Below are 113717 nucleotides of genomic sequence, written 5' to 3'. Positions count from 1 at the left end.
TGATTTCCCTCTACTTTGGAAGCTTTTTTATTTTATTTTAAAAAAAATTGAATGGTTAACAATTTGTGTAGTATATATATGTATAACTTATTTGTCTGAATAGGTTTTAGGCAATCCCACGTCTCTTTATTGTGCCTCGTAAGAGTTCTTTAATATTTATTGTTTGAATTATTAATAATTTAAACAATAGATTGTTAAGAATCCGATCTAATTACTTGGCTACTAGTATCTATAATGTTCGGTGTTTTTACTAACAATTTTTAGAGTGATATTTTTATGTAAGAAGGATTTCTTATAAATGGGATTGTAGAATTAGAGTTGAAATTCATATATGTTGTTATGATATTATGTTAAATCGTCATTTATTCTAAAATCTTAAACTTATAAGAAATGTAAAATTTAATTATTTAATTAATATTTTAATTGCATTCACATTATCATATATAGGGATTTGGATTATAATTGTTAAATTAGATTGTTTAAATAAAGAGTAAACATTTTTATCACACAATTATTCTACAATGTTAACGTATCAGTTTCAATCAACCAATATTTGATCAGTTATCGTTAAAAAATAGAAATCAACATGTGTTTAGGATTGACACTTAGAGTTGTGAGATAGTTATAAGATGCCCCTAATTTTCATTGTTATATCATTGAGTTATATGATAATTATATAACAATCTACTAAATAGAAGACATATACTTTTTAGGTAGCTTTAATTTAAAAAATCAATCAAATTTTATTTTTTTTCCTCTTTAAATAAGTAATATTCTTCGTATCTTATTGTACGAGAAATTTATCGAAGAAAAATGTTATTTTCATTTTTTCATATACAATCTTCAAACATGGTGGTGGTCCTGTTTTGCAAAAGTCCGATGAAAAAAATAAAATAATAAAAAGAATAGAGTGAGGGGTTGGGGCGGTGCGGCCACCCAAAAAGCTGCCAACAACAAATGCATAAAGAAAAGAGAGAGAGAGAGAGAGAGAGAAAGGAGAGGGACTTGGCATGGTCCCTGTTCTTCTCAGTTTCAGGCTTTTGCGTGGCTCGATGGTCCTTGTTTTTTGACCATAACTATTCTTTTCTTTGAAAAATGATAGATGTACAACACAGGTACAAGGAGTCCACCCCTATGTGAGAGAGTGTTGTGAAGTTGTTGTACCTGTGTAGTGTAAGAATCAATCCTCTTTTTCTTTTACTTTTTCCTTCACAGGCCACAGCGTTGAGCTCTGTGCCAGTGAGAGAGGAGAGGGGACTCTTGGTTTAACCTTTGGGGCACTGCAGGTTGCAGATAGGGATGTAAAAGAACCGAAATTCGGACGAGTAATACATGTCTAACTTCGACTCATTTAAATTTATTACGAATTCAAGTTGAATTCAACTTCGTAACTAGTTTTAAAAATTAAATTCGGCTTGACTAGCAAAAAAAATATCAAATTTTTATAGTGAAGTGATCTAGTTAACATTAGTTCATAATCTTTATTGTTTACATTACTATGAATTGTATACTTATAAGTTAAAATTTAGGAATTATGTGATATTATATGACTATAATTTATAATTATAGCATTATAGGCTTATATATATGAATTGTTTGATCATATTACATAATTTATATAATTAGATCATACTTAGTTACTAGTAATATAAAATAAGTGTTATTGTCTTGTTAATATGAATGATGAATCATATGTTTATTATATAATTTACATTATATAATGAAGATACACTATGCAATATCAGTATATCACCTAAATTATAAAATTTAGTATCATATAAACTAGTAAGCAGAGTTTTAAACGGGTTTGTATATAGGGGCGGACCCACGTGTTGGGTAGGGGACGAATGTCCCCCCAAATTTTTAAAAATAACCTTAAATATACCAAAAAAATAATTTTTTCCTCCCAAAATTATACTTTTGTCCCCCCAAAATAATATTTGTGTCCTCTTTTAACTTATTTTTTTTAGTTTTGCTCCATCTTTTAACAAAAAATCTAAAATACCCCATTCATTTAATTTTCTTCCATATTCTAGTTAGCTTCTAACCAGAAACTCAATTTGGTTTAAGACTTTGAAGATGCGAAAAAAAAAAAAAAAAAAAAAAAAAAAAAGTTAAATGGTTTGGTTTTTTAAGTGGTTATTCTAAGTGACTTCTAACCAATAATCAATTTTTTGAGTGGTTATTTTGCAGTCATTTGGGTTCACAATATTTGTTTTGGCAATCCAAGTTAAATGGTTTAATCATTTATGATTTCACCATTGTTTGGCTCGACCCATAGCATTGTTATTTGGGGCTTTAAAGGATTGTTAGGAAAAAAAATCAACGATTATAAGTATCATTTTTATTAGACCTTATAGATTATGTTTAGTTTTTTTTTTGCTAGTTTTTTTATTTTTTAGATAAGCTATTTTGCTAGTTGTTTATACCACCATATGTTTGTGATGCCATGAGATTAAATATAAGACTACAATGCTTTTATTTAATAACAACATGCACAAACACAAATTTATGAAGATTTTAAATATCTATATACTTTTGTATTTATGCAAGTCCGTCTCCCCAATAAAAAAAAAAAAAAATCCATCCCCCCTCACCAAAAATCCTAGTTCCGCCCCAGTTTGTATCATTTAATAATCAGGTGTAGTTTCATGTTCACGAATTGCTCATTTAATAATCGAGTCGCGTACGAGTCAAACTTTATCAAGCCGAACCCGAATAAACTCATGAGTAGCTTTACTTTGTTTATAACCCTAGCTGTAGGATACATTGGTTTGACCTTTGGAGGTAGTTTTGGCGGGGCATGGGGGAATGATTTTAACTTTTAAGGTGTCTTTTATCGTTTACAATTGGAACGTCATTGTTTTACCCAGCAGCCGCTTAAACCCTTAAACAGTGATAATAATACATGGCATTATCTCATGTAAAATTGTAAATGACGTAATAATATATATATATATATATATATCCTTCCGTTTCACTTTAAACAGTACTGAGGATCCTTGTTCATTAAACAAAGCTAGAAGCAAAAGAAATTTATGTGTTAAGGGGTCTAGATCGAAAATAAGCTTAGAGATTCTCCAATAAACTTGGTACGCCTCGTCTGTCAGGAGAATCCTCTCCACCTATTTTTCCCTCATCATTCAGGCAAAAATATTATTAACAATTCCGTCGGAAACTCCCTGTCTTTTCTTGTTTTTTGCCTACAAATTTGGTATTATCATGCATCTATATATATATATATATATATGTGCCATTTCATATTAAAGTCCAGAGTTTTCTAGATGTATATACGTGGTACTATACTGAAGAAACCGTGACATATACTAACATAAATATTACATGATTCCAAATTTCAAAGACATTTTATTCAGCATATATATATATATATATATATTATTCCAAATTTCCAAATTTCTTTTTTTTTATTCTAGGAGCATAATTGCATATTTGTAGAAATTTTAGGAGTGTAATGGACATTTTATCTATTTTCCGCCGGATGTATCTAAAAATCCTAATGAAATGGACTAAGTGAAATGAATCAATTCCAACTTTAATTTGTAAAATTTGGACATTATAATTTGGTTCAAAGTTTGAGAAAGTAAATTCCCTTTAATTTTCTCGATCGGACACAAGTTAATAAGAAAGCAACAACAACATCGATCTGAGAACTTGGATTTTAGAACATGCTCTATCTTGGAAGGGCAAGATCAGCACCAGTTCGGTTTAATTTGCTGTTGTGCCATCCCTTCTAGCTTCCAAGCAAAACTTTCCACACGAGACCTCCTGCGTGCATTGAGCATGGATAATGTGGCGTTTCTAATTATCTTCGCAATATTTATAAGAAACGTACGCCACATTATTATTATTTTTTTTTTTTTTTTGTGGGGTGTCTTCATAAAACGCCAGTTAAAAACAAAAAATTCCTGACATATATATATATATATATATACGCCAAAACGAAGTACAAATTCTTGATGTCATTGCAATTTTGTAGATAAAAATTGAGATTTTAAACTGAATTACAAAAAAAATGGATCGTTTGGGATTGTGTTTCTAAAAAATTGCAATTTGAAAACGTAAAAAATTTGTGTTTTTATTCAAATTGCAGGTAAGTAAATTCTTTTTTGAAAACACACAATTTTAAAGGTTAAACTACGATTTTGTTAAACGCAGCGTTTAACTGCGCGCATTTTTAAAATTTACGTTTTCAAAAAGTGCGATTTAAAAATAGCAATTTGAAAATATGCTTTTTAAAAACGCAGTTAAGCGTTTGGCAAAATCGTGTTTTGGCCTTTAAAATCTCAGTTTAACCTTTAAACTTATGCGCTTTCAAAAAAGTACCTCGTTAGCTGCGATTTGAAAACGCAAATTTTGGCATTTTCAAATCGCAATTTTTTTAAAAACGCAATCTCAAACAATTCATGTTTTACGATTTGGTTTAAAATCGCACTTTTTGTCTATTAAATCGCAATGTCAAATACACCCTAAAACAAAAGTTTTAAGAAAAGGGTGTCGTCTTGTTGTTTTATACCAATGAAACCGATGCTTCAGCTGCAATGGTGAGGATATCAGAGCAGGAAACAATGCCGGGACAAGCGCTTTCCAACGCATTCTTTATGTCATCGACAACACCAAAACCCCTCACCGAGTTACTATATTTTGGGACAGCCTCTTTCTCGCTTTCTATGGTTTCTGTGGTGTTCAACAAAATTGATCCATCACGCCCCTACAACAAAGTCAAACAAGTTTCTGCAAAATTTAGACAATCAACAGTTCATGTACTTAATTCCCATTTAAGCGAGATATATATATATATATATATATATATATATATATATATATATATATATATATATATTTTCTAATAATAATAATAATAAAAGTTTGTGGAAGCGCACAATCAAAATGACCATTTCATCTGAGCGTGATTATAATAACCCTTGCTTACTGCAAAAAATTGCAAAAGGCTCCTTCAAATTTAATAGTCATAACTTTACTATCCATTTCCACCGAAAGAGTCCGCAGATCCCCACTGAAAGAGTCAGCTTGCCATGGCAATGGCCGGCATAGAGATCCTCCAAGCAAAAATGCACAGATCGAATAGATCGAGCTATCACAGTACAGTGCATGATAATTAACAAGAAGACATTTTTTTTCCTGTAATATTCTCTGATCTATACAAGCAAGACTTGAAATGTCCGTACGTTAGATTGGAAAATTCTCAAGTTGGTAAGAAATTCTTGAGTTCTGTCACATTAACGTAGACTACGTAGTAGTATTATGCATGAATGTAATCATGAAAACGCGTCGGCGCTCGGCGGGGTTTGAAAATCTGAAAAGATTGTCGGACACTAATTGCTTTGCTTGGATTCTTACTAAGAAAATTCTGCCTACCTACCTTAATTAATTGAATATGTTTTTTGACCGGCCGTTTGAGTTGGGTACGTAATTCAATAAGATTATATGGTTTAGATCGATCGACCAGGACTTTCATTTCAATTTTCAATCATCTAGAATTCTGTCCATTTCTTGTGTGGGGGACAATGGTTTTAACCCTAGATCGAGTAGAGTACAATACTTTCCTTCATCCACAGATTTCTTATATATAAACCAATGTGCTACGCAATCCCGTCCAAGAATTGGCAACGCAATTCCACTATTTGGAAGCCTATTATTCTTATTTTCGGTGCTTTTACTCTCTCTCTCTCTCTCTCTCTCTCTCTCACACACACACACACACATATATATATATATATATTTTGGCAACGGTTGCTAAGTGTCGTGTGGCCGGACACTGGTCTAAAATTTATTTTAACGACCCTTCTTATGATGCTTCTTCCATAAGCGTTATAATTAAATAGATTTTTAACGACGCTTCTTTCGTAAGTGTCATAAATTACAAATAATGTCATTTTTTTGTAAAGAACACGTTTTTTTGGCGACACTTACATAGTAAACGTCATTATTTTGTGACGGCAATGGTATAAACGACGTTAAAATTTTATGACGCTTATGTAATAAACTTCATTATTTGGTGACATTAAAATTTTATGACATTTTTTGTGTAAGTGTCACAAAATTATGTCGTTTACTCGGTAAACGTCATAAACATTCTAGAAACTAATTTTTTTTTAAAAAAAAAAAAAAAACAAATTGGTTATCATATGAAATTTCCTCATTTTTTAAAATCTGTTTTCACCTCATAAAACATCTACAAAATAACTTGATCGACAAAATCATATGGACAAAATATTATATATCATTAGATTGCCAACAATGTAGTCATGATATGTATATTGCACCATTGTTTCAAAATAAGCAAACAACTAAAAGCAATGTACCATTGTTTCGAAATAAGCAAATACCTAAAAGCAATGTACTCATAGTATCATTGTTTCAATTCCTTAATTACAAAAAACTTAAAAAAAAAAAAAAAGGATCAAAACATCATATTGTTTTGTTTGACGTCATGTTGTATATATATATATATATCAGCCTTGTTCTACACCAATAAAATTCAATAGCTACTCTAAATCCTACAATTAGGGGAACAAAATGTTAGGATCATCCATATAGTAGTCAAATAAATTAGTAGTAGTAGTCAAAACATTACAACTAGGATCGCACGTCAAACTTAACATATATGGACAATATCTTTATTTCACACAACCATTGTAAGTGTTTTTGTCTCTGTGTTCTAAGGAACATTTTGGTTTTGATGCCTATATATGCATGGGTGGAACAAGTATAAACAAACAATCTTCAAATCTGTAGATCATCGATCTAATGAATATTGATTCAAGCCCACAAAGAAACGAGTAAACAGAAAATGATAATTGCTTCCAGGTTTCATAAATAACAAGTACTTAAGCAAAATATACCTAAACCAATAAGAGAACTGTAAAAGTGAAGAAATAGACCAGAAGACAAATTGCGCGCATAACCTATCTGTTATCAAAAGAGATCGAAGAAAGAAAACTCAGGCATTGTAATTTTAATAAAACAGGAAGAAGCTCCCTTGCTTTCCTTTCTATTTATTTCTAGTTCCATGTGGGCAATGGCTATTCATGCACGTACTAGAGCTAACAAGAGCAAAATGCAAACTTGTTGATATCGAGAGGAGGGAATTAATTAATTAAGGGGTTGACCGAATACGGGAATCAAAGAGTCAGCAGATCCCCACCGAAAGAGTCAGCTTGCCATGGCAATGGCATAGAGATCCTCCAAGCAAAAATGCACAGATAGAATTGAATAGAGCTATCACAGTACAGTGCATGATAAGAAGAAGACAATTTTTCTTCTGTAATATTCTCTGATCTGATCTATACAAGCAAGATCAGATCAAGACAATTTTTCTTCTGTAATATTCTGCAAAAGGCTCCTTCAAATTTAATAGTCATAACTTTACTATCCATTTCCACCGAAAGAGTCCGCAGATCCCCACTGAAAGAGTCAGCTTGCCATGGCAATGGCCGGCATAGAGATCCTCCAAGCAAAAATGCACAGATCGAATAGATCGAGCTATCACAGTACAGTGCATGATAATTAACAAGAAGACATTTTTTTTCCTGTAATATTCTCAGATCTATACAAGCTAGACTTGAAATGTGCGTACGTTAGATTGGAAAATTCTCAAGTTGGTTAAGAAATTCTTGAGTTCTGTCACGTTAACGTAGACTGCGTAGTGCTATTATGCATGCTTGTAATCATGAAAAGCCGTCGGCGCTCGGCGGGGTTTGAAAATCTGAAAAGATTGTCGGACACTAATTGCTTTGCTTGGATTCTTACTAACAAAATTCTGCCTACCTACCTTAATTAATTGAATATGCTTTTTGACCGTTTGAGTTGCGTACGTAATTCAATAAGATTATATGGTTTAATTTAGATCGATCGACAAGGCCTTTCATTTCAAGCATCTAAAATTCTGTCCATTTCTTGTGTGGGGGACAATGGTTTTAACCCTAGAGTAGAGTACTATACTTACCTTCATCCATAGATTTCTTGTAAGCGAAAATATATCTAGACTTCTAGATAACCGCAGCCAAATAGATAACCAAATATAAAAAGCAATAAAGAGATAAAACACAGATATTTGGTTACGAAGTAAAAAATCTTTGCACCAAAGAGAAAAATCACTCCGGAATAGCCAAACTCAAGAAAATCAACTAACAGAAAAAATAACTAGTTACAAGAAATTCGTACTCAAAACCTTTTGCAGTAGTCACACATTTAACTCTAACAAACACATACTTGTCTGCCTCTCTCTCGGACTTGTTTGGAGAGTTCTTCAATTGACTTCCTTAACTAGAGTTCCTCTCTAATTAGACTTCAATGGTTGAATAGATACAACACAAATAAAACTCTAAGAGAAATACATATAAACGTTTATGCCTAAATAATCTTCTCTTAGCAAACTGTAATTCTCTAGAGAAATTCTTACAATAACATTGCCTAGAAGCCCCTTTAAATAGGCTCTGAAAATCTTAAAACTGGTCAGGAACGGATTTCTAAACAGCGGCGTCCGGACAGGACATAGGGTGTCCGGATAGGCAACAACAACTTCATATTTTGCTAAAGAGAGTCCAGACGGCTTACCCTAGCGTCCGAACGGTTACATAAAAAGGCTTCTACGTCCGTAGTCTTCACTTTTGCGTTCGGACATCCTTGCAAACAGGAGCTCTCTATGGTTCACGTCTACTGGTTCGTCCGGACAGATTGCAAACATGAGCTCTCTATGGCTCACGTCCGTTGGGCAGTTCTAATAAGTATCGAACACTGACTTTCTGTTACTAACGTTTGGATGCTGCTTCTGAGCCGTAAGGACAGGCTGCAGGGAAACCAACTTTTCTAATTCTGTAAAGTCTTTAAAATATTTCCTTCACCAAATTATTTCCTTCTTTGAGAAATTCATTGCACATATTGCCTTGTTCGGCCATTTCTTTTCTTGATTAATATTCTTACAATATTATTTCTGAGGTCTTCTGGAAATACGAAGTCCCTGATATGGTAACGTTTTTGTCGACATAATATAGCCAATAAATAAAAACCAACTGTATATAAGTATTTGTTTTATGTTACAATACTAATTAAATAATTAAATATTTTACTTTTTATTTTAGTATAGGGTTATATTTACCTAGGAGCCCTTAAAGCTGCTCCGATAGCAATTCTTTTTGCATTGTCTATGAGGTGGTCCGGTACGGTTGCCATATCCGTCAGATCGAGGGGCCGAGTAGTCCTTTTTTAAAAAATATTTTCTATTTTACATTTCTCATTTTCTTTTCGTTAATATTGATATTTTTTGTTATTAAAGAATACGTGTCAAATTCAGATTAGAGATGACATGACAGATACTAATGGTTTTCGTAAAAATTTTAAACAAGAAGTTAACTTAAAAATTTATTATTTGTTATTTATGCTTATCAGTTAATTACCACTTTTTAAATCTTAAAAAGCTTAATTAGAAATCGGTGCAAACACAAGGGATTGATTTTTTTATTATTATTGTTAGGGTTAATTAAACACAAGCTTAATTAAACACAAGCTTAATTAGACTGGGCTTATATCGGGAAAGCAACTGGGTTAGGGTTTTGGGCAATTTCCCTCTAACTGGGCCCGGGCCCTGGCCCTGGCCCTCATCACACAAAAACGCCGTCGTTTGGTATACATCTCAAACGACGCCGCTTGAGTCAGCAGGCGCTTAAACCCTAAACCCCACTGTCATCCCAAAAGAAGAAGAAGAAGAAGAAGAAAGAGCTGAAAACAATTCTCTGAGTAGAAATGCTCACAATTGCTCGAAGCCTCTCTTCATCCAAAAATCTGAAACGCCCTCTCTTCCTTTCGCTCTCAATCTTAGCCCAATCCCTCACGAACCTTTCTTCTTCTTCTTCTTCTTCTTCACTCTCACAAGCCCTAAACCCCCAACCTCAAAGCCCTATCAAAACCCCGCCACTCAATTCCTTCTGTTATTTTTCTTCGATCCCATCTCTGTCCCTCACCCGCGATGGAAATTACGACGAGGCCACTACCCACGTCGTGTGCGCCGGCTGCGGGGTCAACATGCAGGGCTCGGACCCGAAACACCCCGGTTTCTTCCTCAAGCCCTCCGATAAGAGCCCGAGTTATCACTCACGTGCCCATCTCGTGCCGGTCGCTCACGAGTCCGAGTTTCCTAGCTCGCTCAAGAAGGGCCTTTTAATCGACCCCGAGACTGAGACTGAGACCGAGATGGAGACCGAAAAGCCCAGTTCCGAGAAGCCGGTGGTGTGCGCGCGGTGCCACTCGCTGAGGCACTACGGGAAGGTGAAGGATCCGACGGTGGAGAACCTCTTGCCGGACTTCGATTTCGACCACACGATCGGCCGGAGGTTGGCCTCGACTGGCGGGACCCGGTCGGTGGTTTTGATGGTCGTGGACAGCGCCGATTTCGACGGCTCCTTCCCTCGGAAGGTGGCGAAGCTGTTGTCAGCGACGATTGAGGAGAATCGGAAGGCGTGGAAGGAAGGAAAACCGGCAAATTTGCCTAGAATGGTGCTGGTGGTGACGAAAATCGATCTGCTGCCGAGCACAGTGGGGCCGGCGCGGTTGGAGCACTGGGTGAGGCGACGAGCAAGAGAGGGAGGGGCTGGCAAGATAACGAGCTTGCACTTTGTGAGCGCTGTGAGGGACTGGGGGCTGAAGAACTTGGTGCACGACGTGGTGGGGCTGGCAGGGCCTAGAGGGTGCGTGTGGGCGGTTGGGGCGCAGAATGCCGGCAAGAGCACGCTGATCAATGCGATTGGGAAGTGTTTGGGGGGGAGAATTGCGCATTTGACGGAGGCACCGGTGCCGGGGACGACGCTGGGGATTGTGAGGGTGGAGGGGGTTTTGCCGGGCCAGACGAAGCTGTTCGACACGCCAGGGCTTTTGCATCCGCATCAGATCACAACGAGGTTGACGATGGAGGAGCAGAGGCTTGTGCACATTGGCAAGGAGTTGAAGCCGCGGACTTATAGGATCAAGGTTGTTCTTTTGCTTAGAATGTTGGTTCAGCTGTGTTGAATGCTTTTCTTTTGTTTTTGTCTGTGTATGTATGCTTAGTTGTTGTTAATTCTTATTTACGTTCATGAGTGGAACAGTGTGCGATGTGATGGCTTTTAGTTTTTGAATGAGCTTCTAGGTTTTGAGAAAGAAGGGGAGTTTTAGTTAGGCAGCTGAGATTGGCGTTTATGAATATGAAGTGGGGTATCAGGTTTTTTATTATATTCAAATGAAGAGGCGATCTTAGATATAGCCAAGTTATGCAAGTACTGGAGTCAAAAGTTTGCTTAATTGAGTTGGGTTATTTGTTTTTTATTTTTTGTAGGATTTATGTTTTTTCAATTCAGCATTAGAGTTAGTTGTGTTACATTTTTCAGGTCAAGGTCTCATAGAAGGTCGAGGATGCTCCAGAATAATGCTCATGTTTGTAGCAATTTACATGAACTTTTTGAATATCTGTAGAGAGACAGCATAGGTTGTTACCAAGCATTGCAGTCTTTTGTTGTATTGCCTGCTATTTGTGACTTTTTTTTCCCAGACAGCAGTGAGGAACAAAATAAAAGATGCTTACCATGAATCATTTGGTTAGTGAGAGTTGTTTTATGCCAAATCCATGTGCAACGGTGATGAGGTGGAAAACTCGGTGGATCATATATAATTAGATTACCCAATCACCTCAATTTTAAGGAATCTCCTCTTTTCCCTTCTTAGGACATTCAAATATTACGAGATATGGTCATGGATGTGCCTCAAAAGGGTGTGCTTTGATGGAACGGTCGTTGCACCAAGTCTCTTGTGCCGTATTGGAGTTTATTTGGTGAGAGTGAACCAGAAAGACCTTTGAGGAAGAATATTTTTCAGTGCAACATTTGAGAAAGTAATTCTGAAATCTTTGCATTCCTGGGTTAATAGTGTTTCGCAATACTCTGCCCTTTTCTATGCGTCATTTTACTGCTGCCTGCTGGCAGGAGTGTGAGTTATTATTATTTACTATTTTTTTTGTTTTTCTTTCTTTTCCTAGTCTTGTATACTTATGGTAAGGTGGGGAAGCTAGCCTTGATTCTTTTCATTCTATATTTCTCTCTCTTTTCCTTTTGATCGTCCTTGATGTCAGTACGGCATGGGCAGGGCATGATATCCTCTAGATATTTGGTTGGAAGGTTATTTTGCTTTGGGTACTTTCCTAGAACTAGATGCAGATTGTTATATTATCACATTAGGGATCAAGACCTTTACTTCAATTTCTTTTGTCATTCTGTCATTTGAGAGCAGCATTGATGGGTCTTGCACCCCAGGCAGCTGAATGCCGATCAATTCTTTTAAGAAGTTCTTTAGGTCTTCAAGAAGAGTTGCTGATGGGCAATATTATTTTGACCAGTTTTGTTCAAGCAGAGTTGCATAATTTTGTTAAAGAGCACTGTTTCTATACTTGGAAAATTGATGGATCTAGGCTTCTAGCCATTTAACTATCCGGCCAGTCTTCTTGTGAAAAATGAAAACACTGACCTCAATCACTCATTGTTGATTCTATTTTTCACATGTACCGCATGATTCTCTGATTCCTTATTGCAAGGAAGAATTCATTCTGACTAACTGATTTTTGTGTGCTAGCTCATGCCTTTATTATTTGCTTGTGACAGGCTGGTCATACAATTCATATTGCTGGGCTTATGAGGCTGGATATAGAAGAATCATCTGTAGATTCTATCTATATCACAGTTTGGGCATCTCCTTATCTCCCATTGCACATGGGAAAAACAGAAAATGCAGAGACAATGCTAGAGAAACATTTTGGTCGTCAGTTGCAGGTATTATTGGTCCATGAATATTTATTCTGCAATTTCTTCCTTGCTCATGATCTTTGCATCTGATTAATCAGTAATCTATGAAACTGAAATATTATGAATAGTGGCTTTTTTTTTGTACCCCATAAGCACCTAGGAATACTTCAACTATGGCTTATTTTAGGTCCCTCCTGCCTCCTGGAGATTTTTGTAGTATAGCATAGTGTCTGGTTGTGCCAATTCAGAAAATTTTGATTTTCCTGCTGGTCATTTTACAATTCAACTGGCACTAACATCTGGAGAAATTTTCTGAATAAGGGTTTACTCAAAATCATAAAATCATGAAGAATTTAGCTCAGGCATTTACCTTGCTTTCTAACCCCAATTTTGTGGGATCTCTGGCTATTCAAGGTTACATATCCTTCAGTGCCCAGTTTTGGCACTTGTGACACCATCACGTAGGCCTGAATCTGAGATAATAATTCCTTCTCTCATTTATATTCTTATGGAAGAAGCATGTTGCATTTTTGTTGTGTATTATATATATGATAGTGACACCATTATGAACTGGCCTTGCTTCAGCCACCAATTGGGGAGAAACGGGTCGAAGAGATTGGGAAATGGGTGAGAAGGGAATTTCGCGTCTGTGGGGTTAGCTGGGATACAAGTTCAGTGGATATTGCTACTTCTGGTCTCGGCTGGTTTGCTGTTGGACTTAAAGGAGAGGCGACCTTAGGTGTTTGGACGTATGAAGGAGTCGATGTTGTTCTTCGTGATTCTTTAATTCCTTATAGATCAAATAATTTTGAAGATGCAGGGTTTACCGTCTCAAAAATCGTCTCCAAGGCCGACCAAGCTTCAAATAAGCAGCGCCAAGATGCAAAGAAGAAGAAACAGAGCAACCCAAAAGCATCTGTATTAGCTGAATCACCATTATTAACAGTTGATGCAGACTCAAATTCTTGTTGAGACGGGCATCATTAGTAGTAGTAGAAGAAGAACGATCTGACATTAACACAGATTGTGATTGGTGAAATGACGGGTGAGGAATATATAGCAACAAGTATGAACTAGCTTCTGAGAGGAAGCTAAAAAGCTAGCAACTCTGTCAAGCCGCACTGGAACGGATGATACTTATTGGCAGGAAGTTTGCAGCAGGATCTTTATGTTACTTTTTCTTCTCAGGTGCAATATCTTGAAGATCTAATTAGAGGGTAATGCAAGAAATTATATTTTTATCTTACAACTATATCACGGTGCTAATGTGGTAGCCCCAAACTAACCTTTGAATCAATTTTTATTAAAAAATAAAAATAAAAATCAAAGGTTGGTTACGGATATCACGTCAGCATTATGAGATAGTTGTGGAGTAAAATATGATATATAACTTTACTCTAGAAAACACTGACATGCAATGGAGAGGGGGTATGTAGCGCCTTAGACAAGAAGGTATTTTTCGGGTTGGAGAAAATTTTTTCAACTCAACCTATTAAGTTGACATTTGTCTTTAAAAAGCACATGGTTTTCAAATGTATTTTTTTAATAAGATTAATAAAGCATATGACATCTATTCTTAGAACATGCTTTAAGATAAATGTCAATTTAATAAACCGGATTAAAGAAAAACTTTGTCCGATTCGGACATTTCCTGAAAATTGACGACTCCTTATGAATTTGTATCACACGTACCGAAAGATTTAACAAGCACATGAAGAGTTGTTATTGAAAACCCTTGTAGCAAATATAATCGTAGATAAGTAATGGAATGGTTCAATTTAGTCCTGCGGTCATTGGTGCTAAGTCTTCAATTTTCTGCAATTTCTCCTTTTCTATAAGAAGCATTCTTGACATCAAATATAAATTAATAACAAATAACAACAATCAAAATTTCATTTAGGAAATCATGGCATCTTACATAAATTGATTTTGTTTCAACCCCCAAATTTGTGCAATTTCGGGGGTTTTTTTTTTTATTAAAAAAAAAAGGGGGGGGTCAAGGTTACTCATTTTAAAACAAGTGAGTTTAAGGTAGGGTTTACAATTCGGGCTACCGTGTTTGATTCGAGTCAAGCCGTTAGTTTGGCATGTCAACCTCGGAGTGAGGGAGGTTCTAGAGGGGTCAAATGCCCCTCCCCTCACCTCCCAAAAAAAATTTCAACTCTTGAATTTTTTTTGAAAGCCATAGTTGCCCCCTTCAAAAACTCATCAAGGGACATATATTTTTCAATAGTATTAAGCTTCATGAGTCACAACAAGTTATGCTGGCCTTGTTTGCTAAGGACAAGAACGGGATAGAGTAGTGCACAGCACTATTTTCATTATTTTTCTTACTTTTTTACATTTTTCAATAACAATAACATTAAAACATTCTTACTTTTTCTCACATTTTATATCGATATCCTATTAATGTATCTAAAGCCCAATCTTCCACCAAGAGAAAAACATTAATATATATGTACTACAGAAAATCAGCCATGTGCCGACGCTTATTTCTGGCGCTTGTTTTGTTAATAATTTCACGCACAAGCCATTTCTCTTTTTGTATAAATACAACTTCAACAGCGATCTATTCATCAAAAAAAAAATAAAAAAAATCATTCATCAAAAAAACCTCAACAGCTATCTGCGCAACTCACCTAAGCACCTACACAAAGAAAGTAGCAACAAGTTTAGAGATTCAATCCAAGCCCCTGGCCTACTTCTCAGTTCTTTCCCCCACAGCACCCTGTATTCTGATTTTTTTATTTTTTTTTTATTTTTTTTTTTTTTGTGGAGGAGCAGAGAAAAATGGAGGATTTGGAGGATTTGCGATATGATTTTCTTCCGCTCATCAATTTCACCCTTTGGGTGCTCATACCCCAATCCAAAGATTGGGCTCTGGATCTCTACTTTGATAGTGAAATATTTGTTGACGAAGTAAAAAATTTATGAAGAGAAAAATCACTTTGAACAGCTAAACTTAAAAAATTTATTATTTAAAGACAAAGTAAATTACAAAACAAGTTGTAGCTGATTAAGGATTTACACTCAGCTAGTCAGCCACATCTATGATAAATAAGATTAGTGCAGACAAGGGCCATTAACTAGTCTCGGTTGAATAATGTGAAACTGATTTAAAAGTTTGATGACAGAAGAAAAGATTCATAAAAGTTTGACGAAGAACAAGTAAGCAAGCTTTTAGCCAGCATTGGCTTTTGCCATGTCATCTTGTCAGTGGCATGAGAGTCTTAGACTACGACATGACATGGACGGATAACGTTACTTCGCCGAAAGCGGGCTTGTAGTTTTGGATGGATTTATCAGCCAACCATCTTCTGATTGACGTGTCAGTCTCTAGTCTTGAAGTAAACAAATTTTAAAAAATATATAAAAACAAAATTATGATATTTATTTGATGTTAATTTGAAGATGAGAAATCGTATAAAATGTCATAAATATTCGAGAAATGTTACATGTACTTACAAACATTTACAAAGGGAGATTTACAAATTGAGGTAGAGTTTATGTGGCATTTTGACGTCATTCTTGGTTTTTTTTTTTTTAAAAAAACTTAATTGTTCTTTGTAGAAAGCACCGAGCCTCTTTGTCGCCGAAACTCTTTCCCGTCGCCAGACGGCCGGTCCTCCAGCGAGAGCTAGTCGGTGGTTGCTGAGGCTCTCTGTCTCCAGATCTCTATGGCCGTGGCCGTTCTCCCCTCTCGCCAGCCCAAGAAATCCAGCACGCCGGCCGTTCTCCCTTTCACCGGCCGTTATCCCCTCTCCTGAGCTCTAGTCGCGGCCGTCCATGGCCTTCAGGAATGGACGCACCTCAGATCCGAAGCCCCCCTCGAGTGGGTTGCCGACCCGATCCCCTCGCCCTTTACCATCTCTGTCGGCGCTTTCATCGGAGAGGGTGGCAGATGCGTGCGACAGGACCAGCTCGGTGGATGGTGGCGAGGCACAAATCGGCGATGTGGGCTTTTGCAGTGCTGCCGGCGTCCTTGCCATGGGTCGATGCCACAGGGAGGCGACGCAAAGGTTGGTAGCTCCGCGGTCTGGCTGATGCCGGTGCAGTGGTGCTTTGGATTTGAATTTTTAGTTGGGGGTGGGTTTGTTTATGGGTATTTGAGTGGATGGGTATTTTGGCAGTTGCAATTTGCTGTCTTCCAGTGGGTTAGGTGCCTGTGTCTTCTGATAGGGTGGGTTTCTTGCAATAGGCTGGACTGCAGTAGTGGGATGGAGATGGTGGGTTTCCGGCCGGTGTGCTTAGTTCAACCGGACTCCATCCTACCTGTCTATGTTTTTTAATTGATGAAACACCAATCTTACTTGGAATCCTACGTGTCTAAGTTTTTTAATTAATAAAATGCCACGTAGACTCCACCTCAGTTTGTAAGTCTCTCTTTGTAAAGGTTTCTAAACACCTATAGCATTTCTCTAAATATTCATCTAAGCATTAATACGGTACTATTATATCTAATTAATAACAACGATGACAATTATTAATCGACGACACGACTCCATCTTCTCCCAACAGAACTCCAGGCTCCCAGACGACACCGTCTTCTATGCCATCTTCCCAGACTTCGCTCTAAATCCCAACACTACCCCTTCTAAGCCCTCCTCTTTCCAATCCCTCCACCTCCAAATCCTACAATCTCTCTCCCTATACCGAAGGCTATATCTGGCAGCACGAGCCCTTCGCTCTCTCGCTCTCATCCCAATCCAAACCCTCCTACCTCTGCTCCTTCGATCTCCCCCTCCTCCACGGCAAGCTCCATTTCGGCAATAACCTCGACGAGGAGTGGTTCGCCGTGTTCCTCCTCTTTCACATCTCCGTCACTTTCCCTTCCGTCTCAGTCCGAGTTTAGGACACCACACTGAGTTCCTCCTCATCAAGGCTGCCTTCCACCTTTCCCGCTGGCTCAACCCCGATACCAGCCCCAACAGCGTCTTCATTCGCCAAAACCACCTCCACATCGTCCCGAAAAGGCCGAATTCCAAGTCTGAGTTTACTCGATTCGCTTCGGGATCAGGGACTCCATCAACAGCACGATTGGGAATTTCTATTCGCCGGTGAGGCGCCTAGCTCCGAGCGCTTCAACCTCCGACGACACAAAGAGAGAGACGAAGAAATTCTAAAGAAGAAAGACCCATCTAGAAGGCAGAAGCTTTCCCCCGATTAATAATAATAAAAAAAAAAAAAAAAAAAAAAAAAAAGAAATAAGAAATAAACCCATCTATGAACAGTGTAAATTAGCGTTAGGATAGAGAAGCTAATGGAGGATCATTTTTGTGGTTTTCTTATGTATTATAAATAACAGCCAGGATCTTAATGTGGAACGCAGAAGCAAAGATTTGTTCTCACTCTTGTTTAAACAAATAATATATTTAAAAGATTGAACCCTCTGGGAAGCTTGTCTGCTTGTGCCAAATTGGAGCAATTAAATACCCACAGTCATGCAAATGAGGTTAAGGGAGCTGAGGCTAAGCATATATATTAGCAAAAAGTAACAAAAAAGCACATGCTATTTTTCAAGAGGATTAAGCTTTATGAGTCACACCACATTATGCTATTTTTTCATTGGTTTTTAAACTCAAAACCAGTCACCACAGCCCAAAGGTTGAAGAAGATAAGATTGAAGAGAAATAGGCATATTTTTTTTCCTTTGATAAAAACGCACCGGTTTGTTTTTAACCATTCACTCAAAAGAAAAAAGTAAAAGGATGAGACTTGATAAAGAAGGCAATTTCCATGGAGTAGAGGAGGACACGTCTACTTAATGAGACTTGAAAACAAGTCTCATAACAATGACAACATCATTAATTTCATCACACCAACACGACAACACCAATTGGGATTCGGAACAGATGTCCATTCTTTTTAAAGGCTAGCCTTTAGGCCATAGATGTCCATTTTTTTTACTCAAATTTCAACAATTCTATTTTCCAAAAAAAAAAAAAAAAAAAAATCGTCGAAAATTCGACAATTCTACCATTTGAGATTTCTTTAGACAATTACTTTCTACTTCAAGCCTTCAACAATTCAAATTAATTGCTTAATTATTTTGTTTTAGAGCTCGAGAGAGGTATGTAATTGAATTTTTACATTGATTAAGTTTTTGTATTTCAATTGTTCTTTTAAATTAGTTGTTTAGGAATATATACATAAACTTTTTGTCACATATTTTAATTGTATGAAAGATATAATTGTAGTTACATATGATTATGGAGAACAACAACAATTTCATTAAATTCTAATCAAATTCTAAACGAGCTCGCGTCGAGGTAGATTTAGTAAATCTGCCAGAAGATCCTTACTTATGAAAAAAAATTATGATTATCATGTAAGTGATAGAGATCAAATTCGAAGATCATATCCACACAAAAAAAAAAAACCTTGTCAACCTAATCATGATTTTTCAAAAACACAATTTGAAAAAACATGACGTTGTTTTAATCCAGCTTGATTTATAGAATATGCTAATTGGCTGGAATACAGTATTTTAGAAGATGTTGCGTATTGCTTATATTGTAATATCTTTTATACCAGACACTGAAAAAAAGCAGTGGGAGACTCATTTGTTACTCAATGGTTTAAAAAGTGACAAAAGAAATTGTAAGTTACATTTATATATTTTAAGCGATAATTAAATTTTGTATAATTATTTATTTATTGTGTTAGTTATATTTTTTTTTTTTTTTTTAATTTATCAAAACCAAAAAAAAAAAAAAAAAAATCTTGACAACAAAAATCCTGACTTCGCCACTGACTTGTTTAGCTAATCATGTCATAAACATATCGTAAACAGGTTGATGTGTCATAAACGGTTTGACGAGTTAACCGTTGGTCCGTTTATAAATGTGTCATAAACGGGTCGGCCTGTTTATGATCTAAACCCGTTTAACATAAATTTAAACTTTATAACTTCGCGTCCAATTCACGAATCGTTTCAAAAATTATTAATCTTAATTTTAAATCATTAATCAGGCGCAATGGACAACCTAATATGAGATTGCATCCAAACTTCACCCTATTCGAGCAAGTATTCGGCCCTACCTACTCGAGCTACCCAGCACCTATTTAAACAAAGAAGATTGGAGCGTTAGGATTGGAGCATGATCTTTAAGCCAACCCCACATCCCTTGCATCAACTGATTTATAGCTGAGTTTGATATGTGATTTTCAAACTGCAAGTGGTGCTCTGCCCACTTAAATGCCCATCTAATAATAAGATATTTATTTAATATAGTCTTTGGGATTCGTGTATGATTTGACATTGGGAGATATTTCGTAGTGTTTGAAATTTACCATTGAAAATGTCATGAATGAATACTATTGGGTTGATAAATTTGAATATTATTTGTATTTATTTTTTAAAAAAAATTAAATAAAATACAATTTATTTTTAAAAAAATGTAAAATATTATTCTAAATATTATTCAAACCAAAACATACCATACACTTCAAAATAACAGTTTGAGTAGGCTATAGAGTATATATATAATGCACCGCAGGAGCCATAATTTATTAAAAATAAACTGATAATAAATTCAAGAAATTCATCCTTTTTTTTTTTTTTTAATATTCTGAATATTGTTATTTGACCACTAAAGGTTTTGTTTATTGGTTATACAGCAGGGGTATTAAACTAATGAAAAATGTTAAATTTACAACACCAACCACACAACAATCTCTTACATGAGGGTGGACTCCACACACTGGGGCCCACCCTCATGTGAGGGGTTGTTGTGTGGTTGTTGTGATGGTGTTGTGTATGAATCAAATCCCTAAACTAATATATCTAGAGCAGCTGGCTCACATCTATTTTATTATTTAACCACCACAAAATTTTGTTCCTAACACATCTTGATGTTTGGATTCTGCCATTATTGGCTTCAAAACAACTTAACCAAACAACACCTTTCTTAATTGGTACGATAGATATGGCTTTTGTCCTTGTTTTATTTAATTGGGTGTATGTGAGTTAAATTTTTCAACAACACATATAGATAAATATAATAAAACAAAATTTGACCATAAAATAACTTCTTTCCGTTTCATCATATTCCATGAACAAGACACAAGATCTCGTATCATATGAACGTGTCCAAATTTACGATAAAATGAAATATGTGAAAGAATAATGGAAGCGGACAGAAAAATATACATACTATTCTTACATTACATTGAATTGATGTGTCAATGTTTATCCCTCCTTAGTTTCGTTTATATTAAAAAAAAAAAAAAAAAAAAAAAAAAAAAAAAAAAAAAAATAAATGATGGATAAAATATGATGTGCATGTTTGGGTAATAATTATTTTTATCATGTTTTATTATTTTTTAAGTACATGTTTGGGTTTTTTAAAAAAAAATTTAAATTCTATTAAGATTTTATCCCTTTTTTTTTTTCACAAATTTTTTAAACCATTTAAATATTATTTTAAAAAACAAGTCATAACGTATCGTAATTTGAATATAATATAAAAATGATTATACAACCAAACGGATGGGTTGACCGTAAAGAAGGAACAATAATCATTGCCGATCCGAAAAGGCCCCACACAACGTTAATAACTCGTTGTCACATGTACTGATGTACGGTGTAGCAAAGGGTAGAAAAAAATCAAAAATCCAAATATCATATATATGTTCTCACTGAAGAGTGAAAACAGTTCGGTTGCGTTTTAAGGAAGGCGGCAGACAGAGAGACAAGGGAATTTGGTTGATTGCTTTGTTGCTGGGGATCCGGAAATGGAGGGATCGAGTCCGAAATCGCCGTTGCTGGCGAAGGAGGGGGGTCGGGTGGGGAGTCGACGCGCTCTACTCAGCCGCCGGTACTCGGTGAACTCACTGAGGAGCGAGTTTGTGACAAGGCTGCCTGACAAGGTCCGGTCTGGCCTCGACCTCGAGTCGACCACCTTCGACCTCGATCTTTCCAGAACCAAAGGCTTAACCAAAGGTATGTCTCTAACTCCGACCATCTTAACCTTTTCTGGGTAACTGAAGATTTAACATGCTTTTATTAGGATGATGTTGTATCAGAGTAGTGATTCTGATAGGATTAACATAGAATCTAAGCTGTGGTTCTGTTTCGAATTATGCTAGGATTAACATGCTATATATAGATGCGCATATATACATCTACACAGATTGAAGAAGCTTCAGTCGTGATTTTAGAGTTGGTAAAATATGTCTTTACGTGCGACTTCTTAGGTGGAATGCGGTGTGGTTTTGTGTTGTTAATTTGTAGGAGAGAAGGAGTACTACGAGAGACAATTCGAGACCTTGAAGTCCTTTGAGGAAGTGGATACTTTGGTGACACCCGCGATCAACGGAGATGATGAGAACCTCCTGGAGGAGGAGGAGAAGAAGGAACAGTCTCAACATGAAAGAGCTATGCGAATATCTAATTATGCAAATGTTGTGCTTCTCGCATTGAAGGTTGTTTCGAGATCTATCACTGTTTCTAGACTTGAATGACATTGTGTTCCAATGCTCTATGAATATATATATAGGGACGGAACTAGAAAGTTGATTTTAGGGGGGAGACTGTAGTAAAATTTTCTTAAGGGGCCATAGTTGAAAAACGAGACCTAAAATGTGTTTTTTTTAACAAATTTAAAAGCTGAAAAAATCTATTTTTGACCAAAAAAAATAAAAATAAAAAATTGCTAGGGGGACTGGAGGGGGGCCATGGCCCCCACCAGCCCCCCTCTAGTTCCATCACTATAATATATATATATATATATATAAAATAATAATAGGTGTGTGAGAGAGAGAGAGAGAGAGAGAAACAGAGAATGTGGGCTTAAATTCATTTCATAGTTTATAAGAGAGTAATTCTATTTAGTATACTCTTATACAACTATCATACAATGTTATGACAGTTGTACAGGAGTCTATTAAATAGCATTACTCTTTATAAGATAACGAGCTCCGGTTCAAATGACACTTCTTTCATGTAAGAATGGATTGAAGGTTGAGGTTATAGTTTTAAGACCTCATAGGGTACTTCCTCCCCTATAAGAAGAACAGGGTGTAGGGTGAGTTCAGGACTTCAACGCCCCTCAAAATGTGCTTTCTCACCCATTATAATGGGTTGGAGGTGGATTTAAGACACACTGGGTGCATATGTAGCTTGCAAATAAAAAGAAATTTCAAAAGAAAACGTGTGTAGCTCAGGTTAAAAGGCTTAGAAGAATTTATTTTCTATGATGGAGTATAAAATTGATGAACATGTGTCCTTGTACTCTTAAGTCACCACTTGATATGGTATGATAGTGTTTATAACCCATTGCTCATATATGAACTCCTAGAATTAACAATGGCATTACAATTTTCAGATCTATGCTACAATAAAGAGTGGATCCATAGCCATTGCCGCATCAACACTAGATTCTTTACTTGATCTCATGGCAGGTTTCATACTTTGGTTCACGCATATGTCAATGAAGAACATAAATATCTATAAATACCCTATAGGAAAGTTGAGGATGCAGCCTGTAGGCATAATCGTCTTTGCTGCTATCATGGCTACACTCGGTATGTTGTGGAGCCTTGACCTGTTGTAAGTTTCCATTGGTTTTTTTGTCACATGATTGTTAGTTACCATATTTATGATGAACTTCTTTGTTACTTGAACTTGTGTTATTACATGAGGTAGCTTTCGTCAAAGACATACAAAATGAAGGAAATGCAATTGCCTATCTGTTGAATTCTTACCATGATTACTAATATAGGCAGCAGAATTAACGTTTAAATTTGGCTTTTCTTGCGAAGTGAATTGAAAACTATAGGAACTTGCTCATATTTATATTAGATGATTCAAAAATGTTCACAAAGACTCCTAATTAGTGAAATGTTGCAAGTTGGACCAGAATAGATTAATTGGATAGTTTTTCAAAAATGAAAATCTCCTAATGAATGGTTTCTTGTTAGTTGGACCAGAATAGATTAAGCTCCTAACTCGATCGATATCAGTGATCAGTGCTGCGGTTGACATAATGAGACCATCTTCTTTCATGTACACAACAATGTTGAACTACCTAACATTGAGAAAATAAATAAATCATTTAATACTAGTAAGTTTGTTGATACACTGTTGGATACATGTGAAGTGGATGATTTAGATAAGGAATTATGAAGAACACATTAGGTACTTTTTCTGCTTTCTAAATTCCTCTCTCCCACTGTTAAATGAAAGGGTAGCTTGGTCTGGCTTCCTTAGTTGTTATGAGTGAGAATTTCCTTCTGCTGTTAAAACATGGATAAAAATGTTCATGATCCCATTAAAATAGACAATGTTCACTTGAATTATGAGGCAGGCGCAGAGCTTATAAATGTTCTGAAACCTTTTCTTGTTTGGAGACGTGATGTGTCACAATGTTGCAAATTTTACACCTTGTGTCTGCAATATTAATCCTTGAGCAATTATGTGCCCGATGTTGTGCATTCTGGCCATTTTGCTGGACACTGCGTGAGGCTTGAGCTTAATATTCTTCCAGATGAGTTCCACAAGAACTTAAATATAGATAGATGGATGTCCTGGTCACTTCCCCCTGCTGCTTATGAAGAAGATCTATGGTTTTGCCATGTTTAAGGACGGCTTCTGCATCAAGTTTCAGTGGGTAACTGCTCTAAGCCAAAGCCAATTTAGAAGTTTCCTTTTCATAATCAAGGAAGGATAGACCATTTATTTTCGAAAAAGATGGTTCCAAGACTAGTTTTCCCCCCAATTTATTATCATTCCTCAGAGCAACTTTTCTTTACAGTGAAACAGATTTTTGTTGGATTATAAGATTGATCAATTGCAACTACTACTATCTAGGAAGTTAGGAACAATGAGATAGAGACATATCTAATCTGTAGTATTACAAAGAAGCTTTTATTCACTGTGTTCTTAATCTTGGAATATTGCATAATTTCTTTAGGAAAGATATTGTGATGTCTTTGGGTTTCTCACAGGCTTCTTCTTACATTTTCCGATGGAAATTTCCAAACTTTTGCCTCTTGACACTTTAATGTTGTAATGTTCTGTCCCAACATATTCAAAGAGCTTGATTCTTTTCAAAACTTAACACCGTGATGAAACCATAAGAGGTTTTCTTCTCTTTATAAAACTATATCTTTAACTTCTCTGAATGTGGTATAGATTCCTGTTTATAAAGTTGGCGTTGTCATACCCTTCCATTTTCTTACAGGCTTTCAGATATTGCTCCAGGCTGTAGAACAACTAATTGAAGACAGCCCTACTGAAGATTTGTCCTCAAATCAATTGATATGGTTATGCGCAATCATGATATCTGCTACTGTGGTGAAACTTGCCCTCTGGTTGTACTGTAGAAGCTCAGTAAATGAGATTGTCCGGGCATATGCAAAGGTTTTCCTACTTCACTTTAAAAATTCAGAAGCTTCGCTTTTATCAATTATCCTTCTAGTTATTTTTTTGATAAGTATTATCCTTCTAGTTATCAGCAGCATAACTTCTTGAAATGCCATTACCCAGGATCACTTTTTCGACGTGGTAACAAATGTAGTTGGACTAGCTGCTGCTCTTCTTGGTGATATATTCTACTGGTGGATTGACCCTACTGGTGCTATCCTCCTTGCGCTGTACACTATTTCAAATTGGTCTAAAACTGTAATGGAAAATGCAGGTACTCCATCCACCTCATCTTTGTTCTATCTGATTTCTTCTTCTTTTCTTTTCCTTCACCAACCTTTGAACCTTTGGTCTTGGGGATAGCAAAACACACAACTAACCACCAAGCCAAATAAGGTTGGTTGTTTTGTCTGATCTCACAATCCCTTGTTTGATCCTGATGAAGAAGCAAAAAGAATGAAAAGGAAGTTCCTTTCCAAAATCCAAGAATCATTCTGTTAATCTTTTTCTTTCATACCCACTTTACTACCATTCACTCACGATTTCCTTTATCACAACTCATATTTTCCCTACAGAAGTAATGTTAATACTTCCTTTGGATGTTTATCCATTTAAAAACTCTCTTTAAATGCACTATTCCTCATAGAAGAATTTTTGTGTTGTAGAATCCATTGCTTTCAGAGATTTTGCTTTTCAAGCTCATTATATTGATTGATTCCGACCTGTTAATTTTACATGTACTCTGTTTATGTGTTAGTTTGATTGCAAAGAATATTCTTTTCTTTGGATTGTTTATGCTTCAAAAGTTTTCAAATTTGTGATAAGAAACGTGATCTTACCTCAAAAAAAGGAAAAAGAAAAAAAAATAAAAATAAAAAGAAGAAGAATATCAAAGACATCTTGATTTTGTATTGCAGTTATATTAAGATGGGTTTGTTGGTGCAGTTACGCTTGTGGGACAGTCTGCACCTCCTGAATTCTTGCAGAAACTGACATATCTTGTCATAAGGCACCCTCAAGTCAAGCGCATTGACACTGTCCGTGCTTACACTTTTGGTGTTCTTTATTTTGTCGAGGTTAGTCATGTAAATTTCTGATCAACCACAAATAGTGGCAAGCTTTCGATCACAACTTTTACTCTTTTTCAACTCATTTTTGCATAAACATTTCAGTCTACAATAACAGATCAAACTCCTGAGCTACCTTTCCCTTTGAGGCTTTGAGATACCTTTGAGAATAAATTTTGAAAATGAAAAATTTTGCGAGACATTTCTTTTCAATTTTATTACACCATGAGGTGGAATGTCTATGGTAGACCATCAGAAGTTACATTATTCTCTTTGAAGCATCCTAGTTTTAAGGAAAATTATCTTTAATTCTCTCGAGTTTTGGATAAGGATATGAGTTTCTAATTTTGACAATTAAGAATCTGAGTTTTGGACATGTGACAAATAGATTATTTCATCAATTTTTTTGTCAAGATTTTAACGGTAGACGTGCTAACTAGCATATTTTCCATGTAAAACCAATGAAATCACTTAATATGTATTAAATGTCATGTCATCATGCCACGTATGCTTGCAAATAAAAAAACACCAAAAAAAGGTTGAAAAAAGGATGGAGGGGTGACTCCACCTCCACTGCCACCCTTTGTCAGGGGTAAAGGGAGGTGGAGCCACCACTCTACCCTCGCAAGGGGGCCACACCACAACAGTGAAAATGACTCGTGCGGCCAGCCTTCAGCAGTGGGGATGGAGCAACCCCATCTACCCTTGCAAGGGGTACCCCCCTTTGCTATTGGGGTGGAGGGTGGAGTCACCCCTCCATCTCTCTCTTTTTCTTTTTTTCTTTCTTTTTTTGTGTTTTGTTATTTACAGGCATACATGGCACAACTTCATTGGTCTTATTCGAAGAAGATGTTAACTGGTATTTCTATCCTTAAAAACTGGACGGAAAAATTGACAGAAGGACCTATCTGTCACATTGTCAAAATTCATTTCCTTCAAAAATTAGAAACTTAGGCCAAAACTCATGAGAGTATGGGACAATTTTCCTAGTTTTAAATATTTAGCAAGTAATGATTTTGACTACATTGTGGAAACAGGTTGATATTGAACTTCCAGAAGATTTACCCTTAAAAGATGCACACGCCATTGGAGAGGCCTTGCAGGATAAGCTAGAGAAACTTCCGGAAGTTGAGCGGGCATTTGTTCACCTTGATTTTGAGTGTACACACAAACCGGAGCACTCTGTTCTCATCAGACTGCCCGACAGTCAGCCTTGAATTTTTGATCCCCAGTTCCACATAAGAGTATTTTGTTTGTTCACCTTGATTTTGAATGTTAACCCATTTTGACTTGTAATGGATGCATGCCCTGGTACACATTTACGGTGGGTATAAATTTGAATCAATGGGCTTATAACCTAGTTATTATTAAAAGTTTTTAGGATAAGTAGTGATTTAACATTGTATTAAAGTTGTGGTCCCGAAGTCGAACCTTAACTCTACAATTTTTAAATTATTAAATTTTTTATTTTTTATCGATTTAAATAGTGATTTAACAATTGTATTTCTCTTTCATGTAATGCTCCGTTTGTTTCGACATAAAATAGTTTCCGTCGCAAAATATTTTCGACGAAATCATTTTCAAAAAAAATAATTTTCTCGAAATCATTTTCCGGCGTTCGGTTCGTACGAAAAAATTACGAAATGAGAAAATGCAACTATTGCCGAAATTCGGCAACGTCCGGTTGTCGTTGCCGGATTCCGGCAAGCACGTTTGGCCAGATCCAACCAAAATTGTCGGATTTCGGCCGGACTCCTCCAGATCCTGGCCATTTTGGTCAGATCCGGCCGGATCAGTGGCCGGATCCATCCAAATCCGGCCGAATCCCGATCATTTTGGCCAGATCCGGTTGGATCAATGGCAGGATCCAGTTAGATCCGGCCGGCTTCTGACCATGGTCAGATTCCGGCCAAATTCGTTAGAAGAAGGTGATTTACATGGCATTTTCATTAAATTCACTCCCTTCTCTTCCTTTTTCCCACTTGCCAAGCAGTTCAGCTTTTCATTGCCATAGAAAGCTTGCTTTCCTTTTTGGTAATAGCAATTGAAGTTGGTGACTTTGTAGGGATCATGATCATAAGATCATAATACATTTCCCTAAGCCTTTTGTTACCTCTAGTGCACCGGGATAAGTTGTTGGAAGCCAAGCAATTGATGAAGTTATTAGAGGTACTACAACTTTTACTATAAGTCTCTTACAAACTAGTGTGACAGTTCATATGACACTTGCTACACCAACTACTACAATGTGGACAGTCCACAAAATGCTTACCACGTTTATTAACTGACTGTCATATGACAGTCCACATATCAGCCATTTTTATACATGTGAATTGTGACGTAAATTTATAAGAATTATAGTCAAAATTATAGTACCTTAAGCATTTTTCATTAATAAAAGCTTTGGTAGAAGTTCAACTGCCCCACTCGTTCCATAGGCAATGACAGGCAAAATGATCAATTTGGGAACATAATTCACGCTTCTTGCTTTGGGGGCATGAGGAAGCAGACCCAATCTGTAAAACCTTTAATCCATTCTCTCTCTCTCTCTCCTTTTTTTCCCTTCCATTCCACAATGTATTCCTTTTTTTTAGATGATATAAACCAGAACTACAATAAAATACAGAAGCTAAACAAGAAGAAAATAACAAAACCAAAACAAACAAACTAAAAAAGAACACAATTCTTAACAGAAATCCAAAGCAAGTCCTTTCCACAGCCCTAGGAGAATCCTCGTTGATTGAGGAAGCGAGTGGAAAAGCTGCCAGCAGCTTAAGGCAACCAAATAAATCTTAGTTTCTGAAGGAGGTAGGGAGACTAAGAAATAATAAAATTAATAGAAGGGGAGTCCCTTTCAAGGACTGAATGTCAAATAACATCAAGAACAATGTTTTTTGTGGCTAGATTTAAATCTGAAATTTTCTTTGCGCCGAAAAGGCTCCACATGAAGGGAGGGAGCAGAGATAGAAGAGCCTCAAATCTGCTGCAGCCGTAGGGGACCAAAAGGGGCATCAACGCATGCGGCCCAAGCGCTTGGCATGCACGTGTGGGAGCGAGGACTGGCGGAGGGTGGAGTGGGGACTGGTAGGTGTGTGGATGGTATAGGTGGAGAAAGTGCTAAGAACATAAAAACAAAAGGATGAGAAAAAACACACAGAGAAAGAAGATGAGGGAGAGGAGTAAATTAGGAAGGGGTGGCTCTTCCCTCCTCCCTTAGATATGGGGGCGAGGCTTTGCAGAGGGTGGAGGAGCTTTTGTTTTTCGAGGACAAAGGCCAGGGTCCAGGTCCATGTATTCTACATCTACTCCAGAAGCCCTATTGAGTTGAAAATGGAAACACAAGTAAAAAGGCTTCAGAGATTCCGTGCTTGAACTGTCAATTCCTGAAATCCTAATTAAAACCAAGTAGACCAATCTTATAGAACAAGTACATTTCAATGCTAGAAAGAACATGCACTTAATTCAAATACATTGTAAAGCTCAGTAACAAAGTCCATGTTCCATAATAGACAAAGGTGCTTAACTTGATGCTTCCAATTTGTGGTCAACCATTCAACGAGTGTCTTAATTTTTCAAATCACTAAAAGCTTCTGTAGTGGGAAATGCAATAATCAAGTACCGCATGGGGCATACAATGATGATATATATATATATATATATATATATGGCAGCATATACTTGTCCTCCTAGCTACCGATCCAGAGAAAACTCAAGAACCCAGAAGGCTCGGATGCCATGTTGAAGAAGAGAAAATGGAAAATTGAAGAGAAGAGAAGATAAACCGTTTATTCCATGATGATCATTCCATAAGTTTACATGGGTTTAAATAGGAGAGGAATACTAATGGAAAGAAATTAGTAGGAGATTACAATCAGAATAATAATAGAAATAAATAAGAGAATATAATCATGTCATATTGGTAGTTTCCATCTTCAACACATACAATGATGACATATATATATATATCATAGCAGCATATGCTTGCCCTCCTAACTACCAAAAGGCGCACACCAAAGTATAGCAGCGTAAGTAAGCAAAAGGCATCTTGCAGTCCTCCATATCAAGCCCAAATCGGAAGCGACTATGGCAAGTAACAGTATATCAACAGGGCTGCACTTGGAGTGACAGGTAGTCTATACTCTCTCTGCCTCTTCTTTGTTCGACTAGTTGAAGTGTACTCCTGCATGTGGTCAAATAAATAGCCTCTATCTGCAGCATTTAAAATACAAATTTATAATATTAGGAAACCACATCCATCAAACCTAAGAATTCGAGGGGAGGCATGCTAAGACAACTTACTTAAGAGTTCGGCAGCAGCCGACCATTATACATCTTGTCAAGTAATTGCCGAGCGTCGGGCCTCCTAAGAAGACCTTTGTTATTTGGTACACCAGTCCCTAAACAAACAGGACACACAAGTTTCCCTCGACCTGCCCACAAAAAGAAGCAAGAAATCGTCACTCATCAAAGTAATTCCAAATTACTAGTGCATGAAAATAACGGAAACAGAATAAAGCAGGCACGGCAAGTTAAAACAATCAGGATAGGCATTAAGTACCAAAATGAAAAGAGATGAAAATCAATGTCTTTTACCATGCAACAATGTCAACATTGTACCACACCCAAGATAATCTGACATACCAATTTTGCTAAGAATTTTCTTTTCTTTTGGGGGGGGTGGGGGGTGTTGGGGCTTCTAAAGATGGTCATAGCCCAATTTAGGATTGTGCATAGAGTAGCAGGTAGCTTCATACCCCTTGACGTGTGTCCTTACCTAAAAACTTTTTGCTAAGCTTTTCACATGCATCCTTGAGCATTTATGAGCATGCAGAGCTCTTAAATGAAGTTCAGTACTCCGAAATATCCAAACTACTGAAATAAAGAGCAGTGTCTGTTTCTCTCTAATTCTGTTAAAATATGTTTGTCAAAATATCAAAGTTACACCAACGTTTGGTTTTTCATTTAATATCAGCGTATCAAGGATGCCATCAGCAAGCGATTTTTTTTTTTCCACAAAATTTTCTTGTATATGATCTTTTCTGTTTAAAAAATAAAATTTATAAGCATCTTATGTTACTTCATAATCATTTAAAAATTCTAGTGTTAAATCGTTAAGGATTCAAGTACCAATAGGTTTTTACAATGTTTGAAATGATGACAGTCTTTAATCATCTACCTATGAAATTCAATACCATTAAAAGGTGAAACTGACAGAGAAAACTATTCTTAATAGTAGAACTTTTTAAATAAAAATAAAAATAACAAAGTCTATCTTTCTTTTTTTTTGATAAGTAAGAAGAAAATTTTATTAGAAAAACGAAAAGCGCAATCAAGTATACAGGGGGTATACAAGAGAGACAATTAAGAAGAAGAAGAAGAAAGCAATACAAGGAAATCGTTATAACTAATCTCTAGAGGTGCTAAATACGCAGCCGTCCAGGAGTACAAAGAATGAAGAAAAAAGGAAGTGAGCTCCTCTATGGTTCTTTCTCTGTCCTCAAACTGTCTATCGTTGCGTTCCGTCCACAAGCACCACATAAGACAACAAGGAGCCATCTTCCACACGACCGCACTACGGGACCGTCCCCCCGACCACCAACATGCAAATAAGTCTATCACCCGAGAAGGCATCACCCAATACAGACCGAACCGGCTAAGGATGACATACCAAAGAGCGCGTGCAACCTCGCAATGAAGAAGAAGATGATCCACAGTCTCCCCGGTCGTTTTACACATGCAGCATCTATCAATCACAATGACACGCTTCTTTCTGAGATTGTCCAAGGTGAGGATTTTCCCTAACGCTGCCGTCCAAGCGAAGAAGGCCACTTTCAATGGGGCCTTGGTCCGCCAAATACTTTTTCAGGGGAAAAAAGAAGCTTCTTTGCAGGCAAGAGCCTTATAGAATGATCTAACATCAAAAAACCCTTTGCGAGAGAGGGTCCACCAAAGCCTGTCCCCCCCATCTTGAGTCACCTTGGATGCATACAGTAAGGAGAAAAAGGAAGCCATAACGTCCACCTCCCAATCGTGAACATCACGGAAAAATCTGACATCCCACTGATAGGAGCCACTTACCACTACCAAATGGTCTTCTACCAAAGAATCCTTGACACAAGCTATATCATATAGAACTGGAAAGGCTTCCTTGAGGGGCATCTCTCCACACCAAACATCATCCCAAAAACGAATTCTCGACCCATTGCCCAAGATAAGTCTGGTATATCTACAAAACAAGCTCCACCCCTTCCTAATGTTCTTCCAACTCCCCACACCGTGAGACCCAAGGGGATCTAAGGAACACCAACCAGCCCTAGTAGAGCCGTACTTCGCATCCACCACGGATTTCCACAGAGCTTCTCTCTCATAAGCATAACGCCACAACCACTTCCCTAACAGCGCCTTGTTGAAAATTCTTCTATCTTTCTAGCTAGGACAAATGACTTGTTTCTTTTTCTTCAGTAGTTTTTGGTAATAAGTACACCACTCTCTACAGGGATAGGCTATGCCATGAAAAACCCACACCAACGTACCCCACCCCACAAAGAGGTCCTTTTATTACCATAACTAAGATGGGAAATATGTCTACTCAGTTCTATCTATGGGAAAACTTTTAACGATGTGTTGATTGAAATTTCAATTTCTGTGATTTGAGGCAATGACCCCAAATGCTGCAATTGACTCCATTATTAAGGATAATTCATGCGAAAATTCCAGGAAAAGCAAATGGAATGTATTCAGATCAATTGGATGTCAAACAATGTCCCTTGTCCTTAACTGGTGAACCAATATCAGATAGTATTTAGAATAGCAACAAAACAATTGAATGAAAGCAGGAACTATAACTAAATAACTAACACGAAGGTGAGTGTCAAAAAGTACATACCATAACAATTTGGACATTCTGTAAATTCATAGACATCTTTGGCCCGTTTTCTATTTAGAGCTTTCCATTTTCCTGTACCACCACACATATCACCTAAATAAAAGCAAATGAACATCTTATGGACCAGAGTTGGGTACCAAATGTAGCACATTAAATGCATAGAATATTCCAAGAAGGGTATGTTTTGGTTTTCTTTACATAGACAACTAGAAACAGATTATGAAATGTGCTAGAGGAGAATGCAGGTGTGGTTACTACCATCTTAAATTATATTAATTGGCAAATAGTCCTCAAGTAGGATTTCCATATCTTAAAGATTAAGAAATAAAACAGAAAAAACTTATTCATTGAGACCATAAGACAATCTTCATATGTAAGCCAAATTCTTGGAAAACTAAGGACTTTGAACAGATCAATGAACCAAAAAATGACCTTATAACAGTAAGGAGTTGAGGTAAACAGGGACAATTGTTATTCACTCTAGGGCAAGATCCATGATCTAGATATCAATGTTCTATCTCATGTTTAAGTTTCTTGCAGTTTACGTTCATATTAAAAGATACAAAGCTAGCAGCTCTAAAATTCTCTAGTTTCTCTAGGGCTTATAGAATTTCACATTCTCGACAAGTTGTATATGTACTGCAAGATGTGTAACAAACTTCAGATTACTATTCTCATGGGGAAATAGAACAAACATGAAACATAGGGAAATTCACACTTACAAAGTATAGCACCGCTGCCCCCACAGTTCCGGCATGCTGGTCTTTCTTTTCCTTCCAACGCAACTGCCTTTTGTATGGAAGCAGAGGTACCAACATTGTTTATCAAAGATAGAGTTGAACATAAACATGTGAGACAACAACGCCGAGAGATTGATAATTGAGAACCCTGCAGTGCAAAAAAGGAAACCTCACTTGGTTGAAGGTAAGCCTTTTCTATGAAATTTTAAAGTGCTCTGGATGTCTCTAAGATAGTAGTTCATATGATATAGTCGACCAATTTCTACAGTAAACAAACTTTGTACTGGCAGAATATAGACAATTTTGGTACCTTGACCCTCAAATGACTAATCTGATCGTCACTTCAATAACGGTTATTCCTAAAGAACAGGAAAGCCCATCCATAGTGCAGTTCAAGTCATCTTGCAGAAAGTGTTATAAAGAGAATATATAATGTTCTCTATCCTACCATGCCATTGGTAAATTCACGTACAACACATTCAATGTGACCCAAGGCCCAACTAAGGGAAAAAATTCCCACTTGAACCATCACATTCTAATGAATGGCAGTCATTTGTGGTGAATGTTGGGACTCATCACAGAACAAGCACCAAGTAGTACTTTAACTCAAATGAAAGCAATCGATAATGAGTACCACTTCCCCCATTACTTACTAGCAACCATGTCTTCCTCATAAAAAGTTTGCTTTCAAGGAAATGGTGATCACATCTCCTTCAAACACAATACATGCTGATAAAAAAATGAAACCTTTACCTTTGCTGGTTTTGATGAGTTGTCTGAATTTCCGGGACTTCGGTTCTCATTTTCCAAACTAGATCTCACGGGAATCCTGATGGACTTGAGTTTACCTACAATTTAACAGAAATGAATGACAGATAAAACCACTGTCTCCCAACAGTATACAACCTAACACATTAATATAGTCTTCATAGCAATCACAAGTAAAATGACAAACTGAAATTCAAAACAATGAGGCATCGCCATGAATTCACCCATTCAAACATCCCCGAAAACCAAATAATTCATTTTGTTAATTAATCATCTCGGCAAACAATGGCATCTCTGCAAGTTTAAATTTCACCAATATGATGCTATTCCAATTCTATTTCTACAATTCTTAACAATAATACCATTTTCTGCATTGAAAAGCTCTCGAAAATGAATCTGCACAAGAGAAAAGCAACCAATTCATGGCTTTAACACATATCTAGTTGGAAATAGTCCAATGGAACTCATTCCAGGATTGCCAAACACGGCACCTTCATACATATATAAAAAATCCCAAAACAGACTGAGGCCCAACTGACATGAAAAACCAATTCCGACCCTTTTGGAAGATTCATTCAAAAATAAGAAAAGCTTTTGAAAATTCCAGAAACATTTGTAAAGATAATCATTCTACTTATTTTCATGAACCATACTGGAAATTCAGACAACATATTCCGGAGCTCAGGTTGACATGATAGGTTGGCTTAATGCTAAAAAAAACTAAAGAAATTCCAACAAGTTCATGTTTTTATGGAGGACACTTCTAAATAAACTCAAATTCCTTAGTGGGTACTTGTATATGAAATAGAGAGAGAGAGAGAGAGAGAGCTCACCGAGGTCCGTGGAAGCTAAAGCAAAACGTTGTGGGATAGCTGAGAGCTGAGAAGAAGATGCCATTCTCTCTCTCTCTCTCTCTCTCTCTCTGTGACGCAGACACCCACACACCCTGTATGGAACAATGAGCCGTGGAGGACCTCACGTTCACCAACACGCAATCCACCGTCGCAACATTGTTTGAACGTGCAGGGGAAACGTAGCCGTTTTGGCTTCGCCTTTTTTAACTGTTCTTGTAGTGGCGAGTACAAGTTAAGAAGGCGACATTTCTCGAGCAAAAAATGCATATCGGGTGAGATTTTATCATATCAGTATTTATAATTATTTAACAATTCAGTATTTATCATCTAAATACTTGTTATATCTTTCGTATTTTAAAAATAACAAATACTCGTGTAATCAAATCATTTAATTTGAAAAAAAAAAAAACTTAAAATTTAATAAAATTTACATGGTAGAATATTCTTGATCCACCTATTGGGAAGAATAAAACTCATTGGTAGGATTAGTGTTAGACTATGACTTGGCTTGTCTTGAGAGACAAGTTAGAATTGAGACTCCCACTAATCACATCTTATATGCCTAAAACAAAAGACAACTTAGAATTGAGACTCCCACCAATTTTACTTATGCATACCAATTAGATCATACAATAAACATGATCATGATTTATTCGTGCACTCTTAAGGTGTAGACCACAACATTTGCTGACATGACATTTTATATATTAGGGCACTCTTAATAAAATATTAAACAAACAAGCCCTTTTTGTTTTTAACGATGATGAACTCTTTCAAGGTAGGGCCACTACGTATATCTATCCATGTTGAGTAAACCTCGGACTCATGTAAAGCGTCATATCTATATGGATCGAATAATACTTCGATTTCGACGGCAGACTGACCTAAAGGAATCAAATAAAAAAAAATTGTACTAAGAGTATTACATATTTTATAATATATTCTCTACAAATTGGTTTGATAGTCCGTGTAACACCCATATTAGCCTCCACTCCTGCCCATTATGTGAGATCTATGATGAATTGTTGGGGTGACCAAACCACCTTATGATCGGCCATGAGTTTTTGTGGGGCAATTGTGCAAGTCACTCCACTGGAAGAGGACCAGAAGATAAGGTGCATAGGTAGGGGCAAAGGAGGCGGGTCGAGGTGGAGGGATAGCCGGAGATGTTGCTATTGAAGATTGAGAAATGAGACTTAAATTGAGAAATTGCATGTTTGGATAACAATTATTTTTCAAATACTTTTAAAATTTTGTATTTTCGAATTTAAATTCAATTTTTTTTTTTTTAATTTTGTCTCATATTTTAAATCATTAAAACATAATTTAAAAAAACAAAATCTATCGAAATTCGCAATTTTAAATATTTTCAAAAAAATTGCAAACAGCCCAAAAAATTTGAGTAGTCCAAATATAAAATAAAAACATGCACCAGCGGGTCCCACCAAACACCAAACCCCTTTCTCATTTGGCACTCTGTTCCCTTACCATCAAATGGTCTAATACGGTTCGAGTCGGCGCTTCTCTCTGACCATCTCTCCATTTCCATTTTTATTTTTTTAGCATAATTTCACCAAACCCTAACCCTAGTCCCCCCAAAATCCAACCCCCAATTCCCTCCAATCGCTCCAGTTTCTGCCGAATCCTTCATCCACTCCCCGCCCTCCCGCTTTCCCCCAAACCAGAATCTCCGATTTCGGCCATGTGAGAGCTGAGCAATATAATGATCGAATTGTTGGGCTTGGACTCTGACGCCTATTGTATGGGTTTGAGCAATGCCGGAGCTTCGCAGAGGAGTCCGCCGAGGCCGTGCTAAGGTCGCGCACAAGCGATCGGAGCCTCCGGTTGGGAACTACGTAAAGACCCGTGCGGCGGTCGCGAGGGCCAAGAAGTTGAAGCTCGAGAAGGAGGAGGAGCATCAGCAGGTGATTGTGATATCGGAGAGGGACAGTGGGTCGGAGAGGAAGAAGGGGAAGAAGGTTGTTGGGAAGGAAGAGAAGGGTCCGATGGCTGATGATAGTGGTGGGTTGAGCGCCAATAAGGCCGCTGGGCAAGAGGAAGAGGGCAGCACTGCGCCTTTTCCCGAGAAGGTATGCGCGTTCTCGATGGTTGATTTTTGTTGTTTCGTGAACTGGGTGTGTGTTGTTGTTGCGAAAAACGGGTTCTATGGCGGGTCAATTGATTTTTTTGGTGTTTTATGAATTGGGTTGGTGTTGTAGTTGTACGTTGATGGTTCTATGGTAGGTTAATTGCGATGGCGCTATGATTGCAAAACATGATGCCTTGGTATGTTTTTTTTGATAAGTAAGAGTTATATCATTAATAACGCAAAGAGCAATCAAGTACAAAGGGAGTATACAAGAAAGACATCTAAGAAGAAGAAGAAAACAAAACAAGAAAATCATTAAAACTAATCACTAATGGTGGAGGAACACAGCTGTCCAAGAGTACAAAGAATGAAAGAAAAAGGAAATAAGCTCCTCAATGGTTATTTCTTTGTCCTTGAACTGTCTATTGTTGCGTTTCCTCCACAAGTACCACAAAAGGCAACAAGGAACCATCTTTCACATGACCGCACTTCGGGAGCGACCACCCGTCCACCAGCAATTGAATAAATCTTCTCTATTGCGAGGTCGCACGCACTCTATGGAATGCCATCTTTAGTCGCTTTAGTCTGTCTTGGGTTATGCTTGGTTGCTGTTAGAAACTCAAAAAAGGTTCTACTGTAAATGGTTTATTGTGTAGTGCATTGCTTGCAAATATCTGGTTGTGTTGTAGTTTTGAATACCGTGATTTGGAGTGTGTTTGTGATCATTATGTTGAGGAATTTTGTTTCTTTTATTGGTTGAAGTAAAAAGGTTTGTTGTTGTTTTGAAGTCCCTATTTATGTGTTATTTGTTACATACTTGTTTCCATTCTGATTGCATGTCTGCATGCATATGCCTCTCATTTGTTTAGTTATACTCTCCTATATGGATAAATATAGTGTAGAAATATGGTTGATTTCAATTTTTCATGGACAATAAAGCATCTATTGAAGAGTTTGGTGGAGTTTATTGTCTTAATTTTTGTTGGGTGCATTGATCAAAATTGTTTTATTTTTTCTAAAGGTCTCAGTAGGAGGGTCACCTGTATATAAGATAGACAGGAAATTGGGCAAAGGTGGGTTTGGTCAGGTGTTTGTTGGTCGTCGTGTTTCAGGTGGAACTGAACGCACCGCAGGTCCTGGGGCTATGGAGGTTAGCTCAATTTAGATTCTCTAGAACTCTTTAAATCTATATGAATATCTGTCAATTGACTTTAACTCCTGATTTGTGTGCTTATATCAGGTAGCTCTGAAATTTGAGCACAGAAATAGCAAAGGCTGCAATTATGGCCCACCATATGAGTGGCAAGTGTACAAGTAGGGCCCTTTTTTTAATGGTGCCTCTAGATTAACTTACCATATATATATATATGTGTGTGTGTGTGTTTATGATTTTATTTTTATTTATATTTGGATAGCATTCTCGGTGGTAGTCATGGAGTGCCGAAAGTACACTACAAAGGGAGGCAAGGAGACTATTATGTAATGGTATGGTCCACACAAACCACATTTATTATCTCTCCATTTTTACTTGTTTTAACTTTATAATAGTTAATATGCAGGTCATGGACATGCTAGGGCCCAGCTTGTGGGATGTATGGAATTCTTCAGGGCAGGCGTGAGTATCATTCCTTGTATCTTTCCTTACCTCCAGGAATTTTATTCTGTTTTCTTGAAATCTGAAGCTTGAATAAGTGGATGGCTGAGCTGATGTAAATTTTAATTGAGGCTTGCTTGGAGGCAAGGTCAATGAAGTTATTTCGAGGCAGGACTTAAACTAGGCTACTGAGGATCATGCCTCAGGATTAGGCTCTTGTAAAAAGACTGATTTATTTGGGGTTGATATTGATTCAATTGACTTATGACTAAGAGCGGTTCATAGTGGTCATGAATTCATTTGTTATCAAATATCACAGTCAGAGTTCATAGAGGTTTTCTTTTGGATTTTTATTGAACAAGAACACCTAAATTCCTCTGGTTGTCATCTCTCCTCTTATATCATAGTAAAATAACCTCAGCCATATCATTAAAATAAATTGCAAGAGATTTTATGGTCTACTGTACTAGAATCACTTGAACTGTTAATATATTTTTGTTGCAGTTGGAGACATTGTGAAAAAATTCCTTTTTTTTCTTTTTTAATATATCCTGAAAAACTAAATGATGATACAGCCTTCACCCTCTCTCTTACACCCTAAGGAAAAAGAGGGGGGGGGGGGGGGGGGGGGTGCCAGAGATGTGCACAGATCTTAATAACTTATTTTAAGCTTGCTATAAGTGAAGATACATCTCCATGTTTCCTGGACATCTTCTTCTTTGTATTTTTTATTTTTCCTATTGTGAGCCAGCTTCTTTGTTGATTGTTTTTAACATGTGATGATATATTTTTTCATTAGTCTAACATTGTTGTTGTTCTTCCTCTCTCCTCTCTCTATCTCTCAAAATGTATATCTTGTTTCTGGATCTTTCAGGAATATGAGTATACAATTTTAATTCTTCTTTTATTTTGTTACACAGTATGTCCTCGGAAATGGTCGCTTGCATAGCAGTTGAGTCCTTGTCAATTTTAGAGAAGATGCATGCAAGAGGGTATGTGGTAATATTATTATTATTATTTTAATTGATTTTTAAGGTTGGTTTCCTGATTTTCTGGAGAATTTTGATGTTGAATTTTCCCATAAAATAGCTCCAATCCTGTGTACTTTGTTTTGATAATATAAATTTCCACTATTTCTAATGACTCTGTTTGATATTAGTTATGTACATGGCGATGTTAAGCCAGAGAACTTTTTGCTTGGTCAGCCATCTACATCACAAGAGAAGAAGTTGTTTCTTGTTGACCTTGGATTAGGTGAGTAAATTCATATAATTCTTAAACTCAAATTAATTTATTTTACATCGTCTTTCTTATGTCTTTATCAACACATGATATTGCAGCAACAAAGTGGAGAGATAGTTCTAATGGGCAGCATGTTGATTATGATCAACGTCCTGATATGTTTAGGTGAATTAATGTTTGACTCCAGGCTACAGTTTGCAATACGACTCTTTTACAATTGGTTTTGATACCTTATCTGTGTCATTGTCCCAGGGGAACTGTTCGATATGCTAGTGTCCATGCTCACTTGGGAAGAACTGCTAGTAGAAGAGATGATCTAGAATCTCTTGCATATACACTCATCTTCCTCCACCGAGGCAGGTTGCCCTGGCAAGGTTATCAGGTACTAACACATATACTATTTGTTTAGAGTGAATGTTGCTCAGTGTTGCTTTATAGCTTTTTTTTTTTACCACAACATTTTTTTCTCCTTTTTTTTTTTTTCTTGTTAGGGTGATAACAAATCCTTTCTAGTTTCCAAAAAAAAGATGGCAACTTCTCCTGAAATGCTATGCTGCTTCTGTCCCCCACCTCTTAAGCAATTTCTTGAGATTGTGGTAAACATGAAATTTGATGAGGAGCCTAACTATGGCAAGCTAATATCTTTGTTTGAGGGCTTGATCGGACCTAATCCGGCTTTACGGCCAATAAATACTGAAGGTGCTCAAAAGGTAATCTTGGTAATTTTTAAACTTTGGATGAACTCTGATTTAGTGGTTATTCTTTTATTCGTAGTTGTTTTTATGCATCCACTATGAACTTGTCGGTCAGGTTGGCCAAAAACGTGGTAGGTTGAATATTGAAGAAGAAGATGATGGGCAACCCAAGAAGAAGGTTCGTTTAGGAGTTCCTGCTACGCAGTGGATTTCAGTTTACAATGCTAGGCTACCAATGAAGCAGAGGTAGATCTGCGTTTTGTTTCTTTCCTTCTACTTTTTCTCCCCCTGGACATATGAGTTGAGTTTCAATTCGTCCATGCATATGTTATTAATTGAGACTGTACAAAGAGATATGGTTTGAATAATTAATTGAAACAAGTGTATAGTTTTGTGTGGGTTATTGGATTCATGTCACTGTCCTAAATCAGTTGACTCTTTGGATCTATTGAAAGTTTCTGGTGTTCATTCAAAACCACAACTTGTAAGCTTTTGCGTATTTGACACATACTGATCAAGGTCAGGGACAAAGTTTATCTTGATAATTAGCCATATAATACAGCCTTCCTCTTCCAATCCTTACCTTGGTACTTACTGATCAAGGTCAGGGAGATGAGGTTTTCCTCTTATGCAAAGTTCATCTTGATAATTAGCCATATAATACAGCCTTCCTCTTCCAATCCTTACCTTGGTACTCCGCATGCGAGGGGAATTCTTGTTATCAAAAGTTTTTGACATAATTTGCATATTATAGTCTTCTTGGTATGCTCATTTTTGTTGGGTTCATCTTAGTTGCCTCCATTGCGGTGTTCACATCTTTCAGTCATATCAGAGCAATTTTAGCCATTATCTTTAGTTTGATGTTGCCATTGCCTTTGTGGGCTGCCAGATTTAATTGGAAACGGGCAGTGAGCCTCCTCTCTTTAATAATTTCTTGTTCTTTTTCCTTTTTAAGCTGTAATGAGTTCTTTTATTTATGTGTGTGTGTGTGTGTGCGCCCGCACGCCTCTTTTTGGGTGGGGCAATTTTGTTTCTTTGTAGTTTCTTACTTTGAAGGGTTCCATATAGTGTATCAAATCAATAGCATAAAATGGTTCCATGAAAGCTTGAAATGCAGTTCTTATTACGCAAATGTTTTTTGATAAGTAATGCATATTCAATCAAAGCGCATAGGGGCGCAACCCAGTTATTATTATTATTATTATTATTTCATAATGATCTTACGAGCCGAAAAGGCAAAGGCTTATTATAGCTTTTGAGTGGCGACATCCCACTATTAGAATTTGCTCCTGACTTTGTTTTGTTGAGTAAACTAAGCTAAGCCTGTTTTGATATGTAAGAATAATGTTATAAACAAACACAAAAAAGGGTACAACCCTATTTAACAGGTGGTATACAAGAGATTTCCTCCATAGAGAAACAAAGCAAAGTACAGATATGCCCCTTATCATTAAGAAGTTCAAGTTGCAAACAAAGCCAGGGTCAAATCTGACAGACATTAAACGGCCTTGTAGAGATGGACTCTAGGGTGCCACACCTTGTCATTGGGTACTTACTGGGGCACCTGGCCTTTGGAGTTCTGTGATTCCTTGCTTGACTAAAGGCTGAAGCACCTCTTTATCTTTTGCTGACTAGTGGATACTTTGATGTTCTAAGAACTTAAAATGTGTCTCTTTGACTTTGCTTTACTTTACTTTACAGAATAAGCATTTGGAAACTAGATTTAGTTGAAGACAATTCCGTCACAGTTATGTTGCATAATGACCTGCTCATTTATTTTATGTTAGGTACCATTATAATGTAGCTGATGCAAGGCTAGCACAACATGTGGAGAGAGGAATTGCAGATGGCCTTCTTATAAGTTGTGTGGCATCTTGTTCTAATCTCTGGGCACTTATTATGGATGCTGGAACCGGTTTTACAAGCCAAGTTTATGAGCTGTCTCCTTTTTTCTTACACAAGGTGAATTATCGTACCACACAAATACACGCACATTATTGCCTGTATTCATCTTATGAGATACACTTACTAATCAATAAGTTAATTTGATGTTCAAATACACAGGAATGGATCATGGAACAATGGGAAAAGAACTTTTACATCAGTTCTATTGCTGGTGCCAACAATGGGAGCTCCCTTGTGGTTATGTCTAAAGGTGTGTTTACTTTATTTGATATTGATGGGTGAGCTTACATTGTCCTGAAAATTGGTGCATGTTATGTCATTTCTCCTGAAAACTTTGCGAGTCAGGCGTAAGAATACGTCTCAATTTCTAAGTTAATTTTGGTCAAAATAGGCTCTTAATTTGCACTAATAAGTTTTTTACATCTGCAACTTTGCGTATAATGGCTTTTATTGATAGTATTATCTTTGGCTACTAATTTATGAAATTATGACCCAAATTTTTGCAGGCACCCAATACACTCAGCAGTCTTACAAAGTAAGTGACTCTTTCCCCTTCAAGTGGATAAACAAGAAGTGGCGAGAAGGGTTCCATGTGACGTCAATGGCAACTGCTGCACACCGATGGGGTGTTGTCATGTCTCGCAATGCTGGCTTCAGTGATCAGGTTGAGTTTTGCTTGTGGTATTTTCAACAATTGCTGTTCTCTCTTTCACAAAACTCTTATTTTTTTCTAAAAAAAAAAAAAAGGTATAAAGTATCACTGTATCAGTCTATCAGGTTAACTGATCATGTTTTTAACATTCTTTCTTCATGTCTGCAATTCGTCCTTACAAACTAGTAAAACTACCATATTTCAAAGTGGCATGGTAGCTTTTCGTAATTTCTTTACCCAGTTTTCTGTGTCAATTTTATTTGTACTTAACTAAATTTAGAGTGGATTGCCTCTCTCTCTCTCTCTCTCTTTTCTGACGTATACTATCATTGGCTAGGTTGTGGAGCTTGATTTTCTCTATCCAAGTGAGGGTATCCATAGGCGTTGGGATAGTGGTTACCGAATTACATCAACAGCTGCAACTTGGGATCAAGCTGCCCTCATCTTGAGTGTTCCCAGGCGCAAACCTGGCGACGAAACTCAGGAAACTTTACGGACATCCCAATTTCCAAGCACCCATGTTAAGGTAAGTACACTGGGGAGCATACGATCTGTGATTATTTTATCAGGTGCACATGTATCTGAATTTTATTTCAAGTTTTAGGAGACACGATGCAGTAAATATTTTCTTCTTTGCTTCTGGTTTATGCAGGAAAAGTGGCAAAAGAATCTGTATCTCGCTTGTTTGTGTTATGGGCGGACTGTATCTTGATTCCTGTGAATCCCGCAAGGAATTTATCTCGAAAGAAAGAGATTTTGCGTTATTCTCTTTTCCCTACCACCATGTAGTTTTTTTGTGTTGATTGTAAAGAATGATTCAGGAGCGCTGCTGCTGCAGCAGACACTTGTGCTCCCATGTATGATAAATTTGTATTAATTGTATAAGTTTGCCTTTTACTTTACAGCCTTCATGCTGGAGTTCATATATTTTTCCGCCCTAATGTAATTAGAGTAATGCTATACTTGTATAACTATTTTACCACTTTTGACCCGTGTTAGCATGTGGTGTGGGAAACATCAGTCCCTAAAAAAATGAAATTTAACTTCTTTTTACATGTTAACACGTGCTAAAAAGCTGTAAAATAGTTGAAATTCTAGCATTTTTCATATAATTTTGATAGCAGGACACTCGGTGAGTACTAGGCATTAATGCTAGCTTGCACTTAAACCATATATCCCCCAAGTCTCGAGTACTCAAAACAAAGCCTTTAGGCTTTAGCCCTAAGTCGTATGTTCTGGTGAACTCCTTGTGGTCTAGTTGCAACGCATTGGTGGCAGAGCATGTCCAACTTGGGGAAACCACTAGCTTTATTTGAGTTATTGCTTCAAAAGAACTAGTAAAGTTATAATTGAAATTATTTAAATTCATTTATAAAGTTTGGTTTCATCAAGTAAGAAAGCATTTTGAGACTAGGTACTTATGAGTACTTTTATAATTCATCTATTTAATATGCGGTGTTGGTGGGTTTGATGTTAAGATTTCGGAAAATATTATGTTACAAGTTGCTTCTCATGTACAATGGAATACGAATTCTGATGCACTACAAAATTAGTGAAATTACCAAGTCGAATACATTATATAATGAAATAGAGTCGCTTTGAGGTCTCCTATGAAATGAGGCATGTAACGGAACCATTACAAAGAAGTTCCTAGAGTTTCGAAGGAAGCTCATATTGGTCATGGGTTGAGAATGAGAATTGAACTCTATGATATCTAATCTCCTGTTGTTCTTTAGTAGCTCAGTGGTAGAGCGGTTGACTATTAACTGACTGGTCGTATGTTAAAATCCTAATTGGGAAGATTTGATTCATTTCAAATTATTTAAAATTCTAAACGAAAGGGTTCACTTTGACTGTTAAGAGTATGTAACTCATTCTCCTTGTCTTTGTTTCTATTGTATTCTATCTCATCGTATCACATTATGATATGCGATATTTGGGAATCACCGTCAATACCTCAGTGTAGGTTTAAGATAATCTTTTATTATGCGGTATGGGGCTATTTACAACTAGCCAATTAAGAATTTTCAGATATACTAGTACTAGCAAATACACCTTTAATGCAGTCATCGATTATCTCAAGAGGCCACAATTACTATGAGGAAATGTATAAATGACGAATAACACATTTTTTGCTATCATAATAATGCTTGTACTTGCTATGATAATCTGCCAAAGCCTGGTTGAGGAATAATTACGGGGCGTAAAACAAAAAAAAAAATGTTGATTCGAGTGTAAATACTATATTTAATATTTCATTTATCCACCATTAGATTATTAAATTAATGATAAACAATAATAATAATAATAATAAAGTAAGGCCAATACATTTCAACCAAAGACCCACACCCAACATCCATAGCTTTGAGTTTGCTATCCCGATCATGATTTTTCTACCCCTAAGAGGAAAGGTCCTTCCCTTTTTAGCCGGTTGTGGGTGAGGAGGAATTTGCAAGTTTGTGGAAAGAGAAATGCAACATGGACACCAAAAAATATATCCCGCGATGTCTCCCTTTTTTTTTTTTTTTCATGAACAACTTCAAACTTTCCAGACATTTTGTCTAAAAAGTCTTTGACATAATAATGGCAATCGGATCAGGATCTCTACAACTTTAAATAAATTATAGAATTTTAAAGTACGCAATTTGGACCATTTCTAAGCATAAAAACACTTAGAAATTTTTGAATAGATAGCCAAACATGCTTCCGCTTTTTCAAATTTTGAACAGTAAAAAATGAAAGGCGGAAAATGCCTTGCCAAACATATCTGCCGCATTTCTCTTATGGATTTTTTTTTCTTTTTTTCTTTTTAAAAAAATTTGGAAGTAGAGAAGTGGGAGTGAGATGAGAGTGTCTATAGCATTACTCATTTAAAATACCAACTAGTAATTGGAAAAAAAAAAAAAATACCAACTACTGAATTGTTTAGTTCATGTCTATTTAATACTAGGTTGTAATCAATTTTCATAATCTTATGTAAAAACCAGGAACCATTTAGGAAATAATAATAATAATAATAATAATAATAATAATAATAATAATAATAAGCTTTAGAATCTCAATAGAATTGAGTGAATAAATACTTTTACGAGTCCATTACAGTTTTTTTTTTTATTATTTTTTTATTATTTTTTTTTATGTTAATAATCTTTAATCAGAGCGTTAATAAAAAAGTGAGAGAAGATTAGAGTCAATCTTCTATAAAAACTTGAATCATTGAGGAAACAAATTAGAATTTTTCCTTTGACTTTTAACAAAAGTGATTGAATAAATAATTGTAGGAGTTTATTATAGTCTTTTCTCTTTTAATAATCTCGAGTGATGCTCATGAGAGAGAAAATGAGAATTTAATCAAATAATATAAGATCAAATCAAATCAAAACTATAAACCAGACGCAAAGTCAAATTCATTAGCAAATCAAATCGAAACTTTCCTATTCACTATAGGTTGGACTGGGTCCAGTTTCGGGTGGAGTCGCGGGCTCGTTTGGGTTTGTGATATTTTTGTATTATATTCAAAATTGAGAATATCGAGATAATTTGTTTTTTAAAATTATGTTTGGATGGTTTAGAAAACCTAAAATAAAATTAGAAAAAGTTGGATAAAATCTGAGGAGAATTTGAATTCTAAAAAACAACCCAAACATGTTTTTGAAAAATAATAAAATATAATAAAAACACAATTGTTGCCTAAACGTGCTCGTAATTGTTAAAAAAATAGAGATATGTTTAACAATGCTTTTTGGAGAAGTTTTATACTTTTTAGCAAAATATTAAAAGTATTAGTAAAACAATTTCAAATGCAAAACAGCTACCAAAATATTTAAAATTACTTTATCTTTTAGTATTTTATGTCACGTTAAAACACATTTAAAAAAATAAAAAATACATTTCAAAAAGTTTTACCAAACGAGCATGTTTTAAAAAGATGAGAGACTTATCTTTAAAAAAGAAAAAAGAAAAAAGAAAAAAGAAAAAAGAATGAGAGAATTTTGTGCGCAGAGCCAAACAGCCCCTAAAGCCCGCTAAGGTCCAAAACCCCGGACATGAGTGCACTCAAAAATCCACCTCACCAGACACTCGCTCCCTCCCAATAATTCCGCTTCCCGCCCATTCCCACCCCCATTCAAAAATTCACTCTTCCCTAGAAAAACCCTAACGCCGCTGTCTTCTTCATTTTAAACACCGCTTTATCTCCCTCCAAAAATCACTCTGTCTCTGTCTCTCACTCCCTCTTCGCTACTCGATCTAATCGCCAATGGCGAAGCGCAAGTCGCGGAGCTCCAAGGAGGCCTCGCCGGAGGCCTCTTCTCCGAAGAAGAGTAAGGTTGTGGTGGCGGAAGACGGCAACGTTGGCGAGGCAAAATTTGTGGGAGAGCCTGTGCCGGGGAATGAGGCGAAGACGCGTTGGCCTAAGCGGTACCAGGAGAAGGTAATGGTGTCTGCTTGTTTTGCACGTCTGAGAAAAGCTTTGTGTTTTGGTAGAAAGTGGAGTTTGGGATTTGGTTGCTGGGAATGCGAAATAGCTAGTAGTCTGGTTTCTGTGAAATGTGGTTGATTCGAGTAAATCAAGTTAAAAAATGTTTCTGAAAATATAAAATTATATGATGCTTTAATGTATGTTAGAGTATATGTCCTGTGATATCTGTTTGGTTGCTTAGAAATCATGTGTGCGTTTGGTATAAGGTGGATGTGGGATTTGGTTACTGGGAATGCAAAATGGTCTCTTTGTTTGTGTGAGATGAGGTTGCTTCATGGAAAGCAAGTAAAAGAACGTTTTTGAAAATTCACAAGTTTATGATACCTCAATGTATTTTAGTTTAATCACTTGATATATATGTCCGGATTTCTGTTCGGTTGCTTTTAAAATGTGGGGCTGGATAAAAAATGGAGAAATATGTGTATGGGGAGTTTTTTTGTTTGGTTGCTGAGAAATTCTGCTTGTGTTTGATATAATGTAGAGTACCTTTGGTTGCTGGGAGTGCAAAGGAGTCTCTTCGTTTTTGTGAGATGACATTACTTCAAGGAAAACATGTAAAAAAAAGGATTTTGGAAGTTCACAAGTATATGATACTTGGTGTATTTCAGTATAACCCCATGCTTAGAGCATCCCCAACAAGCTCTCCAAACTTTAACCAAATTTTAGCTAAAAATCTGCTTTTGTTATTTTAACTACCTACTTTTAACAAGCTTCCATCACCAAACTCTTCAAATATTTCTCTATTTTAATTTTGTATTGGTTTTAAGCAACTATTCCTAACAAATGAGGAGTGAAGAAAAGTAAAAAGTGAAGTGAAAGGAGAGAGAAATTAAAAAAAATGATAAAAAAAAAAAAATTGAATAGCTCATGGAATTTGTGAGCCAAATTTGGAGAGGGTTTCTCACATAACCTATTTTGAGGAAAGAGTAAAGAGGTTGCTGCATGGAGCACATTTTGGTTTTTCTCTAAAATTGGTGAAACTTTCAAAATAAAGAGTTTGATGGGATGCTCTTTTTTATATATATGTGTGTGTGTGTGTGTGTGTGTGTGTACACACACACACACGAGAAAGTCCAAGAAAGTCCAAATAGCATACTCATATGAGTCATCCCACCATCATCCTACTATGTTGATGTTGCTTTGTCAATCCCACTATATATATAGCATTACTCAAATATATCTAGAGAGAGAGAGAGAGAGAGAGAGAGAGAGAGAGAGAGAGAGAGAGAGAGAGAGAGAGAGAGAGAGAGAGATGACGTTTTCATTTCTGGGAGTTGAACTAAATATTTGTGTTGCGCTCACTTGGATATAATATAAATTGGGTGCGCAAAATGAAAATCTAAAACTCAACATTCTAGTTGCCCCTTAATTTTCAAACAAAATTTCATTATTTGACTGTGATATTGGGTGTTAAATATATTTTACTTAATGGTTTGTTAGTCCAAATTCATTTGTTTTGGGATTCAAAAAAGAACAAAAAAATCAATCTTAAAAGATCAAAGGAGCAAAAATAGGTTTTAATTTCAATTTTTTAGCTTGCTTTCTAATAAATGAAAGTCACTTCATGTAAACTGATTAGTTAAATTTGGGTCAGTTGAGTGGAAAACAAGAATGACTTCTTCCTTATTTTGGCGCCTAAGAACGAAATTAAAAATTTAATGCTTCCTCACACTGATTATCTCTACAACCAAGCAGAGCAATTTTGTTGTTTGTCTTTGTTCTGTACACTCATGTCTAAATTAATTATAATGTAACTCCATGTTTTATTTCAGAAGAAGCGTGTAGCTGGGGCAAAAAGTTCGAATGAGTAAGTCTTTGATGGAATGAGTTCTTTATTTATGTGGATATTTGTATTTCATGTATAGCGTTGTTTCTATGTTTTAACCTCCTATGTTTTGTTTTAGTATGCTATTGTGTCTTTATGCCTATCATGCTGTTTTTCTTTGAGTACCATTTTACTTTTATGGATGTTTGCTCCATTTGACTGGTACATTATGCTATTATTTGTAGTTGTAAGGATGATTCTGAGGAGGTTATTCAAGCTCTACGCCACTACACTCAAGCAGAGGTTGATGGAGGGATCGTTTATGTTGTTGGTGACGATGCTCATGTCAAGGTGAGTTAAAGTTTCAAGTGTTGTGTTATTCATTTTATTTTCCAATTTTAGTTTGAATAATAGTATTGGTGTTTAAAATTTGAGGTTTAAGATCATGTCAAATATAACTCAATAGTAAATTGCATTGGTTAAAGATCAGTAAATTCTTGTTTAAATTTGATCAAACTACACCAGACTAATTATATTATGTCTATTTATTGGAGAGAACAAATAAGATGACATTGCAATTTAGAAGTTTGGAAGATGCTTTCTGTGTGCTTAATATGGTATTTTGGAGAGAACACAATGTTCAAAACTTTGAAAATTGTGAGAGGACACCGACAAACCTAAAAGTTACTATGCTCAAGTTCTTTGTATGTAGGCTGCTTACAACTATTTTTGTTTTCTAATTTTTTAAAATGTCTTGATACGAGTTTTTTTTTCTTTAATTGGGTGTTTCTCTTATGTACTTTTTGTGTACATGAGTTGCTCTCCCTTTCGCTTTATTTTTGAGATTTTTACTACTTATTAAAAAGAGGTGGTGTATTTGTTAATTCCTATGTGTTCTTTGTGCACCTTGTGAACTTGAGTACTCTGATGCTTGTTTTAACTGTTACAACTAACTTTTTAAAAGTTGGTTTTGTTTTTAAATATATGGTCGACATGCTTCTTAATTGCTTACCTGGGGAAAGTTTTATTTTTGAGAGGTCGAGAATCTTTTTAATTTACTAGGATAAAAGAGAGATCTGTTTACCTAATTGACATAAGACAATAGTAATGGTGGTCCCCACTAGGCCTTGCGTAAAATTAAGATAAATTTTTTTTCTTCAGACTTATTTTTTTGAGAGTTTCTTGGTAGCTTTGTCATTAATAGAGCCTACATACAATGGTTTTGTTAAAATTAGAAATCTTTGTGAGATTCACACTTATACATGACAATTGTTATTATGGGATCTCATGTGTGTTTTTTTGTATGTTGTGTTTAGGCTGGCGAAGGAGAACCCAATTATATTTGTAAGATCGTGGAAATGTTTGAGGCTATTGATGGTGCTCTTTATTTTACAGCGCAATGGTATTATAGAGCTAGAGATACTGTAAGCATAAATTTTTACACTTAATTGTTTTGGTGCTCAATGCTTAGCTTTTTGTCTAATTTTTAATTTTATTCTTTTTGTTTTACAGGTTATTAAAGATCATTATAATCTAATCGATGACAAACGTGTATTCTTTTCAAAAATACGAGATGATAATCCGTTAGATTGTTTAGTTAAAAAACTAAATATTGTTAGACTTCCTTTAAATGTAAGATTGCCAGTCCCTATATATGCTTTTTTATTGTTTTGTAGTTATTATAAAATGTGATTGTAATAAAATTTTCCTTTTCAGATTGATTTGGATTCAAAGAGAAAGTCCATTCAAGATTGCGACTATTACTGTGATATGCTCTATTTACTTCCATACTCCACGTTCGTTAGCATTCCATCAGGTTGCAGTTCTCACTACCACTGTCTAATTGTACTTTTATTTGCGAATTGGAAAGATTTAATTTAATTTCTTATAATTTTTCCCTTTTAAACTTTTAGATGATCGGCAAACCAGTAGTGAGACATCAACGATTTCTAGTGAACTTGAAGAAGTTTCCCAAGCTAAAGAGCATCACAAGACGGAGGTGACATTACTAGACCTTTACTCAGGTTGTGGTGCTATGTCAACTGGATTGTGTCTTGGAGCAAATTTGTCCGGTTTAAATCTTGTTACGGTTAGTTCTATTTTTCTTTTAAGCCACTTAAACATATTGACTTGGCTAGATTTTCCATTTTTTTTTTGCCTTTTGTTTATTTTTATTCAATTAGTAGGTTGATTGTTGTGTTTGTTTTTGTAGAAATGGGCAGTTGACTTGAATGAGCATGCTTGTAAGAGTCTCAAACAAAACCATCCGGAGACGGAGGTATACTATCACAATCCATTTTCTTATATTGATTTATTCGCCTTTAATGCCTAGATGCAAATTCTTATATTGGTCCACCCATTGCAAATCAGGTTAGAAATGAATCTGCAGAAGATTTTTTGTTGCTGTTGATGGAATGGGAAAAATTATGTGTTTATTTTTCCTTGGGTGGAAGTGTTGACTTTCCACAAGAGTATTCGAATCTCTTTGCAAATGAAGATGATGATGTCAGTGATGATGATGATGATGATGATGAGGAAGAAGTTGGTGGTGAAGTGTTTGAAGTTGATAAAGTATTGGCAATATGTTATGGTGACCCCAAAGAGACAAAAAAACGTGAATTATATCTTAAGGTATATGAATTTCAAATTAAGTTGGAAAGTGTTGTGTCCCAAATGTTTGTTTTGGTATATCATTTCTCTTTTCAGTAGGGTTGTATGATTAGCATTCTAGATGTGTGTGAGAATGCCTTGGGACTTGGTTGATAATTCTCGGTCTTCATATTGATTAATCAGGTAGAATCATTGTAGTTGATTATAAACCAGTCTCTTCTGAAGAGAATAAAATGATAATGAACTCATTCCATCAATAAACTTAAGTTACGTTTTGTAAGCTAAATGATTATTTCATTAGAAAGAACAATTTTTGTTGAAAATAGAAGAATGTGGAATGAAATAATTTTAAAATAGCTATTTTCATGGTTCATGAAGGAATGACCATTCCTTAAATTGTCATTCCCTTATTGGCAATAGTAATTGCTATTTTAGGTGTTAGATCCTTATTATATACTCGAACACTAAACTATTCTATTCCACATTCTTCGGTTTCTAATAAAAGCTAATTCATTTTTTCTAATGGAATAGCTATTTCGCGTATGAAGCTATTCATTTTTTACTTTCTCAATATTCTTAAATCAAATAGTATAGTTTGATTTGGGTTGGCTCACAAGGCTGTCCCTCAACTGAGGATTTTGCAGTGGTCCTCTTTGTCAAGGAATAGATGGTAGGCTTCCTTGTGAAGTAAGACAGTGGGTTAGAAAAGGTGTTACTTGCCTGTCCTTCAAGCTTCACAAGTGGTTTTGGTTAATCATTTGAGAGTAAAATTTATGATTTACAGTCTGAATCTCTTGTTCTTGTTTAGAATTGCATAAATGCAGTTATCTTAGTGTCAAAAATTAGTAGGGGCTCTAATCTCATTAATTATCGAAATGAGTTAACTATTTTAATCTTGACGGACGAAGGTTTTGGGTCTAACTCGTTGGCAAGCTCGGTGCTGGGGTTGAGATGTTCTCGAAGGATCACCGGTTGGGTAATGTGGTTTTGGTTTCCACTGCTCAAGATAGGCTTGTCCCTGTGAGCTCTAGTCCTACTCTTTTGGCATTTTTGCTTGTGCAGGAATCAGCTACGACCTCTTTGGAAGCTTCTCTCAAGCCTGAGGGGTCTTCTCCAGCTCTGGTTTACCTCTTCTCTGGTGGTTCTTTCCACTACTCGAGAGAGGCTACGTCTTTCTCATCCAATGACGTCGATCTCAAAGCTGTTCCAAAATTGTTATAGGAAGGCTAGGGAAGGTCGAGCTGTGCAAATGGATGAGGGATTATTTTTCAATTTTGTGACGGCGATGAGGTTAGATTTTGCTGGTGGGATACCTTTTTCTCTCTCGAGTGCCACTCCTGAGTCAGAGTCGGGGGTACCCTTGTTCCCTATGGAGTTTAAGCTGGTGCAATGCTCTTGGGTGCCACCCCTTGTTGATGAGGCAGCTTTTGTGAAGCTTGTTATTAAGCAAACTCCTCCGGCGAGGGGTTTCTTACAGAAGGGGTTTTCTCAACTTGAGTTTGGCAAGGCAAGTTTTGCCTAAAATGTCGCGTCGCTATTGCCCCTAGTTGTTAAGGAAGATGAGGTGGTAGGGGCTCTCTCTCATTTGGTTTTTGCATCTCTCCAACAGCTGGAAAGTGTGAGGACCTTAAGGTGAACGGCTAGTCGGTAGGTTTTGGTCCGTTTGGAGAGGTTGTGTTGGATCAGGGCGATGAGGACTGAGGTGGGGAGGATGGAGTATCCCCTTTTCCTTTGGGTGTTTATTCGCCCGATTTGCATTTGGATTGGGCGGGGAATACTGAAGAGGATGAGGTTTTGCTTTTGGCTATCTTGGATGCCAGTGTAAGCAAAGAGAAGTTTCATTGGGAATCAATGATTGCGCACCGAAAAGGCTAAAGGTAAGAGGGAGGTGTTGAATTTGAAAAGCTTCATTAATTATGGCTATGATTATGCAACCTCTTGGCGTCGGAAAAGCAAGGTTCACATGATGTAGTGTTAAGTGCCTCTCGTGGGTCTTGTGTCTTTTGGGTTTATGGATTTTTTAGGGTCTTGCGGGTTTGTTGGGACTCTTTCTTTTTAGGCTTGTTTGGTTGCTCCTTTGTATACTACTTGTGTACTTAAGGGCGTTTTTACGATTTTTTGTTTTTTTCTAATAAAATTTATTGCTTATCAAAAAAAATTTAGTCTTATTATGCTCTTTGGGTCTTATCTCTTGTGTGCAGGTTAGTTGGAAAGGTTATGGTTCTGATGAAGACTCTTGGGAGCCAATTCAGGGATTGGGGTATATACAAAGAACTGAATTATCTTTTCCTTTTTTCTTTTTTCTTTTTTTATAAAAAAAATCAAATATCCTGTGTGCTTGTATATTCAATCTGTGCATGGAGATATTTTACAGCTATGGTTTATTCAACAGTAATTGTAGGGAAACTATAAAAGATTTTGTTACTCGTGGTTATAACTCAAAGATCTTACCTTTACCCGTAAGTTTGTTTTTATCTTGGATTACTATTTTTATTAGTTATTTTAAGTTTTTAGTTATTTTAAATCTTTTAAGTTTTTTTTTTTTTTTCATGAATCATGTAGGGTGATGTTGATGTGGTATGTGGTGGACCTCCTTGTCAAGGAATAAGTGGGTTTAATCGCTTTAGAAATAAGGATAATCCATTGGAAGACGAGAAAAATAAACAACTTGAGGTTTATATGAATTTAGTACAACATCTGAAGCCGAAGTTTGTTTTAATGGAAAATGTAGTCGACATTGTAAAGTTTGCCAATGGCTTTCTTGGACGATATGCACTGGGTCGTCTAATAGCGATGAACTATCAAGTTCGAATGGGGATGATGGCAGCGGGTGCATACGGGCTTCCTCAATTTCGTATGCGCGTTTTCGTATGGGGGGCTTGTCCTACTGAGGTATGTTCTTGCATAATAAAATTTCCTCATGTGTTTTTATGCTAATCAGTTTACCTTTTACAGAAATTGCCTCAGTACGCATTGCCGACTCATGATGTTGTCGTGAGGGGAGTTATTCCTCTAGAGTTTGAGGTACTAGAGGGTTCTCTATAGTACAATTTTTGGTCCATTTGTTAATGTTTTGTAATAAGATTATTTATTAAATGCTGTGTAGATGAACACGGTTGCTCATGATGAAGGACACAACCTTAATTTGGAAGAGAAGCTTCTTCTTAAGGATGCAATTTCAGACCTTCCTTCTGTATGTTTTATCATTACTTGGTAATATTTCCATATGTTTACAATTTTTGTTTTCTTAATGTAATTTATTTTTTTCTACTTCATTCAGGTTGGTAACTACGAACAACATGATGAAATGCCATATGATAAAGCTCCCTTGACAGAGTTTCAAAGGTTTATTAGATTGGGCAAAGATGGTAAGTTTGTGTATTGCTTACTTTAATTTTTCTAATTTATTGAATTATATTTTAAATTGGGCCATCTTTGTTGATGAAAAATAAGGTACTTCTTATTTGATCAAATTTAGTTGTATTTTTTTGTAATTGTTTTTCATGTTGAAGTCAATAGGTTCGTTCTGTAAATTTGTTTCCTATTTGATTTTTTTTTTTTCTATCGGAAATTATGTTGTCAGTTTATTAATCAAGTGAGCAGTACCCCCCATGCGAAATGCTCCTTAAAGGAGTAGTTCATAGTTTTCGAGATAATTGTATTGTACAGCTAAACTGTAGTTCGTTTTCATGTTGACGCTATTCAATGAAATAATGATGTATTGAAAAGATCAACTATAAAGTAGTTGAAAACCTTTGTAGATATCAATTGATCTATCTTAACTTGAGTCATGCTTTAGAGTTTTGCTCCTTTCAAGGAAGCATACTTCAAAGAAAAATTTAATTCGATGATATATAGTTGGCTAATAAAATTCACGATACATTATTTAAGACTGTATTGTTGACCACTAAAATTGGATATTGTATTTCATTGCATAGCATATTAGCATGTGTTTTAGAGCGTGCTCATGTTATAGAACATATTTTCGAACTATTTATATGTTATATCAGAAGGTTGTACTCACTTTTAGACATTTTACTATTAAGAATTGAATCCACAATGTTGTTATAAAATGAGTTCTTTTCTTTAAGGTTTTATTTGGTTAACTTATCTCAAATTTGTATGTATAGCTTGTGCTTGATGTTAGTTTTGTCATAGACGTTCTAGTTTTAGAAAAATTCCAATGAACAATCTTGTCTTTTCTTTTTTTGATTGAATAATTTTTCAAGGCCAGCAATTTTATCAATTAATATGACAGATGAAATTAAAAATTTACGGTCTTTTGTTGGGCTTTTATTTGCAGAATTGTTGGGTGTTTCTCAAAACCCTAAACCATCTGAACATCTCCTCTATGATCATTGTCCACTGAAATTGAACGATGACGATTATCAACGTGTTTCTAGGATCCCTAAGAGAAAGGTTTTTTCTTTTGCTATTCATTTCATACAATATCTATTATATTGCCTTTTTATTAGAATCTTAATATTTTCCATTTCTATTTTATCTGACATTATATTAGGGAGCAAATTTTAGAGATTTACCTGGTGTTCGTGTTCGGCCTGATAAAAAAGTCGAATGGGATCCTGACGTAGAGAGGGTTTACTTGGAGTCAGGGAAACCTTTGGTAGTTTTTCTTTCTAATATTTCTTTTATAGAAATTATTTTGGGCCATTTTGGGTTGATGAATCTTATTCTATATTGTGTATGTCTAGGTACCTGATTATGCAATGAGTTTTGTCAATGGAAGTTCATCAAAGTAGGTATTTCTTTGGCAAAACAATGTTAAAAGAAATTACTGTAATTATTAGTTGCTCTTTGTTGATTACTTCAGTTCACCAATTGATATGCTTCTCATATGTTGTCTTTCCGAATTCTTTTAGACCTTTTGGGCGTTTATGGTGGGACGAGACTGTACCCACAGTTGTTACTAGAGCAGAGCCCCATAACCAGGTTGCCTAATTGTTTACTCTGTTAAATCATAAATGGATATGCAAGTAGATAAGTAGTTCTTAATGGCTAACACTATTATGCATCTCTTTTCAGGTAATTTTACACCCAGAACAAGATAGGGTGCTAACGATACGTGAAAATGCCAGGCTTCAGGGCTTTCCTGATTATTACAAGCTTTGTGGGCCTGTTAAAGAGAGGTACCTATTTCAATAATTACATCCTCCAGTTCATGGTTGGAGAAAATAAAAGGCAAATGTGTTTCTATTAACGAATCTGATGAGTTTGTAGAATCGAAATTAATCTTTGTATTTCTTTCCCGATTTTCACAATGCTTAGAAGCGGATGCTAACAGAAGAGTATAATTTGATGAGGGAACTTGTCTTGAATATGCAAACTATCAGAGTTACTAGGGGATTAACACCTCAAACATTATATTATACATTTCGTAGACATATTTTTGCTATTTAGAACTTTGAGAAGAAGGTTTTGGTCTAAATTAGTTAAGTAAAGCACACCTAACTATAATATTTTGATCATTGTCATATTAGCTTTCTGCGTGTATAAATGTTTGTGATGTCAGTTGATATGTTAAAAGGTTTCAAACACAAATTTTCAGGCATTTTCATCATTAGTTTGACATCTCATTAACTGCAGTTACTTTTTATTTTTAGGAAAGGTACATGTATCTCCTCAAATTACCAACCTATTTTCGATGTAGTTGTATATTTTCCCATTGTAAAAACAATGTTTTGATGGACGTATAAGGTCTAATAATGTCTTGTCACTTGTAAACACTATTGGTGTTGGTTTTTTTCTCCAGATATATTCAAGTTGGGAATGCTGTTGCTGTACCAGTTGCTCGAGCGTTGGGCTATGGATTAGGCTTAGCATGTCAAGCCTCCATTACTCTTGAAGAACCTTTATTTAGGTTGCCTCCAAAATTCCCAAATATTTTGGAACGGTATTCTTCTGCGGCATCTGAAGATGATGCTTGATTTTTTTTTTTTTTTTTTTTAATTTTAAGGCATCCATTGTATTTGAGCATTATTTAGGTGATTGTAATTTATATTTTTGTCACTCTGATATCTAACATTGTTGTATAAACTTAATGCAAGCACAATCGCGTATTCAATGCAAGTACTTGATAGTTGATAGTGTTATGCAGTGTTGCTGCTAGAGGTATTTTATTTTTCACTATAAATCCCTAAAAAATTGACAATTGGGAAAAAAAAAAAGTTGATTAAATGCTGAATGAATAGCCAAAATGGGCTTCAAACCCTATGTAGTATGTGCTAAGAGGAATGCATAATGCATATGTCTTTCTAGATTAGCAGATGTACGTTCTGTCTCAGACTGTTTCCTTCTCAACTAATCCAAAAATCAAGCACAAGATTTTCATCCATTTATTTCAAGGCTCGTCAGCCAATGAAAAGAAACATAGGAAGACCATGTTTTTGGCTGTCCGTTTGTTTTCAGAGCAAGCTTTGCCCACAAAGATATATGGGATTTGTGATCTGTCAAACCCAAACCTACACAACTTGCAAATTAGATACCAGCTTAACACGAAATGAGCGGATTAGAATTGTAAAATTTAACCTGTTCAATTAAACGAATCGGATTAGAGTTCATTTATATAGTTTTATAGTTATGACTTGACACGACACAGTCTTGACACCATATATGATTGACAAAACCTGTAAAGTTGACACGAACGTAATATGAAATTAGTAGGTTAGAATCGAGGGGTTTAACTCATTTTATTCAAAAACCCATTTTCATATTTTCCTTTTACGTCAAAAACAAATTGATCAAACAACAAAAGAATTCCAACACAATGAAACAGAAATTGTAACAACGTGATTTCATCGAAACTTGGGATTTTCTGTTCTACATCAACTTCAAAAAGACAAAATAAAAAAGATGCAAACCTTAAGAAACTATTATAGCATTTGAACTCATTTTAGACTGGGATTTGGTCTGCCGGTAACTGGGAAAGGAGGCAAACGGAGAACAGCTTCCTCCGTCTCTATCGGGTCCGATCTGAGTATCTACCAAGAAAAAAAAATCACACAAAAATCAATCGAAATTACCACCTTTATATGGAAAAATATAAACTAAATTAACAAAATGAATTGCACCACAAACTCAAACACTAATGTTTTCCATCCTCAAATCGATCAAAAGCCCACAAAACGGAAACCCCGTATGAAATAGAAGCTACAGGCCTCAAATGTATGAACTTCAAGAGAGATAGAGAGAGAGAGAGAAAAAGTACTGGGTCTTGGAGGACAGGCTTGGTGTCGTCTTGAGCAGGTCTGAAATGGGGTTTTGGTTTGTGGGGATTTTCTGAACTGCTTTGGGCGCAGGTTTTGTTCTTGTTGGCGGTGGCGGATTTGATTGAAATCTCTGAAACTTTCATTGTTGCTCTCTCTCTCTCTCTCTCTCTCTCCCTCTCCACAATACCAAAAGGTCGAGCGACAAATTGCGACTAAGAAATCAGGCAGCTATGGGCCATGGGCCTGATCGGTCAAAATAAGGCCGACGAGTCTGATACAAAATTGGTATTTCTTTTTTTTAATTTTTATTTAATTTGAACATGAGATACAAAATTAATTGATTAGGGTTGATGGATCAAATACGTTTAATTAAATAGATTGGTTTATAATTGACACACATAATTTTTGTACTCATGCATGCATTGACAGTAACACAATTCGAACTCAATACGCTACATTTAGAACTAAAAATATTTTATACGACTCACAAACTCGACATAAGCTAAATACGAAATTAGTAGGTTAAAGTTGATGGGTCTGGCTCGTTTAATTAAATAGGTTAAATTTAAATTAATTTATATAATCTTATAGTCATTCCTCAACAAAATCGGAGCTTGACACTCAAATATTAATTACCACCCCTAATCCAAATTAACTTTAGAGATTAAGAAATCATACACTTATATCTCTTATAGTATAACTAATCACAAATCATTGGACCGTGGCAGGCATTAGGATTAGGGATTCTCAATATTTTTTTTTCTTTTTTTCTTTTTAGTATTTAGGGTCGGCTTCTTATTTATTTCTGTCTTCAAATATATTTAGTTTTTCATATCAAGAATTTTTAAAAATAAATTTAATCATTTAATTATTATTTTACCATTACCTTTAACACGTGTGATCCCAAATATTTTCAAACATATTCAATTAAAGCGTAAAGTAAATTACGGAGACCGTTTAAACGATTTTTGTTATGATATAATGTCAAATTACCAATTGTTCAAAAAACTTATAAAAATAAAAAAAATAAAAATTGAATCCTTTAATTAATATTAATTCCGGGTTATTTTCAGTCACCCTTCCCATATATAACTGATAATATTATTGGACCAATCTGGTCTCTAGATCTTAGGAGTGGCCCAAGGGAAACAATATTTAGCCAGTTAGGCAGTTACTCTAATTCTAAAACTGATGTTGGTTTTGAGGCTTATTTGACTATCATGATTTCCCGCCAAATTCAAAGCCTCATCCAACGGTCAAAAACTACTACCCATCTTCTCCAACTCCAATCTCTAGTCTTCAAGACCGCTCTCGATCACGACACTGAGATTGTCTCTCGGTTCGTCCTCTCCGCGTGCTCGATTTCGGTCGATTTTGCAAGATTAGTTTTTGATAGCGTGCCGATTACTCCACCCCTTTTTGCTTGGAATACAATCATTAGAACGTTCACCAAAAGCTCAGCTTCAATTGAATCAGTGAGGCTGTTCTCTCAGCTCCAAAGGGTTGAGCTTAAACCTGACAATTTCACGTACCCTTTTGTTTTGAAAGCCTGCGGTCAGTGTTTGATGTATGGAGAAGGTGGGGCAGTGCATTCGATGATCATTAAGGAGGGTTTTGATTCGGATCGGTATATAGGGAATACCCTTTTGAGGATGTATGCGGCTTGCGGTGCAATCAGGCTTGCAAGACGCGTGTTCGACGAAATGCCTGTGAGGGATATGGTTTCTTGGAGCTCCATGATTGCGGGATATGTTGCTTGGTATGTCCTTTCATGCTTCAATCTATATGCCCCTATTCAATTTCCGTATGTTGCTAAACCTTTTTTCAACTGATTGATTGGTTTGTTTTGAATGAAGGCATTGTTAAGCTTTCCAATGGCTTGCCATCAGTAGCACTTGCTGAGCATAGGCTTGCTATTTAATGCATTTGGTTTTTCCCAGTAAAAATCGATAAGTAATGTCATTGGTTACCTCCTCCTTTGAGCTTACAAGCCTGATAATGATCACATAGGCTTCTTTAGTTCTTGAATTGTTCGCTAATTTTACGCCCATTCTTCAAAATGCTAATGAATTTCTAGAACTATTGTGCTGACTCTGCTGGGTCCTGAACTAGTACATGTTCCTTTTGTTAATAAATTCTACCAACTTTTCTTCTTTGAAGATGCATTTAATATTCCCAACATATGCAAGTGCTAGTACAGTAGAAAATGTGATAGGTAAAAATTTCGCCTGACATATCCACATACTTTCTCGATTGATTCTTGATATATAACCAACTTGTTGTCATGACAAAAAGTGCTTGAACATATTCCTTAGAACTATGAACTTGCGATTCAAATTCCTTTGACATTTAGAAAGAGCCCTAAAATAACCCCACATGTAAGAATTTAATGATAACTGAGTAGAAAATGGATAAACCAGCCAAACTTTGTAGCTTGGCTACTCCTATAAGTCACTTGGGCCCTGAACTTGGAGAGTAAGTTCCTAGAACGGATGTTTTTTCCAGTTTGAGGCTTGTAATGCTGTTCAATGTCTGCAATGTTCTTCATGTGTTCTATTTCCACAAATTTACTGCCTGAAAAACTCTTCCTCTCATTTCCTAAGCATTCTACAATCATCTAGAAAGCGAGAAATTAACTAGTACTATTTGATAATTTACTTTACTCATGAAAAAAAAGAATAGAAAAAGGAAACCTGTATTACAAAAGGTTTCTACTTTTTCAACATATCCGTACTAGATTAAAAAAAAATAAATAAATAAAGGATTTAATACTACTGCGTTTCCTTTTTTTCTTTCCCCCTTTTCTTTTAGTGGGGGAGGGGGTCACTAATAGTTGGTGAAACCCAACTTTCTTAGAATGAGATTAGTATGTGATTTGCTAAAAGAGATTAATTTGTTAGACTTTTATGATATATGATGCATTTCTCTGTATGCATTACTTATTATCTATTCAAATTTCCCTTTGAGCTTTTGTTCTCCCCCACCTTATGCTTTACTTTTTAATTAGATTTATAAAAGTTGCAATAAGCATGCCTAAGCTTCATGGGATTGCAGAAAGCTTCATCTCCAAATCTTGATTTGGAAGAAAGTCATCTGTGGTTGTTATGAGGTTTCAAGCATTGTTAGGTTAAGGAAAATCAATTAAATTAGTCAGACTGACTTTTATTATGTTTTTGTCTCAAGTGCAGTCATTTCCTTTATTATGTAATTCTCCGGTTAATATTAATTTACAGAACAGAGTCCTTATTTATTTGCCTTGACCTCTGCTCTCTTATGTTTCTGTTATTTTTCATATGTTTACAGCAACCACCAGTCAGATGCTTTTAAGGCATTCAGACACATGAAACTGGCAAATGAAAAACCAAACTCTGTTACTTTGGTCAGCTTGCTTTCTGCTTGTACTCGTCTGCTTGATATCAGAGCAGGGGAGTCCATTCATTCCTACATTATCATAAACCATATGGGATTGGATGTTGCTTTAGGGACTGCTCTCCTTGAAATGTATTCTAAGTGTGGGCATATTAAGAAAGCTTTCCAAGTTTTCAATTCAATGGTTGAGAAGAGTTTGCAGTCTTGGACTATCATGATATCTGGTCTTGCAGATCATGGCCGTGGGGAAGATGCTATCTCATTGTTTACCAAGATGGAACAAACTGGGTTGAAACCAGACAGCATGGCATTTGCTGGGATCTTGTCAGCTTGTAGCCACTTGGGTCTTGTTGATGAGGGTGAAAAGTATTTTTATCAGATGGTAAGAGTTTATGATATCAAGCCAACGATGGAGCATTATGGATGCATGGTGGATTTGTTTGGAAGAGCTGGATTGATTGACAAAGCTTATGAGATTATCAAGAACATGCCAATGGAGCCTAACTCTGTCATAATCAGGTGCTTCCTGGGTGCATGTAGAACCCATGGCCAGAGCTTTTGTTTTGATGATAAACTGAGGAAACTCTTGCTTAAATTAGAGCCGGAACTTGGAGCAAACTATGTGCTTGCAGCTAATGTATCTTCTTTATCTGGTTGCTGGAATGATGCAGCTGACCTGAGAGTAGCCATGAAACAGAAGCGATTGATGAAGGTTCCTGGGTGCAGTTGGGTAGAAGTAAATGATGGTTCTGCAGAAGTAATTACGGAAGTGGCTGTATATTGACTTTTGATCTCGGGCCAATTAAGAGTCATATTCCTATGCAACCTTTTAGATTCTGCTGAGAAAGCAAGGGTGAAGAAGACAAATTTGTAAGTTAAAGGGGCAAAGTATTAATTGTAAGCACAGATGAAATCATTGGTCAAATGTGTATTTAAATTTCTAAATAAGATCCGTGCACGAGTGGGAGATGGAGACGGTTACTTCTTTCTTCAATCTCTCTGGTTGAGTCGATGTGACGATGATAGGAGCTGTTGGTTCCCTTCCAAAAGGCGGACATTCACGGTCAGATCTTTTTATCATGTGATTAGCCCCCCGCTAGCCTTTCTTTCGCTTGGAAGAGCATTTGAAGGAATAAGGCATATTTGAGAGTAGCTTTCTTTGTTTGGACAGCAGTGTTAGGGAGGACCTTGACCTTGGATAATCTAAGAAAGAGGCCATCATAGTGATAGACTGGTGTTGCATGTGCAAGAAGAGCGAGAAATCCATTGATCATCTTCTGCTCCATTACGAAGTAGCTAGAGATTTGTGGGTGTCTGTTTTCCGTCTTTTTGAGATAGAGTGGGTAATGTCCAATCGGGCGGTGAAGTTATTGGCTAGTTGGAGCGAATGTAATTCTTGTAATTTTGAAAATTGTGAGAGAATGGTGGTAGGGTTAAAAGATATATTGTTCAAAACTCTTTAGGGGTGGATGGTTGCTATCAATAGTTCTTGTTTTTATAATTTTCTAGAATTTCTGAATTTGTATTCTTCTTCTTAAGTGGTGTCTCTCTTGTATACTTCTTGCGTACTTGCGTTACGCCCCTTTGCGCTTTCTAATAGGATTGGTTTACATTAAAAAAAAATCTCAATAGTCATCAACCCAGCAAGTAGTAACCAGGAATTGGTACTAATTTGTACAGTACAGCAGAACTTCCATATGCCATTTTTTTTTTTGCTTTACATAGGGTTAAGGTTTTTGTTATGGATATCTAAAATTGTTGTAGTATTGGAGATTGGCAGGGTTAACTTGTTAAGCACAGGTTGGTCATCATGATGTGTACAAATTCAGTTAAAATTCTGGAGCACAAAGTTGCAGTTTTATTTGTTTTCTGCTTTGAGCAAGTGATTCTTTACATGGCATCGATAGAAGTGGTGCTTATTGGCAAGGGTTGCACGTCGCAATACATCTTGTGAGTTGTTATTGTCCGGAGCTGGGTTTGTTTGACAAAACTTTTTAGATGGTACTTTTTGCTTTTTGGTTTTAATGTGACATAAATGTGAAAATAGTTTTGAGTAATTTGTGTTTTGAGTTGTTTGTTAATGTTTTTGCTTTTTTGCTAAAAAGCAAAAAGCTACCCTAAAAAGTGTTGCCAAACGTGCCATTGTTTTTTAAGCTTGTAGGGGATCTTATTACATGCTCACTCGAAAATTGTCAAAACAACTAGAAGCTTTCTAGGAGTAACATTTTCCTATTTGTCTTTGTGCATATTATAGAGTTGCCTTTTATTATTTGGCATAGTAACCCATATTGGATTCCTCTGAAATTCCAGCATGGCCCTTACATGTCACTAAATTAGTGATTGGTAACTGCTGATCCATAGAGATGCTAATATGAGTCTACAAAATTCCATGCACATGCCTCCACTTGAATGAGTTAAATCTATGCTTAGAGGCTTGGTAAATTATTCCCCTTGTTACACAGTAAGTTTCAAAATACAGAGTCAATAATTCATTCTAGTGAAATTATAGTGCATTGAGTCCACCAGAATAAATACAATAGGACATCTAGCCTCTATCATTTTCTTTTTCCTTTTCTTTTGGCCGTCTCTCCTATATATCTCTTTTTTATTGTTCCTTACCCTTTCACTCACTAAACACTTGTCCTCATGGCTGCAGTTCCAGGATCAAGAATGTCAAGTTTCAGCCTCGCAGAGCAGTGGCTCCTAATGGCAGCTATAATATTCATATGTGGATTTCTGGGTTATGTAATTTATGATGCAATAATGGCTACAGCGTCCGAACTATTGGGACGTTTGCTGGTAATTTCTCCTCTGCTGCTGATCATTGCTGTTCACTGGCTCTCCACAGGCAGCCATCTTAGCCTCCCAATGCCAGGGTCCGAGCCAGGTTCCATCCACCGAGCCGGCGGTTCGCCTTGGGGAGTGGCCTTTGTACTTGTTCTGCTTTTCCTTCTCATATCCTACCAACCTTCCTTGCATGGCCTTATCTTCTAAAGCTAATGTATGTCCCTTCACAAATGTGTATGCTTTGGTTGTATAATGTAGTCTTCTCCAACTTTCCTTTCATTATCATGGAAAAAAGAAGCGTGGAGAAGAATTAGCTGCTGTTACTAAGCTAGAAAATTGTGATTTTGGGTATGGTTTCTTTATGTCTGTTCAACTCTCTTCTTGTAACGAATCATCTCATCATCTATGCTTTTAGAAAGGGTTCCCAGCAGATTTTGGTGTCATCTCGCATCTTCTTCACTGGCTCTTCTTCTTCTGTGGAGATATCCATGAATAAACAATCTGTTTGTGCTCTGTAAACATAGGATCTGTGGGCATTTCATGAACGAACTTCTGAATTGATTTTCTCGAGCTACAAACACAGGCTTAGCTATGACTTGTGCTCCTGGGAATGCACGTGCTTCCACTTTAACAGGAAAGTTGGAAGATGGGCTTTTCAACTTTTTCAATTTGCAATAAGAGTTTTCGTGTTTTTTTATTAAATATAACAACATTTTTTTCTTAATCCCTCAATCTTTTTGTGGTGATTAGTATAAGCAACAGAAAATCCATTCACTCGTACTACTAGTAACCCAAACTTTTGATTAGAAGGAATTTGGTTTGAATTTCATTTCAATTAGACCAATATGACCGGACCGGATACAAGAATTACGTGTTCTAATCTCAACGGGTTCAGTTCCAACTAGAAAGCCAAACCTCATAGGAAGCCAAACCTAATATCTCAAAAGTTGAGCTAGGGTTATGTTACATAGGACCACTCTCTTTATAAATAGAACTTAGATCCGAATCTTGATAGTAGGTTAAATACATTACCAAACAATTCAAAATATAAATATTTCTCAATCAATTTCCATGACACATAAAAAAGGTGTCTATATCTATACGGTTAGCGATGTCAAGATCCCAATGCTTTGTTTATTAAACCATTATCTTTCTCACATTTATTTTCTGTTTTCAAAACAAAAACATTAACAAACAACCTAAAATACAAAACACTCAGACGTGCGAAACATCTCAATGCGTTTTAAGAACATCCCCTTTTGATTTAAAAAGTTTATATACAAGCCCTCGTTCCTTAACCGTTTTAAAAACGCTTTTCTATTTTCAAAACAAAAAACACAATTTTCTTGTAACATATAACAAATAATTCAAAACACAAAACACTTTTCAAATCTATACCCTACCAAAAAGTAATTCTCACTTTTATATCACATCAAAACCAAATAATACTTTTCAAAACCAGTATCAATCATACATAGTTATTATAATTAAGGTTTTTCTCTCATTTTTTTTTCCTTGTCCTGATTCTAGACAGTGAATATATAATCAAATAAAACCGGAGAGAGAGAGAGAGAGAGAGAGAGAGAGAGAGAGAGGAGAAGGTTGAAGGCAACACACTGTTGAGAAAACAGAGTGCACGTGAAGCTGTGAATGTTTTCGAAATCTTGGTTGATCAAAATGGCAGGGCATAAGCCTCCAAACAGGAATCTGGTGTCAGTTAATCTTGTGGTGTCCCTTAACATGCAATGTCAGGTTAAAGGGTTTGTTTGTAGTGATAACAGTTTATGATGTACGTATATACATATATAATACTTCAGAGGAGCAATTGATATATTGGCCGGCCCCATGGAATCTGAAGCTCGATCTGCTCTCATCTTTTTTCTTCTACTCTCTTAATCAGACAAAGAGGACTACAGGCCTTGTGGACCTCCCTACATCACGAGGGAGAGAAGACTTACCTGCCATTTGACAATTTATTTAAAAAATACACTCTTATTTTTACTGCTCTTACTTTGTTTGTTTGTTTATTGATTTATTATTTATTTTGTTTTCCATGCCAGAGTCACCATCCACGTCCCTTCCTTTCTTCCTAGCCTAGTAAAGCCATTTCTTTTTCTTCTCCCCCTTAATTCCCCGTTTGTCTTATTCTTTTACTTATCTCGATGCCCAACACCTTCAAAAGTCAGTCTCATATCCGACAGTTGGATTGTGTAAAAGTATTGGATAGTGCTAAGTTTTATATATATTAGATAAACTATTTACGCTTTTCTTTAGCCGAGTTGTGACGGGTGGTATCATGAGAGCAACCTAAATAGTGCAAGATGACGTAGATGTCCCGGCATTATAGTTCATTTTAGAGTAATATATAGCATATATATCACTAACGCTTTTACTTGACTACAGAATAATCTTCCTAGCAGTTTTTCTTTATCTTTTTCTTCTTGCACCTAAAAATGGTCCTGCTTCCTTAAAACGCTAGTATACCTAGCTATCTACAATGCCCTATATAGTAGATCGTTAGAATTTCAGAAGCTATTATATATAGAGGGTTTTATCAACATAAAATGAGACAAGAGAACATAGGAACTAGCATAAACGTACTTGGTTTTGAGCCTCAAACTTGCTAGTGAATTAGGTTGAGACTAGCTTGCTGATGCAAATGATCACCCAGAGCTCCGGTGCTCCACGAGTGCTGGACCTCTTCGATGTCTAAATTAATATTTTTTTAGAGAGAAGGATACACGGAAATTGTGGAAATTGCAAGCTAAAAGTGCGCTTTTAAACAAATTAAGTTGTGCAAAGTTGTCTCGTTTAGAATTTTGTTGTAAAAAAAATGGTGGTTTGAAAATGTAGAAAAATCTATTTATTTATTTGTTAAATTATAGGCAATGAAATGTATCTTTTTTTTTTTTTTAAAAAAAAAAAATGTATGATTTTAAAGGTTAAGCCACAATTTTACTAAACACACTTAATTAATTGCATTTTTTTAAAAATGAACTGTCGTTTAATAGTGTCTAACTATAGTAAGTCTCGCGCGGTAAATATAATATTTAAATGGAAGTCTTTTTGAATTCTCCAACCATTCATATAGCTTGCAGTAATTCTACGTGCACATTAAGTATCCATAAAAAAAAATGTGGCTTTTAAAATTACTATTTGATCAAAATCATCATTTGATAAATCACATGCCCAATGGTGATTTTAAAAACCACCTTATTTTTTGATAGACACTTAATGTACATGTAGCATTACTCCATATATAGCTTGACCTACTGTTATGAGTAATGTAATTTTAGTATTTTTGATGAACTAAGATGGATTAATTATTCAGACCATTAGTTATTCGAAGCAATTGAGTTAAATTTTTTCTTCTTCCTCCTCGGTAAATTTATTATAAGGAGTGTTAGATATTTTTCTTTTTCGAAAATCTTGCTATATGATACTATGTTAAATTGATATATATATATATATAAATTAAAATAGAGTTCAAAATCCCAAATTACTTCACAAGAAATTAACATACTTAAAGTCTTAAAGATATACATATGAAGGACTGGATCAACAACAATAATAATAATAAAAACATTGTAGCTATTAATTACTACATCAAATCCGGGGGTCTTACATTAATATATAGGTTTACATGCATCTTCCCAAACACCGTACCGATCGAGCTAGCTAGATTAATTAGCCTAAATATATAAAAGCAAGAGTCTTGTATATATATATGGCATAAATAAAGCTAATTAAGCCCACTTTAACAATAAATATGGCACAAAACCACGCACTAAACTAATTAATTACTAGATTATGATCGATCATCTACTTAGTAAGGGAAACCATCGTTCATGAAAAGAAGATTGGTAGGAGATCATGAACAAGAGGAACACAAGCAAGGCTGCCACGCCCCAAGGAGATCCTCCGGCCCGATGAAGCGAATCCTTCTCCGGCAACGGTATCAGAAATGGAACACCGCCCGATAGGCAGTGGACCAGTATCAGTAGAAGCAAGGGGACAATCATGCAGAAGAGCTTAATCTGAGTGATCAAATCCTCGAACATGGACTCGTAGTTTATGTACCATGTGAATCCCATGATGAACAAGAGTATGAGAACGAAGAAGCAGAGGTGGATAGGGAAAGAGAGGTAGTCTAAGTAAGAATAATATCGGTCGTTGTAGTACCTTGCCATGTTTACGGTCGAAAAATATTAGGGTTTCAATATATGGGTGTTCTTTTGTACAGGAGTAGGGAGGAACTGTTCGAAAATGTTGTACGTCTACAATATATGAACTGGTTTTGGTTTGTTTTGATAAGATAGTTTTCTATCTTGTCAAAACCTTGCTTATATAGGGCGTTAGATCAAGAATCAAGCTAGCGTGTCTACCACGCCACTTAATGCATGTTATGATCATCTCTTAGTTTGCTATATTTAGAATTAATAAGGATTTCTTGTAATTAGTTGTCCGAATTACGTTTCTAAAAACTGCCCTGAACTCACGAAGTCCGGATGCGGAGCTTGAACCAAATTTGAAAGAGGAATGCTAGATCGAGCTCTTTCTAGTGTCATTCTGGGGTCCTTTTATACTTACACGACATCCTGTATTTTTTTAATAAAAACAAGAGAGAGAAATTAAGTTGTAGTTTTTATTTATTAAAAACAGGGTGTCATGTCAGTATAGAAAGACACTAGAAGGAGTTCTAGTATTTCTCAATTCGAAAAGCTAGCCTATTGTAGTAAGAGATCTCGATCCGCAATATTTATGGTAATTTTTTGTAATTTGGACAACCAATTTGAGAGAAGATATCCTCGATCATGTATCCGCAACACTTCTGTAAATTTTAAATTGAGTAATGCTGTTTTTCACACCCATTATATTATACTCATTTTATACCAGCTGATGCAGTGACGGAACTATGTAGAGACCCCAGCCCCTTCTTTTAAATTTTTATATTAAGTTTAATTTATATGTACTTTTAAGCTTAAAAACTAGGTTTGATATCTCATTCATTCTTTGATTTCTTAAGTTGAGAAATCTTGATTTCGTCCCTAATAAGATGTGGCATGTTTTAAGTTTTTTTTTTTTTTTTTTCTTAAAAAAGAAAAAGAAAAAGTAAATGACATGAAGGCCCTTAAAATACGACAGGTGAACTAATTTTTAAAATTCGTAAAGTAAATAAGTGTGAGTAACGTTAGTATTTCAAATTTGTATGAAAGAAAGCAATAGATTATACGATATTTTTGTGCAGCTTTAGGGAATCCCTTTTTGTGGCGGATCCATGGGGGGGATATTGGAGGACGGTGCGAATAAAAAATAGTTGAGATTCGTTGTATACCAATGGAAAAGCGCCACGTACGACCGACCTTTGGACAGGAACGTGGGAAGAAGAGAAGAATAAGGAAGAAAGAAAAAGGCTAGGGTTTAGTGAAGGCAATCCAATAGGGGGGGGTGAAAAAGTAATCTCGAAAATGGTGGTCCGTGTCAGCTTTAGGCGCTTTATTCATAATATTAATTTGGCAAAAGCTGCCTGTTGAAAGGGATATACAATTATGCATATCCAACTTCCCTCTTTGCATGACTTTAAATTGGCTACCCGATTAAAGTCATATTCTCCCCTTTTTTTTTTTTTCTTTTTCTTTTTTTTTTTTTTAATTTTTTTTTTAATTTTTTTTTTCTTTTTTTTTTTTTTTTTATATATATAACTTTATTTAAGGATATCCAACTTCCACTCTTTGAAATAAGATACATAAATTTCAAAACGTCTCGATTAGAGTATTCATTTTTTATAAAGTCTCAATTAGAGATTTTCTGTTTAATTAATCCTATCAAAATTTTCAAAATACTCTTGTGTTTATTTTTTATAAAAAAATTTATACAATTTTTTAAGATTCAGACACGAGTCATTTTGCAAATTTCGTTAAATTCTAACAAACACCTAAATCATAGCACACGCTACATTAACCAATGTAAAACTAATATAAAAATTTAACGTGAAGAGTAGCATAACTCCTAAACAAACTAACAAGCTAATTAAATAGCTCATTGAGTTTTAAATAGTGGTTAATCACTTCCTAAAGTAAGCAAAAAAGAGTAAAATAGTTTATGATGCAATAAAAGTTGATAGAGTTTGTTAAGCTACTAAATGAAGGTGACCGAACCACCTCCGTAGCCTTGGGGATGGTTCGGTCACCCCCTCTAAGCATATTGAAGGTAGATAAACTCACCCAGTACTTCCAAATGGCAAAAAAATAGAATAAAAAAAATTGAGAGCGTGCATGGACGAACCACCCCCAATGGCCATGAGAGTGGTTTAGCCACCCTTCTAGCCGGCCTTATTCATGTTGATATGACACATGAATTCTGTAAACTTTTGTAACGGCATAGACTAATTTATTCTTTTTTCCCTTACAACAATTAAGAAGCTAGTGATTGATCACTACTATTTAAAACTCAGCGAGGTATTTATCAAATCCCCAAACCATGCACCGACACAAAAATGCATGTTTCCAAAATTTAAAATTCACTTCAAATTATAAAGACCATATATAATGATGAAATCCTTCAATATATATATATATATATATATAATGATGAAAATATTTGAGCTACGTACGTGGTTAATTTGATGAAGGCATGAGAAGCATCTATATATATATGATTACATATTCCTGCCTTTTTTGACCACGTACAGCTCATATTATATGAGGTGAATGATGTTATGATCATGACTTTGTTCATATTCTTCCCTTTTTTGTTCATATTCTTCCCCTGTGGCGTAATCGATCGATCCACACACTAGTTGACAAATTCTTTATTCCAAAAGATCGACACAAGTGGCCGGCGATCGATCCAATCAAAACCCACTACACCTAAATGCTACTGCCATTGATGGAATGGTAGCTAGCTCCGATCCATAAATGGAAATGAAATTGGTGCAGTGGAGGTGACAGGTGTTGGATGAGGAAATTCAATCAAACAAAATGATATCATGAATTAATTCTCATATAAATGAATCAAATGATGATCACCTTCAGACTATTAATTTCACGAATGGGTTTAGCGAGAAGAAAAGTAGGAAAATGGTGTTTGTGTTGGCTTGCACAATGCTATGGGTACAAAGGACCCTTGTACTACTTTAAGTTGGAATTGTAAACATTTAATTACATATATAATTAAATTTACAATTTTTTTTATTAGTTTAAGTTTTTAGGATAAAAGTGGTAATTTAATATTGTGACGTTCCACATCATCTAGATATGAAAATAGAATAGAGATGTGCTTATATGTATATTCGCATATCTCTTGACACAACCCGTTTTAAAGTCGTGATGGTTGTAAACCTATCAGAATTTCGCAGTTAAATATACTTTTGTGAGAGTAGTATTAGAATGAGTAACGTCCTTAGAAGTTTGATTTAGGGGAGTCAAAAGTAGACAATATATGTATATTGCATATTTCTTGACACCATTCGTTTTAAAGTCGTGACTGTCATAAACCTATTAGAATTTCGCAGTTAAGTATGCTTCTGTGAGAATAGTATTAGGATGGATAACCTCTTGAGAAGTTTGATTTAGGGGAGCCAAAAGCAGACAAAATTGTGTCATTGGGATGAGTCGTCACAATTTACTAACATAATATTAGATTATGATCGGTTCAAATTTTAACTATACAATTTACTTCGTTTCAGTTAAATATTTAATGTGTGTTGGGCTCACCGTCATTTTTTCTTCATCCTCTTTTCTTACATAAAGAAAGAGATTATTAGAAAATTCAGAACTTGACTAATATTAATTCTCTATCGGCGCTACAACTAACTAATGAAAGGTAATGCAAAAATACTCCTTTAATTAGTGTTCACCCTTTATCTGGCCTTCTCTCTCTCTCTCTCTCTCTCTCTCTCTATATATATATATATATATGCAATACAAAAGGGAGGGATTATAACAACTTGGTTTGTTTGTGTTAAATTTAGGCACATGAACAAATTCAGGGCCATTTATTAGAATTGATAATTTTTTACACGATTTGTAAATCTTACACAAACTCAATACGAAAATAGTAAGTTAAGGTTAAGGGATCTGACCTGTTTAATCAAATAGGTCAGACTAAAGTTGAATTATATAATCTTATACCCATGACTCGATGAGATATGAATCTGACATCCCTACCATCTATAAACATACCTCATAAAAAAAATTAAAAATATGCATTATAATAATTAAGTAGTGATCATAATGATGAGCAACGGGCCATATTTTACATGCTCAATTTGCTTAACAGAATCTGTAGAGGATATGCTAATTGAATTCCAGTAAATTAATTAAGGATAATGATCGAAGACCATAATCACAATGGTACTAATTAGCCTAATTGGTCCCCTTGAAGGGATATATGATCCATTAATGATTGAGCTCATGAGATGACCTTTCTGATCTGTTTAGGTTTACTTAAATCTTCCCATTTGGTGTCTGTTCATTGGCATGCATGATGCATGTAACTGCAATGATTTGGATGACCCACTTCAGATATGCTTTCCTCAAGATGGTATACGAGTGGCAATATTCCTATATATAAAATAATAAAAACAATAATAAATTAAGCTCCTTTGAGGAAGTATGACCCTAGCTTGGGACCCTTTCATGGCGTTATCAACAAGCCCCAATAGTCACTTCACTTGAGTAGATGTTATCATGATAGGGCCACAAATGATGCAGCTAAAGACACGACCAAAGTGGTCTGTTGCTATCCAGCTAGCGGCATCACGAGGACATTTTTCTTTGGAGGATGAGAATGACAAGAGGAACGAGAATACCGCGCAATAAGGTTGTCTTGTTTTATTTTGTTTATTTTGTTTTGTTTTGTAATTTTTTTTTTTAATTTTTCGGATTTTAATTATTTGGACTATCGAGCAAGTGGGATTTGGATTGTCCAAATACTTTTCTAAGCAAGTGAGATTTTGACATTCTTACATGGGTTGTCTTATTATAGTAGCTCGAGATTTGATCTTCCCAAACATTTGTCTAAGCATGTGAGGTTTATATTGACTCTCACATGCGCTAGCTGTCTTTTGCATAGCTTGAGCAGATAGGGTTTAGGCTGCTTAAATGCCTGTTTGAATATATGAAGTTTAGACAGACTCTTATATAGGCTACCTTATTACACAGAATCTAAATTTGAACGTGACAATATGTTAAATTTGATGTCATCAACCGATAAAAGTCACAAAAATAATGTTAATATCGAATGTATCTACTTTCTGTAATTTATTAATAACCTTGTGAGTAGGAAATTACAAAGTTCAATATCTTCTACTTAATGGTCTACTTACCATTATTAATTAGGACGGATTCATAAATCTGCTCTCTTCTCTTGTATTATTTCTTCATTTAGGGGCGTAAAACCCTTGTTGAATTATTATTTATTCAAAAGATTTAAGTCGATAAGAAATGATTTATTTTAATTATTTAGTAAAGTCAGATCGAAACTCAAGAGTTCTGTTTTGATGCCGTGTCACCAGTTACTCGAAAAATGAAACTTATAAAAAATAAATAAATAAATAAATAATTTTTTTTTTTTTTGTAATTGCAATTGTAAATGAAAGAGAGAGAGAGAGAGAGAGAGAGAGAGAGAGAAGAAGCTCTAATATCGCCAGCCCCTCATAGGTGATAGGCCCCTTGAAACCAAAAGCGCCATCTTCTAGTTGAAATTAAAAAGGGCCTACATAGGCCCATTATCGGCCCATGGAGCACAACTCAAAATCCAGAATTGCAGGTGTCATGGGTCAAGACATAGACACGGCAACTTTTCTGACCCGTTACCCATGTACGAGATTGACGATGGTTTGTCAAATGAAATTGAAATATGACACTTTTCAGGTCGAATAATGTTAAAAATTACGCTTTTAATTTTTATATATTTTTTTAATAATAACTTATTAACACTATCACATTAGCATAGTAAAATAGTAGTAGGATGAAAATAAAAAAATAAACATATAACATATTCTTCACGATTTGTTTTAAATTTTTTTCTATGTAATTTTATTGTAAAAAAGTAATTAGTACAAAGTTTTATTTCAAAATAAATTGAAGAAATTTTCTCCAAATCTAGTTTATTAACCTGACAAGTGTTTAAAATTCATGTGATTTTCACACATAATATATTAAAAATGCATGTAAAAATTAAAAATACAAGTGATTGAGAATCCATATGAATTTTGAACATATATATATGACAATTTAATAGGATATATAAGAAGAAAACTTCATCCAAAAAGTAATGAAACTTGACTTAATTTGTGAAAAGTCTTTGTTAGCTAAACAAACAAATAATATTGGAAACACAAATATAATTAATGTGACAAAAATAAATTGCATATTAAATTGTTTCATATGAAACTATTTTTCCTCTAGCTTTGGCCTAGCTAGCTAGAGAGGATTAATATTATGGTCCCAAGCTTAGCTTAGAAGTCAAAATTGGCTTCTAATTTCCAACAAGTTAACAACCATCATTATTGACTAATACAATTAATATTCGCTAAATAGAAGACAAAAGAAAAAAAACAGAAAAAAAAAAAAAGAAGTAATAGAAAATTAGCCACCTCAAATTTTCTAAGTCATCAAGTCCAACTGGATGTGGCCGGAAGCCTTTCATTGTCAGAGAACCACAGTCATTTTCCATATTTAAAACCTCAACCACCTCCATTCCCATTATATTAATCATGAATGTGGAATATTGATTTTTTTTAATATATATATATATAAAATCATGCATGTGAATAGAATTGCATATAGAAAACAGTTTTTTTTTTTTTTTTTTTTTTTTTTTATTTTTTATGGACGGTCCGACAACTCCAGTTTTTCTGATAATTTTTTTTTTAATATTTTTTTTTTGTTTTTGTTTTTGTATTGAAGGAGACACATGTTGGCTTTTGATTGGATATGACAGGACAATACTCCTAAAAATTTAACGAAATGTAAACAAAATAATCTATTTGATAACCGTTTAAACTTTAGAGAGTAAATTGATAACTTTTAAAACTATAAAGAGCAATCGAATAAAAGTCATACCTTAAGAATCCCCAGAGCATTTTTTTTCAATTTTTTTTTTTAAATAGATTAAAACAAAGAAATAAATAAAAGTTACATAGGTCTTTCGTATTATTAAATGCGCAATTCAAAGGAAGAAAAAATGAAAGAGAAAATACTTTTTCAAAAAATTTAGATAAAACAACATATTTTGTTAAATAATAATGTGAGCCAGATAATTGGTCCACTGCTCTTTTACAACTTGTATACACGAATTAGTTAAAGATGTTACATTTTTTTTTTTTAGTAGCTGATGTCGGCTCCAATCATATGTTATTAGCAAATTTTTAAAAAGTTATAGACAAATTTAACATTACTCTTTGCTTAATTGTAAATTTTGCACTCTTATGAACCTTAAAATTGCTGACATTTACCGTATTCGTTTGAATCATCGTATTTAATTTATTCTGTTAATTAATTCTTTGTTTTATATTTTTTAGTTTAGATCAATTTATGTTTATTTGTACACGTCAACTTATTCGACTATAAATAAGTCATTATTGGACACCATTTTAAGATACACAAAAATATAGCATTCTATTTAGAATTCAGCCATTAGCTTAACAAGTAGGATAACAAAGTCTGAAATGTCTATTACTTAATTGTACAATATATGTGGAAGTAATACAAACAAACACAAACCAACCAAATGGACTTAAAGGTTTGTCAAAAGTAGCCAGAATAATTGAAAGCTAATTAAAGATAGGAAGTTTGTGAAAGAAAAAAGAAAAAGGAACCTGATGGGTCATGACCAAGAAAAGGTCAAGATCGAACATCAATAATGGAAGACATAGAGATTGTACTCGATTATGGCATCGCCTGTCTTCATATTCAGCTCATGAGTGGTGGCCAGAGCATAACCCCTGGCAAACCTGAACAGCCCGCTGCCTCCGATCACCGGAAACTCCCTCACCCTGCTGGTGGCGCCCGGATTCCTTCCGAGAATGGAAAGAGTGCTACCATTATATTTTCCTTCAATGAAGGCAAAGTTCATGACCATCAACAAAGCAAATTCTTCTTGTGAAGCAGAGCCATAAAACCCCTGTGCCTTTCCTACCGTTTTCGAGCTCAGTTCGGGTCCTAAGGTTAATGGGTTATCAAACATGTTTACAAAACCAAAGAACGTCTTTGATGTGTTGGAGGGCGGCGGCACAATCTGTACAGCGGTGGGATTCCGGCCACTCTGGATGTCATGAAAAAAGAAGTTGAAGTGGCTGAGCTTCTCTTTCTTGAGCTTGTGTTTCTTCCGGTCCAAAGGTCTTCCAAAGCCTTGCTCTTCTCCGGCGGAGACCGAGGTTGCAGAGAAGGAACAGAGAAGGAAGAAGACGATAAAGGCAGGAAGAATTCTAGCCATGTTGAACTCTGTGTATTTACTAACTAATTAATGGTGAATACGTACAACCTTTATATATATGGGGAACAAAGGCTAAAGGGTCGCTGTGGGTGCCATTTGCCAACCCCATTATGCCAGCTTTTAGGCCATCTATGCCCCTAAAAAGCACGGTCAATATGTTTTGAAACAGGGGGATTAAGTCAATAGTCAATGAATTTCGTGAGCCTTCTTCTTCTGGAATGACCAAAAATAAATTATATGTTCCCCTATTCCAAGATGTAGCACCCTATAATTGGTGTTTTGGTGCATTAACTAATCTTTAAAATTGAGCGTTTTTAAAAATACACCATCTTGTCGCCTATGAAAAGACATGTTTTTGTGTCGTTAAACCGTTACTATTTTTTAAAAGTACTATGTATCAAATTGAATACCTTTTACGATTTTGTTTAAAAATCTGCGTCTAGCCTGTAAAATCACGAACAAAACACTCTTATTTATTCTTTCTCTTTATCAATGTCGGTAACTTACTAAAAATAAACCGAAGATGAAGAACCTTTAATTTGACCATATATATTATATACATTATAATTATGCACGTAGTTTTTTTTTTTTGGAAAAATTATTTATGTAGGTTTTTTATTTTTTATCAAATCCCTTTCAAGGTTTAAGATTTATCAATTTATTTCCTAAGGATTGAATTATTATCAAATAGATCATTCACCCACCTTCTGTTAAATTTTTAACATTGCTACCACATCATATCCAATCAAAAGGCAGCACGTGTCTCATTTAATAAAAAAAGAAAATCTTTTAATTATAAATATAAATATTTTTTTTAAAAAAAAGTTTTTCAAGGGTGATTGAATCACCTCAATTTTTTCGTTAATTTGTTTTAATATATTTTTATTAGAAGGGACATGTGTCGCCTTTTGATTGAGCATGTCATAACAACACCATTAAAACTTTAATAGAAGGTGGACATAATTAATGATTTATTTGATGAAGCTATTAACCTTAGGGAGCGATTTAATAAAAAGTCATATCTTAAGAATTTCTGGAACATTTTTTTCTCTCTTTTTAATTTTTAATTTTATTATTATTTTTGTAAATGAGAATAGAGAAAATACAAGTTAAATAGATCTTTTCTATTATTAAGAGCACGATTCAAAGAAAAAAAAATAAAGGGCAAAATACATTTCAGAAAATTTAGATAAAACGTTCTACTTTGCTAAAGAATAGCACGTACTAGACTTACAATTGGTCTACCACTATTTTACAACTTATATATTGATATAAATTTGTTGAAGGGTGCATGTTAATTAATTAATTATTATTTTTTTTTTAATTTTTTTTTTAAAAAATAAAAAATAGCCGACGTGGCTCAAATCACATGCTATGATGCTAATACGTATTGGCAAGTTGTAAACGAGTTATAGGCATAATATTTTGCACTCGATCTTATTAACACCTTAAAATTGATCAAGGAGGATATATAGCAAACTATATAAGAATCGAAACTTTGAAAAGTCTACTTGTACAATGTTAAAGCATGGTGCACTAATAAGTTTAACATAAATGCTATACAAATTCTTAAATTTATACTTTCAAATACTTATTCACTGATGTAGCAATGAAAATTACTATTAGATTTCGAATGAATCAATTTTCCCTGTTGCGTAAGTGAGTAAGCATTTGAGAGTGCTATAAATTTGAGAGTTTGTGTAGCACTAATTCTCTAAGTTTAAGGTAATACAAACAAATTGTACTTTAACCAATCACTGGACTTGAAGCTTGTCAAAATGTTACATAAAGGACTTCTTAAACACATAACGGGATAAATTGTTAGGTTCAGAAGGAACCTAGACCTTAGATTTTGAAAGAATCTAGACCTTTTAGATTCTGAGGGAATCTATACCTTTCCAAACATCAGGCTTGAGATTTTCTGTTTTTGTATTCATTCATTAACATCGTTTAAATAGAAGGAATACAAGACTTAAACTTGGAATAGAACTCCTTAATGACAACTATTTTGAGATAAGTTACATTTGGTTAGGAGATAACTCCTACACGACTTAGAGTTTCACTATTTACACACAAATAAATGCACCGTAGTGCTACAATCCAACCGACTCTAACATTTAATTCTAATACTACACTGACACTAATATATAATAAAGATAAAGTAAACTACAAGACTACAATATGTAATTAATTATATGACTACCATATATATGTAATCCGACTGCAACAATACTGACTTCATAATAAAAATAGATATTATAACACGCTAATCTCTTGCAGTTTCTTATCATAACACAAAAGTAGCCAAAATAATTAATTGAAATCTATGACCCTGAGACTCTGAGAGCACATCAATATATACCTCGACACATACATAGTACTCCAAATAAAAGGAACCTCGTACTGATGACCAAGAAAAGGTCAAGAACATCATCAGTAATGGAACACGTAGAGATTGTACTCGAGTATGGCATCACCTGTGTTCGCATTAAAGTCATGAGTATTGGCCAGAGCATAACCCCTAGCAAACCTGAAAACCCCGCTGCCTCCGACCACAGGAAACCCCCTCACCCTGCTGGTGGCGCCCGGGTTCCTTCCTAGAATGGAAAGCGTGCTACCATTATATATATTTGCCTTCAGTGAAGGCAAAGTTCATAACCATCAACAGAGAATTTCTTCTTGTTGCGCAGAAGCATAAAACCCCTGTGCCTTTCCTACCGTTTTTGAGCTTAGTTTGGGTCCTAAGGTCGATGACTCGATGGGTCATCAAACATGAATATAACACCAAAGTCCGTCTTTGATGTGTTGGAGGGCGGCGGCACAACTTGGTAAGAAGTGGGATTCCGGCCAGTCCGGATGTCATGAAAAAAGAAGTGAAAGTGGCTGAGCTTTTCTTTCTTGAGCTTGTGTAGCTTCGCGTCTAAGGGCCTTCCAAAGCCTTGCTCTTCTCCAGAGGCCCAAGTTGTAGAGAAGGAATGGAGAAGGAAGAAGACGATGAAGGCAGGAAGAATTCTAGCCATGGGGAAGTACTCTTAAAATGTACGTGGTCAGTATGCTGTGTGTTTATGCAGTGAATATATATATGGCCGGGAGTCTTATATATATATATGCAATAAGGCAAGGGTCGATCGGTGTGCTTACCCTCCCCGGCCAGGTAGATTAGTCAATCGATCAATTTGGTTAGCCTTCTTCTAGATTAATGACCAAACCGGCCAATATATATTCTAAAATTGTAGGCTGCAGCAACTTATAGTTGAGGTTTTCGTGACAGCGATGGGAGAAAAAAAACAAGATTTATCAGCCAAATAATTCCTACATATGGACTGATGCCCTCGTGAATTCCAGCCTCCAGGCACGAGAAAGAAAATAGGAATAGCTAGAATTCTTTTCGTCGGTACGTAGGAAGAAAGGTTTAGCAAAAGAGCTTGCACAAGTGGGTCGATATGAAATACCTAGCTTTGATGCTTAAGTCGGTATAACTTAAGAGAATACTTTTAAGGAAGCAAGGGCAGCGTGTAAGAGGAGATGAAAGTCCCATTTTTAGATAGTGTCTGCCACCTTTTATAGCAGGTTTGCCGTAACTGTCGGCCACAAGGCAATGATCATTCATTGGAGGCTCCCCCATTGTTGAATTCTCTAGCTAGGTCCCGTGATCACTCTTGTAAGCGATCTCCTCGTGCTGAGATCACAGGGCTAACTACTGGCTTGCCAAAGGAGGGAATTTGATGTAGTATCCCGTATGTTGTTATCGTGTACAATAATGATGAATAATATGGAATAGAAAAGAGAGAGCAAGAGAAAATCAATAATGATAAATAATATGGAATGACCACTATATTTATACTGGTACTTGTATTACTCGATCTCTATGCTCATGAAAATATGAGTCACTTGTTCTAACACTGTGATTGTACTCGGGTTAGTTGGTTAGTGAACCGAATATCAATTCTTCACATTAGACTGCCTTAAAGTGTGTTCTACGCTATCTCAAAGGCTCCATTGATCATGGGTTATTCTACTCTCTTGGTTCTTTATCTCTTCAGGCCTTTTGCGACTCTGATTGGAGGGTGATCTAGACGATCGTCGCTCGATCTAAAAACAAGATTTTGAGTTTATCTTGGTCGTTGCTTGATTTCGCGGTGTGCTAAGAAGCAATCTTTTGTTTCTAAATCCATCATATATTGAGGCTAAATATAGAGCAATAACAATTACTACAGCTAAACTTTATTGGATACACATGCTAGTTAAGGATTTGGCAGCGCAGTTCCTTGATCTCCTTTCTTCTCCGACCCATTGGTGTGACAATATTAGGGCTATGACATTGGCCTCTAATCCTGTCTTTCACGCACATGCCAAACACATCGATATAGACTTTAATTCATTTTATACGTAAAAAAGTGTTTAACCAGGACATATGTCTTCGGTTCACATTCACAAGTGACCAACCGGCTGATATCTTCACCAAGGATCGGATCTTACTATAAGTCGGTTTCTTCTTCGCGGTGACAAGCTTCTAGTTTTTCCTCCCCTCATTTGCTTGAGGGGGATGTTAATTAACCATATCACCAATTCCAAATTTCCAATTTCTTTCAAAAAGTCAAATACGTATATCGAATGCATCTACTTTCTGTAATTTAGTAATAACGACCTTGTGAGCAGGAAATTACAAAGTTCAATATCTTGCGGCTACATGACATTTCAATTAAGCACCTCCATAATTTTCTGTTTCTTGTTTCTAGATGGACCGACCCTGCAGAATTTGATCTAGTGTGCTCTGTTTTGGAGTTGGGTGTTGTTTGAGTTTCTGCTGTTTTTGTTTTGTTGCTGTTTCTGAGTTCCTGTGCTTGTTTTGCTGTTTAGACGTGAACTTGGTTTGTTGTTGGTTTGGGTGTCTGTGTTCTGCTCCCTGTGTGGTTGCAGGTGTTTTGTTTGGGTTTGGCTTGTTTGGCCTTAAGGTGTTTGTGTTCCTTTGGGACAGAGTTCCAGGCTCTCTGGAGTGTATAGTGTTTTGTGTTCTATGAAAGATTTTATTCATATAAAAGAAAAAGAAAAAGAAAAAAAGAACAGTATACTTATGATTGTTTTGACATAAAAGAATCATGAAAAAAATGTATGTAAGTTTAGGATAATGCGAACTCGATCAGTTTCCCATAATCCAACTAAAAGCGGCCGGCTTCCAACAGTTACTTGAAAGACTAAATTTATTGAAAATGATAATTAAATTAAATTATTTTAATTAAATTAATTAAATTGAAAAAAAAAAAAAAAAAAAAACTTTGATATTGCCAGCCGCCCCTCATAGGTGATAGGCCCCTTGAAACCAAAAGTCTAAAGTCAAGTCCAACAGGATGTGAAAGTCTATCTTGCATGTGGAATAGAATTGAGATTTTTTTTTTTTAGTTAAGAATTGAGATATTTATGTATATTTTTGGAAAAAAATATTTAAGTAGCCCTTAAGGAGTTTTTTTTTTTTTTTTTATTTTTTATTATTGAATCGCTTTCTAAGATTTAAAAGTTATTAATTTACTCTCTAAATTAGGCGACATGTGTTTCAATTAATAAACAATAAAAAATAAAGGAAAAGAAAAAGAAAAAATAAAAAAACTTAAAGGATGGTTGAACCACTCTCGGTTTTAGTTTTTTTTTTTTTTATTAAAGGGGACATATATATGCTGCCTTTTGATTGGGTATGACGTAACAACATTACTATAAAATTTAATGAAAGGTAGACAAAATGATCCATTTAATAACGGCTCTAATATTAGGGAGTAAAGTGATAACTTTTAAACCTCTTAGGAATCAATTTAGTAAAAAGTCATACCTTATTTTAGGTAAAAGGGTCTATTTTGCTAAAGAACATATAATGTTAGACCTACAATTAATATACAACTTGTTGACACCTATTGGTTGGAAGGTGTCAAAAAAAAATATTTTTTAATAACTGACATGGATCCAATCACGTGCTTATAATATTTTGCACTCTTAATTGTTAACCTTAAAAGCTGATTGATCATCTGTTGAGGAGGATATATCGCAAACCAAGAATGTCCGAAACTTTGAAATGTCTACTTAATTTTACAATATAAATTGTGAAAGTAATACAAACAAACACAAACTAACCATTAATGGACTTAATTGAAAACTATGACGACATATTCCAAATAAAAGGAGATCGAGAAGATTATTGAAAGACAAAAAATTTGCGAAAGAACATGAAAAAGGAACCTCGATCGATCATGACCAAGAAAAAGGTCAAGAACATCAATAATGGAGCACGTAGAGATTGTACTCGATTATGGCATCCCCTGTCGTCAGATTCAGTTCATGAGTGGTGGCCAGAGCATAACCCCGGGCAAACCTGAAAAGCCCGCTGCCTCCGATCACAGGAAACTCCCTAACCTTGCTGGTGGCGCCCGGGTTCCTTCCAAAAATGGAAAGCGTGCTACCATTATATTTTCCTTCAGTGAAGGCAAAGTTCATAACCATCAGCAATGCAAATTCCTCTTGTGAAGCAGAACCATAAAACCCCTGTGCCTTTCCTATCGTTTTTGAGCTTAGTTCGGGTCCCAAGGTCAATGGGTCATCAATCATGACTATAGAACCAAACCCCGTCTTTGATGTGTTGGTGGGTGGCGGCACAATTGGGACGGCAGTGGGATTCCGGCCACTCAGGATGTCATGAAAAAAGAAGTTGAAGTTGCTGAGCTGTTCTTTCTTGACCTTGTGTAGCTTCCGGTCTAAGGGTGCTCTAAAGCCTTTCTCTTCTCCGGCGCCAGAGACCAAAGTTGCAGAGAAGGAATGGAGAAGGAAGAAGACAATGAAGGCAGGAAGAATTCTAGCCATGGGGATCGGAGCTCTTGAACAAAGGTCGTCAATATATATGTTGTACGTGTCTTTTATGAAGTGAATATGTGCGTCTAATTATATATATATATATGCAATGAGGGAAGGGACGTCCCAATATGCTTGAGAAACTGGTCGATATGATATATAAGCCAATCAATTTGGTTGGCCTTCTTCTAGAATGACAAGGATTTTAAATAATGTGATATTATCAAAGATCCAACGAAACAAAATCTTATCATAAAATGTATTTTCGCCCTTTCAAGTCTTGTTATAACAATTGGTCAACCAAAATTACGTACAAGGAGAGAAGAAAAGGGGTTGGCAGATGAGGTTGTTGGAGCAGGCCAACTCAGAATAGTTTCGATTCTTAAGTCAGTATAAATTAGGAGAAAACTTTTAAGGGTATATAGCATATATGAGAAATTAAGAAGACGAAAATTTCATTTTTACGTGGTGTCTGCCAACCACGTGGCATGCCTTTATTGGAAGCTAGAACCCCATTGCTATATATATATATATAGATATAGCACATCTCTTAAAAAAATGTTCCCCGGCCTATTCTGAGATGTAGCAGCCTGTAGTTGGTGTTTTGTGAAGAGGAAGGGAGAAGAATAGTGCCTTAAATTACTATTAAAATCGTGTGTGTACATTGTTAAGAATATTTCCGCTACAAAAAGATATGTTTTTACACAGTTTCAAACTATCATTTTTTATTTTTTTTAAGTGCATATTTAAATGGAATAGTAAAAATGAATAATTAAAATGTTAATAGGGAGGTAGGTGCTTTGAAAAAGTAAATATATATATATATATATATATATATATATATATATATATATATATATATATATATATATATATATATATATATATATATATATTTTAAAAAAAGAAAGTAAAATAAAAAGTAAGTTTGCTAAGCTATATATATATATATATATATATAGCCCTAAACTTAGCTTATATAAGTCAGAATTGGCTTCTAATATCCAACAACGACTGTCATTATATATTGAGTAAATACAATATTAGCGACGGCAAATTTTCTAAGCCAAGTGTAATTGGAAGTAAAAGTCTATCATTCTCAGAGACAATTAACCACAGTCGATATATAATATATTTAAAACCACCGGCCACCAACTTCGATCCCCATTATAAATATTATGCACGTTAGGTAGTTGGACATGCACTCGGACCTTCGGTATTTTTTTGGGAAAAATATTTCTGTAATCTTTGAGGTATATATAGCTTTTATTTATTTATTATCAAATCCCTTTCTAAGTTTTAAGATTTATCAATTTATTTCCTAAGAGTAGAATTATTATCTAATAGGTCATTCACCCACCTTTTGTTAAATTTTTAATGTTGGCATGCATGCACATCATACCCAATCAGAAGGCGACACATGTTTAGCTTCTTTAATAAAAAAACATATATAATAAAAGATAAAAAGTAAAATTATAAAATAAATATTAACAGTTTTCTCATGGTGGTCGAACCACCCCAATTTTTATATATATTATTATTATTAAAAGGGACATGTGCCGCCTTTTCATTGGGCATGCCGTGGCAACACCATTAAAACTTTAATAGAAGGTGGACATAATGATCTATTTGATACAACTATTAACCTTATGGAGCGATTTAATAGAAAGTCATACCTTAGAGATCCTTGGAACATATTTTTTTCTCCCTTTTTAAATTTTAAATTTTAAATTTTTTTTCTTCTTATAAATGAGAATAGAGAAAATACAAGTTACATAGATCTTTCGTATTATTAAGAGCATGATTCAAAGAGAAAATACTTTTCAGAAAATTTAAATAAAACGTTCTATTTTGCTAAAGAATAATTTAGACCTACAATTGGTTTACCACTCTTTTCAACTTGTTGATGCGTATTTGTTGGAGGGTGCATTTTTCTTTTTAATTAGTAACTGTTGTGGCTCAAATCACACGCTAATAGGTATAAACAAATTGTAAATGAGTTATAGCCTAGGTATAATATTTTGCACCCTTATTAACTTAAAGTTGATCAACTGTTGAGGAGGATAGAAACTAAGAATGACCGAAGCTTTGAAATGCATGTCTACTAGCTTGTCCAATGTGAAAGCATGGTACACGTACGTATAAGCTTAAAAGAAATGCTATACAAACTTTCAAATATATACTTTTAATGATAGATCAACATTGAATTTAAATCTAATGGTAGTTTTCAGTACTGCCACGAGAGTATATAAACACTTACAAATATAAACTTGAGAGTTTGTTTAGCATTAATTCTTTAAGTTTAAAGTAATACAAACAAATACTTTAACCAATCTCTCGACTTAATTAGTAAAGCTTGTCAAAAGTAGCCAAAATAATTGAAATCTATGACCCTGAGACTCTGAGAGCATCAACACGGATACCTCAACACATACATATTCCAAATAAAAGGAACCTCGTGCTGATGACCAAGAAAATGTCAAGAACATCATCAGTAATAATGGAACACGTATCTAGAGATTGTACTCGAGTATGGCATCACCTGTCTTCAAATTAAAGTCATGAAAACTAACCCCTCTGCCTCCGACCACAGGCAACTCCGAACTCCCTCTCCCTGCATGCTGTCCGGTGGCGCCCAGGTTCCTCCCTAGAATGGACAGCGTGCTACCATTATATATATTTTCCTTCGGTGAAGGGCAAAGTTCATAGTCATCAACAAAGCAAATTCTTCTTGTTGCGCAGAAGCATAAAACCCCTGTGCCTTTCCTACCGTTTTCGAGCTTATAGTTTGGGTCCTAATTAAGGTCAATGGGTCATCAAACATAAAGCCCTCGTGAATTCCAGGCATGATAAAGAACATAGGAATAGCTAGAATTCCTTTCATGCCGTTCGGAGAGAAGGGTTTAGCAAAAAAGCAGCTTGTTGGAGCTTATAGTAGGTTTGCTGTAATTGTCGACCACATGGCACTCATTCATTGGCCGGAGGCACCCCCATTGCTGTGTTTCCTAGGTCTCGTGACTCTTGTAAGCGATTACTTCATGCTAAGATCACAGGGACAACCGGACAACTACTAGAGTGCCAAAGCAGGGAATTGGATGTGGTATCACGTTACTGTACTCGAGTTAATTGGTCAATGGACCGAATATTGGTTCTTCACATTGGATTGCCTTAAAGCGCATGTTCTACGCTACTTCAAAGGCTCTTGATCATGGGTTATTCTACATACTGTCGTGGTTCTTTATGTCTTGAATCCTTTTGTGACTAATATATAGCTGGGTGGGTGATCTAGATGATCGTCGCTCTACCACCAGATTTTGAGTTTATCTGGGTCCTTGCTTGGTTTCGTGGTGTGCTAAAAAGTGGTCGATAAAGACCATTTTTCCTGTAGTGACTATTGTTTCTAAATCCAGCATTGAGGCTGAATATATAGCAATGACAATTACGACAGCTAAACTTTAACTGGATATACAAATGCTACTTAAGCATTTGGCAGTTCCTCTCATTTCTTCTCCGACCCTTTGATGTGACAACATTGGGGCTATGACATTGGCCTCCAATCTTGTGTTTTGTGCACCTACCAAACACATCAAAATGGACTTTCGTTTTATAGGTGAAAATGTGTTTAACAAAGACATATCTCTTCTGTTCATATTCACAAGTGACCAACAAGCTGCTTTTTTTATTTATTAAAAAGCAATTCTAATGTCACATCAAAATTACTTTTTGATAAAAAAAAACATTTGTTTATTATAAATACCGGTTGACCGTCCCCCAATAATCAATTCTCATTTCTTCACCAAGACCGTGTCTTTCTATAAGTTGGTAATTAATCATATCATTAGGGGTGGAATCATTCTTAGCCTTGGGGTTTCGGGCCACCCGAATTTTTTAACAAATGTCGAATGCTTCTACTTTCTGTAATTTAATTAGTAATAACCTTGTGAGCAGGAAATTCCAAAGTTCAATATATATCTTCTACTCAACAGTCTACTTATGATTGTTTTGACGTAAAACCCTAGTTAAATTCATTTTTGTTGTTAAATGATCACTTATCCAAAAAAAATTAAATTGATAAGAAATTATTTATTTTAATTATTAATTTAGTAGTTACGATCCGGATTCAAGGACTGTGCTTTGATACCGTGTCACAAGTTACTTAAAAAATTAAACTTATAGAAAATGATAAATTTAATTATTTAATTTAAAAATTCAATTAATTTTTTTATTAAAAAAAAAAAAAAAGAAACCTAAGAAGGAGCTCTGATATTGCCAGCCCCTCATAGGTGATATCCCCTAAAGTCTAAGTCAAGTCCAACCGGATGTGAAAGTCTATCATGGATTCATGCATGCATGTGGAATAGAATTGAGATATTTAAAAACACCACCTCCTCCCCATTATAATCATGCATATGGAATAGAAATATAGAATTGCATGAAGTTGGACTTAAATTTATGTATATTTTTGGGAAAAATATTTAAGTAGCTCTTAAGGGGTTTTTGTTAAATCGTTTTTTAAGATTTAAAAGTTATTAATTTATTCTCTAAATTAGAACTTTTATCAAATAGATCATTCCATTAATCTTCCGTTAAATTTTAATGATGTAGCCATATTATATTCGATCAGAAGATGACACGTGTTTCATTTTATAAAAAAAAATGAAAAAATAAAAGTTTTTCAAGGATGCATGGTTGAACTACTCCCAATTTTTTTTTTTCTATTTTTTTTATTAAAAGGGACATATGTTGCCTTTTGATTGGTCATGACATAACAACGCCACTATTAAATTGAATGAAAAGTAAACGAAATGATCTATTTAATAACGGTTCTAACATTAGGGAGTAAAATGATAAATTTTAAACTTTAGGGAGTAATTTAGTAAAAAAGTCGTACCATATTTTAGATAATACGGTCTATTTTGATAAAGAATAATATTAGATTTACAATAATACCAGCCTTTTTACAACTTGTTAACACGTATTGGTTGGAGGGTGTTAAAAAATATATTTTAGTAGCTAACTTGGCTCTAATCACATGCTAATATGTAAAAGAATTGTGCACCAGCGGTATATATGTCCAATATTTTGCATTCTTATTAACCTTAAAAGCTGATCAGCTGTTGAGGAGGATAGCAAACCAAGAATAACCGAAACTTTGAAATGTCTACGTTTACAATATGAAAGTAATACAAACAAACACAAACTAATTATAACCGATGGACTTAAATTAAGATTGTGTCAAAAGTAGCCAAAATAATTGCAAACCATGATGACATATTCCAAATAAAAGGAGAGAAGATTATTCAAAGATAAAAAATTTGCGAAAGATCGAACAAGAAGAGGAACCTCGATGATCATGACCAAGAAAAAGGTCAAGAACATCAATAATGGAGCACATAGAGATTGTACTCGATTATGGCATCTCCTGTCGTCATATTCAGCTCATGAGTGGTGGCCAGAGCATAACCCCTAGCGAATCTGAAAAGCCCGCTGCCTCCGATCACCGGAAACTCCCTAACCTTGCTGGTGGCGCCCGGGTTCCTTCCAAAAATGGAAAGCGTGCTACCATTATATTTTCCTTCAGTGAAGGCAAAGTTCATAACCATCAACAATGCAAATTCCTCTTGTGACGCAGAACCATATAACCCCTGTGCCTTTCCTATCGTTTTTGAGCTTAGTTCGGGTCCCAAGGTCAATGGGTCATCAAACATGGCTATAGAACCAAACCCCGTCTTTGATGTGTTGGAGGGTGGCGGCACAACTTGGACGGCAGTGGGATTCCGGCCACTCAGGATGTCATGAAAAAAGAAGTTGAAGTGGCTGAGCTTTTCTTTCTTGACCTTGTGTAGCTTCGGGTCTAAGGGTGTTCCAAAGCCTTTGTCTTCTCCATAGACCAAAGTTGCAGAGAAGGAATGGAGAAGGAAGAAGACGATGAAGGCAGGAAGAATTCTAGCCATGGGGAAGTACTCTTGATTCTTGAACAATGATCAAATATGTTGTGTCTTTTATAAAGTGAATATGGGAAGGCGTCTAATTATATATATATATATATATATATATATATATATATATATATATATATGCAATGAGGGAAGGGTCGGTGACTCGGTGGCCTTACCCTCCCCAGTCCCCAATATGTTGAGAAGCAGGTTGATAAGTCAATCAATTTGGTTGGCCTTCTTCTAGAATGACGAGAATGGGAGAAAAGACAAGTTTTATCAGCCAAAGAAATCCTACGTACATATGGAGGGTATAGCTGCTATTTTTTACACGAGTCGTGAATTCATTATGAATCGAATACGAAATTAAAGAATTAGGGTTGAAGAATTTAACCCGTTTAATTAAATGGGCTAGGTTATGATTATCCTATATGATCTTATACTTATACTTCGATACGACTCGAACTCAACACGCGACTTAATGAGAGGCAATTTTTTACATGACTTGCAATCCGACACAAACCCATGCAATACAAAATTATAGGGTTAAGGTTGAATGGTTTGACACGTTTAATTAAATGAGTCGAGTTTGATTTGGCGTATTTAGTTTTATATCAATGCCTTGACATGACCCAAACCAATACGTAAATACAAATTGTCACCCCTAATGTTAGGCCCCTCGTAAATCACAATCTAAGAAAGAAAACAGGAATAGATAGAATTTCACTGTATATTTTGCCACATATATAGTGAACATGTTATCCGATTACTTAAAATTTTTAAATGATGTCTAATATATATCACGTACACCCTTAAATCCAAAAAAAAAAAAAAAACAAACAATTGAATTCTCTCTCTTTCAAGTCTTGTTATATATAAAAGTTGGTAACCAGAAGTATGTGCTAAAAGAGAAGAATTTAGCAGAAGAACTTATTGGATTAGATCAACGTAGAATAATTTCGATTCTTAAGTTAGTATAACCTACAATAAGTTTTTTTTTTCTTAACATAAAAAGAAATTACAACAAACAAGGACCGGACAATCTAAAATTAAACATAAGAATAAAATTATGCGAAGACAATGCTTTTGAAGATACGGGCTTAAAGTTCGTAGCACGGATGCTAAAAGTCTATGCTACCAATAAAGGTGATTTGTGAGTTATATTAAGTCACAAGAACCCAAACACCAATACTAGAGCCGTAACTTGTGTAAGGGTTCACCCCGTGTGGATATTATGGGATTAAACAATAAAGGAAAACCTAGTCAACTCTTAGGCCAGTAGAAAATTCGTTCTTCTTAGGCTGCCGGTATCCTGGAAATAAACAATAAAGGAAAACCTAGTCAACTCTTTTATTCTTATTTCTTATTAATTTGATGAACCACAAGGAAGTAATTAAGGAACAGAAAAGAAGTGGTTAGGGTAAGAAAGTTGGAATAATTCCAAGGAGATGCTGATCTGGTGAGATGCTTGCGTGTGAATTAATGTGACCCAAGTATTTTGCACGTCGTTTTGAAAAGTCCAAAGAATCTTTCCTTTTCTTAAATCTGAAATTATGAGGTATGTTTTAATACTTCTAAAACTCGATTTAAACACTAATCACCCTCTTAAATAATAGGGGTCAACGGTCAACTATAATGTTTTTTTTTTTAAATAAAAAAATTATTATTATTACTTAGTAATAATTTTTATTATTATCATGTTATAACATAAATATTGTAATGCTATATAATTTTGATGGGATCTTTTTTCATTGCATGATGTCACTGATGTGCTAAGACTCAAGAGACATCGTATAGTGACTCGGTCTAATATCAAAAGTTGAGTACCGGTTCATCGCATTTGGTATAAATTAGTACCGGTTCTTCGCGCGTGGTCTTCATATTTATCATTTTCATGACCCATTCTGTGGTGAGATAATGACATAATGTCGGCCTACTAGCTAGCTTGACAGCTGCTTCTACGGAGTTGTGGCATAAATTCACATTTTTTGTGTCTTCCAATAATAAATTTACACCTCAGTCGGGAACGAATAAATTAAGAGAAGTGCTAGAATTCTCACACCTATCTCACTCTAATCCCACCAACCCTAAGTATAAAAAGTTAAAAATTGATTTATTAAATAAAAAAATTAAAACACTTAGAGTTGGTGGGATTGGGGTGGGATAAAGGTGGAAATTCTAGCATTTTCCAAAAATTAAATACGCTCAAAATATTAAATCTGCCCTCTAAAACACCTCTATGTAAAATAATAATAATAATAATAAAAAATATTATGCTTGTTTGTGCTATTTTTTAATTATAGCTAACTAACAAACACGTGGTTTTCGTCTCTCATCACCTTCTTTTTTATTTTTTAATAAAAAAATAAAATTTTGTTTTTTGATATGATTATCAAATAACAAATTTTGATTTTTTTATTATTATAAAACTAGAAAGAGGGTGATGGGAGACAGTTTTTCGCCCCGCAAATCATTTTTCCTGTACAAGTTCCGTTGGTCACAAAGTTTTCTTAGATTTTTTTTATTTTTTTATTTTTTTGCGATGACTCTACCTCTTTCGTCATGCTAACGAGTAAGGGTGCGTTTGGGATTGCGATTTCGTAGACAATAAGTGCGATTTTAAACCAAATCGCAAAACATAAATCGTTTGGGAACTGCGTTTTTAAAAATTGTGATTTGAAAACGCAGAAAATATGCTTTTTCAAATCGCAGATAAGATGGTGCTTTTTTGAAAACACAGAATTTTAAAAGGTAAATTCGCGATTTTAAAGGCTAAACTGTGATTTTGCCAAACACTTAACTGCGTTTTTAAAAATCATTTTTTTCAAATCGCACATTTTAAAATCGTTATTTTAAATCGCACTTTTTGAAATCGCAAACCCAAACGGACCCTAAATTATTAATGAATCTCCGCTACTAGCTGCTAAAGTCACTCAAAAAAAAAAAAAAAAAAAAAAAAAAAAAAAAACCTATATGTTGAAATTACTATTGAACCCTGCAAAATAAGCCATATATGTAGAGAGAGCGAAAAGTCGGTCTCTTCTCAAACAAAAAAACCTTGAAAAAGGCAACGTAAAAACAAAAACCATGGAGCCTACGTGACTTTAATGGCTTTCAACTTTCAAGTCACGTCATAATATTCAAAATATGAGTTTTGAATCCACACCACACGCAAAACGAAAAACGATCGAACGTGGAGTTAAGAATGGGTCCCATCCTGTTACAAAAGGACCCCAAACCTCACGTTTTCCTTTGACCAATTGTTTTTTTTTTTTTTAAAATCCTTTTTAGATCGCTTGGGTACAAATTTTATTACAACATTCTTTTAAATTTATGTGTTAGTTCACGTTAATGCCATGTGATACATATAACGAGTAGAACGTTAATCAAATAAATTTAATTACTGATTGACCTGAAAATTTATAATAAAAAACTGTAATATTTTTAACAACACTCTATTTATTTATTTATTTATTATAACAATATTTAAAAAAGAAAAGAAAAGAAAAGTGAAATGTTATTGCAACTAATTAATAACATAGTTGAATAGGATTTGATTATTTAAATTTAGAATTAAAAACATTAGAAATAGGCTTATATTATAATGGAAGGTGCATGGAAAGTATAGAACTGAAAAGATGGATTTAGAAATTTCAACCAATTTGTAGGTTTCCTTCTTTTTGTGATTGACTCAAAAAGAAAACCCATTTTACAATTCAATTAGACGACAAAGTGTATCTTCGCCAAACCACTCTCGTGAGTCTTGAGTCATGAGTCTTGACCTCCCAAATGAAGTCCCATGGCATATATGAACATGAGTTATTGAGTTGTACCAGTGGTCCAGTTGGTAGGTGGGGTGGCTAGCCTGTTGGCCTACTTATTGGGCTGCCGGGGGAAAGAGGGACCCATTCACGCTAAGGTCCAGAGTTACCCACTAGACCTAAAGGTTTCACATTAATGCCATCTAAGACTTTGCATGACACCAATGAACGCATTTCCTTTAATAATATGCTTCTATGACTATGACTATAAGGAGATGAAATGGAGAGGATTCGTCTCCATGATTATAACTTATTGGCTTTAGGAGTAAGAGTTTTGATTAGGGGTGGGTATCGAGTAAGCGATTAAGTCGGTTAACCAACTTTTGTCAGAATACAGTTAGTAAATTATTTCGGTTAAGTTGATTAATAGACGGTCGTTTAAGTCGGTTAATAGACGGTCGGTTAAATCGGTTAACATGAGTAATGAAACGGCGCTGTTTTGATTTTTTTAAAGGAAAAAAAAAAAAAAAAAGTCGAGCGTTTCGTTTTTACTAAAACAACATCGTTTGGTTTTATGCCAGTTCGATTAAAAGGCGGTTCGGTCCTGTAAGTTGGTTAAAGGGTTGTTCGGTAACCGAACCGACTTTCGGAACAAAATTTTATACCGATTACCGAACCGAAATTAGTCGGTAGGCGGTCGATGGTAGTTCAATTCGATAAGCGATCGGTAGGCAGTAGTTGGATAATTTGCCCACTCCTAGTTTTGATCTTGGTGGCATTCTATTACGTCTAAGGTTTGAATCTTCTTAAGTACAAACAATTCTTTAAGGCCACGTTTATCAATAAAGTCGAAGTCTTATCCGATCCATGTGAAAATGGGCGTTGAGCACGAGTCTAAAATTTGCTTGGAAGAATTGTTCCACGTACAAAATGATCTTATTTTAGAAGGATTCCTCGCCATTATAATAATAATAATAATAATAAAAATTACTAGTATGACTACCTTGGAAGGATTCCTTGTCATAATAATATAATTAAAAAAAAAATGCTAGTATGACTCTTTAGAAGGGGAATAATACATATTTCACTACTTTTGTCCCTTGCTTTTGCCCTGAACTGCTTTTATGATAGGTGAATTACGAAAACAAAGTTTAAATTTAAATAATTTTTTCTGATATCATAATAAGTTACTATTTTTCTTAAAAGTTTAAGCTAAAATGATAAGAGCAATTAATTATGGAACTCCAACGACATTATGGCAACCCAAAGAGAAAGTCAAGCCAACGTAGAAGCAAAATGGCCATATAATATGACATGATTTAGGGTGGAAGTATGGTGGCAATGAGTAAAATTACATAAATTTTATTGTATTCGAATCAAAGACTTGATAACGCATTAATCTCAAGTAATATAAATAACACAAAACCAACCCCACTTAATGGCTTAAAGCAATCAAAGGTGGTCGGCCAACTAACATACTCAAAAAGTGGTCAACTCAAGAAATTAAGAGCATAATTGAGTAAATTAAAGCTAATTAATTAAAAAGACTCAAGAACATCAATAATGCAACACATAGACATTGTACTCAACGGTGGCGTCTCCTGTCTTGATATCAAGGCTATGAGTACTGGCTTGAACATAACCCCTAGCAAACCGGAAAAGCCCGCTCCCTCCGATCACCGGCATCTCCCTCACGGTGGAGAACACGGCGTTCCTCCCTAGCACGGAGATAGTGCTACCATTGTACTTCCCTTCAATAAATGCAAAGTTCATAACCATTAGTAGGCTAAGCTCTTGTTGTGAGGCAGAGGCATAAAACCCCTGTGCCCTTCCGACCATCTTTGAGCTCAACTTTGGTCCCAAGGTTAAAGGGTCATCGATCATGCTCACTAAACCGAAGCCCGTCGATGTGTTGGAGGCCGGTGGCACGACCATGACAGCAGACGGATTACGGCCACTGACGATGTCATGCCAGTAGAAGCGGAAGTGGCTGAGCTTTTCTTTCTTGAGCCCGAGTAGCTTCCTGTCTAGGCTTCTGGAAAAGCCCTCATCTTCTCCGGCGACCGAAACTGTGGAGTAGGAAGAGATGAAGAAGAAAAGGAGGAGTTGGGAGGCCAAGATGGGAAGAATTCTAGCCATTGGAACTATAATCGAGTACAAAGCTTGCATTGGATTTGGGTATTTATAGAGTGAATGGTAAAGTGAAAATTAACAGGCCTTTTTAAGCACTATTATGTCACGTCTTAACTTGCTTTAGGGACTTTTTATGACAAGATAAAAAATTTAGGCAAACCCTTTGGTAAACCTTTTGTGGAACAATGACAATTAAGTCAAAAGATTTGATAGGTAAAAATACAGGTTTATAGGGAACTTCATTTTTACCCAATGTTGTTTCCAAAGTTGAAAAGTTTCGCCCCTTTTTGTTAGGATTTTTTTTGTTTTTTTTTTTTTTCAAGATTTTCAATTTCTTAATCAAGGATATATTTGTAATTTTATTTTATTTTATTTTTTATAAATTTTATAGGGTATAATGGATATTTATTTTGTTAACGGTTAAGTCTGTTAATTCAGTCGGTTAACTGACTCTTGTCGGAATGCAATTGGTGTATTATTTCAGTTAAGTTGGTTAAGTCGGTTAAGTCGATTAAATCAGTTAATAGATGGTCGGTTAAATCAGTTAACGTGAGTAATGGAACGACGTCATTTTGATATTTTTTTAAAGTAATAATAATAAAAAAAAAGGATCAAACGTTTTGTTCTTATTAAAATGACGTCGTTTCGTTTTATGTCGATTCGGTTAATCGGTCAATTAAAAGGCAGTTTGGTTCAGTTCAGTTATCGAACCGACTTTCGGAATAAAATTTTATACCGACTACCAAACTGAAATTAATCGATAGGCGGACGATGACAGTTCGGTAAACGTTCGATAGGCGATAGTTGGATAATTTGCCTACCACTAATTTTGATCTTGGTGGCATTCTATTACGTCTAAGGTGTGAATCTTCTTAAGTACAAACAATTCTTTAGGGCTACGTCTATCAGGAAAGTAGGAATTTTATCCGATCTGTGTGAAAGGAGCGTTGTGCAAGAGTCTAAAATTTGCTTGTCAAGAATTGGTATACAAAATGATCTTATTTTGGAAGGGTTCTTCGTCATAATAATAATAATAATAATAAAAATTACTAATATGACTACCTTGGAAGGGTTCCTCATTATAATAATATAATTTTAAAAAAAGTGCTAGTATGATTCTTTAGAAGGGGAATAATACCCATTTCACTACTTTTATCCCTGCTTTTGCCCTGAGCTGCTTTCAAGATAGGTGAATTACGAAAGCAAAGTTCAAATTCAAGTAATTTGTTTTGATATTATGATAAATCAATAATTATTCCAAAAGTTTAAGCAAGAAGGATAAGAGGCAATTAATTATGGAACTCCAACGACATTATGGCAACCTTAAGAGAAAGTCATGCCAATATAGAAGCAAAATGACCATATAATATGACATGATTTAGGGTGGAAGTATGGTGGAAATGACTAAAATTACAGAAATTTTATTGTATTCGAATCAAAGACTTGATAACGCATTAATCTCAAGGAATATAAATAACACAAAACCAACCCCACTTAATGGCTCAAAGCAATCAAAGGTGGTCGGCCTACTAACATACTCAAAAAGTGATCAACTCAAGAAATTAAGAGCATAATTGAGTAAATTAAAGCTAATTAATTAAAAAGACTCAAGAGCATCAATAATGCAACACATAGACATTGTACTCAACGGTGGCGTCTCCTGTCTTGATATCAAAGCTATGAGTACTGGCCTGAACATACCCCCTAGCAAACCGGAAAAGCCCGCTGCCTCCGATCACCGGCATCTCCCTCACGGCGGAGAACACAGCGTTCCTCCCTAGCACGGAAATAGTGCTACCATTGTACTTCCCTTCAATAAATGCAAAGTTCATAACCATTAGTAGACCAAGCTCTTGTTGTGAGGCAGAGGCATAAAACCCCTGTGCCCTTCCGACCAGCTTTGAGCTCAACTTTGGTCCCAAGGTTAAAGGGTCATCGATCATGCTCACTAAGCCGAAGCCTGTCGATGTGTTGGAGGCCGGTGGCACGACCAGGACAGCAGACGGATTACGGCCACTGACGATGTCATGCCAGTAGAAGCGGAAGTGGCTGAGCTTTTCTTTCTTGAGCCCGAGTAGCTTCCTGTCTAGGCTTCTGGAAAAGCCTTCATCTTGATCTCCGGCGACCGAAACTGTGGAGAAGGAAGAGATGAAGAAGAAAAGGAGGAGTTGGAAGGCCAAGATGGGAATAATTCTAGCCATTGGAACTATAATTGAGTACAAAGCTTGCATAAGATTTGAGTACATGTTGCCTATTTATAAAGTGAATGGTAAATAGTGAAAATTAACGGGCCTTTTTAAGCACTATTATGTCACGTCTTAACTTGCTTTAGGGACTTTTTATGACGAGATAAAAAATTTGGGCAAACCTAAACCTTTATTGGAACAATGACAATTAAGTCAAAAGATTTGATAGGTAAAAATACAGGTTTATAGGGAACTTCATTTTTACCCATAAATTAGTTGAGTCTCATAAGCTGTCTCTCATAATTACCTGTCTGAATTCTTTCAAATTCGAACAAATAATTATAGATCGAGAATCCTAATCCAAGCAAATGACTATTAAAATGCTCCATCATCTATATATCTAGAATATTTATTTTTCATTTTTAATTTTGGTTATGTTTAACATTGTCCAATGGAGTTGAACACCCGTGGGTAGGCAGCTGGAGATCGAGGGTGGGATGGCTGGCTTGGGAAGGAAGGGATGACACCCTGGCCTCTTTATGCTTTTTGCCTCGAATGCTTGAGATGATCATGAGTTAGGTCCACGGCGTGCAATTCTTTTCTAAGTTTTCTTCCTAATTACATTGTTATAATATGCTCAACTATATATTATCCTAATCAATGTAATCATCTAGGGATGCTTCTTCTTCTTCTTCTTCTTTTGGTAGATAAATGAAAAGGAACTACAAATAAAAGGAAAATACAATAAACTAGGGCTGGGCAATGACCCAAAATAAATACTAAGAACGAAAGTACGCGGATGCAATGCTTCCAAAGATATGGACCTATTGATTCTTGGAACGGATGCCTAAAACCCAGGCCACTAGTTAAGCTGGTTAAAGGTGTATATAAGCTCCAAACACCATTACAGAGATCTAAGCACAAAGAAGAAATATACAACAAAAAGCTAGCCCAGAAATATAAAAAGCAAAAAACCCAAGTAATTAAAACAAAAAGTAGATAAAACAACAACACAATAGATCTAGTTGAAAGAAGGGACAGGGAGCCACTGGCACGTGAAAACCACGTGCCACCATTGAAAGGCCTCTCTCCCGCATGAATCACAAGGAACCGCGATGAACCATGACCTAAAACCGAGGCGGAGGAAGGGTAGAGGGTGATGCGTGGTCACCACGCGCTGAAGAGGGAGACAAATTCCCTAGCGCGTGCAGGCCACACGCCAATGCTGGGACATTAGATGAGGACGAAGTGGCCATTGGCGGAAGTGGATGACACAGGCAAATCCACTCAAGAGGCGCGTGTTGAGCAAAAATTGAAAGAGGAGCGTAGATCTAAGTCCAAAGATTTCGACCCAACAACCAAGTCAAAAATTACAACAAACATGGTGGAGGTATAAGGCAAAGACAGGTACTAGCTGTGTTGAAGTGGATAGGGCTAGAGCAAGCTCCAACAAGATATAGACCTCAATAGAGGCGTTAATTAGCAAAGGGGAGAAAGGAGAAGGGAGAAGGAAAAAAGGTAAAAAAAAGGGAGGGGAGTCTCTTCCCTCCGCCCATGGGCCTAAGACGGTTGGTTATTTTAGAGAAAATGGTTTTCAAAGAGGAGGAGAGTTTAGAGAGAGGTGGTTAATTTGGCCGTAGGTTTTCACCGAGAACTCTTAAGTTTGTTTCTGCTTGGCCTAACTTTTCAACTAGAATCACATCCCCTTCAATGTAATCTTTCCACCATAGAAATGTGGAATCATAGTCATATATAAAAAAACCTTAATTACTAGGCTAGCTAGGTTATAAATATGGGTGGCAATTTGGGTTTATAGGTAAAGTTCGTGTCGTGTCGTGTCGAGTCGAGTCTTGGTATATAATTATATGTGTCAACCTAAATATAACCCATTTAGTCAAACTCTCAATTATGACACAACCCATTGAACTATAAAAAATGATACAACACACGACTCGTATAACTCAATCACCGGCACCTCCCTCACAGCAGTGGTAAGTGCTACCATGGAATTGTACGTATACGTACTTTCCTTGAACCAATGCAAATTTCATCACCATTAATAGACGAATCTTCTGTTGTGACGCGGAGGCATAAAATCCTAGTGCTCTTCCCACCAATTTTGAGCTTAATTCTGGTCCCAAGGTTAAACGGTCATCTATCATGCATACATATTGAACCAATGTCTGTTCATGTGTTTGATTTGAGAAGGGATGCCACCTTTTGGATAAAGGAAGACGCCCCTTTTAATTTGCTTTTACCTCAAATTATGAGATGATTATGAGTGAGTTAATTAGGTCCACGGCATGCAATATTAATTCTTTTCTTCATATGTAACATGTATAGGCACCATTTATAACATTCGTCCTAGTACAAAAAATATATTGAAGACTCAACAAGATCCCCACTTTGATAGACTATATATATATTCGATCAATATTTCAAGTTGTGAAACGTACGGACCAGAGAGCCTGGAATTCGGGTTAGGATGTTAAAACTTGAATCGCAAGTCCAACCAGACCAAGAAAGCCAACGCAAAGAAAAATAACTCGACCAACCACATCAGAATAATGGTTAATTAGTTAAAGAATTATGGGATTGTAGCTTTGAGGATAACCACTTCATGATTCAAGTCCGACTTTACGACGTGATTTCAATGGAGAATAAGACGCTGAATTTGGCTGAGGTCATAACCCACAAGTGAACGCAAAATTCGGCCCGGAATCCGGCTAATTAAGGCCAGAACCTACCAATAAACACTCATGATCTACATTATATTAGGGAATGTCATATCACCATTCCAATTACAACCATACACCCATACCCACACTCAATCAATCTGTGAGAACCTCAGCTCTCGTCTATGGGAAATATACGATTTCCTTTGCTAACTTGCAAATATATTAACAAATAGTGAACAAAATCTGCAATTTACCCTTAAAATTTTGTAACAGAGAAAAGTTAGAAGCAAAGCTTGCAAATATATTTTGATGTTAGATAACACAATTGACCGTAGAAGGATCGATAGAGCGGTGGCAAAAATGATATAATCATGTGGTTTTTGGCCGGCCGGAGGATCAAAGGTGGCCAACATTATTGAAAGCAAGTGATATTCAAAGGTCATGATGATCGGAGCATATCAGTAATGCAACACATACACATTATATTCAACTATGGCATCCCCGGTGCTGGAATTAAACTTGTTCGTGCTAAGCTGAACATAACCCCTAGCAAACCGGAAAAGCCCACTACCTCCGATCACCGGCATCTCTCTCACCTTCGAGAAAACGGGATTCCTCCCTAGCACCGTAATCACGCTACCGTTATATTTGCCTTCGATGAACGCAAAGTTCATAGCCATTAATAGGCCAACTTCTTCTTGTGACGTCAATGCGTAAAACCCTTGAGCCCTTCCGATCAACTTGGAGCTCAGCTTAGGCCCTAAGGTCAATGGGTCGTCGATGATGTTTATTGCTCCGAAGGCTGTTGCCGATGCGTTGGACACCGGCGGCACGATTTGAGCGACAGAAGGGTTACGGCCGGTAATAGTGTCATGCCAATAGAAATGAATATGACTCAGCTTTTCTTTCTTCTTGATCTGCCCGATGAGCCTCCGGTCTAGGTTTCTAACAAAACCATGGTTTTCTCCGGTGACGAGAATTATGGCCAAGAAAGAAAGAAGGGAGAAAATGATGAACTTGGAAGGGAAAATGGGGAGAATTCTAGCCATGGTGGATTAATATGATGGGGACGCCACTCAAAATTAATGCACAAGTTATAGCAGTTGGAAGTGCCTCTATACATATAGTGGTTGAGCTTTTCCGTCTTGCGTTAGAATATTAACTAAATATTTGTAAATTAAAGGAAAAATTCACTTAACACTCTTAATCTTTTATTATTTTTATAATTATAATTATAAACTTTAAAAAGTGTCCATTTAGTATATCCATCTTTTAATTTGTTTTTTTTTTTTAATTTAACCCTTCAGCTAGAATTTTCCGTTAAATCTTAGCGGATGGATGTTAAAATTTTTAAAATACCTCTCATTTTTTTTATAGGCAAAAAAGAAAAAAAAATTGCAAAGATTTAGGAGTTGGTAAAGATTTAACTAAATTTGTAAAACTAGCCATGCATGAATCTTTGAAAAAAAATTATTATTATTTTTTTTAAAAAAAAAAAATTAATTTTGAGAATTTTAACAAGATTTAATGAAAAATCATAATGGATCAGTGAAATATAATGAAAAAAAATTGAAAGATAGATATACCAAATTAATACTCTTTAAAGTATGATTGCAAAAGTGATGAAATATCAAGAGTGATAAGTCTTCCTATCATACTAACCTTTTGAGACAATTACCATGTCAAATTTTGATGTATAAAAGGGTAAATTAACATACCGTTTCGACCTGCATGCCCAGGGACGGAATGAGCGGCCGGTTGGCAATGGCCCCCCAATTTTGAAAATTTCCCATAAAACATTTATATATAGTTAGATATATATCCATATTAATTGGTCTAAAAATTAGGCTTGAGCATTATCAAAATCAGGCTCGGCCCTCGTTCATGCTTTGTCCTTCCGATAAGAAATTATGGTTCCATCCCTGGGTTTACGGAATTGTAAAATGACTAGTCCATCCCCGCCCTATCATGAAATGCCATGGTTTAATTAGTGTAACAATTTCAATATAGTTTGAGAAATAATTGTGACATTGAAAAGCTAGCTTGCACTTCTCTTCTAGATAGAATTATTTTGCCCCTTCAGACCGATGACAAAAGAGGTCCTATTTTAGGTTGTTGGACCAAACTTTTCAAGCTGGCAATCATCAAATTTGGGGCATATTTTATTATCGGCCGGTGACAGACAATCAACCACAAAGGAGCTAAAGTTTTTCATGATAATTGTCAATGCTTATCTGAGCTTGAGCACCTTTTAAGCTTTCATGATGGATTGGTTTCTATTATTCAGACGGATTTTCTCTGGAACCAATCAGTTTTTAGGTGGGTGATGGGTAATGCAGACCCTCATGAGCATCAAACATATATATGAAACTTAATTAGCTTAGAAACCGGGGATTAATCATGGACTGCAATTTGTGACAACCTAGCAAAGCTGCAAGACAGGCTAGAGTCAGCCACTAATTTGCGAAACGGGATCCCTGCAATCCGATCCTTTGTAATCCGGGCAAAAAAATTGTAAGGAATTCCAATCCATGAGAAGGGCGGACTCTAGCCTCTCTTGCAGCTTTGCGGGGTTGTCACAAATTGCAATCCTTGATTAATCCCGGTTTTTAAGCTAAGTTTTATATATTTAATATTTCGAACACATGCTCGGGTAGGTGGGCTCACGTAAATTTTACACAAAAAATGGTATGGATTGTCATTCTCAGTTATTTTTTTAATCTACAGGCCGAATAGCACATCAAGGACAGTTCTTCTTTACGAGTTTTAGTTATCAATTACTTTAAAACAAATTAAAACCAAAATCACTCTAAATTTAAGTTATTAATTATGAAATGGAGTGGATGTTGTGGGTTTAAAGTTTAAACACACACATATAAACAATTTATTGTTTGAAAAAAAAAAAGAAAAAAAGAATTAAGGAAGATAATGTGTTAAAAGAATCAATTGCATAAGTCAATCTATTCCTCTCGATTAGAATTCGATGTAGTAAAATTTGTAGTACATCAATCATTTTTCATTTTCTTAATCCTTAATGATTCTTTTTTTTTTTTATATATATAAAAAGGCAAGCTTTTACATCTCAACTTATAAAGGTAATCAATCATTCTCTTTTGGAAAAGGGGGGAAGGAGATCATGGGAGGCTCATTCAAGCCTATAATAAGTTGTATAGCTAATGGTACCCTTCTTCCTTAATTCTCATAAATTTCCAATCCTAATAAATATTAAAAAGAGGATTTTACTATTTAAACCAATTAATACTTTCTTCAAAAAATTTTTTTTTTTTTTTTTTAAAAAAAAAAAAAAAAACACTGTCGGAAATACTCGTTTATTCTTGAGTATATTTCATTTTACTCTAGGTTCATCAAAAGCTTTACTTCTAGCCCATCAAGGCCTGATTCCAATTTTGGCCCAGTTAAGGTTCTTAGTTATTAGGCCTATGGGACCATTTATCTTCTAAGGTTGTGAATTGTTTGAGGCTCTCAAAGTTCTTCTAATCTTATTTCATCGACTATTTTAGCAGTTTCAAAACGTATTGTTTAAATAATGTTTCAAAATTATTTAATGGAAACAAGATTTTTAAAAATCACAGATTAGCTTTTAAAATCTAACACTTTTAAAAATGCATCCCCTTACTTGCGAGTTCAAAACACAAATTTTTCTATGTTTTTAAACACATTCTCAAACGAGATATTTTCTTGAATTTTCTTTAAAAACGCACATTTGGTATGCGGAATCGCAAGAACAGATGTACTTTTTATATTTATGTTCTTTTTCCTTTTTCTTTTTTTTCCCCCTCAACTTTTATATACACACGATTAACTAATTACTTGATGGAGACCACGCAGCCCCCTTAGGTTCATCTTTAAGTACAATTTTAATCATATGTATATAAACTCTTAGGCACTCTCGACTTGCAACCAGTTTTTCAAGGGTAAGTTTTACCTGAGGTTTGTATTATTTGGTATTAAAGCTACCAGCACATCGGGTATAGGATATGACACAACTCGTCGAGTATGGAATCGAATGAGTTGTAACTTTGTGGTCAAGTCTGAAATGCAACAATTCTAGGGTTCCATTCGACTCTTCATAATTGATACACGAATCTAACTTTGTTGTATCCAGGTGGACTTCGACTCTCATCGCGAGTTTTGGACCGCTACCTCTTTCTTCGGCATTTGGGCTAAATCTCTTGTATTGGGCCTTAGTCCCATTTACTTTGTCCTTTGAGCTATTGGGTCTAGTCCATTGACCAGATCTATTTGATCCGGGCTTACCTGTAGAAGAAGAAGAAGGTCTGAGTCAAAGGCCAAACACTTTCCCGTTGAGTTAGAAATTCCATTGGTACGTGTCATCATGTGATCTCTTGTACCATGGAATAAACAAGAAGATAAATTTGTTCCATTTTTCGTCACCAAATTTGTCATGCCCGCAAGGTTTTCAAACCTTTTGGGACACTCTTAAATATTTCTTGGCAGAAAAGTTGATGGGTTTAGGTCTAATCTTCTGGTACTTTGTACCTTCTTCAAACTACGGCTGTAAATAAAGAAATGGGTTGGGAAGGCATAATTGCATGATCTACAAGTCAGACAACACCACAAAAAAGTAGATTTCTGGGTATCTAGAAGGTCTCATTCACTCGGCGGCTAGTTTATTTTAAATAAACTAGGATCCGCTTATGGAAAGAATGTTCAATGTACAAAAATAATTAATCTGTCGTTTATATTTAAGTATGAGCTTAAGAGTGCTGGAGTTTGATTTGGTCTAGAGTCCTATTCTAATTTAACTGAGAGTTGGACTATTGACTAGATTCTTCAAAAAGTCGTTATTAAACTGGGATTAAGACTACTATCCCAATTTGACTTAGAGTGAGATTTCCCAACAAATTCAAACTTTAACGTTTTAGTTTATCTTTATTTTCAATGAAAATATTTCATGTGTTGTTTAATCACATACATAAGAAAAAATATTAAAGTATTAATTAAATAATTAAATTTACAATATTTTATTAACTTAAACTTTTGAACAAATGGTGAATTAACATGTAAAAAAAGGATGTTAAAATTGTTTTGTCACAAAAACATTATTGAAAATAAAGCCGAATATCTGGATTTAAAAGAATGAGATGATCACCAGAGAGTGCAAGGGTTTTAGGAAGCTTTTATGCTTAAAAAATAGGTTTAACCTTTTATCAAACCATTTTTTGGAGTACAAAACTAATCAAATCAATCTTTAATTAAGGTTTAATTCGTTAACAAATCACTCCCATTATCCTCCTTTCATTAACTTTTCTGACCTTTTTTTTTTTACCTCTTTTATTTTTAATCTTACCTGTCATATTCTCTCACCAACTGCTGGTATTATATTCACCACATGGCTCAAAATGGTTTCTTCAATTAGTTTTTTTTTTTTTTTTTTTTTTTTGGGGGGGGGGGGGGGGGGTGGGGGGGTGGGTTTAACAATTTAGATTATATTAATCGTATTCTATATTTTTTTTTTCTAGTTAACTAACATGGGCACGTACCGACATATTGTTATCATTAAAATCATCAAACCCACATTATATATATTGTTTCTTTATTAGTTTGTCTCATTCATAACGATACTTATACTAACATTTTTGGTTTAGCTTTGTCGGTCTTAATTGGAACTAGACTATCCATGCTAGGTTGGATAGACAAGAGCTCCTGGAGGTTTTCTTGGTGATGCGTGAAGTGTGGCTAAGGAGAACAACTTGTACTGAAAGCTAAGTCCACATCCTTTGATTTTTCTAGTTTCTTTGCAAAAGGTTCCCAGCTCTATTGGGGAAGTGGGTAGAATTCCCCCAAAATGGAAGGTACCTGTTGGAGGGTGGCTAAAGTTGAACTGTGATGCTGCTGTAAACAAGCAGTCTAAGAGGATGGGAATAGGGATAATTGTGAGGGATGAAAAAGGGGAGTTTGTTGCAGCCATGGCAAAAGTCCTCCCCTCTATTAATGATCCCACTGTAGCTGAGGCCTTAGCAGCATGGCATGCTGTTAATCTGTGCGTTGCAAAAGGATTCCACAAAATCGTGTTGGAGGGAGACTCTTTAGTAGTGGTCTCAGCTTTCAACAAACCCCTGCCAATCTGGAGTTCCCATGGACAGCTGATAGAAGACATAAAAGTGAAGGCCAAATGTTTGCAGCAAGTGGAGACTACTCATGTTAATAGAGCTGCGAATTTTGCAGCCCATTCCTTAGCTAAGTTTGTTATTTCGCAATTGTTAGATGAACTGTGGATGGATGAATGCCCTTCTTACATCCAATCTATTGTACTTGTCGAGCAAGTTTCATCTTATTGATTTATGAGAATCAGTCTTTTCAAAAAAAAAAAAAAAAAATTGGAACTAGACTCATAATTAGAATTGAGACGTGTATCTCTTGTGCCCACGAACTAAACTCAAATAAATAATGATAACTAGTCTTAAAGTTCCGGTTTATCGGATAAAAGGGTCTTAGTTTCTTCTTACTCAACCATAAATTGATCCAAAATAAAAGTTAGTAAGAAATCATTGATGTATCTATAATTTCATAACCCTTTAAATATTTTTTGAATTTGAATTGTTTATTGGTTTTTTTTTTTTACTTAATAAATCTTGCAAATTACTTAACTAAACATTAACTTTATTTAGTTTCTTGCAAGATAGCTTCAAACCAGCTTGACTTTTTTGTCAATTTAGTACAAATTGTTTATTATTATTTCCCTTCACTTAAAGAAAGGAGTTCGTGACATATTTTATGCTCCGTTTGTTTCGGTGTAAAATGATTTTTGAAAAATGATTTTGACATTTTACTGTATTTGATAGGGGCGAAAATAATGGTCAACGAAAATCATTTTTGATTTGACTGTAAAACCTTCTTTAATTTTTTGAAAACGATTTACGGTTTTAAAAATTATAAATCGTTTTCCGAAATTGAACTCTTTGTCTTTGCACGCACGTTTGATATTCGATTGCTATAATCCGACAATGGTTGGTCGTCGGAATCTAGGCGGCACTGGAATCCGGCAACATCTGGCCACCGAAATATTGCAAGTGCCGGAATCCGGCCATGGTCAGAATCCGGCTGGATCTAGCCAAAATGGTCAGAATCCGGCCGGATTTGACCAAAATGGTCAGAATCCGGCCGGATTTGGATGGATTTGGCCACTGATCCGGTTGGATTTGGTTGGATTTGGATGGATCTGGCCAGATTTGGCCAAAATGGCCGGGATCCTGCCGGATTTGACCGGATCGTCCGACCGGAATCCAGCAATTTTGGCCAGATTCGGCCAAATATGCTCGTCGAAATTCGGCAACGGCGACTGGATGTTACTGGATTCCAGCGACAGTTGCATTTTCATCTTTTGTAATTCTTTCCTGTGAACCAAACACCGAAAAAAAAATTTAAATTTTTTTTTTTTTTTTAATATGATTTCGTCGAAACCATTTTACGTTGAAACAAACAAAGCAGCAAAGTTTTCCTCCGATCTAAATTGGAGGAATTTCTTTTAATCCCTCCACTTTATTAAGTTCGAAAATATATCTAATTCACACATGCATTTTTTTTTTTATTCTTATATTAATTTTTATTAATAGAGCATGTGATTCTTTTATATGCATTTTTACAAATACATGCTGTAATTACATTTATTTTGAACACAGATTAGTTTACCAAACTAAATTAAGAAAAGAAAAAAACTAAATCCAATTTAGAAGAAAACTTTATCATATTTTATTGTGCTTCTTAAAAATTGATTTGATCACAAAGTCCACCTAATGGCAAATGTCATGGTTAGAACGAGAAATGCTTGACATCCCGATACTTTTTTTTTCATAATTTGATTCCAACCTGATGTATCACAATTCTATGAGATTGTGACACATTTTCCAAAATAATAGATCTCATAGAATTGTGACGCATCATGTTAGAACCAAATTCAGAAAAAAAATGTTTTGATATCTAGCATTCTTCGGTTAGAAAAGCTTGATTAGAGGAGAAGTCAAAACTTTCAAAGATTGCCTTTTGGGCCTTCTGGACCAAACGCCTTTCCCTTTAACCTTCTTATTTCAAATTAGCTATAATTATCAACAAGAAGATGGGCAAGGGAGAGACAGCTCAAATTAATCTCTAATGCTTCTATTTTCAATTTCAACTCTCATTGTTTTAAAAAGCTCAATCAACAAAAAAAAATAATAAAAAAAAAAATCTTTGGACTTAAAATTAGGTTTGATCTGTCATGCATGTTTTGCTCTCTTTCCACTTAATAAATTTTTCAAGATATTGATTAAATGATTAAATTTACTCTTTCTTAACGGTTGAAATATTTCACGTATTAGGTCTTACTTTTTTCTTTTTCCTTGTTTTTTTTTTTGAACATGTAGCATGTGCTACATCAATTGCTAAACAAAGTCATAAGGCATTACAGAGACCGAGAAGAGGTACAAAGAGACCTATACATCCTAAGCCAGAACCAAGTTTAACTTAAAAGTAGCTGCCTAAACAATACACAAAAATTTTAAGGACACCCTTTTGAGCCTCTCCTCACAATTAAGCACACTCTCAAAAAGAAAGAGGCCGATCTAGCTACCACAGCCAACAAATAGTCCAGTAAAATTTGTGCATTACATAGACACACTGTGAAAACAAAGATACAAAAGAATATACAAAACCAAAAAACCAACACTGCCAACATCAAAGAAGAAGATCATTGCCTACTAAGGTGGCGTCTGCATAATACGCGCTGTCCCCTAAGGCTCCCCAAACAACAAACATCCACCACCACCAGCTATGGCCTAAAAAATATGGCATAACCCACACGCGCCTATCCATAGAAATAGATCCCCCTCAATGTGCAGACCACGCACCTGCAGGAATGAGCGGCAAGACCACTAGCTTGAGACGATCGTACCAGTTGACGATAGTGAACACAACTGGAAAGCACGTGTCATGAGAAACCCTGTAGAAAATTACAGATCTAGCACACAGAGAAAACGATCTGCTAAAGGATGGTTAGAGATCCACCGGAGACACGAAGAAGAGCGGCCGATTCTTCAAACCAACACTGCATGAAGGCCTTTCAGTAAAAAAAAAAAAAACAAAAAAACAAGAACACAAACTCCTCAACCTATAAGGGTTAGGAGAGCAAAACCTCCACCGGAACAAGTCCTGGAGGAAACAAAACTCCCTGCCCTAACGGCAGGGACAAAACTAGCCTCCAATGGAACGAGCCATGGAGGAACAAAAAACTTCCTAGAGGCTAGGAGGACCAAGGACCGAGAGGAGGAAGGCATGGAGCCTCCCTCCCCCGGCAAGCAAGCTAAAAAACGAAAGCTTTCTCTCTCTAGAAGATTCGGTAGTCTCTCTCTCTAAAAAGAGGGTTTGAGCCCACAACTTAATACTTTCATGCTCTGATACAATATGTATTAAATTATCACTTATTCTAAAAGTTTAAACTGATAAGAAATAGTATATTTAATGAATACTTTAACATAAACATCTCAACTCCGTCCCTATACAATATGTATTAAATCATCCTCGGAATATTGAATCTCCACCTCTAAAGGAGTCCGAGAAAGAAGCAAAAAATTGGGGCCACCATTTCAATCGGGACTAGTTCAACTGGTTCCTCATCTTCATGGTCTACAATCTCATGCAACCTCTTCCTGCGATCATTTATGATCCCATTTATCATATTCTCAAAATCTTTGTTTGAATTTAGACCGTGTATATCTTCGTTGCTTTGATCGTCGTACTTATAGTACATTGCCGGTATGTTATTGTATCGATACCCCAAGTCCTCTTCTAGTACACTTGTAATGTCCCAACTGGCAAACTTGTCTACATCCGGTTGTTGAATTTCCATAATGTCTCCTCCTATATATACTCCATCCTGTGTCCGGACAGGGACCCATGATAGTAAATAATTAGATCAAACATTGGATCCATTTCTACACAAAGTACAAAAATTATGTTATGAAGAATTGAAGTAGCACTAAGTTAACAAATAATTAGCACACTTTTATACAATAAATACAATCTAGGACAACGACAAGGAGAGAAATACATAAACAGTTCATTCGGCAATAATTTAACAATGTCCTAACAAGTTTCAATGTTTTGAAAAATTGTAGTCTCCCAATTATCAAAAAGTTGGAAGTTAATGAGCATATTCATACCAGGCAACAAATTAGTACACCATATTACACATTACATCTAGTACCATTATTCAACAGGTGCTACTTAGTATTGAATGTGTGGATGAGCATCCACTTAATAGAATTTGTATTCTTGGGCACTTAATTCTAACAAATTGGACCTATTAACCAAAAGATCAATCATTCTTCACTAGTCACTTCTTATTATTTACTTCCTTTTCAGAAATATTGATAAAATTAAATAACTAAACTAAGAGTAATGAAGCATAAACTTGCAATCATTTTCACTCACAAAAACAAAAGAGTGCCTCATTTGTTCCAAAAGAAAAAAAGCCATATTGGGATGAGATTTGTCCTAAATAGCCATTGTCAACCAATAATAACATGTGATATGTATACTCTCTTTATTTTAATATTAAGTGTAAAGTAATGGCAAGATTATGATGCTAATCTAACACAGTGCATTGGAGACCGTATGACATACGAATTCAAGACCTTTTATTACCTTTTATTCAAGACCTTTTAAGAAACATAACGTTAAACCTACCATACCCACATTGTCAGAACTAGCATTAATGAATGGGGACCTTTTAGAGTCTCTCACTCAACTACATTCAACTTTTTGAAAGTTGGAAGACCTAAAAATTTGAAACCTAGACCCAATTCTTTAGACATCGTTCCCAACATCCTTAAGACAAGAACATGATAGAAAATGCCAAAAGTTACAACCGACAAAAACACATAAAACACAGTGCATTGGGAACCCTACATAAAGCTCGGCACTTCATGCTTTGCCCACAAAACCAAACTCATATATATATAAATTACTTTACTTAACAACCAACCCCAACACAAAAGATGTATATAAATCTTCTTGGATTTCCGCATATCACAAAGAAAGTTCACACAAAGCATCATGAAATATCACATTCGGGTCTTAGAAATACCTTATGTGTTTTGCTGGTACTCTGTTGCGATTGGGTTCCAAGAAAGTTAGCCGAGTGAGTTCCAGGAGAAGGTTGGCCGAGTGGGTTCTGGAAAAATCTAACTGCAAATTTACTTCAGCTGCCTCTGACAACAAATTCGGCCTAAATGTTGGAACTAGCTTGGGGGGAGACTGAACGGGGCGAAATGGAACGAAAGAGATTTGGGGGAAAAAGACGAACTTTAAGGATTTATGGCTACAAATTATCGGAAGTTAAGAAAAATGGTACTGTCTGGATTGAAAAGAAATATTTTTAATATTCGTCTTTTTGAAAATTCCCTCTTAAATCACGTCGCAAACACTGACAAAATAAAATTCAAAATATGAGTTTTGAAATTTTGAATCCACACCACACGTAAAACGAAAAACGATCGAATGTGGAGTTAAGAATGGGTCCCATCCTATTACAAAAAGAACCCAAACCTCATGTTTTCCTTGGACCATTTTTTTTTTTTTTTGGAAAAAAAATAAAAATCCTTTTTAGATCTCTTGGGTACAAATTTTATTACAACATTCTTTTAAGGGTAAACGTCTAATAAATTCATGAGTCAGAACGCCATTTGAATTCGATCCCTCACTTTTTGAAAGTAAGTGTTCAGTGCTTCACTTTTTCGCGAATTTGAAACAGGTCCTTCCGTCATTTTTCCATCCATTTTTCTAACCAACGTTAGTGCCGCGTCAGCACTTTCGCCACATCATCTTAAAATAAT

At 35.5% G+C, this 113717-nt stretch overlaps 14 protein-coding genes and 1 pseudogene across 14 annotated transcripts; 5 read left to right on the top strand and 10 right to left on the bottom strand.

The window, feature by feature from the left end:
* The first annotated feature begins 9724 nt into the window (after positions 1-9724).
* Positions 9725-14146, top strand: LOC133878561 (GTP-binding protein BRASSINAZOLE INSENSITIVE PALE GREEN 2, chloroplastic). The gene is made up of 3 exons (XM_062317121.1): positions 9725-11004; positions 12663-12830; positions 13389-14146. Exons 1-3 carry the CDS (start codon positions 9784-9786, stop codon positions 13773-13775), a joined length of 1776 nt encoding a protein of 591 aa, XP_062173105.1. The 5' UTR covers positions 9725-9783; the 3' UTR covers positions 13776-14146.
* A 7257-nt stretch (positions 14147-21403) lies between these two features.
* Positions 21404-27713, top strand: LOC133878307 (metal tolerance protein 4-like). The gene is made up of 7 exons (XM_062316837.1): positions 21404-21747; positions 22039-22229; positions 23132-23330; positions 24989-25167; positions 25294-25444; positions 26116-26246; positions 27275-27713. The coding sequence occupies exons 1-7, from the start codon at positions 21540-21542 to the stop codon at positions 27452-27454; spliced, it is 1239 nt and encodes a 412-aa protein (XP_062172821.1). The 5' UTR covers positions 21404-21539; the 3' UTR covers positions 27455-27713.
* Positions 27714-29997: 2284 nt separating this feature from the next.
* On the bottom strand, positions 29998-35640 carry LOC133878153 (protein PHOTOSYSTEM I ASSEMBLY 2, chloroplastic). The gene is made up of 6 exons (XM_062316661.1): positions 35465-35640; positions 34617-34711; positions 33846-34011; positions 33124-33216; positions 30537-30667; positions 29998-30446 (listed from the first exon to the last, which is right to left on the bottom strand). Exons 1-5 carry the CDS (start codon positions 35526-35528, stop codon positions 30537-30539), a joined length of 549 nt encoding a protein of 182 aa, XP_062172645.1. The 5' UTR covers positions 35529-35640; the 3' UTR covers positions 29998-30446.
* Positions 35641-36983: 1343 nt separating this feature from the next.
* LOC133877313 (casein kinase 1-like protein HD16) lies at positions 36984-44564 on the top strand. Its single transcript, XM_062315569.1, has 16 exons — positions 36984-37575; positions 38596-38724; positions 38815-38888; positions 38990-39059; positions 39134-39189; positions 40089-40160; positions 40328-40422; positions 40509-40575; positions 40663-40792; positions 40902-41120; positions 41221-41351; positions 42893-43067; positions 43170-43260; positions 43517-43674; positions 44000-44188; positions 44315-44564. Exons 1-16 carry the CDS (start codon positions 37261-37263, stop codon positions 44372-44374), a joined length of 2031 nt encoding a protein of 676 aa, XP_062171553.1. The 5' UTR covers positions 36984-37260; the 3' UTR covers positions 44375-44564.
* A 3251-nt stretch (positions 44565-47815) lies between these two features.
* Positions 47816-58627, top strand: LOC133876967 (DNA (cytosine-5)-methyltransferase CMT3). The gene is made up of 21 exons (XM_062315187.1): positions 47816-48094; positions 49915-49949; positions 50153-50258; positions 51224-51331; positions 51420-51539; positions 51624-51723; positions 51821-51996; positions 52120-52185; positions 52278-52538; positions 54719-54777; positions 54910-54976; positions 55080-55409; positions 55473-55541; positions 55624-55710; positions 55798-55885; positions 56821-56936; positions 57037-57141; positions 57230-57273; positions 57398-57467; positions 57561-57664; positions 58288-58627. Exons 1-21 carry the CDS (start codon positions 47921-47923, stop codon positions 58460-58462), a joined length of 2460 nt encoding a protein of 819 aa, XP_062171171.1. The 5' UTR covers positions 47816-47920; the 3' UTR covers positions 58463-58627.
* Positions 58628-59302: 675 nt separating this feature from the next.
* LOC133878466 (uncharacterized) lies at positions 59303-59942 on the bottom strand. The gene is made up of 2 exons (XM_062317021.1): positions 59743-59942; positions 59303-59515 (listed from the first exon to the last, which is right to left on the bottom strand). Exons 1-2 carry the CDS (start codon positions 59884-59886, stop codon positions 59423-59425), a joined length of 237 nt encoding a protein of 78 aa, XP_062173005.1. The 5' UTR covers positions 59887-59942; the 3' UTR covers positions 59303-59422.
* Positions 59943-60887: 945 nt separating this feature from the next.
* On the top strand, positions 60888-64808 carry LOC133878175 (pentatricopeptide repeat-containing protein At2g36730-like). The gene is made up of 2 exons (XM_062316688.1): positions 60888-61502; positions 63047-64808. The coding sequence occupies exons 1-2, from the start codon at positions 60964-60966 to the stop codon at positions 63894-63896; spliced, it is 1389 nt and encodes a 462-aa protein (XP_062172672.1). The 5' UTR covers positions 60888-60963; the 3' UTR covers positions 63897-64808.
* Positions 64809-69398: 4590 nt separating this feature from the next.
* Positions 69399-70201, bottom strand: LOC133878215 (uncharacterized). Its single transcript, XM_062316746.1, has one exon. The coding sequence runs from the start codon at positions 70087-70089 to the stop codon at positions 69718-69720; it is 372 nt and encodes a 123-aa protein (XP_062172730.1). The 5' UTR covers positions 70090-70201; the 3' UTR covers positions 69399-69717.
* Positions 70202-77559: 7358 nt separating this feature from the next.
* LOC133877606 (dirigent protein 19-like) lies at positions 77560-78429 on the bottom strand. The gene has a single exon (XM_062315993.1). The coding sequence runs from the start codon at positions 78338-78340 to the stop codon at positions 77762-77764; it is 579 nt and encodes a 192-aa protein (XP_062171977.1). The 5' UTR covers positions 78341-78429; the 3' UTR covers positions 77560-77761.
* Positions 78430-80773: 2344 nt separating this feature from the next.
* Positions 80774-81360, bottom strand: LOC133878585 (dirigent protein 19-like; annotated as a pseudogene).
* A 3009-nt stretch (positions 81361-84369) lies between these two features.
* On the bottom strand, positions 84370-85286 carry LOC133877991 (dirigent protein 19-like). Its single transcript, XM_062316470.1, has one exon. It carries the CDS (start codon positions 85181-85183, stop codon positions 84602-84604), a length of 582 nt encoding a protein of 193 aa, XP_062172454.1. The 5' UTR covers positions 85184-85286; the 3' UTR covers positions 84370-84601.
* Positions 85287-90372: 5086 nt separating this feature from the next.
* LOC133878381 (dirigent protein 19-like) lies at positions 90373-91190 on the bottom strand. Its single transcript, XM_062316932.1, has one exon. It carries the CDS (start codon positions 91123-91125, stop codon positions 90550-90552), a length of 576 nt encoding a protein of 191 aa, XP_062172916.1. The 5' UTR covers positions 91126-91190; the 3' UTR covers positions 90373-90549.
* A 5020-nt stretch (positions 91191-96210) lies between these two features.
* Positions 96211-97055, bottom strand: LOC133878624 (dirigent protein 22-like). The gene has a single exon (XM_062317200.1). The coding sequence runs from the start codon at positions 97035-97037 to the stop codon at positions 96426-96428; it is 612 nt and encodes a 203-aa protein (XP_062173184.1). The 5' UTR covers positions 97038-97055; the 3' UTR covers positions 96211-96425.
* A 1347-nt stretch (positions 97056-98402) lies between these two features.
* On the bottom strand, positions 98403-99239 carry LOC133877601 (dirigent protein 22-like). Its single transcript, XM_062315980.1, has one exon. The coding sequence runs from the start codon at positions 99230-99232 to the stop codon at positions 98618-98620; it is 615 nt and encodes a 204-aa protein (XP_062171964.1). The 5' UTR covers positions 99233-99239; the 3' UTR covers positions 98403-98617.
* A 2906-nt stretch (positions 99240-102145) lies between these two features.
* LOC133877879 (dirigent protein 19-like) lies at positions 102146-102944 on the bottom strand. Its single transcript, XM_062316329.1, has one exon. The coding sequence runs from the start codon at positions 102912-102914 to the stop codon at positions 102324-102326; it is 591 nt and encodes a 196-aa protein (XP_062172313.1). The 5' UTR covers positions 102915-102944; the 3' UTR covers positions 102146-102323.
* Positions 102945-113717: the final 10773 nt, after the last annotated feature.

The sequence above is a fragment of the Alnus glutinosa genome, chromosome 9 (assembly GCF_958979055.1).
Source record: "Alnus glutinosa chromosome 9, dhAlnGlut1.1, whole genome shotgun sequence".
NCBI classification, from domain to species: Eukaryota; Viridiplantae; Streptophyta; class Magnoliopsida; order Fagales; family Betulaceae; genus Alnus; species Alnus glutinosa.
This window is presented reverse-complemented; position numbering and strand designations above follow the sequence as displayed.

What these genes read in the sequence shown, in the direction of transcription:
- LOC133878215 (XM_062316746.1), bottom strand. Translation starts at nt 70,089, where the DNA reads ATGGCAAGGTACTACAACGACCGATATTATTCTTACTTAGACTACCTC.
- LOC133878307 (XM_062316837.1), top strand. Translation starts at nt 21,540, where the DNA reads ATGGAGGGATCGAGTCCGAAATCGCCGTTGCTGGCGAAGGAGGGGGGT. An exon ending in AACCAAAGGCTTAACCAAAG is followed by an intron (nt 21,748 to 22,038) that starts GTATGTCTCTAA and finishes GTTAATTTGTAG; the next exon opens with GAGAGAAGGAGTACTACGAG. An exon ending in AACTGTAATGGAAAATGCAG is followed by an intron (nt 25,445 to 26,115) that starts GTACTCCATCCA and finishes TTGTTGGTGCAG; the next exon opens with TTACGCTTGTGGGACAGTCT.
- LOC133877991 (XM_062316470.1), bottom strand. Translation starts at nt 85,183, where the DNA reads ATGGCTAGAATTCTTCCTGCCTTCATTGTCTTCTTCCTTCTCCATTCC.
- LOC133877313 (XM_062315569.1), top strand. Translation starts at nt 37,261, where the DNA reads ATGCCGGAGCTTCGCAGAGGAGTCCGCCGAGGCCGTGCTAAGGTCGCG. An exon ending in CAACGTCCTGATATGTTTAG is followed by an intron (nt 40,576 to 40,662) that starts GTGAATTAATGT and finishes TCATTGTCCCAG; the next exon opens with GGGAACTGTTCGATATGCTA. An exon ending in CTCCTTTTTTCTTACACAAG is followed by an intron (nt 43,068 to 43,169) that starts GTGAATTATCGT and finishes TCAAATACACAG; the next exon opens with GAATGGATCATGGAACAATG.
- LOC133876967 (XM_062315187.1), top strand. Translation starts at nt 47,921, where the DNA reads ATGGCGAAGCGCAAGTCGCGGAGCTCCAAGGAGGCCTCGCCGGAGGCC. An exon ending in GGGGGGCTTGTCCTACTGAG is followed by an intron (nt 55,410 to 55,472) that starts GTATGTTCTTGC and finishes TACCTTTTACAG; the next exon opens with AAATTGCCTCAGTACGCATT. An exon ending in CAATTTCAGACCTTCCTTCT is followed by an intron (nt 55,711 to 55,797) that starts GTATGTTTTATC and finishes TACTTCATTCAG; the next exon opens with GTTGGTAACTACGAACAACA.
- LOC133878561 (XM_062317121.1), top strand. Translation starts at nt 9,784, where the DNA reads ATGCTCACAATTGCTCGAAGCCTCTCTTCATCCAAAAATCTGAAACGC. An exon ending in CGCGGACTTATAGGATCAAG is followed by an intron (nt 11,005 to 12,662) that starts GTTGTTCTTTTG and finishes TGCTTGTGACAG; the next exon opens with GCTGGTCATACAATTCATAT. An exon ending in ATTTTGGTCGTCAGTTGCAG is followed by an intron (nt 12,831 to 13,388) that starts GTATTATTGGTC and finishes GCCTTGCTTCAG; the next exon opens with CCACCAATTGGGGAGAAACG.
- LOC133878466 (XM_062317021.1), bottom strand. Translation starts at nt 59,886, where the DNA reads ATGAAAGTTTCAGAGATTTCAATCAAATCCGCCACCGCCAACAAGAAC. An exon ending in AGCCTGTCCTCCAAGACCCA is followed by an intron (nt 59,516 to 59,742) that starts GTACTTTTTCTC and finishes TTTTCTTGGTAG; the next exon opens with ATACTCAGATCGGACCCGAT.
- LOC133877606 (XM_062315993.1), bottom strand. Translation starts at nt 78,340, where the DNA reads ATGGCTAGAATTCTTCCTGCCTTTATCGTCTTCTTCCTTCTCTGTTCC.
- LOC133877601 (XM_062315980.1), bottom strand. Translation starts at nt 99,232, where the DNA reads ATGCAAGCTTTGTACTCAATTATAGTTCCAATGGCTAGAATTATTCCC.
- LOC133878175 (XM_062316688.1), top strand. Translation starts at nt 60,964, where the DNA reads ATGATTTCCCGCCAAATTCAAAGCCTCATCCAACGGTCAAAAACTACT. An exon ending in ATTGCGGGATATGTTGCTTG is followed by an intron (nt 61,503 to 63,046) that starts GTATGTCCTTTC and finishes ATATGTTTACAG; the next exon opens with CAACCACCAGTCAGATGCTT.
- LOC133877879 (XM_062316329.1), bottom strand. Translation starts at nt 102,914, where the DNA reads ATGGCTAGAATTCTCCCCATTTTCCCTTCCAAGTTCATCATTTTCTCC.
- LOC133878153 (XM_062316661.1), bottom strand. Translation starts at nt 35,528, where the DNA reads ATGGCATCTTCTTCTCAGCTCTCAGCTATCCCACAACGTTTTGCTTTA. An exon ending in TTTAGCTTCCACGGACCTCG is followed by an intron (nt 34,712 to 35,464) that starts GTGAGCTCTCTC and finishes GTTAAATTGTAG; the next exon opens with GTAAACTCAAGTCCATCAGG. An exon ending in GGGCAGCGGTGCTATACTTT is followed by an intron (nt 33,217 to 33,845) that starts GTAAGTGTGAAT and finishes GCTTTTATTTAG; the next exon opens with GTGATATGTGTGGTGGTACA.
- LOC133878381 (XM_062316932.1), bottom strand. Translation starts at nt 91,125, where the DNA reads ATGGCTAGAATTCTTCCTGCCTTCATCGTCTTCTTCCTTCTCCATTCC.
- LOC133878624 (XM_062317200.1), bottom strand. Translation starts at nt 97,037, where the DNA reads ATGCAAGCTTTGTACTCGATTATAGTTCCAATGGCTAGAATTCTTCCC.